General features: G+C 43.7%; 3 protein-coding genes across 6 annotated transcripts; 2 read left to right on the forward strand and 1 right to left on the reverse strand.

Moving 5' to 3' along the window:
• Positions 1-2,133: 2,133 nt before the first annotated feature.
• NFATC3 (nuclear factor of activated T cells 3) lies at positions 2,134-99,626 on the forward strand (the record flags this gene model as incomplete). Of its 3 annotated transcripts, none has more annotated exons than XM_081107600.1 (10): positions 2,134-2,504; positions 41,401-42,538; positions 44,039-44,201; positions 51,945-52,144; positions 57,388-57,560; positions 62,649-62,789; positions 65,983-66,038; positions 67,615-67,741; positions 72,454-73,461; positions 97,468-99,626. In XM_081107600.1, the coding sequence occupies exons 1-10, from the start codon at positions 2,402-2,404 to the stop codon at positions 97,587-97,589; spliced, it is 3,231 nt and encodes a 1,076-aa protein (XP_080963726.1). In that variant the 5' UTR covers positions 2,134-2,401. The 3 variants fall into 3 exon arrangements, with proteins under 3 accessions (XP_080963726.1, XP_080963727.1, XP_080963728.1); XM_081107601.1 differs by lacking the exon at positions 97,468-99,626 and adding an exon at positions 85,938-86,071; XM_081107602.1 differs by lacking the exon at positions 97,468-99,626 and adding an exon at positions 85,964-86,064.
• A 472-nt stretch (positions 99,627-100,098) lies between these two features.
• Positions 100,099-106,700, reverse strand: ESRP2 (epithelial splicing regulatory protein 2; the record flags this gene model as incomplete). The annotated part of the gene is given in 15 exon segments (XM_081107634.1): positions 100,099-101,259; positions 101,337-101,502; positions 101,780-101,966; positions 102,111-102,309; positions 102,416-102,628; positions 102,718-103,019; positions 103,184-103,226; positions 103,318-103,450; positions 103,525-103,635; positions 103,725-103,779; positions 104,003-104,101; positions 104,452-104,566; positions 104,672-104,785; positions 106,287-106,493; positions 106,497-106,700. Coding segments are annotated over 15 exon segments (2,238 nt in total). The 3' UTR covers positions 100,099-101,169.
• An 8,297-nt stretch (positions 106,701-114,997) lies between these two features.
• Positions 114,998-126,655, forward strand: PLA2G15 (phospholipase A2 group XV). 2 transcript variants are annotated; one of them, XM_081107621.1, is made up of 6 exons: positions 114,998-115,195; positions 118,632-118,788; positions 121,126-121,244; positions 122,159-122,257; positions 122,602-122,826; positions 124,635-126,655. In XM_081107621.1, the coding sequence occupies exons 1-6, from the start codon at positions 115,081-115,083 to the stop codon at positions 125,144-125,146; spliced, it is 1,227 nt and encodes a 408-aa protein (XP_080963747.1). In that variant the 5' UTR covers positions 114,998-115,080; the 3' UTR covers positions 125,147-126,655. The 2 variants fall into 2 exon arrangements, with proteins under 2 accessions (XP_080963747.1, XP_080963748.1); XM_081107622.1 differs by having other exon boundaries at positions 115,034-115,195; positions 122,727-122,826.
• The last annotated feature ends 4,379 nt before the right edge of the window (positions 126,656-131,034 follow it).

The raw sequence follows: 131,034 nt of genomic DNA on the forward strand, positions 1-131,034 counted from the left end.
CAGAGAGGCTAGATAAAGGTCTATTTTCACCATCCAGATGATAACCTGGGAGGTATGTGTGAGGGGGCAGGGGACACATCCTGAAATTGCATTATTTTTTTTTTTTTTTTTTTATGGGGAGAGGGAGGTAAGTTAGACAACCTCCTGGGGCTTTTTACTATACCAGGGTCGTATTACATGTGGTACTAATTGGCAGGCCAGCCACCTATCTGCCTGGGGCAGAAGGCTTTGAAAAGTTAGTGTGGCTTTTGGCCTCTAAGTTTTACACTCAGTTCCTTAGGGTTGGAGATCCTTTGAAATCAGGACAGCTTATCGGGGAGGATGTTACACCCACTTAATGCCATTTGCTTCCTCTCCTTGAATACTGTTATTCTCTCCTGCCTCCAACCTCCCCTACTTTCAGTTTAATCTAGTGATTCATTCAGAATCCTGAACATGGAAGTACCCTGCTCTAAACCCTTTTGTGGCTCCCTACTGCCCTCAGCATGAAGTCCAGATATCCTGCAGTGACCTGCAACACTCTTCTCACTGCAGTTACTTTTTTTTTTCTTGTAGTTTTTGGTTAATCCTCACCCAAGGATATTTTTCCCATTGATTTCTAAAGAGAGTGGGAGGGAGGTGGTGGTGGGGGATGGAGAGGCAGAGACATCAACTGGTTGCCTCCTGCATGCCCCAACCTGGGCCAGGATTGAACCTGCAACCCAAGTACATGCCATGGACTGGGAGTCGAACCCAGGACCCTTCGGGCTGATGCTCTAACCTCTGAGCACTCTGGTCAGGACTCACTGCAGTTACTTTTGGTCTCCAAGACTGGAAATTATTCCCTGCCTGGAACCATCTTCCTCACCTCTTGTCCCTCTCTCCAGTTCATTCTTAGCCCTGGTGGAGAATTTGTAGCCAGCGGGATTATGAACCTCTGAGCTCTTGGCACAGCCCTAATCTCTACAGTGATTATAGATTTGCTGGCCTCTCCCTCACCCCTGAAAGGACACTAATTCATCTGTGTCCCCACTGGGTTCCTCTGCAACGCGCGCTTGTACGGATGCTACGCCCGGTGGGCCTGGAGCTAGTGGATTGGCCACCTCCGCTCTCCCAGCGCCGCGTCCAGCCTGGGCCTCGGAGCAGCTGTAAGTAAACAAGCCAGGTTCAGCGTCCCCGGGCACTGCCTCCATCCCAGGCCCCGGAGGAGGCGTCTTGGATCGTCTCAGGGGAAGGAAGACTAGCTTGCTGGGGAGGAGCCAAAAGAGCAAACGGTTCTTTACACAGTGTCACTTCCCCACCAACAGCACGAGCCCTCCCGCTTTCATGTGCACTGGGACGCAGAGGTCACTAGTCCACGAGTGTCGCCAGTTCACGAAGGGCTCCCCAACTTCCAGCAGGGGACAGGCTCTGCCCATCAGGCCGTGCCGTGCCGAGGCCTCGACCGCGCCGCGGATTGTGCTCGAGGGAGCAGCTGCCACGCCGGCTCATGGGGGCAGACAAAGGCGCAGCCTAGGAAGCGCGGGACCCGCCCAGTAGGGGTGGGCCTACAGCGACGGGAAGCTCCGACTCAGGCCTGACGGGGCTGCCCAGGTCTCCGGCTTCGCCCCGCCCAGGCTCGGTCTGGTCCCCGCCTTCTAGAGCCCTCGCCAGGAGGCGTGGGGTGGGTTGAGAAGGTTTGAGTGGTGTCCACGTAACCCTCCGGGGCCCTGATACCTTTCCCAAACCCAGTCAAGCAGAGCAATACTGCAGCGGCTCGTCACCGAACCCGTAACCTCAGGGCTCCGGGGCCCCTTCCTCGACGTGAGCTCCGCCCAATAAGGAAAGGGATTGCCTCCGATTGGCCGGTGGGCTCCTCAAGTAGAGAGGGCTATTGCCTTCACACCCGGGGCGCGGGCCTGGCTCAGAAGTTGGGACGGGAACAGAGGCCAAACTACAACTCCCAAGAAGTAGCGGGGCTACTCAGCGCTCCGTAATCACGTGACTTCCTTCTCCGGGAGACGAGGTCACGCAGTAGGCGGGTGAAAGGGCGGGGCCGTCGGGTTAGCCCGAGGCGCCTGTGGCCTATGGGCGGCCGGGTCAGACGAGTGCGCGGTAGGGGGCGGGGTCGGGCGCGCGGCTCGGCGCGGGAGCGCGCCGGCGGCGGCGGCGGCTGTTGCAGGGCGGGGAATGTCGGCTACGGCGACTGTGGCGGCTTAGGCTGGCAGTGGCGGCAGCTCCTGGTGCAGTTCGGCGCGCAGCCAGCTCTAAAGTTCGGAACGGAACGCTCGGCGTCGCGGTCCCCGCCCGGAAAGTTTGTCGCGGAGCCGCTACCTTCTGGCTGGCGCGACCCGGCATGAAGCGGCGCTGAGGAGCTGTCGCCGCTGTAGCTGCCCCCGTCGCTGCCGCCGCCTGAGGAGCCACAGCACCCTGGGCCACGCCGATGACTACTGCAAACTGTGGCGCCCACGACGAGCTCGACTTCAAACTCGTCTTTGGCGAGGAAGGGGCGCCGGCGCCGCCGCCTCCGGGCTCGCGGCCTGCAGGTGGGTGCCGGGCCGGGCGGGACGGAGGAGCGTCCGTTCCTCTTCTTGCGCGCACGAGCTCACCCTCTCCCTGGTCCTTTGCTCGTCTGGTGACACCGTGTCTGCGTGCGTGTGGTGAGTGAAGAGCGGATTTAAATCGCCGAGGAGGCGTGCGGGTCGCCGCGACGTGGAAGTGGCGCGGGCTTGGCTCGTAGCGAACGAGCGAGCCGGGAAGTCGACTGCGGGACGCCCGGGGCCAGTCGGACTCCGGGGGGGTTCGGAGGCCGAGGGTCGGGGCCCCTGCCCAAGGGGCTTCTGGCGTCGCGTGGTGCGGACAGAATGTGGCCCCTGTGAAGTGTAAGCGCCCTTGGTTTTTCATCTCTTCCGAGTCTTTACACATCTCTGTTTGAAAGATGCGCATTCTTGAAGCGTTAGGAGCTCTCTAAAATGCGTGCACACGTCGTGAAGCCTGCTTTTGCTGGGAGAGGAATGCTCTCGTGTTAAGTTCCACTTGTGCAAGTTTATGGTCCACTTTTACTTCGAGGTGTAACTTATAACGGGACTTGGTGAAAACTAGGTGTGTGTTTTTTTTTCTTTTTTTTCTTAAGCAAAGTGTTTCGGAAGATCAGGAGAAAGTGGGGTGCTTTGCTCATAACTGTTGAAAGTTCTGGAAGTCAATTTTATTTTAAGAAAAAGTTCACCCCAGAAGATGGTTTAAAGGAGATGGTGAGCTGGGAAGGCTGGGCACAATAATGCATGGAGGTCAGACCCGTCAAGAAATAGAAACAGGATGGCTGGGGACCTAGCGCTCTCCGCTGACCTGGTTTTAAATACGGTGGTTCATTAAGTTCGCTTTCCCTATTACATACGTAAGGCGAACTTTAAAGGGGAGGTGGATTAAGACTAATCCCTCTTTATTCTTTACGGGTATTAGGTGAATTACCTCACGTTCATATCGATGCTCAACAGTGTTCTGTAGAGTTGCATTGAAAAAACATATTTGAATGTGAGCCTTAAGGATTCATTGGGCTGTATTTTTTTTTTTTAGTCAGTCCTTTTAGTCTCTACACGTTAGATGTCTTTTCCACATAATAAATAATTTACAATAGTTAATTTCAATGCCACTGACATCACTTGAGCACCGATTGTGTGGAAGGTGCTGTTAAAGAGACTGTAGTGTGGTGATAGGCGCAGAAAGGACCGACGCCCGGCGTGGGAAATGGGGCTGAGGGGGCACGTACCCAAATCGCTCTGCTGCTGAGCCACAGGCAGACCGATTGGTGGTTCTGGTATAATGGAGGTAGAAAGGGAGAGAGTTGTCTTTCTGGAGATGGCGGCATTGAGTTGTACCTAAAATACTCAAACTACCTTGAGTATTTCATTGAAAAGAAGGTAAACAGTTGGTGATGTCAGCAAACTTAATGGGCACAAACGTCATTAGAGCACATCATATGCCAAATATTTCTATACCAAGTATATGATCAGTAAAGATGTTAACCAGCTTGGGGTCTAGGTTAAACAGCAAACAAAGGCAGGCAGCCCAGAGTCAGCTGGGGTATTGGGATATAGACAAGTCACAAAGCTGAGTTTATCTGCAGTTATCAGGATTGATCAGCTCAGGGTCTATTTCTAAGGTCCTCTCTACTCAGCACCACCCCCCAAATAAATAAATAAATAAATAAATAAATAAATATTAATGAAACATATGAGTAATAAAGGAGTATCATCATGTAAATAGGAATTTTATATACATCCAAAATACTGCATAACATTCAAAACCCATCAAAACAGCTTTTTTAGAAAATATATTTTTTATTGATTTCAGAGAGGAAGAGAGAGGGAGAGAGAGAAAAACATCATTGATGAGAGAGAATCATTGATTGCCTGCCTCCTGCACACCCCACACTGGGGATTGAGTCCACAACCCGGGCATGTGCCTGACAGGGAATTGAACCATGACTTCCTCGTTCATAGGTGATGCTCAACTACTGAGCCATGCCGGCCAGGCAAAACAGCTTTTTAAGAAATGATTTTAAAGAGATTTTTAAAAATTGAATTGTAGAGAGAGAGAGGGAGGGAGAGAGAGAGAAACATCAGTGTGAGATCGAAACATTGATGGGGTACCTCGTCTCCTGCAGGTGCTCTACTGGAGATCGAGCCTGAAACCTGGGCATGTGCCCTGACCAGGAATTGGACTGACAGTCTTTTGGTGCATGGGACGATGCCCAAAAAACTGAGCCACACCGGCCAGGACCGAAAAATGATTTTTATTTAATTATTTTTGCCCAAAAAGCCTACATGATCATTTTGATATTAATAGGGGTCTTAGAAGCAATTAAGGTTTGAAACTTGATTTATAACTAAAATTTCTAAAGTTAAATTTGAGCAATTTTATTTGTGACAAAAAAGGTTTTCTTTAAAATCTAGTTGCTACTTTTTTTTTCTTTTAATATATTTTATTGATTTTTTACAGAGAGGAAGGGAGAGAGATAGAGAGTTAGAAACATCGATCAGTTGCCTCCTGCACATCCCCCACTAGGGATGTGCCCGCAACCCAGGTACATGCCCTTGACCGGAATCGAACCTGGGACCCTTCAGTCCACAGGCCGATGCTCTATCCACTGAGCCAAACCGGTTTTGGCTAGTTGCTACTTTTTAAAACTCTTTTTAATTAAGGCAAAAATGCACATGACATAAACCATTTTAAAGTTAATGATTCAGTGGCAATACATCATTCACAATGTTGTGCAATTACTACCTCTAGTTCATATATATGTGTGTGTGTGTGTGTGTGTGTGTGTGTATGTGTATGTATATTTCAGAGAGAAGAAGGGAGAGGGAGATAGAGATAGAAACATCAATGATGAGAGAGAATCATCAGTGGCTGCCTCCTGCACACCCCTACTGGGGATCCAGCTGGCAACCTAGGCATGTGCCTTGGCCAGGGATTGAACCATTATCTCCTGGTGAAGCTCAACCACTGAGTCACACCCTCCAGGCTAGTTCCAAAATATTTTCATCACCCCAAAAAGGAAACCCTGAACCCATTAAATAGTTGTTCCTCATTCTCCCTGACCCTCTCCCAGTTCCTGGTAACCCAGTCCCTAATCTGGGATCTGTCTGTATGGATTTACCTCTTCTGGATATTTCATATAAATGGAATCATACATATGTGACTTTTTTTGTCTGGCTTCTTTCACTTATAATGTTTTTGTGGTTCAACCATGTTGTATTGCATTCCTTTCTATGGCTGAATAACATTCTATTGTATATATTCCCCAATTTGTTTATACATTCACCCATTGATGTTGAATAGTGCTGCTATGAATACCTGGCAGCTAATTTTTAAATTCTCATATTCAGAGCTAAGGTTTCAAAATTAATGAGTCACAAAATTAGTTTTCATTTTAATAAGTATAATTACGAGTGTAGTTTGAAGAAACTAAGCGGATTGACTGACATGGTTTTAAGATCATAATATGCAGTAAAATGGGCCATGAGAATAAAATTGCTTGGTAGAATTCAGATCAGTATTGGGTTATATCAGTGTTCTTACTTTTTTTTGGATTCTCTTCCTCATTAGAATGGAAGTTCCATGAGGGCACAGGTATTGTCTATATCTTGTTGGTACTTGTATTATCAGTGCCTAGTATAGTGCTTTGAACACAGTAGACACACAATATTTGTTGACTTAATTAATAAATACTTAACTTTTGAGTCAGTGCTCACTTTTTCGTGTGGTAGAGGATGTTGATGAGACTTGTTTCAGTTCTTTGGTTTTTATTGGTCAGATCCATAAGGCAGCAGATCTTGGTAATTTTGGGCTGCAGGTTTTCCATTTCTAAAGATTTGAGATTACTTGCATCACATCTAATTGCCATTTAGGAGATTTTTGAAAAATATTTGGGGAGGGGGGTAGAGGTTGGAGACTGAAACAAGTCATAAGGGCTGAATTTAATGAATGCCCTAAGGAATATCTTAAGAATGTACTTGTTAAAGTACAAATTAGATGGTTTGATACTTGATAATGTCAGATACTTTTGTGACCTACTTTTAAAGATTTTTGCTTACTGAGATGTTTTGAGATTTTTTCCATTAAAGAAAATTTACGAACTTAGAGTCTTTAGCTTTTTATGTTTTATACTATGAAGACAGTGCTGGCTTTGATATTTTGTAAAAAATTTTTGAGATATTTTTTATTCAGAGAGGAAGGGAAAGGGAGAGGGAGAGAGAGAGAGAGAGATAGAAACATCAATGATGAGAGAGAATCATTGATTGGCTGCCTCTTGCACGCCCCACACTGGGGAATGAGCCTACAAACCCAGTAGTTGCCCTGACCAGGAATCAAACCATGACCTCCTGGTTCATGGTTTGACACTCATCCACTGAGCTATGCCTGCCGGGCCTAGCTTTGATTTTTACAGTTAAAAATACCCTAGTAGGGTATGGCTCAGTGGATAGAGCATCAGCCTGCGGACTGAAGGGTCCCAGGTTCGATTCCAGTCAAGGGCACATGCCTGGGTTGCAGGCTCGATCCCCAGTAGGGGGCGTGCAGGAGGCAGCCAATCAATGATTCTCTCTCATCATTGATGTTTCTAGCTCTCTTCCTCTCTCCCTTCCTCTCTGAAATCAATAAAGAAATATATATATAAAAAATGAATCAAGCTATTTTGTTTAAACTTTCTTTTACTAGACACCTAGCTTCACAATGAAGGTATACCTCAATAATAGAGAATTTAAAATTGGCAAGTGTTTGATGTAGTTTATCAACATTATTTGCCATTATAAAGGGTATCTTCTGATGCTCTTCATTAGTATACTGATTGTATATCTCTAAGTTAATTTGATGTTATATAAATCTTTACTTTTCAAATTCAAAGTTTTCTTCTCAGGGTTTGTTCATTATTAAATATTGACTTTCTAGTATATTGTGTGTAGTATCTATCTACTGCCACTTTTTAAAGGGGGAGAAATATCTTAGATACAGTATGTATTTTTGATATGTGTACTTTTGTCATATAGCACTTTAACATCCATCTTTTTCATATGCAAAGTTGAGTTATTCCTAGATCATTGTCTAATCTTTAATCTGCAGTGTTTTACTTCATTTAGTGCTTGGAAATCTAATTCATGTGTTCTTTATAATCTACTGTCTTAGATAAATTTATTTTCTCACTTTTCAGTTTTTATTGATATTATTTACTCAACAGTTTTGCTTTATCTTGTGTTAAATGGGGTAATGTACTATTTAAAGCTCTTGGCACAGTCTTTGATCTAGTGGTGCTCATTAAGTGGTGGTAGTTAACATTTCTTTAAAAAACATACATACAAAAAACTGGTGATAGGTTATTTTTAACCTCCTCCTCTTTCCTAGATGTTTTTCCCTATACTAAAAGAAAACATATTGGAGAGACAGTCATTTAAATCTTACTTAGATAAGTTGGAATATGTATCATAGACACTTTTATTTTTATTTCTTAATTCTGTTATTTTCAATTTTGCCTCCTTTCTGATATCTTAGTATAAATATAAGAATTGATGGTCATTCACTTTTAATTATGTTTTTCTACTTTCTTAGGTTTTCATAACTTCATTACTGACTCAGTATGGTGTAAAGATGGTTGATTTGCAAACCATACTAAGTATAATTGGATATTTAAATCAGTATGAAAAAAGGAAGTTGCTTGTATGGTTTCCTATAGAAGTTAATAGTGTGTTTGTACAGTGCATTAGGTACTGTGCAGGAGAATTTGGTTACTGCTGAGCCGTACTTTCATACTATAGGTCAGCTTTTTCTTTAGACTTGAATGCAGAGAGAATATGTATTAGGTGATTGAGTCAATGATAAACTTTCACTATTGAATTTAAAAGAATTTTTATTTTTTAAATATATTTTATTGATTTTTTACAGAGAGGAAGGGAGAGGGATAGAGAGTTAGAAACATCGATGAGAGAGAAGCATCGATCAGCTGCCTCCTGCACACCCCCTACTGGGGATGTGCCCGCAACCAATGTTCATGCCCTTGACCGGAATTGAACCTGGGACCCTTCAGTCCGTAGTCCGACACTCTATCCAGTGAGCCAAACCAGCTAGGGCGAGAATTTTTATTTTTTAAAACTTTTTCATTGATTTCAGAGAGGAAGGGAGAGAGAGAGAGAAACATTAATGATGAGAGAGAATCATTGATTGGTTTCCTCCTGCATACTCCCTCCTGGGGATTAAGCCTGCAACTCGGGCATGTACCCTTAACGGGAATCAAACCCAGGACCCTTCAGTCCGCAGGACGATGCTCTATCCACTGAGCCAGACCAGTTAGGGCTTATGTTAATTTTTTCAATGAAGTGTGATCAGAAAGACATTTTTGTTAAGAAAATGTGGAATTTGTTTTTCTTGAGAGAAAGCAATGAAATACTGCTATATAAAGTGGAAATCTTTTAAGAGCATATAATGAGTTGAATGTGTCCTTTATTTTCCTTCTTACTATTGAGGAGTTGATCATTCAATATGGTGATGTTTTATTTTATTTTTAAAAATTATCTTATTATTATTTATCTGTTTCTTTTTCAGCATCATTTTTTTTTAATCCTCACCCGAGGGTATTTTTTCCCATTAATTTTTAGAGAGAGAGAAAGACAGAAAGAAATACTGATGTGAGAGAAACATCGATTGGTTGCCTCCTGCACTCGCCCTGGAGCTTGCAAACAAGGTTTGACTGGAATCAAACCCGGGACCCTTCAGTCCGCAGGCCATGCTCTGTACACTGAGCCAAACTGGCTAGGGCGGGTGATGTTTTATTTTAAATAAGAGGTGGTATTGAGGAAGCCATAATACAGTGAAGTCAATTGCATTACTCTTAAGAGAAAGAGGAAACCCGAGTAAGTGGAGCCTCATTTGATAGTAAGCCGTAGTTTGCTCACAGCAGTAACATAAATAAGGGAGGTGTTGTCTAAAGCTGTCCTGGTGGGTCAGGGGAGTAGACACAGCAGACTTGGCAGTAAGCCTGGCTTCTAAAACAAAATCCAAGTCATCAAATTTGCCCAGGCATGCCATATGAGGTTCAAGTAACAGTGGAATTTAAGAGGAGTTTGTTCAGGGAGGCTTAGGAGAGTCACAAGCAGGAGCAAACTTTATTAACAGCCATAATTTTAATTCAAACATAGCCTATGTATACATATATTTCTGCATATTTGGTAACCCTCTATAATAAAAGCCTAATATGCAAATCAACTGCACAGCGGAATGATCGATCGCTATGATGTGCACTGACCACCAGGGGGCAGACACTCAATGCAGGAGCTGCCCCCAGCCCACAGGCCCTGACCAGCGGTGGTGGGGGGCAGAGCCATTGGGGGGTGTCCCCCCCCCCCCATCGCCCCCGCTGGTCGCCCTGCAGATTGGCCCTGATCACCAGCCAGGCATAGGGACGTTACCCGTGCATGAATTTTGTGCACCGGGCCTCTAGTGTTTATATAAATACATTGCATGACTCTCACCTGTTTGCCTCACTTTGGTAAACTTTAGAAGAACAATTGGACCTGTAAGATTTGTAGAATGGCCTGTGAATTGTCTTTGAATTGATAGCTGAAATTTAATTGTTGAGACAGTTCTAATTAACATATTATTATTCTTGTGTGTAAGGCAAACATGTTAAACTCAGAGGCTAACACGGGCCAAATAAACAAGGTTTAAGTTTTTCTTGTTCTCCGAAGGTGAAATATTTCCTGTTGCGCACACCAAATAAGTCAGTCCAAGACTTGTGACGTGGGAATAGGCTGCTAAAATATTCGCTGCTAGTATTAGTGGAGAGAAATGGTGCGCCTGTGCATAAAGCGTGTAAGGGAAATGAATGCAACACAATTATAGTACAGTCATTAGCGAACGTTATAGTTCGTTATTAATAATTATGTGTACCAGGATGTTGTAAAAATTAAGTTATGAAATTTTTATTAAAACATTTTTTACATACTGTTATATTGGCTGGGTCGCATGTGGCCTGTGGGCTGTGAGTTTGACATGTTTGGTATAAGGGAAGTACATGTCTTTGACAGCCTAAAACCCCCAGGTACACTAGAGAAGTAACTTGAAGGCTTCATTTTCTGACAAAATGTATGGTTTCAGTATGTTTTATGTTACAGAAGCAGGTAAGAGTTTTAATGTTTTAAATATGTTTTCATAAAAAAATGAAATATGTTTTGGTTGTCTTAAAATAAATTTCTAACCCTGGCCGGTATGGTCAGTGGTTAGAGTGTTGGCCCGCAGACTGAAGGGTCTCAGGTTTGATTCGTGGTCAAGGGCACATACCTGGATTGCAGGTTCAATCCGATCCGAGCCCTCGTTAGGGCAGGTCAGGGAGGCAACCAATTGATGTGTCTCTCTCACATCAGTATTTCTCTTTTTCTTCTTCCTCTCTCTCCTCCTCCCTCCCTCCCTTCTACTTTCTCTAAAAATCAATGGAAAAAGTATCCTTGGGTGAGGATTAACATCAAAAAGAATTTCTGTATTTCTTAATTTTGTGTTACATTTTCTTCATCTTCATTGTTTAATTGGAAAATTGGTAGGATTATGTGAGCTTTGAAATTATAAATTTTTTCAGTAATGTTGATTTGTATTATATATTAAAATATTTCTAAAAGCGCCGAGACCGGTTTGGCTCAGTGGATAGAGCGTCGGCCTGCGGACTGAGGGGTCCCAGGTTCGATTCCGGTCGGGGGCGTGTACCTGGGTTGCGGGCATATCCCCAGTGGGAGATGTGCAGGAGGCAGCTGATCGATGTTTCTCTCTCATCGATGTTTCTGACTCTCTATCTCTCTCCCTTCCTCTCTGTAAAAAATCAATAAAATATATTTAAAAAAAAAATATTTCTAAAAGCATTTTTTCCCCATCCAGTTAATCATTGGCCAGAACACTGTAATGGACAGTTTGTGAGTTATACTTAAATGTAAATATTTTTTAGTATTACTTTAAAAGAAAAAAGGTTGTTAAATAAAAATGACATTCAGGAAAAAAAATGATATTCAAAATTTGCTGAAGCTAGATCATGGTATATGGGAGCTCATTATAATCTCTGTACTTTTGTGTATGTTTTAAAATTTTCATAATAAATTTTAAAAAGTCTTCAAGTTCTTCAAGGTACAGATTAGGGTAGGAAAAATGTTCACTTTAAAAAATAGCATTGTGAAGTTAATAGGATTTGCTATTATATGTAATTTTAAAAAATTGGTTTAACAAACAAAAATTAATTGTGGTATGTCTGATTTACAAAACCCATTTCTTTTTTTCTTTTTATTTATTTATTTATTTATTTATTTATTTATTTATTTATTTAATTGCTTAAAGTATTACAATGGGTATTACATATGTGTCCTTCCCCCCCCCCCCCCTTTGACAGTCCCCTGGCCTCCCCAACCCCCCAGTGTCTTATGTCCATTGGTTATGCTTATATGCATGCATACAAGTCCTTTAGTTGATCTCTTACCCCCCTCCTTCCTGCCTCCCAACCCTCCCCGGCCTTCCCGCTGCAGTTTGACAATCTGTTTGAGGCAGCTCTGCCTCTGTATCTATTATTGTTCAAAAGTTTATAATGGTCTCTATTATCCATGAATGAGTGAGATCATGTGGTATTTTTCCTTCATTGACTGGCTTATTTCACTTAGCATAATGCTCTCTAGTTCCATCCATGACATTGCAAATGCTAAGAGTTCCTTCTTTTTTACAGCAGTATAGTATTCCATCATGTAGATGTACCACAGTTTTCTAATCCATTCATCTACTGATGGGCACTTAGGCTGTTTCCAGATCTTAGCTATGGTGAATTGTGCTGATTGGTGTTTCTGGGTTCTTGGGATATATTCCTAGAAGTGGGATCACAGGGTCAAATGGGAGTTCCATTTTCAGTTTTTTGAGGAAACTCCGTACTGTCTTCCATAGTGGCTGCACCAGTCTGCATTCCCACCAGCAGTGCACGAGTGTTCCTTTTTCTCCACATCCTCTCCAGCACTTGTCGTTCGTTGATTTGTTGATGATAGCCATTCTGACAGGTGTGAGATGGTACCTCATTTTTGTTTTGATTTGCATCTCTAGGATGATTAGTGACTTTGAGCATGTTTTCATATGTCTCTTGGCTTTCTGAATGTCCTCTTTTGAAAGGTGTCTATTTAGGTCCTTTGCCCAGTTTTTGATTGGATTGTGTATCTTCCTTTTGTTAAGTTGTATGAGTTCCCTATAAATTTTGGAGATTAGGCCCTTATCAGATATGACATTGGCAAATATGTTTTCCCACGCTGTGGGATTTCTCGTTGTTTTGTTGATGGTTTCTTTTGCTGTGCAGAAGCTTTTTATTTTGATGTAGTCCCATTTGTTCATTTTCTCTTTAGTTTCAAGTGCCCTAGGAGCTGTATCAGTGAAGAAATTGCTTCGGCATATGTCTGAGATTTTGTTGCCTTTGGATTCTTCTAGAATTTTTATGGTTTCCTGTCGTACATTTAAGTCCTTTATCCATTTTGAGTTTATTTTTGTGTATGGTGTAAGTTGGTGGTCTAGTTTCATTTTCTTGCATATATCTGTCCAATTTTCCCAACACCATTTATTGAAGAGACTACCTTGGCTCCATTGTATGTTCTTGCCTCCTTTGTTAAATATTAATTGAGCATATTGGTTCCGGCCGATTTCTGGGCTCTCTATTCTATTCCATTGATCTATATGCCTGTTCTTGTGCCAGTACCAGGCAGTTTTGAGAACAGTGGCTTTGTAATACATCTTGATATCTGGTATTGAGATCCCACCTACTTTGTTCTTTCTCAGGATTGCTGCAGCTATTCAGGGTCTTTTTTTATTCCAGATGAATTTTTGGAGAGTTCGTTCTAGATCTGTGAAGTATGCCGTTGGTATTTTAATGGGAAGTGCGTTGAATTTATAGATTGCTTTGGGTAGTATGGACATTTTAATGATGTTGATTCTACCAATCCATGTACATGGTATGTTCTTCCATCTGTTTATGTCTCCATTTCTCTTTTTGATTGGGTAATATTAGCAGTGGGATGGTGAAGTGACTTTAGTGGTGTATATAAATATGAACTAGACTGATTTTTATATACTTTTAAGTAGGTATTTTTTAATTTTTAAAATGCTTTCTAAGAAGTGACTATATGGGGTTAGAAAAATTTACTTATTTCGTAATTGAATGGTTTAAAATTATCATTATATTTATTTTTTGAAAATTAAAAAGAAATTAATGTTTGATCATGTTGCTTGTATCCATCAGTCTAATATTTATTGAGTATTGTCAATTCACTTGAACTTTTATATTTATGAAATGAAACTACAGAACTTGGTCTTAATTATAAGAATAGATTTTTAGCGCTGACCAGTTTGGCTCAGCGGATAGAGCACCAGCCTGAGGACTGAAGGGTCCCAGGTTTGATTCTGGTTAAGATGGCATGTACCTTGATTGCGGGCACATCCCCAGGTGGGGGCGTGCAGGAGGCAGCTGATTGATGTTTCTCTCTCATCGATGTTTCTGACTCTCTATCCCTCTCCCTTCCTCTCTGTAGAAAATCAATAAAGTATATTAAAAAAAATTTTTTTAATCATATAATTTAGAGATTAACTCACAAAAATGGAAATTTATATCTTCCATTTTGCCATTTGTGAGATCATTGAATACTATGATTGAATATTAAATATTAAAGGAATACAAGTTTTAACCTTGTCCTTTATTTAAGAAAAGTCTTTGAGGAAAATATAAAAAATTTTATCTAAATGTTACTTTTAGTTTTTTTATTCCAACATAAGAAATTAAGGAAACTTGATATTTCCTCTGTTATCAACATTTATAGTTTTCACTTCCGTTCAGTAAAGGTTCTTCAATTAAAAATAACATTCAGGAAAAAAATGACATTCAGAAATTGTTGAAGCTAGATGATACATATGTAGGGATTCATATTCTCTGTGTTTGAAAACTTTCTTAGTACAAAGTTTTGAAACCTTTTATTTTTTTGTTGATTTTGAGAGAGAGAGAGATGAGAGAGAGAAAGAGAATGAACATCAGTTTGTTTGTTCCACTTATTTACGCATTCATTTGTCTTGTATGTGCCCTGACCGGGATGGGACCTGAACCTTGGCCTGTTGGGATGATGCTTAATCAACTGAGCTACCAGGCCAGGGCTTGAAACCTTTCTGACCAAGATATCAAGTAAGAAATACATTTAACATTTCAACCTAGCACAACCATACATATTTATACACAGAAAATAGAAGTTTCACATAAAAGTGTTTATCTTTATGCTATGGCATTACCTTAACATTTTCTTTTTCATTATTTTAAAAACCTAGAGGCCCGGCCCTAACTGGTTTGGCTCAGTGGATAGAGCATTGGCCTGTGGACTGAAGGGTCCCGGGTTCAATTCCGGTCAAGGGCACATCCCCAGTAAGGGGTGTGCAGGAGGCAGCTAATCGATGTTTCTCATCGATATTTCTAACTCTCTATCCCTCTCCCTTCCTCTCTGTAAAAAATCAACTATATATATATATATATATGTATATATATATATATATATATATATATATACATATATATATATATAATTTATTTATTTTTTTAATATATTTTATTGATTTTTTACGGGGAGGAAGGGAGAGGGATAGAGAGCTAGAAAGATTGATGAGAGAGAAACACCGATCACCTGCCTCCTGCACACCCCCTACTGGGGATGTGGCCTCAACCAAGGTACATGCCCTTGACCAGAATCGAACCTTGGGACCTTTGAGTTCGCAGGCCGACGCTCTATCCACTGAGCCAAACCGGTCAGGGCAACAAAATATATTTTTAAAAAACAACCAAAGGCCCAGTGCACGAAATTTGTGCACTCACGGAGAGCCCTCATCCCAGCCTGTGTCCTCTTGCAGTCTGGAAGAGGTAGGTATTTCCATTTTATACCTGAGGTAGAATTGACCATCTGGAAAGTAGAAGAATTGGTATTTGAATCTTGGTTTTTTGACTTGGGTTCTTCCTACTATGCAACTTGCTTCACCACTACTCCCAGAAAGAGTTTAATACAGAAATATTCAATTTTTCCTTTGGTGAAGCCAATACTCATGGCAAACACCTGGAATCAAACATATCTGAGCCAGGATTTACAATTCACACGTGTATTACCGTGATTAGATTTTTCTGCTTTTGACTCAAAATGGCTGCTTGAGGGAAGCCTCTTACTCCTTGCCTGCTCAAGAGATTTTAAAATGGTAATAGTGAGGAGCCCTGGCCAGGTAGCGCAGTTGGTTAGAGCAGTGGTCGGCAAACTGCGGCTCGCGAGCCACATGCGGCTCTTTGGCCCCTTGAGTGTGGCCACGAAGTTTCAATCACACTGTACGTGTGCGCCCGCACGTGGTATTTTGTGGAAGAGCCACACTGAAGGGGCCGCAGTTAGAGCATTGCCCCAATAAGCCAAGGTTCCCTGTCCCATCCCTGGTCAGGACTTATACGTTTCTGTCTCTCCCCCCTCTCCCTGTTCTCTCTCTAAAATGAGTAAATTAAAAAAAAACACACTTTTTTTTATTGTAGCAGTGATACAGCCAAGCCAGTAGAGTGTCTGCACAGCTAACTGTGCTAGGCCCAAATTTGGCTCTTCTGGGCCTTTTCTCTTTGCTTCCTTGTGGACCTAGAGGTCAAAAGGCCTTGTAGTTTAAATGCTGAGGATTTGGCCTTACTCTTTGGCAACTCCCTCCCATGTTGTGCTGGTTACAGTTTGATTTGTGACCTTCACAGTCTATTTTGCACTTCAGATTTAAATTTTAAAACATTTTTAGATTTGTCATTAAAACTGCCCTGAACCTAAATGAGGGGAAAGTTCAGAATTTTAAAAATGCTAAATTACTAGTTAGGGCAGGTTTTTGTGGGTTTTTTTAAACATTTGCTTTCACATGTTCCAAAAGGTATATGAGTACTACTTATTTCTTTGGTTGAATTTAGAACCCAAGTAAAACTGTTCTACCTTCTGTAGCTACTAACACTGATACACATTTTTTCCCTCGATATTTTGATCAATTTGCCATCGGCCACTTATTTTTATCTCCTAAGATCAGCACTGCCTGTTGGGCTTCTCTTTGTCTAATACCTATTTCTTTATTACACATACCCAGTTGTTTCTGAGCTTTTCCAGAACTCTTTCAGAGCAAAGACAAGAAGGCTTTTTTGTTATGTTACCTAGTAAATATTGACTGATCCCTATTTTGAAACTCATGTTGACTTTTATCATCTGATCACTATTTGAAAGGAATAGTAATTCTTTAAATTTTCTAGTTTAAACATTTGCAATTAGTTACATTTGGTTGGGGAAGGGAAAGAGATACACTGACTTCACATGGCTCTATTCTTTAAAAGTGAGGAAGGACTTTTCCAGAAACCTACAGCAAACTTAACCTCTCATTCATTGACCAAAATTGGGTTACTTTTCTTTTCCTAAATTAGTCCCTGGTAAAGACTGATGGAATTATTCTTAGCCAGCCAGGCCCATCCCTTGGCCGGAGGATGTGGTTGGCTTCTCCTGAAGCACATGGCTGCATGGAAGTGGAGTAGATATATGGAAGAAAATCTGTTGGGAGGGAGGAGAAAATAGATGCCGAAGTGGGGGTTGAAATCAAAATAATCTTCTGCACTTACTATTCATAGTATGCTAGCAATTGAGGAACTTTAAAATATAAACATGATTTTTACTATGCAATTACTTTTTCTGGCCTTGGCTTTTACTATGTAATTACTTTTTCTGATATTGGCTTTTTCTCTTATGTTGTCAGAGTTCTTGGGCGTGGACACGGGAGCTCATGTAAGTGCAGAGAATGAAGTAGGGCTAGTAGATTTCTGTGTTCCTTGTGGTTCAAGTGGAATCAGATAGTCAAGCAAATATCCAGAAGCATAAAGACAGAGTCATCTAATTAAGCCAATCCTGACTTTTCAAAATAGAGATAATAATGTATTTTTAAAGTTTTTTGAAAGTGTGTTATTTTACTCTCTGTCTTTAAGGCTACTCTGAAAGATAAAATAGAAGGATATGATCTGGGAAGAGAAAGTAGAAACTAGATAAGAACATTGTATAAGATCTTAAAAGGGAAGGGACCATTAGCTGAGTGAATACACTAAACTATTCAATCTTTTAATAAAACGTATTGTGTCACTTTATTGGAGTGGACATGTAAATAATACAGGTACGGAGAAGGCCCTCTGAGAGCATAAGTGACAGCTTAACTTTGAGAGGTCAGAGAAGAAGTTACAATTGAGCTAAATCCAGTATATTCTGTTTCCTAGGTAGATAGGTAACAAGTACATTTCAGGCCCATTGATGACCACACCTGAAGATACAAGTTAGAGAGCATAGTCCTTTAATTTGGAAAGGTTGAAGATCAGGCTATAGTAATCAGATGTGGCTAGAGATGGAGAGCCTATTATGCTGTAGTGAGGAGTTCTGGGCTTTTAGATTAAAGATAGTAAGGAGCCACTAAAGCAGTGGTTCTCAACCTTCTGGCCCTTTAAATACAGTTCCTCATGTTGTGACCCAACCATAACATTATTTTCGTTGCTACTTCATAACTGTAATATTGCTACTGTTATGAATCGTAATGTAAATATCTGATATGCAGGATGGTCTTAGGTGACCCCTGTGAAAGGGTCATTCGACTGCCAAAGGGGTCGTGACCCATAGGTTGAGAACCGCTGCAAAGGATTCTGAGCTGGACAGGAATGTCAGATTTGTCTTAGATCTCTCTGCTACACTGTGGATAATGGGTTGTGTAAGGCAGGAATGGAGGTGGGGCAAATGTACCTGAGAAATGATAAGGGCAGAGTAGTAGAGATGACAAGGTGGGAATAAAGCTGAGACACATTTAGGAGAAAGAAATCAATAGGACCTGATATCAATTGAGTAAGGAAAGGAAGGAGGCTAGGATTATTTTTATTTTTCTAGTTTGGGTCAGTTGTGGTAGATAGAGAAACAAGTTTGAAGGTAGAGAGAGGGAGAAGATGATTCAGTTTAGTAAAATGTGCCGCGTACTATGAGAAGTCTGAGAGGCTTATATATCATTTTACCAGAAGGATCAAGTGTGGAGAAGAAACTAGACAAAATAAAAGAGGAGTTTTGGCTTCTGGAGAGTGTAAATTGTGGCAAGATGCTTGCGAAATATATGATAAATAAGGGTTGTAAGATTTGTTATGCAGATAAGAGTAGTTCCCCTTTTCCTGGTACTAGAGAGGGAACACCTTTATAAATGGAAATTTATGCCCTGCTTTTTTAGGCAGCAAGGGAGAGGCAAAGAGTTCTTCCTATGTCTGTTCTTTTTCATATACCTTCAGCTCAGTCCTTATGCCGAAGTGGTATGTTTTGATGTGGTATATTTTGATCCCCTTCAATAATAAGCTGTACTTATTTAAATTGTACAGTTTGATGAGTTTTGACACATGTATATCTATGAAATTTTCACTGCATTCAGGATAGTGAACATATTTATCACCCCCAAAGTTTCCTTGTAATCATTCCCTCACACTCACCTTTCCCCTTTACCTAGACAACCATTGAAGTCACTATAGAAAACACATAAATGGAGTCATGAAGTATATACTCTTTTTTCCACTTGGCATTGTTATTTTGAGATTTATCCACATTACTGAGCATATCAGTAGGTTATTCATTTTTATTGGAGAGTAATTTCCATTGTATGCATATAACACAACTATTTTACCCGTTCACCTCTTGATGGACTTTTAGATTGTTTCCAGGTTTGACCTATTACAAATAAAGCTGCTATGAATATTCATGCATTCGTCTGTGTGCGGACATATTTCCTTTACCTTTGGATGGTAGGTGTAAGTTTAACTTTTCAAGAAACTGCTGAACTTTGCTCAGGTGGATGTTGTTGTGCCCAGATTTCAAGGTTCCCAAAAAGCCCATCAGGGAGCCAGCGAGTCCGATGCAAAAGCAAAGAGTCCTTCATTTCGAACTAGTTCGGCTCCCCGACCACACTCACCTATACAACAACAGTAAGCCCAGTGGCCGAAAGAGAGCGAGGCCTGATGGGATTGTGGGTTTTATAGTAAGGGCAGGGGAGGGGACTGTGGGCCCCGCCGATTGGCCAGGCGCGAGTCGGGTCTTGTTACACAGGATGTGGTCATATCTATGGCGACTTCCCTTGATTGTCATTGGTTAGTTTAAAGAAGTCCTGGGTGTGGCTAGCAGAGGCTGGGCTTCTGGGAAGAAGCCTTGCTGAGCACATGGCCAAGGTAAGATGGAGGGCATATTCCTTACCCTGGGGCAAGATGGAGGGCGTAGCCCTTACCCTGGGGCAAGGTGGAGGGCGTAGTCCTCGCCCTTTCAGATGTATCATTTCACATTTCTACTAGCAGTGGAATGAAGATTTCCACATCCTCACCAGTTGGTATGGTTAGTCCTTTTAATTTTAGGCATTCTAATCGGTGTGTAGTGGTATTTCCTTATGGTTTTATTTTATATTCCCCTACGACTAATGCTGCTGAGCATCTTTCTATGTGTTTTTTTTGCTATCTTGTATATCTTTTTTGGTGAAGTGTCTGTTCAGGTCTTGCCTATTAAAACTTTTTATTTTGAAATAATTATAGTTTCATAGAAAGTTACAAAAATATATATATAAAGGGAGGTTCTGGGTATCCTTCACTCTGTTTTCTCCAGTTTCATCTTGTATAACTATAGTATAATATTAGGACCAGGAAAATAAAATTGGTACAATCCACCAAACTTATTCAGATGTCATCAATTTTACATGCACTCATTTGTGTGTGTGTGTTTGTAGTTCTCTGCAGTTTATCACACATGTTGATTCGTGTAACCATCATCACAGTCAAGATACAGAACTATTCCATTACCACAAAGTTCCATCTCACTAACCTCTTTATGGTCACACCCACTTCCCTCCCTCCCCTCCCCAGTCTCTAATTCCTGGAAACCACTGACTGTTCTCCATCTCCATAATTATATTTCAAGAAAATGTTATATAAATTGAGTCATATAGTATTTAACCTTTTAAGGTTGGATTTTATCACTTAGTCTAATTTCTTAGCAATTCGTACAAGTTGTTGCATATATTAAGTTTTAATTACTGAGTAGTATTTGTTTAACCTTTTTTTAATCTTTAATTTCTTTATTGATTAAGGTATTACAAGTGTGTCCTCATCACCCCCATTAACCCCCAACCTCCCCCCCCCACTCATGCTCTCATCCCCCTGTTGTCCATATGCATTGGTTTGGCGTATATGCACCCATACAAGTCCTTTGGTTGATCTCTTCCCCTTACCCCCACCCTCCCCTAGTTTCCCTCTGGGGATTGATAGTCTGATCGCTGTTTCTGTCTTTGGATCTGTCCCTGTTCATCAGTCTGTGTTGTTCTATGTTTAACCTTTGTTTAAACAATTTGTTTAATCTTTACCCATTGAAGGGCATTTGGTTATTGCCAATTATTGGCTATTATGAATAAAGTTACTATGAATATTTGTGTACAGGTTTTTGTGTGAATATGTTTTTTTTGTTTGTTTTTTTTTCTTTTTCTTTTTTTTAAATTAAATCTTTATTGTTCAGATTATTACATTTGTTCCTCTTTTTTTTCCACCCCATAACTCCCCTCCTCCCAGTTCCCGCCCCACCCTCCGCCCTCCCCACCCACTGTCCTCATCCATAGGTGCACGATTGTTGTCCAGTCTCTTCCCGCATCTCCCACACCCCTTTCCCCCCCCAGAATAGTCAGTCCATTCCCTTTCTATGTCCCTGATTCTATTATAATCAACAGTTCATTCTGTTCATCAGATTATTTATTCACTTGATTCTTAGATTCACTTGTTGATAGATGCATATTTGTTGTTCATAATTTGTATCTTTACCTTTTTCTTCCTCTTCCTCTTCTTAAAGGATACCTTTCAGCATTTCATATAATCCTGGTTTGGTGGTGATGAACTCCTTTAGCTTTTCCTTATCTGTGAAGCTCTTTATCTGACCTTCAATTCTGAATGATAGCTTTGCTGGATAAAGTAATCTTGGTTGTAGGTTCTTGGTATTCATCACTTTGAATATTTCTTGCCACTCCCTTCTGGCCTGCAAAGTTTCTGTTGAGAAATCAGCTGACAGTCGTATGGGTATTCCCTTGTAGGTAACTGAGTTTCTTTCTCTTGCTGTTTTTAAGATTCTCTCTTTATCTTTTGCTCTTGGCATTTTAATTATGATGTGTCTTGGTGTGGTCCTCTTTGGATTCCTTTTGTTTGGGGTTCTCCGCGCTTCTTGGACCTGTAAGTCCATTTCTTTCACCAGGTGGGGGAAGTTTTCTGTCATTATTTCTTCAAATAGGTTTTTAATATCTTGCTCTCTCTCATCTTCTGGCACCCCTATAATTCTGATATTGGTACGCTTGAAGCTGTCCCAGAGGCTCCTTACACTATCCTCGCATTTTTGGATTCTTTTTTCATTTTGCTTTTCCGGTTGGGTGTTTTTTGCTTCCTCGCATTTCAAATCATTGACTTGATTCTTGCGCTCCTCTGGTCTGCTGTCGGGAGTCTGTATAATATTCGTTATTTCAGTCCGTGTATGCTTAATTTCTAGTTGGTTCTTTATCATAACATCGAGGGTCTCATTAGTTTTCTTGAGGATCTCACTACATTTATCGGCGGCTTCTAGAGAGTTCTTAAGAGACCTTAAAAGTGTGGTTCTGAACTCTATATCTTCCATTGACAGTTTTGTCCTGTTTCTTTGTCTCCGCATTTTGTTATGCTTCCTTGGTGCACCCCCTAGTGGTCTTTGTTCGCAGTCTTATAGTTAAATCTTGATTGTTGTAGCTAATTCCAGGGAGGGTTTGACCTCCAGGCCAAGTGGCTATGAGAATCAGCTGTGTCAGCAGTGAGAGAACTTCTGTCCTCTAGGGAGGTGCTAATCTAGCCTTTGCCTGAGGCTATCTGGCAAATGCCTGTGTGCAGGGCTTGGGCGGGGCGGGTCGCACAGGATCAACAGGGTGGGCCGGAGAGAGCAGTTATGGCGGCTCTCAGTCCTGTCCCCAGGGGCTCTGCCTCTCTGAGTCCCAGCAATGGTTGCAAACCTCGGAGAGAAAGCTGCACTCTGTCTGACTGAAGCCAGACAGTCCCGCTTCTCCCGCTTGAGTCTGGGTCCCTAAAGACTCGCCCGTATCTGGAGCTCAGAGTCTGCGACTCCCTCCCGATTGAAAACGCCAACTGCGCCCTCCGCCGCCAGCCCGCTCCGCGCACTCCGCACCTCAGAATTTGATTTCAGCACTGCGCCTCCTCTGAGTGTCCGTATGCGTTTCTCTTTCCTCCTAGTTGTAGGACTTCCACTCAGCCAGTGTTCCTGTGGTTCTGGGTGATGTCCCTTCCGTTTTTTTGGTTTCACTTTTGAAGTAGTTGTTCAAAGCAGCAAACTCCGGCGTTAACCTATGCCGCCATCTTGGTTCTCTCCTTGTGCGCAAATTCTGTTCACAGCATTCCCATCTCAGACAGTTTTAACTCGCATCAGGTCCCTTAAGTCATGAGAACCAACTCCGACTCCGAGGCAGCTTGCTCTCAGCCATTTCCCCACGTGCCTGTGAATATGTTTTTATTTCTTTGGTTGTAAGTTCCCAAAAGTAGTTGCCTCCCAACCTCCAATATGGGAGTTTAGTATTGTAAGAAACTGCCAAGCTTTTACATTCCCACCAGCAGAGCATACGTTGCCCAGTATCTTTGCATCTTAGGCAGCATTTAGTGGTATCACTATTTCTTATTTCAGTCATTCTGAAGAGTAGCGGTATCTCATTATGGCTTTAAATTATATTTCCCTAATGACTAATACTATTAAGCATTGTTTTTATCATATATCTATCATTTTTAGTCAAGTATCCATTGAAGTATTTGCCTCTGTTAAAACTGGATTTTCTTAAGTGTTGAGAATTCTTCACTATTTTTAGGCACATCTTTTGTCAGATACACACCTTACAAAGAGTTTTTCCCACTCTATGGTTTGTCTTTTCATTAACAGTGTGTTTTACAGAAGTTTTTAGTTTTAATGAAATTTGATTTATCAATTTTTTCTTTTATGGATTATACTTTTGATGTTATATCTAAGAAATCTTTGCTTAAACTAAGTTCGCAAATATTTTCTTTTAGGTTTTCTTTTGGAGGTTTTAGAGTTTTCAGTTGTACATTTAGGTCTATGATCTATTTTGAGTTTTTTTGTGTGTGTATGATGTAAGGTATGGACCCAAGTTCATTGTTTTTGTGTGTTTTTTAATCCTCATCTGAGGATATGTTTCTATTGATTTTCAAAGCGAGAGGAAGGGAGAGAAAGAGAGACATCGATGTGAGAGAAACATGGATCAGTTGCCTCCTGTACATGCCCTGAACCTGCAATGTTTTTGGTATATGGGAGGATGCTCCAACCAACTGAGCTACCGGGCCAGGCCCCAAGTTCATTGTTTTTAACATACGGATATCCAGTTCTTCTAGCCCTGTTTATTGAAAAGGCTATCTCCTTTGAAAAAGCTGTCCTTTCTCCACGGCATTGTCTTTGCAACTTTGTTAAAAATTAGTTGGCTAAACATGAGTGAGTTTGCTTTTGGTCTCTGTTCTATTTTGAGCTCAGTGTCCTTTACTGATACTACAATATCATGATTACTGTACCTTTATAGTAACTCTTGAAATCAAATAGTGTCACTTTTTCAATTGTGTTCTTTATCAAATTGTTTTGGCTATTCTAAATCCTTTGACTTTTTATGTAAATTTTAGAATCAGCTTGCTAATTTCTACAAAAATACTTATCAGAATTTTGATTAGGATTGTATTGAATCTATAGCACAGTTTTGGGAGAACTGCTATCAGTATTAAGTCTTCCAATCCATGAATAAAATGTCTCTCTCCATTTCCTTTATTATTTTATTATATATTTATTAGTTTATTACATATTACAATTATTTAATTTCTCATTAATGTTTTGTAGTTTTCAGTATACAGGTCTTACTACTGTAAGTGTTGCTATAAACATTCATGTACAAATTTCTGTGTGTGGAGATGTTTTCATTTCTATTGGGTATATACCTAAGAGTAAAATTGTTGAATTATATGTTAATTCCATGTTTAATTCTTTGAGGAGCTGCCAGACTTTTTCACACTGGCAACACCATTTTACATTCCCATTAGCAATGTATGAAAGTTCCAATTTCTGCACACCCTCGCTAATAATTATTATTTCTAATTTTTGGTTTCTCACTATGGTTTTGATTTGCTTTTCCCTAATAACTAATGATGTTGGGTATCTTTTCATGTGTTTACCAGCTATTTGTATATTGTCTTTGGAGAAATGTGTATTCAAGTTCTAAAAGTAGTACCATTTTAAAATTGGGTTGTTTGTCTTTTTGTTGAGTTGTAAGAGTTTTTTATATATTCTGCATACTTTTTGAAGATATGTTATATGCTTGTAATATGGTACATTCTTTTTACATTGTGTGCATTTCATCTTGGAATCCCCCAAACTTCTGGTTGATTTTTTAAAATTTGCATATGTTAACGTTCATTCTTTATGATGTATAGTTGTGTGGATTTTGGTAAATGTATAGAGTTATGTATTCCTTACCCCAATACCATACAGAACAGTTCCATCATCTTAAAAATCTCCCATGGACCACCTTTGTAGTTACCCACTCCCTCTTCCTTTGTGTCTAGATTTTTTTCCCCAATTTGCATAATGCATTTAAAGATGAGACATTCAACCATGGCATTGTATGTATTACTAGCTAGTTTCTTTTTATCACTATAAAGTACTCCACTGTATGGATGTACTGAAGTTAGTTTATACAGTCACCTGTTGAAAGATATCTCTTAGTTCCTGATATTTGGCAGTTAATAATAAATCTTCTGTAAAGAGTCACAGGTTTTTATTTTCTGCTTTCATCTTTAGTATTGCCTTTCAAGTAGAGTAGTTTAAGAAGGAGTGGTTATTGTCTACTTCATCAGGGATATTGATAGAGGTGTGCAGACTGTATTAAAGGCTGGATGAGACCTGAAGCTAGATAATTTTGAAAGTGATAAAGAAAAAAAAAAAGCAAGTAAGTGGAGATAGTGACAATACACTACTCTTTCTAAAAATTTAGTTTTTAGATCAAGGTCTCTTAACTTTGGTAGTATTGACAATTCACACTGATAATTCTTTGTTTTGGGGGTCTTAGTTGTATATTGTAGGATGTTTAGCAGCATCCCAGGCACCTACTTGCTATATTCCAACAAGTACCCTTGCAGAGGTAACAACCAATAATACTTCCAAACATTGTCAAATGATCCCTGAGCAGCAAAATTGTCCCCATTGAGAACCAGTGTTTTAGAGGAAGGAGGAGAGAGAAGACCCTAAAGAGGAATTCAGATCTCAGGGCAGCTTTTTAAAGGAAGTGACAGATTGGGGAATGTTGAAGCTATGGGAGAGAAGATAACTGATGGAACTAGGGAATGGAATTTAGATGGAAAAATTAGCTTTAAATGGAAGACAGGTCTTTTTTTTTTTTTTTTTTTTCATGAGAAAGAAAGGAAAAGGATAAATTAGGTATTTGTAGAGATACATATATTTTTGAGGGTGGTATGGGAATTAGTGGCTCTCTGCTATGTTTGTCAAGTAGGATCAAAGATCCCTTGCTAAATGGTGTGTCACTTACAATAACTGCCAGAGAAGCAGCATCCTCAAGGGAACCAGCCTTATGTTATAGAGATGAGGATGGAGGGAACCTCCTGTTAAGAGATTGAGAGCAGACAGAAGTCAGGTGGGAGGTGTCATCCTTGTCAGTAGCCTGAAGCCCAGGGGAAAAGTGCAGAGTAGTAAGGGATTAAGAGAAGAAATTCTGTCTAAAAGAGTGCTGACCCTAGCTTAGTTGGTTAGAGCGTCCTCCCAATATGCCAGGGTTTGATTCCCGGCTTGGATCCGGACACATATAAGAATCAACTAGCCGAGGCCGGTTTGGCTCAGTGGATAGAGCGTCGGCCTGGGGACTGAAGGGTCCCGGGTTCGGTTCCGGTCGGGGGCATGTGCCTGGGTTGCGGGCGCAGCCCCGGTGGGGGATGTGCAGGAATCAGCTGATCGATGTTTCTCTCTCATCGATGTTTCTAACTCTCTATCTCTCTCCCTTCCTCTCTGTAAAAAAATCAATAAAATATATTTAAAAAAAAAAAAAAAAAAAGAATCAACTAGTGAATGCATAAGTAAGGGGAACAACAAGTCAATGTCTGTCTCTGTCTCTGTCTCTGTCTCCGTCTCTCTCTTCTCCCTCTCTCACAAATCAATAAATAAAAGGTTGTTGTATTTGGGAGGAATGGAAGGACTATATTACATGAATTTCTAGAAAATATGGATCTTGTATGTATACTCATTGAAATTGTAAAGATTAGTGTTCATATCACTTGGTAAAGGACTTATTGATGTGATTTATTACTTTTAAATTTTTTATATTATGCTTTTATTATCTGACTAGAGGCCCAGTGCACGAAATTCGTGCAAGAGTAGGCCTCTACACACACACACACACACACACACACGCACACACACACACACACCCCGGCTGCTGGCACCGGCTTCCCTCCAGCCGTGGCAGGCACCCAGGACCCGGGCTTCTCTTGAAGCCCTGGCTTCATCCGGAAGGTCGTCCAGAAGGACATCCGGTCTAATTAGCATATTATGCATTTATTATTAGAGATAATATGCTGTTTTTTAAGTAATAGAACCCTATTGACTTAAAAATTATAGTCAATAGTAATATGTATGTTGTAGAGACCCAGGTTTCTGTTTTATTAATGTTATATATAATAAATCTAACATATGATGTCTGTTCTGGATATGATGCTGGGTGTTGATACAGATTATCTAGAATCCTCACAACAACCCTGCAGTGTAGATATTATCCTCAATTTACAGATAAGGTCATTGAAACTCAGAGAGACTAACTTGAAACTAAGTGATGTATTTGACTCCAAAGTAAGTGTTCTCTGTTCTATTTTTCTCCTTTAATTCCCTGTCCTCCACTTGTTGGGTTATTCTATACTACCTCCTAAATACTAGGATGCACAATCTAATTTTTGTTTAGTGTGGTTTCATTCTGTGTTTGTGTTGAAATCATAATTAGACCACTTTTATTTCTCTCTGCTTTTAAGGGATTTCCCCCCACAGCTTCTCATGGTCATTCTAAGTTTTGTCTTCCATAGTAGCAGCCATTGTCTGGCTGGCATGCATACATATTATATATATATGCGCGCGTGGATGTTAAGCTGTGATTGGATTGCAGCACTATTTCTATACTGTTTTATTAATGTTCACTTTGTTCCTACAATCAAGCATTGTAGTGCAATGTACTGTAAATGGTTGTCAAATGATTCTCCCACTTTTTTCTTTTTGTTGTGATAATTCCTTTGATCAACTGTTCATTGTTATTATTTTTCAGCAATGATAGAATCCAGAAATAGTGGAATCATTTATTTTTTAAAACTCTTCTCAGGAAGTATTTCCTTTCTGCTTTGATAGGATATAGTAGAATTGAGTACCTGTGTGAAATTCCACATTTATTCTAGCACCCTGGGCTTCTTGTTTTTTGTTTTTTTAAAATATGTTTTTATTGATTTTAGAGAGAGAGGAAGGGAGAAAGGGGGGAGAGAGGGAAAGAAAGACAGAAATATCTATGTGAGAGAAACATCAGTGGGTTCCCTTCTGCACGCACCCCTATTAGGGACCTAACCTACAACCTGGGCATGTGCCCTGACTGGGAACTGAACCAACAACCTTTCTTCCATGAATGGGACAACGCTCAACCAACTGAGCCATGCCAGCCAGGGCCACACTGTGCTTAAAATATGTTCTTGAATAAAGTGGATTTCCTTTGCTTAATGAATTTGGGGATAAATTAGTTCAATTTCTTTTGCTTCTTGGTGAATTTTCCCCCTGACTCTAGCTGTGTTAATATAATGTCATTTTCAACATTAATTTTCCTTCTTTTAAAATCACTCATCATTTTTGTTCTAATTTCCTTTCTAATGTGCTAATAATTTTCCTTTCCAAGTTTGGCGAATCGTCTTGAATTTTGCCAATTGATGGCTTGTTAACTCTCATTTTTCTTGCAAAGTTCTATTTCTTTTTTAAGTTATTATAAGTATTATCGAAGTTATACATGCTTTGCTTAAAAAATTAGTGTTCAGTAAAGCTTATTGTGGAAAAGTTCCTTGACTCTCCCTCTACCTCACTTTCCTTTTCCCCCTGCCTCGTGGCAGTTGCTTTCATTTCTTTTATCAGTTTCTTTTGGTATTTGCCTTCAGATTTCTAGATAAAATGCTCTTACTGCTATGTTTTTCAGTTTTAACCATTTTCTTTTGACTGTCCATTGTGGAAATTGCCAGTCTTTTAGATTCTTTTCTTTGTCCTTTATGTTGTGAAATTTCATGATGATGTATGTTAGAATGGATCTGTTTTCATTCATTGTGCTGGTCTTCAGTGATGCTTTATTTCTTTCTCTTCATTTTCTGTTTTCTTCTGGAACTGGAAGTTTCAACTGTGGGACTCCTAGAAAATTTTAATATTCTCTTCCATTTCCTATTTGTCTCTTTGCTTAACCCTTTGGAAAAATTCTTTTACTTTTGTTGTTGCCATGGTTTCACCTCCTTTTTCCTCCTAATGGAGCCTGAAACCTTTTGGTGTATGAGATGAAACTCCAACCAATTGAGCCACCACACGGCCAGGGCTTATTTTTTATTTTTATTTTTGAGAGTACATTTATTAAAGCTGGGGACCGTGAAACAAGGAAGGGCTTAGGACAGAAGCAGCAGCAGGAGCCTAGATGGGTCTGCTTCAGCTCTCTAGAAATGTTATAGGAAAGAAATGAGCCTAAGCGGAGCTGCTTTGGCTTAATGGAAAGTCAGAGAAATGGGGGCCTTGGACAGGTTCAGGGGGTTAGTCAGGAACAAGCTGCCACTGCTCTGCTCTCCAGGTTGCAAGTCTTGTGGGGGTTGCCCTTGGAGTTTAGGAGATGCACACCTGTGGAGGAAGAAGATGGGGACGGGGGTAGGGGGTACGAGGCAGAAGGGAGAGCATGCCTATTTTATCTTTTTAAAAAAATAAGCACATGTTCTTATTTCAGGGTTACAGTATCTCTTTTTCTCAGGTTATTGAGGATAGGTTTAGGTTTCCCTCTTACTGCGAAGACTTTTTCCTCCACTTTTCACTTGTCTTTGATATTGAAGCTTTTCTCAGATATTTGATGATGTATGGCTACCTGCTTATTTTTTAAAGTGAGGCACCAAAATATTAATGACAGTTCTTTAATCATAAGCGGCACTTGCTAACTGCAGCCCTCGAACAAGCTTTTTGCCAATCTTGTTTTCAGGTTTGTCTTCACCTCTACTTCCAAAAGTATTTACTTGATGGTAGCACATTTCCTGAATGTTGAGTGGTTTTTGTTGGAAATCAGTTTTCTTTTCATTGCTGGCTTAAGTTTTAGCTTTTTCAGGTGCTAAATCAGTTACCATGAGTACTGCATTCCAGCTTCTAAAATTGTTGCCACGGTTTCACCTCCTGTCCTTTTTGTTTTTGTGAGTTTACACTCTTTAAAAAATCCTTTTACTATCATTTAGTGGAGTTTCAGTTGGGAATGGCAAGTGTGTGTCTTCAGTTCACTGGTGGAAGGTCTTTCAATTTGTTTTTGTTATTTGTTGAGGTGAAAATTACGTAACATACAATTAACCACTTAAAAGTATACAATTAAGCCCGTCAGTGTTGGTCAGTGGTTGACCTAGGAACCAAGAGATCACTAGTTTAATTCTGGGTCAGGGCACATGCCAGGGTTGCAGGCTCAATCCCCAGTTGGGGGCATGGAGGAGGAAGCAGACAGTCAGTGATTATCTCTCATAATTAACCCTTTGCGGTCGTATTAAATTTGGACATGGGTGTCGTACTGGTCGGAATTAATTTCCATTGAAAGAGCAGTGATACATAACATGCAAGATTATGAAGGATAAACAAGATTTATTGATTCTTTTTTGGAACTACGTCACTATTAGTAGAATCACTACAAACGTTTTCACTTTCTACGTCGGAGTCAGTATTCAAGGTGCCAAAATAAAACTCTTCATCGTTACTTTCAGATTCGCAGTACACTTCTTTCGGTAACTTTCTTTTTGCCATTTTGGAGTATTATTTTGAAATATCTTAACAAGCGAGAATGCCTAATTACAGTTAAACGTAATTTGTAAAGCTTTATTTGAAATTTTGCGAAGTATCTCCGAAGCTTGTCGATTTCTTCACTCTCAAAAGGCGACTGACTCGCCACGGTGTTTTGCATGGCGAGTGTGGAACGACCGCGTTTGTTTATATTGAGTTTCGATATCTCCGATTTGTCGGGGCAATGTTTTGGTTCGTGACAAGATCGCTTAGACACTTAAGAGCTTTCAGAGAAATTATGAACTGACACAGGAATGAATAGAGTTAAGATTTGTACGGTTCCTTGCTGTGGTGGCTGAGAGCAGACATACGACCGGAACGGTAAAAAAGCTTTGGTGGCTGAGAGTAGACAAAAGACCGCAAAGGGTTAATGTTTCTCTCTCTCTCTCTCTCTCTCTCTCTCTCTCTCCCTCCCCCACCCCCCTTTCTAAAATCAATAAAAATATATATTTTTAAAAAACCAAGAAGACCCCACCCATCGCCATTAAGTTATCAGTTATCAGTACTCCTTCCCACTCTACCCCCTGTTCTCTGATGACTTCTAGTCTGCTTTCTGTCTCTATGATTTTTGACTGTTTAGATACATCATATAAAAGGCAAAAGGCATCATACAATATGTGACCTTTTTTGTCTGGCTTCTTTCCCTTAGCATGGTGTTTTCCAGGTTCACCAGGTTGCAGCATTTGTCCATATTGTATATATGCACCATAATTTGCTTCCTCGCCCATTTATTGATGAACATTTGGGTTGTTTCTACCTTTTGGCTATTATGGATAATGTTGCTATAAACATTTTAGTAGTTTTCTGTGAAGACATGTCTGCATTCTCTTGGGTGTATATGTACTGGTAGAGGTGGAATTGCTGGGTCCTATGCTAATTATATGTTTAATTTTTTGAGGCACTGTCAAACTATTTTTTTAAAAAATATATTTTATTGATTTTTTACAGAGAGGAAGGGAGAGAGATAGTTAGAAACATCGATGAGAGAGAAACATCGATCAGCTGCCTCCTGCACATCTCCCACTGGGGATATGCCCGCAACCCAGGTACATGCCCCCGACCGGAATCGAACCTGGGACCTTTCAGTCCGCAGGCCGATGCTCTATCCACTGAGCCAAACCGGTTTCGACTGTCAAACTATTTTTGCTGCACCATTTTACTTTGTCACCACTAATGTATAAGGGTTGCTATTTCTCCACATCCTCACCAACTCTTATTTTCGGTGTGTGTGGGTTTTAAATTAAAGCCGTCCTAGTGGGTATGAAATGATATCTCTTTGTGGTTTGATTTGCATTTCCTTAATGACCAACCAGTGACGTTGAACGTCACTTCATTATGCTGTTCCCAATTCATGTATCTTTGGAGAAATGTCTATTTTAAGTCCTTTTCCCATTTTTTAAATTGGATTATCTTTTTGTTGTTGAACTGTAAGAGTTCCTTATATATTAGGTGGTAATTATATATTAGATATGTGACTTGCAAATATTTTCTCCCATTTTTTGGGTTGTCTTCACTTTCCTTTTTTTACATTGAATTTATTGGGGTGACACTGGTTAACAAAAATACACAGGTTTCAGGTGCACAATTCTATAACACATCATCTGTACATAGTATTGTGTGTTTACCACCCCAAATCAAGTCTCCTCCATCACCATTTTTACCACCTACTAGTGGCTTGGTGCAGGAATTTGTGCACATTGAAAGGAAATTAATTAGAAGAAATATTTTAATATCACTATTCGCCCTTTCTCTATAATAGAAATGTCAACCAAATTCACAGTCAACAATGACAGATCGAAACACATGCGTGCAATTGGCGCCAGCAAGAACTTTCTATGTATTGCGCATGTGCGAGTCAACTTAAGCCTTTTTTTATATATGTAGAATAAACTTGCCTAATTAGACCTGCTTTCTGATGTAGCTAAACTTTTTCCAGCCCAGTGAAACACCCCAACTTCTCTTTCAGGTAGTTGTCAGCAACACAGCAGTAAATATCAACAGGAAGCAGATTATTATTGTAGATCACGCAGGGAAAACAAAGGGTAAAATATTTAACTACAGCAGTGTTTGATTATATTCTGCACAGTGAGAAAACCTGAAGTCATTTTCAAGGTCCACCATTTCTTTCTTCTTTTCAGTTGGGTCAAGTTTCTAAGCTTTCTAAATCTCCATTTTCCGGCTAATGAAAAGAAAATAGGATTCCACCAAGTCTCCTTTCTACCTACTCCAGGATTTCTGTGAGGATCAAATGAGATGAGGCACGGGAAAACACATCACAGACATTTGGTTAAAGTATAAAATGTTTCTCCCTGGCCTATAAAGCAAGTTGTGCTCCTGGGCTGAAGAAACTCCAAGGAGGCTAGTCGTCGCTAGGGAGAGAAAACTGGGCGTTGCTACATGATGTCATTACCTGGTGCCCACAGTGACTGTTTTCAGGCTGGGCTGGGCTGTGGACCGCAATGGCGCCATGGGGGTCTTGGCAGCGTTGGAAGCGATTTGGTGGGCTGTCACTCTGGGGTGGTGGCGGGGCCTGTGTCCCACTTGGGGGAAGCCGAGTGTTGCTTTGTGGGCGCCAGGTCCGTGATGCTGTTTCTCTGTAAACAGGCAGTTTACATCACAGCAGCTCCTGTGTTGAGCGTCTGCCCCCTGGTGGTCAGTGTGTGTCATAACAACCGGTTGGACACTTAGCATATTAGCCTTTTATATATGTACTAGAGGCCCGATGCACGAAATTTGTTCAAAGGCTCAGCCCTCGCAGCCCCTTGCAGCCTCAGCCAGCCCTTACAACCTTTCGCAGCCTCTCATAGCCTCAGCTGGCCCTTGCAGCCCCAGCTTCATCTGGAAGGTTGTATGGACGGTCGTCTGGAAGGATGCCCAGATGGTTGTTCTGCTGTTTGGTCTAATTAGCATATTAGCTCTTTATTATATACTAGTAGCCCTGCGCACGAATCCGTGCACCAGTAGCTCGCTCCCGCTCTCCAGTAGCTCTCTGCCTGCTGCCCTGCCCTCCTGTAGCTCCCCCCCCCGCCCCTCATAGCTTTCTGCCCTGCCCCCTCCTGTAGCTCTTCGCTGCCCCCTCCTGTAGCTCTCCGCCCTCTGCCCCGCCCTCCCGTATTTCCCTCTGCCCCCTCCCATAACTTGCTGCCCTGCCCCCTCCTGTAGCTCTCCGCTGCCTGCTTGTAGCTTGCTGCCCCACCCTTCTGCTGATCTGTGATTTGGTCATTACGCGGTTGGTTGTTAGGTGTCACAGCATAACAACCATTTGCATATTACATCTTCATTATATAGGATATGTATGTGTGTGTGTGTGTGTGTGTGTGACACACACATAGATAGATAGATACCCTCCTCCACCCACTCCATCCCCCACAATCACCACACTGTTGTCTGTCTTCACTTTTTTGATAGTACCTTTAATGCACAAACGTTTTTAATTTTTATCAAGTCCATTTTATCTAGTTTTTCTTCTGTTGCTCTTACTTCTAGTATCAAATCTAAGAAACCCATGGCCAAATCTGAGGTCATGAAGGTACATACCTATACTAGTATTTTCTTCTAAGAGTTTCATGATTTTAGCTCTTATATATAGCTCATTGGTCTATTTTGGGATAATTTTTATATAAGGTATGAGATGGACAGGTTCAACTTCATTCTTTTGTATGTTGTTATTCAGTTGTCCCAGCATTGTTTGTTGAAGGGACTGTTCTTTCCCCATTGAATTGTCTTAGCACCCTTGTAAAAAATGGTTGGCCATAGATGTTTTGAGTTTATTTCTGGACTCTCAATTCTGTTCCATTAGTCTGTATATCAGTCATTATATGCCAACACAACACTGTTTTGATTACTGTAGCTTTGTAGTAAGTTTTGAATTGTGAAATGTGAGTTGTCTTTCTTTGTTGTTGTTGTTTTCAATATTACTTTAGCTGTTTTGGGCCCCTTTCAGTTCCATATAAATTTGTGGGTTGGTCTTTCCATTTCTGCAGAAAAACCAATAGAAATTAATAGGGATTGCATTGACTCTGCTTTGTGGAATATTGCAGTGTTAACAATATTAAGACTTCCAATCCATGAACAAGAGAAATCTTATCATTTATTTAGGTCTTTAATTTCTTTCAGCAATATTTTGTAGTTTTTAGTATACAAGCTTTTTACTTCCTTGGTTAAATTTATTCCTAAGTATTGTATTCTTGTGGAGGCTATTGTAAATAGAATTGTTTTCTTAATTTCCTTTTTGGATTGTTCATTGTTGATGTGTAAAAGCATAACTGAATTTTATGTTTTATCTTCTACCCTGCAACTTTCCTGAATTTATTTATCAGTTTTGGTTGTGTTTTATGGATTACATGAGACTTTCTATATATAGAGTCATGTATCTGCAAATAGAAATAGTTTTACTTCTTTCTTCCTTAACAATTTGGATGTCTTTTATTTCTTCTTATTGTCTAATTATTCGTGCTAGGACTTTCTAGTACAATGTTGAATAACATTGGTGAAAGCTGCCCTCTTCTTGTTCTTTATCTTAGGGCAGTGTTCGGCAAACTGCGGCTCTTTGGCCCCTTGAGTGTGGCTCTTTCACAAAATACCACATGTGGGTGTGCATGTACCACTTGTGCAATTGAAACTTCGTGGCCCATGTGCAGAAGTTGGTATTTTGTGGAAGAGCCACACTCAAGGGGCCAAAGAGCCGCATGTGGCTCACGAGCCGCAGTTTGCCTACCACTCCTGGGGAAAGCTTTCAGTTTTTCACCATTAAGTATGATGTTAGCTGTGGGTTTTTCATAAATGCCATTGATAATTTTAAGGAAGTTCCTTTCTATTCCTAGCATACTGAGGTTTTTTTTGTTTTGTTTTGTTAAATCACCAAAGAGTGTTGAGTTCTGTCAGATATTTTTTTCTGTGTCAATTCATATGATCATGTGTTTTCCCCCTTCTTTCTAGTAATGTGGTAATTTTTATATATTGAACCACCCTTTCATTCCTGGGATAAATTCTATTTGGCCCTTTTAATGTGCTGTGAAGTTAGAACTGTGTCACTACAATTTGTTTGTATTCCAGGTGGTAGTGGGAAGCAGTATCTCCCACAGTTACTCAACTCTATACTTGTGTGAAAGTAACTGGAGACCATACATAAACAAATTAACATGGCGATGTTCCAATAAAACTTTATTTGCGGACACCAGAATTTGAATTTCATATCATTTTGTGTCATGGAACAGTATTAATCTTTTTTCAACTATTTGAACTATCCTTAATTGTGTAAGAATAACAGGTAATAAGTGAGGTTTGGCCTGTGAGCTGTATTTTGCCAACCCCTGCTTTATTGTGTAAAATCATACATAGGCAACCTCTGCTGTCCAGATTATTTGCATGCTTGCATGGGGCCCCCTGGTGGCTAAAGGAACACAGAACAAATAAATCTTGAGATGGTCAAATTTCTGAAGCACCATGAATTTGAGAAGTCTAGAGTTGGGAATCTGGGCCTACGAGAGTGATGGCGAACCTTTTGAGCTCGGTGTGTCAGCATTTTGAAAAACCCTAACTTAACTCTGGTGCCGTGTCACATATAGAAATTTTTTGATATTTGCAACCATAGTAAAACAAAGATGTATATTTTTGATATTTATTTTATATATTTAAATGCCATTTAACAAAGAAAAATCAACCAAAAAAATGAGTTTGCGTGTCACCTCTGACACGCGTGTCATAGGTTCGCCATCACTGCTTTAAAACATCATTCTGATTCAGAATATGTTTTTTTTTTTTAAATATGTTTTATTGATTTTTTACAGAGAGGAAAGGAGAGAGATAGAGAGTTAGAAACAGATGAGAGAGAAACATTGATCAGCTGCCTCCTGCACATCTCCCACTGGGGATGTGCCCGCAACCAAGGTACATGCCCTTGACCGGAATCGAACCCGGGACCCTTCAGTCCGCAGGCCGACGCTCTATCCACTGAGCCAAACCAGTTTCGGCTGATTCAGAATATGTTTGCTTCATCTAAAGTTTATTTGGTGGAAAGGTATGGATTTCAGCATCAATCAAACACTGAAATGACATTGGTACGATAATTATGTTTTAATGAAACTATAGTCTTTCAAGAACAACTTCCTTTCCCCCTTCTTTTTTTACTCAAAGGGTTGAAGTTTAAAAAATTAATAATTTTTGCTACTTTATCAAGTAACATTCTTAAATAAAACTTGATTTTTATGTTTTAACTGCAAGTGTGTGGTGGCAAAGAATTCAGTGACTGCTAAGAATTCAGAGTTGGGTGTTGTCCTCCTTTGAACTAAGGTGACACCATTTTTTAAAAATTGTGATAAAATATACATAACATGAAATTGACCATTTTACTGGGTTTTTTATTTGTTTGTTTGTTTGTTTTTATTATACTCACCAGAGGACATTTTCTCCATTATTTAGAGAGAGTGGAAGGGCGAGAGAGAGTCAGAGAGAGAGAAACATTGATGTGAGAGAGACATATCGATTGGTTGCCTCCCACATGCACCCCAACTGGGGCTGGGAATTGAACCTGCAGCCCAGGTACATGCTCTTGATTGAGAATTGAACCTGAGACCCTTCAGTCTGCGGGCTGACGCTCTAACCATTTAGAAACACAGGCCAGGGGTCTCTCATCTATAATAATCTATAATAAAAAAAGTATGATATGCTAATTAGATCGGACAGCCTAATGACCTTCTGACAACCTTCTGGATGAAGCCGGAGCTGCAAGGGCCAAGCCCCTTGCATGAATTTCTTATACTAGCTCAGGCCCCAAACCTGACTTCTCCTTTGCTCACATCCAATTCATTAGCAAGTTGTCAGCTCTACTTTAATAATAATAAAAAAACACCTCACTTCTTACTGCTTTTCTGTTTTTACAAGCCATCACCACCCAGGTCCTATGCTCTATTATTTTGTGGATTATTGCAATAGTCTTTTAAATGTATATCAGATTATATATCAGATCATGACATTCCTTTGCTTAGAACCCTACAGTGGGTTCTAATATAAACCATTCATTCTACTGATTTATGAGGCCTTACTTGACTAGCTAGTGCCCCCTCCCCAACCCTCATCCCCATCTCTTATCATTCTAACCCCTCAATTCTATTCCCACACACTTTCATTTTTATCTTTGTTTTTTTAATATATTTTTTTCTTGATTTTTAGGGAGAGGAAGGGAGAGGAATAGAGAGATAGAAACATCAATGAGAGAGAAACATCGATCGACTGCTTCCTGCATGTCCCCCTACTGGGGATCGAGCCTGCAACCCAGGCATATGCCTCACGGGGAATCGAACCAGTGACCTCTTTGTTCATGGGTTAATGCTCAACTACTGAGCCACACCGGCTGGGCCTCACTGGCTTTCTTGCTTTTTCTCATATACTCCAAAACTACTCCATCCTCTATCTTTAGGCCTTGGCACACACTATTTCCTCTACCTGCAGTGTTCTTCCCCTAGACTTTGTATAGCTCAGTTTCAAATATCCTTTTGCTATCTCCTCAAATATTGGAGAAAGAAGCTTTCCAGACTTCCATATCTAAAATAACTTTTTCTCATTCTCTTACTTAATTCACCTTACCCTATTTTATTTTTCCTTAAATCAGATGTCACCACCTGACATATGTTACTAGGATGTAAGTTGAGGATGGGGACTTTGTTTTGTGTACTCTTGTACACAGTCCTGTTTTCAGTGTCTAGAACAGTGGTTCTCAACCTTCCTGATGCCGTGACCCTTTAATATAGTTCCTCATGTTGTGGTGACCATCAACCATTAAATTATTTTCGTTGCTACTTCATAACTGTAATTTTGCTACTGTTATGAATCATAATGTAAATATCTGATATGCAGGATGTATTTTCTTTCTTTTTTTAAATGTATATTTTTTTATTAGCTTTTTTTTTAATGTATTTTATTGATTTTTTACAGAGAGGAAGGGAGAGAGATAGAGAGTTAGAAACATCGATGAAAGAGAAACATCGATCTGCCGCCTCCTGCACACCCCCCACTGGGGATGTGCCCGCAACCCAGGTACATGCCCCCGACCGGAATCGAACCTGGGACCCTTCAGTCTGCAGGCCGACGCTGTATCCACTGAGCCAAACCGGTTTCGGCTTAAATATATATTTTATTGATTTTTTTTATGGAGAGGAAGGGAGAGGATAGAGAGTTAGAAACATCGATGAGAGAGAAATATCGATCAGCTGCCTCCTGCACATCTCCCACTGGGGATGTGCCCGCAACCAAGGTACATGTCCTTGACCGGAATCGAACCTGGGACCTTTTAGTCCGCAGGCCAACGCTCTATCCACTGAGCCAAACCAGTTAGGGCTTCAGGATGTATTTTCATTGTTCGCGACCCACAGGTTGAGAACTGCTGGTCTAGAACATAACAGCTATTAGTGGCTGCTAAAAAAATTACTGTTAAGTAAATGATCACATTGCTTCTTGTTTAGGACAAATACACATATATATGGTTGAAGTGAATAGCACAAAGTTAGCACCCCAAAAAGGGGAATAATGTGGATGTAGAAAGAAACTGATTTCTTGATGACTTTGTTCAACTGATGAAATAACTAATTCTGGAGCTGTCCTACCTTTGGACCTTTTGTTATATTGGATAATAAGTAACCTCTCCCACTCCCCTCACCCCCCTTTTCAGCTACTTTGAATTGGGTTTTCTGGTTCTTTGAAGCCTAGAAACACCACAGTTCATATAGAGCTATTTTACTACTAAATTTAAAAATAACCTCTTGGGTGGAGAAACTGAAGTAAGACTGATGATACTCATGTCCCTCCAATGTTACAAATTAAAACAAGTCTTTTAAAACAAATGTCTTTATATAGTAGGAGTGCATGTACCTTGGTTGCGGGCACATCCCCAGTAGGGGGTGTGCAGGAGGCAGCTGATCGATGTTTCTCGCTCACTGATGTTTCTAACTCTCTATCCCTCTCCCTTTCTCTCTGTAAAAAGTCAATTAAAAAAAAAATATATATATATAAAATTCAATTTAATATTTTAGAGTTAAAAAAATAAAATATAGTATACCCATCTTAAATTTTAAAAAGGGAAAGACAGGGTAATTGTCATGTATTGAGTTCTTACTGTTAGTCATTGTGTTAGGTTGCTTGTCTTAAAAATAGTTCTATGTGTTTCCAGTGATACTCTACTTACCTCCTGTCAGTTTAATAGAAAAAAACAGCCTCAGAAATCTGAGGTTTGAGCAGGTTAAGTTTCACACAGCTATGGACTGGCATAACCAGGGTTTAAATCTAGGGGGTTTTGTTGTTTTAATAACATGTAAAAACTCTTTACTGAATATGTGCACTAACAACACGTTAAACATTCCAAAATCTAGGACTTATGGGAATAGTTAAATAGTAGGATGCTGGCTAATCATAGCAACACCAGAAGTCTAAAAATGGGGGTACTAATGTAATGAAACAATGTGATCTTGAGTACTTTTGAGAAGAGGTTGTGCTTCTCTCTGTTGTATCTATGAACATTTTATCTTTGGTTTCCCAATGATGATCTCTTTGGAAAAAGTGAAGGTATTCAACCAGTACCTTATACTAGGGCTTAGTACTTCACCCTCTGTGAAAATGGATCATAATTACTTTTTCCTAAAAGTGATGTTGCAAAATATCCTTATTCCTACAAACACTCTCAGTAGCTCATTTGCCAGGAGCTGTTTAGTGTTAAATACTGCAGCAAGGGGTGCATTTAAAAAGTTCAATCCTTGTTAGGATTGCTTTAATAATCAATCATAAGTTAAGGCTCCAAAGAATTATTTTCTAGTTGAGGTAAATGACCCAGTGGCATCACAGGACTTTCATAATCTGGTCTGCTATGACCAAAGGTGTGAATCTTGATGGTGTGACTGTGGAAGAAGAAGCTGTTACTGTTAATCATAAAAATTTCCTTAACAAAAAGAAAAGTTATGAATTTTACTGCAAGGAAACTAAGGCCTTGGAAAGACTAAGTGATTTGATTAAGAGCTCACAGTTAATGGCACAGGTAGACTAGAGTCTTGGTCTCCTAAGTTGCATCTATAGTCCTTTTCATGAATAAACTTAATGTGTATACTTACAACTAAAAACCTTTCAAAGACTCAGTTTTATTCTTTACTCTTTTAGCCTGCAGACCCTAGATGAGGCTGAATTTATATGATTATATCATTCTATAATTCTATGAATATTTTTTTAGAATTACGGATATGATTATTTCTTTTGTAAAGCATTTATTATTTGCAGATAATGTTTTCTGATTCTCATTTTAGAAAGTATGGGAATAGAAAAACTTTATATACATATCTATGGAAATAACCAGATACATTTGGTTAAACATACCACTCTTGATTTTTAGAGAGAAAGGAAGGGAGAAAGAGAAACATCTATGTGAAAGTGAAACATCTATTGGCTGCCTCCTGCACACCCCTACACGGGATTGAGGCCAAAACCCAGGCATATGCCCTGACCAGGAATCCAACCAGTGACCTTTTGGTCCATGAGATGACACTCAACTAACTGAGCTACATCGGCTAAGTCCACACACCACTCTTAATGGAGCTAATGTGCTCCTATTCCCCCTTTTTTCTCTCAAGATTATTATTATTTACTTTCCATCTAGTAATTTATACATCTAAATTTTCTAATTTCTTGTTTTGTTGATTTTTTTTTTGTTTCCCCTCCATAGATCTTGAACCAGATGATTGTGCATCCATTTACATCTTTAATGTAGATCCACCTCCATCTACTTTAAACTCACCACTTTGCTTACCACATCATGGATTACCGTCTCACCCTTCTATTTTGTCATCATCGTTTCAGCTCCAAGGTCACAAAAACTATGAAGGAACTTGTGAGATTCCAGAATCTAAATACAGCCCATTAGGTGGTCCCAAACCATTTGAGTGCCCAAGTATTCAAATCACATCCATCTCTCCTAACTGTCATCAAGAAGTAGATGCTCATGAAGATGACCTACACATAAATGACCCAGAAAAGGAATATTTGGAAAGACCTTCTAGAGATCATCTCTATCTTCCTCTTGAGCCATCTTACCGAGAGTCTTCCCTTAGTCCTAGTCCTGCCAGCAGCATCTCTTCTAGAAGCTGGTTCTCAGATGCATCTTCTTGTGAATCTCTTTCACATATTTATGATGATGTGGATTCAGAATTGAATGAAGCTGCTGCCCGATTTACTCTTGGATCCCCTCTGACTTCTCCTGGTGGCTCTCCAGGGGGCTGCCCTGGAGAAGAATCCTGGCATCAGCAATATGGACTTGGACACTCACTGTCACCCAGGCAATCTCCTTGCCACTCGCCTAGATCTAGTATCACTGATGAGAATTGGCTGAGCCCCAGGCCAGCCTCAGGACCCTCATCAAGGCCTACTTCCCCCTGTGGGAAACGGCGACACTCTAGTGCTGAGGTTTGTTATGCTGGGTCCCTTTCACCCCATCACTCACCTGTTCCTTCTCCTGGTCACTCCCCCAGGGGAAGTGTAACAGAAGATACATGGCTCAATGCTTCTGTCCAGGGTGGATCAGGCCTTGGTCCAGCACTTCTTCCACCATTTCAGTACTACGTAGAGACTGATATCCCTCTAAAAACAAGGAAGACTTCTGAAGATCAAGCTACTGTACTACCAGGAAACTTAGAGCTCTGTTCAGATGACCAAGGGAATTTATCACCATCCCGGGAGACTTCAATAGATGATGGCCTTGGATCTCAGTATCCTTTAAAGAAAGATTCATCTGGTGACCACTTTCTTTCAGTTCCTTCACCCTTTACCTGGAGCAAACCCAAGCCTGGCCACACCCCTATATTTCGGTGAGTTGATGAAATGGTTGCCTGTCATTCATACTTATGGATTATTGGCGGCATGTAAACTACATTATCCATATGGAATTGTTTGACCATTTTTTCTCCTCTTTTATGTTTTTCTGTTTCTTCCAGACTAACAAAGTCTGCATTTATTTTCTTCTGAGTCTTAAAAGTATCTTTAGATAGGCTAAAGTTATCATTAAAGTGTGTAGATATGCCCTAACCGGTTTGGCTCAGGGGATAGAGCATCGGCTTGTGGTTTGATTCTAGTCAAGGGCATATACCTCAGTTGCGGGCACATACCCAGTAGGGAGTGTGCAGGAGGCAACTGATCGATGTTTCTCTCTCATTGATGTTTCTAACTCTCTATCCCTCTCCCATCCTCTCTGTGAAAAATCAATAAAATCTGTTTTTAAAAAGTTTTAAAAAAAGTGTGTAGATAATGAATTGTAGATAACAAATTACATTTAAGAATCCCTAGGAGGAATTTTCTTTTTAATTTATTGATTTTTATAGAGAGAGAGGAAGGGGGGAAGAGGGAGAGACAGAAACAGAGAGAGAGACAGAGACAGAGACATTGGTTGTTGTTTCACTTATTTATGCATTTATTGGTGGTTTCTTGTATGTGCCCTGAACAGGGATCAAATCTGTAACCTTGGCCATGTTGGGACAATGCTCTAACCAGCTGAGCCATGACCTCCTGGTTCATAGGTCACGCCAGCCAGGCAAGAAGATATTACTTTAATACAAATCATTCTAGCTTTGGGTTCATTAATATTTGACCTATAGCTATATAAGTTGTTTCTTTTCCGATTCTGTATTTTCAGTGTTAGTATATCTAAATGAATCTGTAGCCCTTTAAGCTGTTGAAATTATTTTACTGATCATTTGAGATGCTGCAGTGATAGGCCTTATATTTTTAAAGCCAGGTATGTACTAAAATTAAAATTTTACCTCAAACTGCAGTACATTGCTAACTATAATCAATATTTTAGAGAGACGGTAAAGAGCAATAGGAAGGAAATGGGGGGAGCCACATGTACAGTAGACTGACTTTTATAGCCTGGCACCAGGGAGGAGGACATATATCCTGAGACACAGGGGCCTCTGGATCCTTGGAGAGATACTGATACATATACAGAGATGTGCATCTTTCTTTAAGAAATCAAATTATTATTATTTTGATTGGTTTTGTACTTATGCACACACAGTTGAGAAACAGTTATAGTTTTACAAATGTTAGAATTTGTCCTTTTTAAAAAAAATACAGGAAACTAAAGATGATAAAATCAATTTTATTTTTCAGGCTAAGAAATGATCATTAAATCCATTATTTCTTAAACACCCACCATATAGGATGGTGTAACTTATTAAGTGAAGCTTTACTTTGGAATAGTTTGTTTTTAAGACCACAGGAAGAAGTGTCGGTGCTGACAATAAGTGATTTGAATCACTGCTTGGCAATAATAGCATGGTGAAATGTGTCTTTCTGTGTTTTGTTTATAGCACATCTTCATTACCTCCACTAGACTGGCCTTTACCTACTCATTTTGGACAATGTGAACTGAAAATAGAAGTGCAACCTAAAACTCATCATCGAGCCCATTATGAAACTGAAGGTAGCCGAGGAGCAGTAAAAGCATCTACTGGCGGACATCCTGTTGTGAAGGTATGCAAATACCATACATCTGTTAATGAGGGAGTCCATTCAGTTAGGTACTACTGAGCCTGGAGAGAGAAAATTCAAAACCAAAAAGCCTCTGTTGAGGTTTTATGTCCTTGTTGATATGGCAGCACTTCCACATTGAGGGTTTTTTTTGGTGTGTTTTATTTTTTCTGGGCTAAAAGATATTCCTCCTGGATCGACTCTGCACCTGGGGAAACTCTAGGGAAGAATTACTTTTAAAGAAATATTATTACAGCAATTTAGAAAATCAAATGAAAAAAAAATCACCAGAGTCAACTACTAGTTATTTTTGTGTATTTTCCCCATTCCTTCTCCATATCTGTTTATGTAGTTTCATTAACTATTTTTATTTATTTATCTTAGTTGTTGAGAGTATTACAGATGTCCCCCATTTCCCCCCCTTTACCTTCCTCCACCTGGCTCCTTTCCCACCCCAGGCCGTCACTGCACTATTGTCTGTGTCTGTGAACTATGCAAGTGATGATATTTTATATGATATTGTTATGTGTGCATTTTCAGTTTGAAGCAATTTATAGTATGGAAATTTAATTTTGTATTTTTAGTATCCCTATAATGTGTTGTCATGATTCTAATATATTGGAACCCCTTCCCCCTAAGTAATTTAGTAGAACTGATAATAGAACTACTCTTATTGAAGCTGTTCTAGTCTGTCCTATAGTGTCCTTTGGGCTTTAACCCTCCAGATTTAGTTAAATTAAGCAGGCACAGACCTTTGCTATGGAAACAATACAGAAACATAACAAACAACTTGGCTTACTTTCTTTTATGAAGCAGAGGGTGGCCTGAAGAGAAGTATACTGATACTAGATGAATGTTTTTAAAGAGTAGTGTTAATAACAAGAATTTGTTTACTGCCTATAACATAATGCTCCTCTGAAAATGGGATGGGATGATAATCTAACTTATTTCATGTTCTTTTAAAATTCCCAAGATGCAAAGGAGAAGCCCCATTTTTCTTATGCAATAGTATGTACACTTGGAACAGATGTTGGCCAAAATATATGTTATGAATTGTATTCCCTTTGAAATTTTATATGCATGATTACCTTCCCCTATTACTGGTTCATTTTACTATCGAAGTATAAAGGACAAGTGGCTTATGTCTTTACCAAGCAGGCATTAATGTGAGTCATCTAATATGACTAGGATACTTCGGTATATAGCACTTACTGGTATGTTATGTGATATTTGGGTAACTTAATAGATAGCAATAAAATTTTTTATTTGTGTTCTTTATTTTAGATGTAACTACTTCATTTTGAACACCTACTTTAGTGGCTATAATTCTTATTTAAATAGTTCTATTGGCTAACCTCATGAGTTATTTTGCTCCAACTAGTTGTACTCTTATTCCAAATTTCATTCATTCAATCAACAATGATTGAATGCCTGTAATGTGGTAGGTACTAGGCTCTGGAGATGACAGAGTGGATACTGTCCCCTTCACAGTACTTAGAGGCAAGTGGTAAAATTATTGATATTTCTTTTTCTACTAAACAGTTGGTTCCATAGAATAATTTGTCCAATTTAGGATTAAATAAGAAAGAGCAAGAAGAAGCAGGTATAGTAGAAAGGAGTGGATAATCATGTGTTAACTAACCATCAGTTTGGGGTAGTTTCCTGATCTTTCTTAACTTCAGATACTTCATCTGTAAATTGGAAAAAATGACATATACGCCACAGGAGTTTTAGGGTTAAATGAATAATTTAGTTAAAACAGTATATCACTACTTTCTACCTTCACCTTTTCACCTCTATAGAATTGTGGATAAATTTTCTTCTGCTTTGTCACTTATACATCTGCCTCCATGCAAACCAAAAGAGAAAAATGGATTAAGCTAACTTGTGTGAATATGCACACATATTCCCTCACTCTTGCCATTTCATCTTTAGTTATTTTTTTAAAAAATATATTTTATTGATTTTTTACAGAGAGGCAGAGAGACAGAGAGCTAGAAACATCGACGAGAGAGAAACATCGATCAGCTGCCTCCTGCACATCTCCCACTGGGGATGTGCCCGCAACCCAGGTACATGCCCCTGACCGGAATCGAACCTGGGACTCTCCAGTCCGCAGGCCAACGCTCTATCCACTGAGCCAAACCGGTTTCGGCTCATCTTTAGTTATTGACTTATTTATACTTTATTTTGTACTGTTTCTTTCTGGAATATTTTCCATTTAATTAAAACTTTAATATTTATTAACTTACACCAAAATATATATAAAGAAATTACAACAGAAAATATTGATAGATTTCTTGACCATATAAACATAGAAAACTGTAACTTCCAGTTAAATATAGTAGGTTGTTTTTCTTTATTAGGAAGGGGCTCAACCTTCCTAATGCCGCGACCCTTTAATACAGTTCCTCATGTTGTGGTGACCCTCCAACCATAAAATTATTTTCGTTGCTACTTCATACTGTAATTTTGCTACTGTTATGAATCGTCATGTAAATATCTGATATGCAGGATGTATTTAGGCGACCCCTGTGAAAGGGTCGTTAGACCCCCAAAGGGGTCGCGACCCACAGGTTGAGAACCGCTGCACTAGAGGCCTTGTGCACAAAATTCATGCACGAGTAGGGTCCCTAGGCCTGGCCGGTGATCAGGGTCTATCTGGGCCTTCCAGCTGCCAGCTGGCACCTTCCTTCCAGCTGCGGCTGGGGCCTTCCTTTGTTCTGTGCCACCCCCTGGTGGTCAGCATACATCATAGCGAGCGAGCGAGCTCCCATGGGGACACTTTGCGTATTGGCCTTGTAAATCATCATAGGGCCTTTGAATTTAGTTCTAAGTGTGGAAAGAAGCCACCTGATAGTTCTGAGCAGGGGCTTGAAAATTTTCGGTTAATATAAGTTTGTTCTGGCTCCTGGACAGAGAATAGGCTGTAGGGGAGCAAAAGTAAAAACAGGGAGAGCACATATAAGGCTAGTGCAATGGTCCAGGCTTTAATTGCTTCTCTATAAATGTTACAGGACTGAAAACCATCTCGGGTAAATTATATTATCTGATAATAGGCAAAAGTCTTCATGTCCTTTCCTGGGTAGCAGAGGATACATCAATAAATTATGATGTTGCTCAGTTACAAACTCCACTATAAAGCCAGGGATGGGCCAGCAGTAAAGGAGTAAAGCATTCATCTGAAGGACCACATAATAGAAAAAAAACTTGTTATTCACACTTGAAACTCTGATTGATTCCATACTTAGAATCATGAATGCAGATCAATAGCTAATTGTTTATCACTAACTACATGCTAGACACTGTACTAGGCACTCTATATTTTTATCACATATTTGGATATTTTCTAAACCATAGTACAAAAACAGAAGAGAATTTTCTTTTTCTTTGGCGAAGAGAATTTTTTTTAAAGGTTATTAGGGAGCTCATAAAATCTCAGGCTTGGAAGCTACATGGCCTGGAACACTGTCCACACACCTACGCAGTATTGCTGTAGTGAAAACATCACTGACACTGTGATTTGACCACAACTTGTACTTGGGGCTGGGGCTGGGCACCAGACACTCCACCTAAGTACTGCTTTGAAAAGCTGATACCTCCTCCATTATGCTTACTGAAAAATAGACTTTATGCAAGCCATATTTTATGTTGTTCCCTTTCTGGTTTAATGGATTAAACAGCTCCAGAGAAAAATCTTTCTCCTAGAAGCATTTGGGGCCAAAAATAGGAGTGGTGAGAGATCTCTCTGAAGCATCTAAGACCTCTACCAAGTACAAGGAAGCTGCCATCTCAGAGCAGAGGAATCAGACTAAAGCTGCAATAAAGCCCAGCAAAAGCCTAAGATGGTGATCTGACAAAATAAATAGCATGCCACCCTGTCCGGTGTGCTCAGTGGCTAGAGCATTGCCCCATGCACTGAAGGGTCACGGGTTCAATTCCTAGTCAAAGGCATGTACCTGGGTTGCAGGTTCGATCCTGGCCCAGGTCAGAACACGTACAGGAAGCAACCAATTGCTGTGTGTCTCTCCCATCAATGTTTCTCCTTTCTCCCTCCCTTCCTTCCACTCTCTGAAAATCAATGGAAAAAATATCCTCGGGTGAGAATTAACAACAACAACAAAAATTGGAAAATGGAACTTCGTTATGACCCATCGATTCCACTTCTGGGAATATATCCAAAGTCCATAAAACTAATTCGAAAGAATATATGCATCCCTAAGTTCATTGCAGCATTATTTACAACTAGGGGCCCAGTGCACGAATTCGTGCACCTTGAAAGGAACTGTGGGCGATGAGGCTGTGGTGGGCACAGGGGCAGGTCTCGGCTCAACCTCCGTGCCCCCAACCAGCCCCTCCCACTGCAGCTCCCAGTCCCTTCTCTGCAGGCAGCCCCACTCCCGCTGCTGCTGCTCTCACATGCTGATGGCACTGGCCACACTTGCACCTGCTGACAGCATGGAGCAATTGGGGCCAGCACCGGCAGCGGGTGCGAGTGGCAGTTGTCAGCCCTGATCGCCCCTCAGGGCTTCTCCACCTCCCTCTGCTCCTGAGGGGCAATCGGGGCTGTCAGCCACCACTTGCACTTGCTGATGGCACCAAACGATCAGGGCCGGTACTGGGCACTGGCTGCAGGTGCAAGTGGCAGCTCTGGCACCGGCAGCAGGTGTGATCAGGGCCGGCAGCAGGTGCGAATGCCAGGCAGGACTGCGGTGCACAGGAGCAAAGAATTTTCAGTAACCATCAGAGGCTCGCCCTGATGACAGCGACCGACGCCCACCTTGGTCTGGCACCCCCACTCACCTGCTCCACCATCCCGCCACGGCTGACGCCCACATGTTCCACACACACCCCCTGGTGTTAGCACACGTCATAGCACTGGTTGTTTGGTTGTTCTGCTGTTCAGTCTATTTGCATATTAGGGTTTTATATATATACTAGAGGCCCGGTGCACAAAAATTTGTGCATTCGGGGGGGAGGAGGGTCCCTCAGCCCGGCCTGTGCCCTCTTGCAGTCTGGGACCCTTCGGGAGATAACGACCTGCTGGCTTAGGCCTGCTCCCGGGTGGCAGAGGGCAGGCCCAATCCCTAGGTGCAGCCCCTGGTCGGGCTCAGAGCAGGGCTGATTGGGGAGTTGGGCCGCCGCCCCCTGTCATGCACAGAGCAGGGCGATCGGGAGGTTGTGATGCCACCCTCAGTCATGCCCAGGTTAGGGCCGATTGGGGGGTTGGGGCACCGTCCCCTGTCACACTCAAGGCAGGGTCGATGGGGAGGTTGCGGCGCCACCCCCTGTCACGCACAGAGCAGGGCCAATCAGGGGGTTGGGGTGCTGCCCCCTGTCACTCACAGAGCAGGGCCCATCATGGGGGTTGGGGCTCTGTACCCTGTCACACACAAAGCAGGGCCAATCGGGGTTGGGGCGCTGCCCCCTGTCACGCACAGAGCAGGGCCCATCAGGTGGTTGGGGCGCCACCACTGTCACACTCAGGGCAGGGCCAATGGGGAGGTTATGGCTCTACCCCGTCACACACAGAGCAGGGCCGATCAGGGGGTTGGGGCGCCTCACCCTGTCACACACAGAGCCGCAGGGCGATCAGGGGGTTGGGGAGCTCCCCCCTATCAGGCACAGAGCAGGGCTGATCAGGGGGTTGGGGCGCCCTCCCCTGTCAAGAACAGAGCAGGGTGGATAGGGAGGTTGTGGCCCCGCCCCCTGTCACACACAGAGCCGCAGGGCGATCAGGGGGTTTGGGCGCTGCTCCCTGTCATGCTGATCCTGGTGCCGGGAGGCCTCGCGGCTCCGCTGATCCCGGTGCTGGGAGGCATATTACCCTTTTACTATATAGGATAGAGGCCTGGTGCACGGGTGGGTGCCAGCTGGTTTGCCCTGAAGGGTGTCCTGGATCAGGGTGGGGGTCCCCACTGGGGTGCCTGGCCAGCCTGGGTGAGGGGATGATGGCTGTTCGCAGCTGGTCACACACCCTTCAGGGTGGGGGTCCCCACTGGGGTGCCTGGCCAGTCTGGGTGAGGGGTTGAGGGCTGTTTTCATGCTGGGGGTGACTGAAGCTCCCAACCGCTCCTTTTTTTCTTTTTTCTTTTTTATTCTGGGCCAGCTTTAGCTTTGAGGCTTGGCTCCAGCTCTTAGGCCTCCCTCCGGTGCTGAAAGTAGGTTTCTGGCCTTTGCTTACAATGTTGCGATCCTGCTGGCTGAAGCCCGGCGGACTAAAGTAGGTTTCTGGGTTTTGTTTAGCTTCTATATTTGTTACATAGTTGCTTAGAGTTGCAGATCAGAGGCCTGCAGCAGCAGTCGGGGAACGTTGGAGTCCTCCGTCACTGAAGCAAGCAAGCCTCATGTTAGTTTCAAGCTGCCTGGCTGCCGGCCGCCATCTTGGTTGGCAGTTAATTTGCATATCGCCCTGATTAGCCAATGGGAAGGGTAGTGGTCGTATGCCAATTACCATGTTTCTCTTTTATTAGATAGGCTAGAGAGAGAGAGAGAGAAAGAGAGAGATGCACACACACTAGAGGCCTAGTGCACGAAATTTGTGCACTCAGGAGGGGGGGTCCCTCAGCCCAGCCTGTGCCCTCTTGCAGTCCAGGAGCCCTCAGGGGATGTCCAACTGATGGTTTAGGCCCACTCCCCGTCAGACATCCGTAGTGCTGCTGCAGAGGTGGGAGAGACTCCCGCCATGGCAGCTGCACTCACCAGCCATGAGCCTGGCTTCTGGCTGAGCGGTGCTCCCCCTGTGGGAGCACACTGACCACCAGGGGGCAGCTCCTGCGTTGAGCATCTGCTTCCTTGTGGTCAGTGTGCATCATAGCGACCAGTCATTCTGCCTTTTGGTCAATTTGCATATTAGCCTTTTATTATATAGGAAGATAGCCAAGATTTGAAAATAGCCCAAGTGTCCATCAGTAGGCAAGTGGATAAAAAAGCTGTGGTACATTTACATAATGGAATACTACTTGGCTATAAACAAAGAAGGAAATCTTACCTTTTGTGACAGCATGAATGGACCTGGAGAGCATTATGCTAAGTGAAATAAGCCGTCAGAGAAAGACAAACACCATATGATTTTACTCATCTGAGGAATGTAATGGACAAAATAAACTAACAAACAAAATTTTAAAAAACACACCATGATACCTTTGTAATATATTCCAGAATTTTATAATTCTTAAACTACTTCCAAAATTTTGAAGGTCGTTCACTTACTACTTTTTTATTTAATTTATTTTTTATTTTGAGAAGTACATTTATTAAAGCTGGGGACAATGAAACAAGGAACGGCTTAGGCTAGAAGAAGCAACAGGAGAGAGCCTAGGTGGGGCTGCTTTGGCTCAGTACAGATGTTATAGGAAAGAAATGAGCTAGGTGGAGGTGCTTTGGCTCACTGGAAAGTCAAAGAAAAGAGGGCCTTGGAGACAGGTTCAGGGGATCAGCCTGGGACCTCCTCATTGCTCCCCTGGTTGCAAGTCTCATGGGGACCCTTAGAGTTTAAGAGAGGCTGGCCTGAGAGGGAAGAAAGGTATGGGCCTGCTCCTGGGAGGGAGATCACACCCACTTACTACTTTTAAAAATGTTGTCTTTTAAAATAATATTTCATATATCAATAATATATGATACCAAAATTATATACATATGTATATATATGATAAAGATATAAAGATTTACTGGTGTAAGCTTATTGTAAAATGCATGGATAATAAATTGGGTGTTTTCTCTCTTTTTTTTTTTCTTCCTGATTAGCTGCTGGGCTATAGTGAAAAGCCGATAAATCTACAGATGTTTATTGGAACAGCAGATGATCGATATTTACGACCTCATGCATTTTACCAGGTGCATCGAATCACTGGGAAGACAGTTGCTACTGCAAGCCAGGAGATAATAATTGCCAGCACAAAGGTTCTGGAAATTCCACTTCTTCCTGAAAACAATATGTCAGCCAGGTATTTAGAAGCACCCCCAAATGGATAGCTTTTTCTTTTCCTCAAACAACTTTTGGGGAAAAAAATACCTTTTTTCTTTTTTATAGTACAAAAATGAAATATTTGTTGTTCTAAATTAACTGAATAACATTATGTAAATAATCATAGTACATTTGCTAAGGTTGGTAGCATATTTCCAGAAAGAAACTTCAATTCAGCAGAAATTTATGAACCCATGGTAGTACCTGCCAAGCAGTATACTAGGTGGTAGAGATAAAAATATTTTAACTTTTTTCAAGTAGGTCATAGACTAATAGGGTAAATAATGAATAAACAATTGTGGTACAATTATGATCGTTATGTTTCTTTTAAGAAAAATTTTGACTACCTTTAGGTGGCCAGCTTCCGAATGAGTAGGCAATAGAGTTTTGTTCAAGTGTATTACTTAGGATTATATATAGCTGCCTGTTATGAAAACCCAAAATCAGTGGCTAAAACAGGTTTTGTTTTGTTTCCCCTAATAGAAATATACACACAGGCATTTTAGGGCTAGCACAGTGGCTTCGTAAGTCATTGGGTTTCCAAGCTCCTGTTTTTTCTTCCCTGCCTTTTTAGTATGTTTTTTTTTTCTTTTTTTAATATGTTTTTATTGATTTTAGAGAGAGAGGAAAGGAGATGGAGAGAGAGATAGAAACATCAATGTTGAGAGAAACATTAATTGGTTGCCCCCTGCACACCCCTTACTGGGGATTGAGCCAGCAACCCATGCATGTGCCCTGACCAGGAATTGAGCCGTGACCTCCTGGTTTCATAGGTCAGTGGTCAACCACTGAGCCACACCGGCCTGGCTGTTTCTTCTCTTTTTTATCTTATTTGTATTTATGTTGTAAAATGCCATATTCTTTTTAAACAATAGAGCATAAATAAATATATTAAAGAAAACACAAATTCTCACAAAATTAGGAAAGCCTCACACAACTAATAGTGTGTGTCGGGGGAGGGGGGGGCGGAATCAGAAAACTAGGGTCTGAACATATCTGCCTCTTCCTCTTTCTATCTACTAGCACATGTAACAGAGCTGGTGGTCATGATTTCATGTCCCTTTTCCAACAGACCTGGCATATACTGCCTGCCTGGATCACACTATAAAGGACAAAGTTGCAGAAATACAATTGTTAATAGTAACGAGCAGCTAGTCCCCTCACCCTATTTTGCCAGATGCATACCTGAAACTTCTCTGGCCATTTTATGCACTCTGAACTGTTAGATTGGGAAACAAGAATTCTATGGAAACCAAGGCTTCTAGCAACTTTGTATGTGTCCACGAAACGGTTGAGTAAAGAGCATCAAGGAAGTTACCAAACCTAAGAAACCTTTTCCATGTACTTAGATAACAAGGTAGCTAATGCTAAATGAGCTTGTTTTACCCAAGAACTAATTAATATGATAAGCTATAGTAATTGAATGTAATATAGTTTCACATAGTGGGAGGTAAAATTTTGTGAGTGATAGATAAGACTATTCATTGTTCAAAATTATTTATGCATAAGTGAATTATATGTGTATGTTAAATGTCTCTACTGTTCTCTAAACAATAAATGGGAAAAGATTGGTAGATATTCCCCTTGTTTTGCCTACTATCCCTCAGGCTTTGTCATTTCAATTCTAATCTCTCTTGGATGTGTAAGACCCTTTATTTAAAACCAGTTCACTAACTGATAAATCATAGAGCCACCACCCTATAAGTTACTTTAAATATAGCATGTCAGTACTCATTGCCTTACCCTACTTATAACTCCTTCCTGTTTTTAAAACTAGATGAATATGGATGTGGCAGAGTTACATTCTGATCTAAAATATAGTTTTAGTTGTAAACAGACTTTAGTAGTTACAGTTATTTTCATTCTGATATATGTAGTTTTTTGTTGGTTGGTTTTTTTCTCTTGTCTGGTATTTCTTGGCCAGAGTTTTAAGATTGTCCTTTCTGATTCTCTTATTCCACATTTTCTATTAGAAGCTTAGCTTTCTACTAAAATACCTTCCTTCAAAATTAATAAAATGTATACTCTCTGGTGTTTCCCCCTCAAGACTCATTTTGGCATGTTAACATTAATAATCACTACTTGACACAATTTGATCAATACTGCTTTGAACTAAAGTGCAGTTGTTTGATATTAATTAAATATTTATTTTCAAAAGTATTTTCTTTTTTAGAAATTTTTTTTCTGAAGATGAAAATATTCATCCTTTTTGGGATTCTTTCTTGTGTTTTACTGGTTCTTATCTTAATAACCTGGTTCTGTAATATACATTGTCCTTCAAAGCAACCTCTGTGGCCTTTTGGCAGTGCACATTAGAATTGGAACTTTTGGTAGATACAGTAAGAGGATTAATAACAGTAAATGCCATAAGAGAGAGTAAACATGAACTAGAATGTTGACCATTAGTTATCCGTTTGCTAAATTCTTCCAATATATGAGTAACAAAGATATGTTGTAGGTACTGTTGTTTCCTACCATAGTTACGTATTAAGCACACCATACTTAGTAATAAATTTTGGCCCTAACCAGTTTGGTTCAGTGGATAGAGCGTTGACCTGCGGACTCAAGGGTCCCAGGTTCGAATCTGGTCAAGGGCATGTACCTTGGTTGTGGGCACATAACCAGTATGGAGTGTGCAGGAGGCAGCTGGTCGATGTTTCTCTCTCATTGATGTTTCTGGCTCTCTGTCCTTCTCCATTCCTCTCTGTAAAAAATCAATAAAATATATTTTTTAAAAATAATAGATAAATTTTTAAGGTAATGAATGTTAGATCTTAAATGCCAAAACTAATTTTGTGTGTGCATTCTTTAGAAATATGTAATATAGTTTAGAAATGACAGAAACTTAAAATTTAGAAACTTTAGAAATATGTAATATAGTTAGAAATGCAAGAATCTTAGCCTGATGGATTGTCTTATTAATAAGTGTGTATATATATATATAAAAGGCTAATATGCTAAGTGCCTGACTGTCCAACTGCTTGCTATGACACACACTGATCACCAGGAGTCAGACACTCAACGCAGGAGCTGCTGTGACATACACTGGCCATTTACAGAGAAACAGCACCATGGCCCTGGCGCCCACTAGGCAACACTCGGCTTCCCCAAGTGGGGCACAGGCCCCTTGCGCACCAAATCGCAGCTGATGCTACCGAGACCCCATGGCGCAAAATGCAGTCCACAGCCCAGCCCAGCCCAGAAACGGTCGCTGTGGGCACCGGGTGATTACGTCATGTAGCAACGCCCAGTTTTCTCTCCCTAGCGACGACTAGCCTCCTTGGAGTTTCTTCAGCCCAGGAGCACAACTTGCTTTATAGGCCAGGGGGAAACATTTTACACTTTAACCAAGTGTCTGTGATACATTTTCCTGTGCCTCATCTCATTTGATCCTCACAGAAATCCTGGAGTAGGTAGAAAGGAGACTTGGTGGAATCCTATTTTCTTTTCATTAGCCGGAAAATGGAGATTTAGAAAGCTTAGAAACTTGACCCAACTGAAAAGAAGAAAGAAATGGTGGACCTTGAAAATGACTTCAGGTTTTCTCACTGTGCAGAATATAATCAAACACTGCTGCAGTTAAATATTTTACCCTTTGTTCTCCCTATGTGATCTACAATAATAATCTGCTTCCTGTTGATATTTACTGCTGTGTTGCTGACAATTACCTGAAAGAGAAGTTGGGGTGCTTCACTGGGCTGGAAAAAGTTTAGCTACATCAGAAAGCAGGTCTAATTAGGCAAGTTTATTCTACATATATAAAAGGCTAAGTTGACTTGCGCATGCGCAATACATAGAAAGCTCTTGCTGGCACCAATCGCACACGTGTGTTTCGATCTGGCATTGTCGATTGTGAATTTGGTTGACATTTCTATTATAAAGAAAGGACGAATAGTGATATTAAAATATTTCTTCTAATTAATTTCCTTTCAATGTGTACAAATCTGTGCACCATGCCTCTGGCATCACTATACAAATCTATGCTGTTAATGAGATTTGTTGTCTGACAAGTGAATCTTTTCTGGTATAATTACATATATAGGAGTAAAAAGTCTTTTTATTTTGTGTTTCACTTACCTAGTTCTGTAAAACAAACCACCCCCCAAATTTAATGGCTTTAAGTAGTAACTTTATTTATTTATTTATTTATTTATTTATTTATTTTTGTGATCCTCACATGAGGATATTTTTCCCATTGCTTTTCAGAGAGAGTTGAAGTGGGTAGGGGGAGGGAGATATATCTACTGGTTGCCTCCCGTATGCGCCCTGACTGGGGGTGGGAATTGAGCCTGCATAGGCCAACACTCTAACCATTCTCAACCTTCTGGCCCTTTAAATACAGTTCCTCATGTTGTGACCCAACCATAAGATTATTTTCATTTCTACTTCATAACTGTAATGTTGCTACTGTTATGAATCGTAATGTAAATATCTGATATGCAGGATGGTCTTAGGCGACCGCTGTGAAAGGGTTGTTCGACCGCCAAAGGGGTCGCGACTCACAGGTTGAGAACCGCTGCTCTAACCACTAAGCACACCAGCCAGGACATAATAATTCTTTTTTTCATCATTCTTTGGGTTGTCTACACTCAGCCAGTTCATTCATATGGTGTTGGCTAGGATCACTCATGCACTTGAATCCAGCTGGTAACTCAGCTGGGTTTGGAACATCCAAGATGACTGGAATAAAGATTATCTTGGCCATTCTGTCCTGCTATCTGGACTTCATCATGGTGGCTTAGGGCTCCAAGAGGAAGTTATGAGGCTTCTTAAGTGCTAGGCTTATAACTTACTCAGCATCACTTGGCCACATTCTGTAAGGCCAGCTCTCAAGGACAGGAGACATAGGAACTCTAGGAGGAGGGCATGCAAGTACAGGAATGGGAAGGAATTATTGACAGCCATATTTACAGACAATCTATTATACTTACTATTACATTTTGTCATACAAAAACATTTTTTAAAAATTTCCATTTATCTCTCCTTTACCCTCTTCTACCTCTTCTAACCCACCTTTCCCTCTCGTAATCATCATACTATTGTCTGTGTCTATGAGGGTGTTTTGTTTTGTTTTTTGCTTAATCCCTTTACCTTTTTCAAACATTTTTTATTTTAGGTAGTGATAGTTATTCCCTGCCAAATTAATAATGGCTATCTAGTTGAGTTGTTTAGAACCACTAATTATCAGTCAGCAAGTAAAATTTTTCTATTTTTTCTCCCTAGTATTGACTGTGCAGGTATTTTGAAACTCCGCAACTCAGATATAGAACTTCGAAAAGGAGAAACTGATATTGGCAGAAAGAATACTAGAGTACGACTTGTGTTTCGTGTACACATCCCACAGCCCAATGGAAAAGTCCTTTCTCTGCAGACAGCTTCTATACCTGTTGAGTGCTGTAAGTGAGCTTTGTGATGTTTTAAAATTTTGTTTACAATAGGTCATTTTTTGTTTTGCTTATAATGTGATGTTTGGATAAAAAGTGTAAACTGAGGCACAGAGTCTGGATAGCTGATGTGATCTTCTTATGAAAATAAGCTACATGGTTAGGGGAGGAGTAATGATCTTGAAGTTAGAAAATGATTTCTTGTTATAATTTGACCCTAGGTAGCTGTGTGACCATAGATAAATTCTCTTGACTACAATTTCCTGTTTTAAAAAAAATTTTTATTGATTGATTTTTAGAGAATGAAGAAGGGAGTAGGAGAGAGAGATCGATTTGTTGTTCTACTTATTTATGCAGTCATTGGCTGATTCTCTTATATGCCCTGACTGGGGATCAAACCCACAATCTTGGAGTATCTGGACGATGCTCTAATCAACTGACCCACCCAGCCAGGGCTTGGCCGCAGTTTTCTTAACTATAAATGAGGCAGCTGGGCTTGTTGACCCCTGAGGACAAATCAGGAAGCTCTGATTCTGATACTAAGTATTACTTGGCCATCTTTGTTTAATGAAAATGTCAGCCTTTATGTTGGAAGATGCCTGTCTCTGTGAGCTGACACCTCAGCTAAATAAGAACTCACAGGATTTTGTTTCTTGTGGGTATTTTTTTTTACCATAAATTTAATTACAATATCAAATTGAGAAAGTAAATGCTTTCCCCCCTGATTTATAAAGACAAGATATGAAATAAGGCCCTAGAACATGGTATCTACTCAAGCCCCAAAGAACTGGGGACCTCTGGCAGGTTAGCTAGTAGCACTGAAATATTGAGACTGCTGTATAGACCTTTCTGGCATAGTCTTAGAAGTGTTTTAATTTCATGTCTTACTTTTGTGTAGGAGGAAACAGGCACAAGTATCTCAACTACTCATCCAAGGTTATTTGTTTATAGGTGACAGAGCTGTGCCTAGAGCACAAGTTTTCTTAATACTCTTTCAGTTATACCATTTTATTTCTGTTAACCACATCTTAATTTGGGATTACATCTACTTAATTACCTTTTTGTACCTCCATTTGCTGAATTGGAGTAATACTTTATCATTTCCCTATTGACTCTGGGAATCACTGAATAAATCCATGGTAATAGAAATCACTGTAAAAGTAATTCTTGTATTAATTTTTAATAGATAATACAAGTACATGGTATAACATTCAGAAAGAATAAAAGAATATAGAGTGAAAAGCAAATTTCTAAGTCAACTAGTTCTTCATAAAAGCAACTATCATTGCCAGCTTTTTTATTATCCTACCATAGTATTCTGTGCTCATATAAGCACATATATTTAGTAAAACAGTTTAAATAAGTTCATAGGGTAGTTTGAGTTTTTGAGATGCAAGTTCCTCTGAAATTTTCTATTTTTATTCTAGTTTATTAAATTAATATATGATTATTGTTGAGAATATAGAAAATGTAGAATAATACAAAGAGTAGTGTTAAAATCTTTTGTAATATCACTTGCCCAAGATAGTCGCTATTAACTATTTTTGGGGTTTTCTTTTTTTGTTTATACCTTGTACATATATACAATATTTTTATTTACTTATTTATTTAAATATACTTTTATTGATTTCAGAGAGGAAGGGAGAGGGAGAGAGTCAGAAATATCAATGATGAGAGAGAATCACTGATCGGCTGCCTCCTGTACACCTCACACTGGGGATAGAGCCAGCAACCCAGGCATGTGCCCCTGACCAGAATCAAACCCAGGACCCTCATTCCGCAGGCTAGGACTATATACAATATTTTTAGTTGGGCTTACCTGATACAGTTTTATAACTTGTTTTGATATTTTCACTTATAATGGGCATTTTTTCATATTGCTAAATATTGTTCAAAAATACAATTTTTAACATGTATAGAATTTTTTATTATGACGATAAAAATTTTTGATACCATTGTAATTTAACCTAGTTATGAATAACTAGAAAGGAGCAAAAGGAAGGCCAAATATATCATTTATGCAGTTTTGCTAGGAAGTTGCATGGTTTTTTTTTGTTTTTTTTGTTTTTTAATATATTTTATTGATTTTTTACAGAGAAGAAGGGAGAGGGATAGAGAGTTAGAAACATCGATGAGAGAGATCGATCAGCTGCCTCCTGCACGCCCCCCACTGGGGATGTGCCCGCAACCAGGGCACATGCCCTTGACCAGAATCGAACCCGGGACCCTTGAGTCCGCAGGCCGACGCTCTATCCACTGAGCCAAACCGGTTCGGCTAGGAAGTTGCATGTTAACACTCCCCAGGGTGCCACCAGTCTGTTCCCTGCAGATCATTGGAGGAGGAACTGGACAGGGGAAGAATAGAGGCCTGCCCAAAAAAATCTGGGTGAAATAAGAAAGGTACTTGCCTAGCAGTCACACCTGGGAACTGGTCATTGGCCACTGCAAGCAAGGGAAGATTTAGGATATTTAACTCCCTAAACAAAGGAGTTTGAGCTCTTGCTCTTGCGTTTTTGGGACTCCTGGGATCGTTGTTACTGGGGGCATGCACTCTTGGCTCCCCTGAATTTGCCCTCAAAGCTCACGGCCATGTGAACCCCACACAGTGGATTGCAACTAGCCTGGTGCTGTGCCCGACCCAATTCCAACATGGAAAGGAAACCTTGGACACAGGCTTTGCTTTTAGCTCTACCAAATCCCAAACTGCACATCATCTAGGACTGGATTGAGGGAAATGGGACTTTGTGGGTTTTTTTGTATTTGTTTTTTCTCTCTTTTTTTAACTCCCTTCTAATAACTAGATTCCCAACACAATGACAGATTTTATTTAGTTAGTTAGTTAATCCTTGCCTAAGGATATTTTTCCATTGATTTTTTTTTTTTTTTTAGGGAGAGTGGAAGACAGAGGGAAAGGGAGAGAGAAACATAGATCGATGTGAGAGAAACACATCGATTGGTTGCCTCCTGCACAAGCCCCAACCAGGGCCGGGGCTGGGATGGAGCCTGCAACCAAGGGATGTGCCCTTGACCGGAATGTAACCCAGGAGGCCGACGCTCTATCCACTGAGACAAACCGGCTAGGGTGGGAAATGGGGCTTTGAAAACCCAAGGATATAATTTCACACAAATAAAAATCACTCATCCTTCTGTGCAAGTCTCAGAAAATTCTTTTTCTTGAGATATCCTAAGGACCTCACCCAGACACTCAGTGGGGAAAGAGATACTTCACTTTCATCGTTAACAACTTTGATTGTACCTATGATGGCCAATTTCTACCATAAATGTCCAAAATTTTAATTAGGCCAGTCCCTCGGCCAGTCAGTGCTTGTTTTCATGCCTCTTCTCTGTGAGCTATTTGGAACTTAAGTAGGGACATAAGTATTTTCTGAGATCTAGGTTGATGCTTCCCAAGTGGTAGTTAATCCTAAATCCCAGACCCATCCCCTATGAAAGAATATATTTTAACATTCGTTTGAATGGAGCAGGGTTCCCAATTTGCATAACCTTTTGTGGCTTGGTATTAGGAGATGTAAGCCAGAGTGAACTGGGAATGCCTGCTTCCTAAAGGATTTCAAGTTTAAATTTCTTTAAAATGTTACTCTAGTTAAACAAAACACAGTTGACCCTCAAAGCCACCAGTTTTCCACACAAGTAGTAGGACTAAAAGTAGGTCTGTTTTCCAAGTGTGAAGAAGAGAGTGTAATCCACTTTTTTTGTTGTTTGCTTTAATCCAGAAAGAAACCAAAGTTATGTAGGCATTTGGCAAGAAGAAATCTTTAGAGAACCTAAGCAATCAAAAGATGTATAATCTATAGCTTGAAGTGAAGGGAGGGAGGGGCCAAAAATAGGACCTTCAGAAAATATAGCTACATGGAATTAATCAGTATCAGAGAAAGGTGGCACCAAGGTCATTGTTTATAAATAAAGTTGTTAATTTAAATAATGATTTTATCACATGATCTCACTCAGAGAGAATCTAATTAACAAAATAAACTGATGAACAGAGTGGATCCAGAAACATGGAAGCATGGAACAGAGTCTTGGAGGGAAGGCGGAGGAGGGTGGATGGGCGGGAGGTAATCAACCAAAGATCTTGTATTCATATATGCATAACCCATGGACACAGACATTGGGGTGGTGAGGGTAGGGGGCCGGGGGGCTGTAGAGGATCAATGGGGGGAAAGAGGGACATACATAATACTTTCAACAATAAAGATACATAAATAAATAATTCTAAGGCATTATGAAAAACTTGTTCGTTTTCCCTGAGAATGTAAAGTGTTACTGCATTATAGAAACATTTACATCCATTTTTTTAAATTCACTATTAAAATGTGAACTTCATGTATGCTTCAGTTATTTAGTTATTGAGAAGATTGTCCAAATTGGAATTCATGATGTCTCAATGATCTAAATATTTTCTTGATGAAAGGGCTACTTGGTGTTTGTCTTTTAGAAACATGTCCTCTTTTTTTTTTTTAATATATTTTTATTGATTTCAGAAAGGAAGGGAGAGGGAGAAAGAGAGATAGAAACATAAATGATGAGAGAGAATCATTGATCGGCTGCCTCCTTCAACTCGGGCAGGTGCCCTTGACCGGAATCGAACCCGGGACCTTTCAGTCTACAGGCCGATGCTCTATCCACTGAGCTAAACTGGCAAGGGCGAAACATGTCTTTTTTAAATTGTGCAACATAAATACACATCTTTGGATTTAATTTGTCTTTTATAATTATATTAGATTTATCTATTTTAATAGTTATAGGGAAGAAATGTATTAAAAACAAGCTAAAAAGAGAAAAGTTGGATGAGATGAATGTATTGAAGTCATATGAAGTTGCAGGCATTAATTTCTCTATGAGTTGGTTTCTTTATAGTTGGAATTTTAGAAAATAATTTAGAAATCACATAAACCTAATGAATCTATTTTGCTTTCTAAATAATGTAGGTGTTTTTTTTTGGTGGATATTGCTACCATTGTCTTGAATTATAAGAGCCCAGGGCTTGCTTCTCTTTATTTTCATTTTTAGCTTGAATTTGACATTTATGTATGAAAAATTGTAAACTAATATTTTGCTTCTTCTCAACTCTTAAAACAGCCCAGCGGTCTGCTCAAGAACTTCCTCATATTGAGAAGTACAGTATCAACAGTTGTTCAGTAAATGGAGGTCATGAAATGATTGTGACTGGATCTAATTTTCTTCCAGAATCGAAAATCATTTTTCTTGAAAAAGGACAAGGTAAATAATATAAGATTTGAGTTGATTGACCTCATACTGAGAGGCAAAAGGGTGAAATGAATTACTCATATGTTTCACTGACATTAAACACAAAATAGTTTTTTTAAAGCTACAGATATCATTTTATGCAGATTTTATTGTAAATCAAATGTTTATTAAATTTTCATATAAATGTTAAGTTTTTCTTTAAGGATGTTTCAAAAGTAGAAGAATGCCCCAGTAGTTTTACTCCTAGTTTTATATATATACTCAAGAGAATTAAAAGCATATGTCACACAGAAATTTGGACATAAATGCTTATAGCAGCATTATTCATAATAGCCAAAAAATGGAAACAACCCCAAGTGCTCATCAACTTATAAATGGATAAACCTGTGGTATATTCATACAATGATGGAATATTATTCAGCCATTAAAAAGAATAAAGTACTGATTCATGCTACAACATTGATGAACCTTGAAAATATTGTGCTAAGTGAAAGAAGCCAGCACAGAATATCCAGAATAAGCAATTTATAGACTGGAAAGTAGATTAGTGGTTGTAAGAGGTTGGAGGGAGGTGTCAGTGGGGAGTGACTAATGGGCATGGGGTTTTTAAAATTAGAGGTGATGGTTGTAGAGCTTTGTGAATATAAAAACCTCTGGATTGTATATTTTAAAAGGGTGAATTTTTTGTATACTTACATGATTATATCTTTACTAGTAGCCCTGCACATGAATCCGTGCGCCAGTAGGTTGCTGCCACCCTCCTGTAGCTCTCCCCGCCCCCCCTCATAGCTTGTTGCCCTGCCCTCTCCTGTAGCTCTCTGCCACCCGCTTGTAGCCAGTAGGTCGCTGCTGCCCTCCTGTAGCTACCCCCATCCCCCTCCCTCACCCCTCTTCCCTCACCCCCTCATAGCTTGTTGCCCTGCCCTCTCCTGTAGCTCTCTGCCACCCGCTTGTAGCCAGTAGGTCGCTGCTGCCCTCCTGTAGCTACCCCCGTCCCCCTCCCTCCCCCTCCTCCCTCGCCCCCTCATAGCTTGCTGCCCTGCCCCCTCCTATAGCTCTCCGCAGCCCACCCTCCTGCTGATCCATGATCTGGTCTCCATGATCTGGTCATGACACCCTTGGTCATTACGCCTCAGGGTGTAACGGTTAATTAGCATATTCCTCTCACTATATAGGATTTTTATTTATTTATTTTTAGAGAGAGAGAGAGAGACATTGATTTGTTGTTCCACTTATTTATGCATTCATTGGTGGTTTCTTGTATGTGCCTTGACTGGAAATCAAACCAGCAACCTTTTGGTGCACAGGATGATGCTCAACTAACTGAGTCACTCTGGCTGGGCAAGAGGTTTTGATTTAAATTGAATCATGTTACATGGTGGCAGTTAACTGAGATTGCAGTTGTGAACATGTAACTCCCGTTCTGAAAGCACCTTATGTGATCTCTTCATTTTTTAGGCTCCTAATGTGGCATTCAGGCCACAATCTGTTGCCGATCTTTCTAGCTTCATTTCTTACTGCTCCTTGCCTTAGACTTTGTACTCCACCAATACAGCTGCTTATGGTTCCCTATATCTTGTGGTTTCTTGTCACCTAGCTTTTGCTCAGGCTCTCTCTTTGGCCTAGACTACCCTTCTCTTCACCCCCCGCCCCCCCCCCCCCCCACACACACACATCATCTGAATTCCACCTTATATTTAAACCTTAATTCAAGAGCTCTTCAGGAAGCCTTTCTTGTCCCATATTTCCACCCCAAGTCTAGGATAAGGACCTTGACCTTGGTACTTCCAGAATGCATTTTTATTAGTGTAACCACCACATTTTCTTATAGTGAACTATTTGTATTTGCCTTTTATCCACAGACTGAAGACAGGGTATCCTATCTCCATTGTCTCAATAACCCAAAGTACCTGGCACAGGGACCCAGCAAATGATAGCTGAACTGAACTATAATTTTAAGTAGGCGTAGGATTTGTCTATAGTGTCTCTTGTGCACAAAGATAGCCATTACCTAGTTACTGGACTGGAAAATGATAGTCACAATCTGGAAGGCATTTGATTAAGTCTCTCCTAATATCTTCATAGACCAGATGAAGTCATGCTGAATATGAAGATATTTGTATAGGTTAGTCACTGAGTAAATGCCCATGACATAAGAAGAATGCTTTAGAACAGCTGTTCATCAGATTGGAGTGAGAGCACTAGTAGTAGGTGGGGCTCTCCCCAGGTGAACAAGTCACTTCGGATGAAAGGACAGAAAATATGCTGGCCACATCTTCAGGTGACATAAATCTGGAAAGTATAGAAACCTATTTTAGAAGACCATCAGTACCTAAAAAGATCTTGACAAGCCAAGCGATCTAAGGAAATGATGTCTGGTAGGGAGAAATTAATGTAATAAAGGTTGGGGAAGAACCCCAGATATGTACGTGCAGTGTGGGAGCTTGAGCTTGGCAATAGGAAATGTGGCAGATTGAGGGATACTTGCTGACCACTCAGTAAGTGTAAGAGAACATGGTGCAGCTGCCTCAGAAAACTTACTAACTCTCTCTACATAAGGTTGGCAAGAGCCTTGTTACTGTCTACAGTGCTGGGTCATTTCTCCCTTGGACTATTCAGTCCTGGGCCTGTGCATTTGGAGGGAGCTGGTCACATTGGAGGAATGTTCAAAGAAGAATGATCAAAAAGCTGAACTGTTGTATAAGGGATAGATGCAGAATTAGGGATGCTAACCAGGAGAAGAGACACAGGCAAACATAGCTACTTTTAAACATCTGAAATCTTGTCTCACAGAGAAGCACTCAAGATTGGTTGGGTTGGGTTGGATATTGTAGAGATAGATTTAATCTATCACAAAGAGCTTTCCAGCAGCAAAGATTTATTATCCAAAGATGAAATGGGTTACTTGGTGAGAGTGAATTTTCCGTTAATTAAGGCATACATGCAGAAGTTGGCCACCTCTTGGTGAAGATGCTCTCACAGGATTTTCAGATATCACTTAGTAGAATAAACTCTCTGCAGCCTGCTAACTCAGGAAGCCCAAGATCTTTCTTCCCATAGATACACATTTTATATTCATAATGGAAGTTAGTGAGAAGCAGATTCCCTTTGCCAATAAATTTGTGATAGTAAATACATTAGATTTTGTTTATTATATGCTTTGTGACTTGAATTACTTTTAACTGTAAATTGTTTCTTTCAACAGATGGACGACCTCAATGGGAGGTAGAAGGGAAAATAATCAGGGAAAAATGTCAAGGGGTAAGAAATTTACCTTATTTCTTTAGAAATATTTTAGAAGCTTAATGAGAAAATTGGATAATGCTGCTTATGGTATAGATGAGAAGTCTTTTATCTGTTAAGTAATAGAAAAGTAAATATTTAGAAATTTGGGTCTGAGCTAGATACTTTCTGATATTAAAGTTTAAGTTCAGGAAAGAGAATTGGTGTCTTCCCCTTTTTTGTGTATAGGAAAAGTAAAATTAGAAATGAAAAATTATTAGAAGTTTGTTAGTGAAGTTACATTGATTTATTTCTCTGAATTCAGTATTAGTGAAGAAATAAAACAAATTCAGTAAAGACTGTGTATGGTGGGCAAAATTTAGGAGGAAGACAAGCCCTCATTGGGTTTGTGTATTTAGCACACTATTCCCAACTCCTCAGCATCAAGACATTCAAGATTCAACACATAGCTGTGGTTCCTTCCTGGTTGGAGTAGAGACAGAATCTTCTCTGGGATAGAGAATACCACTTCTCACAGTGCTCTCTCTCCAAAGACCTTCGAGAAATTAGGTTAAGGATAGCAATTGGTTTGGAGCCAAAGGTTTCACTCTGCTTGTGTAAAATTCTTTTTTATAGGGATATAAGTTTTGTATATTGCCAATTTAAAACATTTTGAATATAAAATTTAAGATAAGAAAACTAAACTATAATATAACTTTGGAAATAATAAACTTGATTAAAAACCAGAATGGGTAGAGTGTTGGCCCAAATGCTGAAGGGTCACAGGTTTGATTTTTGGTCAGGGGCACCTACCTAGGTTGCAGGTTCGATCCCTAGCCCCAATTGGGGCACATGCAGGAGGCAACCATTTCATGTGTCTCTCTCACCTTGATGCGTCTCTCTCATCATCGATCTTTCTCTCTCTCCCCCCCCTCCATCCCTCCTTTCTACCCTCTCTCTCTAAAAATCAGTGGAAAAAATATCCTCAGGTGAGGATTAACAAATAAACAAGAAAAAAATAGAATAGGTCTTAGTCGGGCAACTCAGTTGGTTGGAGCATCATCCTGTACACCAAAAGGCTGCAGGTTCAATTCCTGGTCAGAGCACATCTCTAGGTTGCAGGTTCAATCCCCAGTCAAGGCACATACTAGTACAGGAGGCAACCGTCCATGTTTCTCTCACATCAAAGTTTCTCTTACATCGATGTTTCTCTCTCCCTCTCTCTCTAAAAATCAATAAAACATATCCTTAGATGAAGCTTACAAAACAAAAAAAAAACAGAACAGGCTTCCAGTTAAGATGTATAGTAACATGTAATATTCAGTAGAACAAAGTATTTCACTACACAGTATGTAAGACTTTTTATTTCTGCTACAACTAGAAACCAAATTGAGTCAGTGAAAAACAATTTTTCCTATAATGGTTTACTTTAAAGAGCTTGTTTCTTTAAAGTGAAGTATCCATAGACTAAATCTCCAGACCTGATCAGCTGATGCAGAATGATCTGTGGTGGACGGGCCTGGGTAGATAACACTCAGGAGTGTTGCTGAGTTTAGCAGGTGCATTTCATTTTTAGTTCTGAAGGTAACACAATCTTGCTCTCCATGCTCCTTAGGCTCACATTGTCCTTGAAGTTCCTCCATATCATAACCCAGCAGTTACAGCTGCAGTGCAGGTGCACTTTTATCTTTGCAATGGCAAGAGGAAAAAAAGCCAGTCTCAACGTTTTACTTACACACCAGGTAAGAGGAGTTGTGATGGGTTGCTACAGATCTTTCTTTCATAATAAAGAAAAAGTTATCCAGTGAATTCTATATTAGGATGTTCAGGGGAGGGTGGTTTATAATCAATAAAAATCCCAACATATGTCTAATCTCTAAAACTTGTGTTGACCTTAAATATTAGATGTGATATCAATTGCTATTTTGTAGTCATTTTTATAAGGAAATTAGAAGTTTGAATATAGATTTGAAGTCTGTTTTTCAAAAGCTACCAAAATCACCAGTACTACAGGAAGGGCAGGTGTTTGTGAATACGTGTGAATTCCCCCTTGTGCCCTTTGTACTGCAAGACTTGAGCATTAAGCGGGGGGTGATGGTCACGTGGTAAAATTTATGTTTCAAAAATCATTTTTTCTACAATTTATAAATGTATCAAGGTAACATGTTGTATACCTTAAACTTACACAGTTAAATGTCATATATACTCAACAAATTAAAAAGTTAAAAATAAAATTATTTTACCCATATTTCTTTTGTCTCTATAAGATGTTAGTAACCATTTTTTCCCCCCAAATTACTAACTGTGGAGAGTGAGATTTATATGGGAGGGGCCCAATGTTAAAAAAGTGATACAAATAGGTAGAGTGTTTTGAATGTACAGAGAGAGCATTAATAATGATAAAAGAATATCAAGTTTCTGAGAAAGTTGGGAGGAGATAAGATTTAAAACACAGATGTTGGAACAGGCCTTAGGTGGGAAGGGTAGGAGGGAAGGTAAAGAAAATGAACGCATTAGGAAGGTTTGTTGATATAGTGTGGAGAGTTTAGGGCTTTACATATGATTGCATCTAATTTTTCTTTTATTTCCTGTTGTGAGAGAAGGGAGTGTGGTGACTTGGCACTTTGAAGAGTGTGGAAAAGTTTGATACAGTTGTAAAGACAACAACTCAAGACATATAGTCCAAGAGTAATCAATGCTGTTGGGATTGGGGACTGTAAAGTCTAACTTGAACAAGAAGGGAGAGGACTTTTGGGATTGGGGGAGGGGGAAGCAGTAGTGTCAGCAGATTAGAGGATTTGATTACTACCATCATAGTGGTAGTAATTGAATGGTAAACAGAAAGGAGAATATAATGCATTTACATTGTTAGCTTGTGAACTAGGAGGACAATACAAAGGCAGTGTCCTAACCGGCATTCCATATGAGAATGGAAATCAACAGGGCTCTCAGAGTGCAGAGAGAATACTGCATTGGGCTCCAGCTGTCATCACTGGCCTTACGGTTGATAGAATACAAATCATGTAGCACACTAACACAGGAGTGTTTGGACAGTCCTTATTCTGGTTAATTGCTGTTTTTTTCTCTGTAGCATTGACTTTTTTTAAAAATGACATTTTGAATAAAATTAAAAAGAAAAACAAATACATTACTGTGAATTTTTAAAAAATACAAGTTGAAAAAATATTTTAAAACACCCAAATTCTCTTCCATATGAAACTATCATTCGGTCCTTATAGATCCTTTTGATCCATGTAGACACAACTTTTTATTTATTTATTTATTTATTTATTTTAAATATATTTTATTGATTTTTTACAGAGAGGAAGGTAGAGGGATAGAGAGTTAAAAACATCGACGAGAGAGAAACATCGATCAGCTGCCTCCTGCACATCTCCTACTGGGGATGTGCCCGCAACCCAGGTACATGCCCTTGACCGGAATCGAACCTGGGACCCTTCAGTCCGCAGGCCGACGCTCTATCCACTGAGCCGAACCGGTTTCAGCGAGTACCCTTCAGAACTTCTGATGTGGGAGCCCCACACCTCCCCAGCATCCCTCAAGATGTTGAGGGGAATGTATCTCCTTCTGAAGCATAGCAGAAGTTATTTGTACTGGAGGTATCATCTGAGCTCTGGTTTTAGAATAATGGGCCTTAAGGGGAAGCATTAGAGCCAGACTCTCGTGTATAATATTTTGCTGGTGGGAAAATATATTGTGTTCTAAGTAGTTGACTGGACAGACCAACTTTTGGTTTCTGGTTGTTTCATTTAGGAGAAAAAACTTGCCTTGCATCAGGTCTCAGTTCTGCCACAGACTGTACCCACTGATTAACTTCATAAAATGAGGATTAAAGACCAAAGCAATGGTTTTCAAATTTTAAAAAATATTTTATTCAAATAAATTGTTATTCAAAAGGCCAATATCTATATATTTTAAAAAGGATGAAAGCAAGCTTAGGTGCTCTGCTTGTACTGGAAGAGGAAATCCAGAGAGTTTCTACTCTTTGGATCCTACTCTTCCACATCTACCACTTGAAGAAGTTCATGAGGCTTCTCATACTTTGAAAACCACAAAACCAGCGATTTATTTTTTCTTCTAGATCCTTCCATCAACATTCTGAATTTCAGAAGGAGCATATACAACACAAAAACTAGAATTAATCTGTTTCTAAAACTCAGCTCATTCTACATATTGTAAGGTCTCTAAAACAGTATTTCCCTCCAAACAAGAATAAAGTACCATACACCAGCAATGAGGACTTTGTTTTGGTCAGGTTGGAGTCTGAATCTCTTATTGACCAAAGAATGATACTTGATTTGGCAGAGTGGAAGTACACTTGATTTAGCAAAGCAGTTCTCAGTCTGGATACTGAGGTATGAGTCGGGAACATAGAAATACGGATCGGACCAGGCAAAAAGATGGATGTTATGCTGTAGTTTTTAATCCTTCTGTCTCCTTTTTAGTGCATGATAATCAACTGCTTACATAACCAAGGGCCCCACCTGCTCATTCAGAATTAAGGGATGAGAGGAGGCTTTCTGGGACATTCTTTCTCCTTATATAGAACTGTAACTCTGGATATAGAATTTACTGTGGCTTTCCTGGGATCAGAGTAGGAGTTGAAATAGAAAGGAGAGGGGGGGAATCCAGTGGTCCAGGGAGAAAGTTCTAGTTCTGCCAAAGTCAGAAGAAAAATAAGTACATTAAGACATTAGAGCCATAACCGGTTTAGCTCAGTGGATAGAGCATCGGCCTGCGGACTGAAGAGTCCCAGGTTCGATTCCGGTCAAGGGCATGTACCTTGGTTGCGGGCACATCCCCAATGCGGGGTGTGCAGGAAGCAGCTGATCGATGTTTCTAACTCTCTATCTCTCTCCCTTCCTCTCTGTTAAAAAATTAATAAAATATATTTAAAAAAAGACATTAGAGCTCGGCCGGCATGGCTTAGTGGTTGAGTGTCGACCTATGAACCGGTGTGGCTCAGTGGTTGAATGTCGGTTCCATTCCTGGTCAGGGCACATGCCGGGGTTGCGCGCTTGATCCCCAGTGTGGTACGTTCAGGCGGCAGCTAATCAGTGATTCTCTCTCATCACTCATGTTTCTCTCTTTCCCTCTCACTTCCTTTCTAAAATCAACTAAAATATTTTTAAAAAGGACATTAGAGAGGTCAGGAGCCAGTAGACACAGTGAACCATACTTAGAACAGTTCAACAATAATCAGAAACTGGATGGAGGCCTGGGTTAGGAATAAAAGCATTATAGCAGAAGCAACAAGAGGATAACGGGATATACTTTCCTCTCTATCCTTGGGTTTGTTGGCTCACCAGTTGCCAGAGTTAGAGGCTGAAGTGGATGAATGATGAGCCCGTGCTATTCTGCTAGGAAGCCAGGCTAAAGTGTAGAACTTAAATGCACCCCCAAACAAGTGTTTCATTAATTACCTCTTCTACAATAAAAGATATCAGGGCTGCCTTAATTCACTAATGCAGACTGAGGCCATGCTTATGTGAAGAGACTTGTACTTGGTAAGGGTTTGGTAATGGCCAGATGAGATTTGACCTTGCTTTGGGTCTCATATTTATTTTCATTTAATGTAAAATGAAATACAGTTGGCCCTCTACATCCATGGACTTCCAACCACAGATCAAAAACAGCACAGGTATTTATTGAAAAAAATCTATGTATAAGTAGACCTGCACAGTTCAAACCTGTGTTGTCCAAGGGCCAGTTGTACTTCTATTTTGTGAAGATCATGAAATTTTTAATTATGTTAATAAGTAGTACAAACTTAAAAGGAAGAATGAGATGTGAATTCAGAAAAGTTATTTTTAAATGAGTTATAGCACTTCAATAGGAAGCTAAAGTAGATAATTTCTAGAAAAGTGAACCATATGCTTGCCAAGAGACATAATGAAATCCGTTGTCTTGACACAAAATATTAACTGGTGGTTCTTTTCTGTTTTGATATACATATTAAACAAAATAAGCAGAATACATTGATTCCTACTTTAAGTAGTCCTTTCATCAGGTGGACTCATCCTAAATCATGACTCTGATACTTCTTTTGATGTGGTAAGGGATAATAGCTGGTATTCGTAGCCCCTGCTTTGCTTGATGGGATGATGAAGTGAAATGGTAAAACAGTAGACTGCAGTGCTTAAAAGCATGGACTTTGTCATTTTTTTTTCTTTTAACTTGAGTACTTTTAGAGCAAGAACTACTTACTCCCTGTTGTCTTATGCTTGCTGACTTCACATATATTATCTGCCTTCCCTGAAGGCATTTTATAGGTGTGTTTTTTTGCATTCTCCCTCCATTGTTGCAGGCAATTGAGTTTTCAGTTTGTGGCTTGGATTTACACTATAGTTGTGTAGCCTAGAATGAAGGCCTTTCATAAAATTTTTTTGTATTGTAATAATATTTACTTTAATTCTTTCCCCCTCCCCCCCAGTTTTGATGAAGCAAGAACACAGAGAAGAAATTGACTTGTCTTCGGTTCCATCATTGCCTGTGCCTCATCCTGCCCAGACCCAGAGGCCTTCCTCAGATACAGGACATCCTTGTGACAGTGTACTGTCAGCACAGAGAAGCTTGGTTTGTCCCATCCAGCAAACATATGCATCCATGGTAACCTCATCTCATCTGCCACAGTTGCAGTGTAGGGATGAGAGTGCTGGTAAAGAACAGCATATGATACCTTCTTCAGTCATGCACCAGCCTTTTCAAGTCACACCAACACCTCCAGTGGGGTCTTCCTATCAGCCTATGCAAACTAATGTTGTGTATAATGGACCAACTTGTCTTCCTATTAATGCTGCCTCTAGTCAAGAATTTGTTCCTGTTTTGTTTCAGCAAGATGCAGCTCTTCCTGGTTTAATAAATCTTGGCTGCCAACCATCATCATCCATACCTTTTCATTCTTCAAATTCAGGCTCAACAGGACATCTCTTAGCCCATACACCTCATTCTGTGCAGACCCTGCCTCATCTACAGTCAATGGAATACCATTGTTCAAACACAGGACAAAGATCTCTTTCTTCTCCAGTGACTGACCAGGTCACAGGTCAGCCTTCCCCTCAGTTACAGTCCATCACATATGGTTCTTCACAATTAGGGTCTGCTACAGCAGTTTCCCCAGCAGCTTCTCATCCCTTGGCCAGTTCACCACTTTCTGGACCACCGTCTCCTCAGCTCCAGCCTATGCCTTACCAACCTCCTAGCTCAGGAACCACCTCATCACCAACTCTAGCTACTAGAATGAGTTCTGGACAACATTCAACTCAAGCACAGAGTACAGGCCAGGGAGGTCTTTCTGCACCTTCATCCTTAATATGTCACAATTTGTGTGATCCAACTTCATTTCCATCTGATAAGGCAACTGTGAACATTAAACCTGAACCTGAAGAGCAAGAACCTAACTTTTCAACAATTGGTCTACAGGACATCACTTTAGATGATGGTAAGTTCATCTTTATGTTCTTGAAGCAATGAAGATCCAGAAACTTCCTTCTCTGAGTCATGAGAAAGCTACCATAGATTGCTTATTGGCATATAGCTTGTTTTTTTAGTAAGTTGTTACTTGAGATATGTTGATATATGATTTTGAGAATAGACATGAAAATCTATGCTTTTAAGTCTATTTTACCACTAATATCTGTTGTAAAGTGTGAGACTTTAAGTGATAATCTACCACCCATTTGTGATGGAACTGAAGACATGAGATTTACTGGGCATCTTTTCTTCCAGAACATACAGTAAGGTCACAGTGTCTAGAGAGTGGAATTCAGGGGTGTTAATTCAGTAAACATTGCTGAATGCCATCTATTTGCAGGGCAGAGTTAGATGCTGGGACTACTGTGAATGTATTAAGATAGAGTTTCTGTTCTTGAAGAGACTCAGACAAGTAAAGAACCTGCTCCTTTGTAACCCTGCTAGCTTGCTGAGTCAGATAGTGGAGATAGTATAAGATTGGATTGGTTTGCTACTGCCGGTACAGCCGTTGGCACCGAGCTAAAAAGAAGCTATTCATATAAATATAGCAAGTTGTTATGTACGCCTCTGTTTTTATGAAATCAATAAATTGGGGAACAAACTCTGGAATATTAATTATTTCAATAATTGAAAATTCCCCAAAATAGAATTATCAGTTAATAATTTTAGGGCTTATTCTTGGCTTTATTATCATTTATATGGTAGTAAAATTTTTTCTAAGTAAGAATTCAGTAAAAGCTATTATGTAAGTATTATCCAATATGAAAATTCTAAGGATTCTGAAACATGGATATAGAGTTTTAATTCTTTCTCTGATTTTGTTTGTTTGTTTTTTTTAAATTGATTTGAGAGAGAGAGAAAGAGGAAGAGAGAGAGAAAGGAAGGGAAGGAGAGAGAGAGGGAGAGACATCGACTTCTTGTTCCATCTATTTGGTTGATTTTTGTATGTGCTCTGACAAGTGATCAAACCTGCAACCGTGGTGTATCCAAATGACACTCTAACCAACTGAGCTACCCAGCCAGGGCTTACTCTTTCTGATTTTGTGCTAGCCTATAGAAAAGTAATTTTAGCTCAGCCATCTCCTTTACACATCTGAAGAGGCTGAGTTTACTACTTAGTTGCAAAGCTGGTATTAAATCTCAGATTCTAAGCATAAGGGGAAAGGAAGGTAAATAAAAGGTGGTGTTTCCCCTCCCGGGACTTGACCATCAGATCTATCAATGCTGTGAGATCTGAGTCACTACCAAAATATAAGATAAGCACTTTAGGAGATCAGTACAGAGCTGTGACATCCTATATAATAAAAGGCTAATATGCAAATTGTCCCCTCGGGAGTTTGACCGACCCGGAGTCCAACCACTTGCTATGGTATTTGCTGACCACCAGGGGGTGGCATGGAACAAAGGAAGGCCCTGGCTGGCAGCAGGGGAAGGAAGGTCCCAATCAGCCCTGATCGCTAGCCAGGCCTAGGGACCCGACCCATGCACAAATTTCATGCACCGAGCCTCTAGTATTCTATAAGGATTTAGCCTGTTTCCTTGAGATGACCTTTGACCTTGAAGGATGAGTACGTTTTAAGTGAATGAGGATCAGAGGACAAATCAGATAACATGAGAAGAGGAGAGCTGTATCTGGGAAAGCATGATTGTCTGTGGCTGGAGGGCGAATAGCATAGTAGAAGATGGCTTTCAAAGCCACAAGGGGATTTGCCAGGTAATTTGTGTGTAAACTGGAGGTATTTGTATAAACTGAAGCAATACCTACAATGTATATAACATTTTCCTATTTTTTATTTAATTTAATCCTTAATAGTCCTCTATTTATGAGGTAGATAGTGTCTTTTAAAGAATTGGAATTTCTGAAGGTCACACAACTAGTAAGTAGCGGAGCTGAGACTGGAATCAGATCTTTCAGTCTAGTCTTTTTCTTGCAGCACTACAGCTGCCTCCCAGCAGCAGCAGGCATGGTGTTTAGAACGCTGTGCTAAAGGGGATCCCTCAAGCTTTTTTTAATCCCTAGAGAATAGTGTAACATTCTCTGTGAATGTGTGTGCAGAATTTCACTACTTGAACATATGCTCACAACTGCATCTGGTCTGTGACATTTATATTGGGAGTACTTGAGGGCTGTGGTAATAAGTGTTCTCTTAATGCACAGCTGGCCTAAGTGTTACTGTTTACTTAATAATAACAAACACCAGGTAGAGAGGAGGCTACTACTTTGATGCAAAACAGATTTGAAATAAAGCCTTTTCCAAATATATATAGGTTTTCAAAATGTTACTTATGCATTCTTTTGGCAGTTTTAGACTATTTATAGTGCTTTCAAGGCTTATATTTCGAAATTTTTTTTTCTTCCTCAGATCCTCAGTTCCATCCTTGGTACATTTAGAATTTTAATCCCTAAAACAAAGGGTTAAGAGTAAGACCTTGAATGATAACCTTCTACCCATTTGTGATGAAACTGGAGAAATGAGATATATTGAATAGGACTCAAAAGATATTCATTTTCTTTCCAAAGGAGACATCTTTGTCTTCTACAAAGAGATCATTGCTGGAACTTGCTTTTTTTGGATTTATCACAGATTGAGTGACTGGTCGGGGCGGGGGGGCAGCAAATTGGAACTTCTAGAAAGGTTTTTTGAAAACTTTATTTCACTTTTTGATTATGTAAGGATGTGTTGCAAAAACAGAATCTGGAAAGATGAGGTGGGTGAGAGCAAATACAAAAGCCATTTTATTTTTGCTCCATTCATTGTGTAGGGCACATAATCAAGAAAAGTTCCCAGATAGTAGCCCCATAGAAGACAAAGATTGGCTGTTGAATTCCCTCATTGCCACCTATCAGGAGACCTGATAGAAGCTCAGTGGTGCTAGTGGCTATTAAAGGGGGGTGGGGGGGACTAAAATGTACTCTAGGTCACCTTGGTTTATTGGATGTATAATTTTTACAAATTTCATTTTTGATACTTAACTTGAACTCCCAAATGAATTTTCAATATTTGCCGACTGACTCATTGATTATATTATTTGGATTTGCCTTTGAAGGTAAAATTCTAGATGCTTAGAAAATCCTATAGTTATGCAAAGTTTTAATATAAATTCATTTTAAAAACAACTTATCTCATAGGTCTGGAACTCCATAGTACTTGAATGTCTCTTTTCTGGCTACCTTTGAAAGTAAGCCATTAAACATTCCAAAAAGGATTCGCACTGTTAATGTCAGAAGTGTCAAAACCTGTAGAGAATTTTCATAAGAGTATATTTGAGCCAAACTGATGATATATACCAGGGAGCAAGATCTCAAATGCTCCTAAGGATAACAATTTTGCAGCAGCTTTTATGCATTTGAAATTAAGGAGGAAGGTACATGTAGCAAGATTGGCAAAAGCAAAGTAGAGATTGGATTACAGGTTAACAAAATGATATGCTCTGTTGAGGTTTAATACCCCCTTCCAGGGGTATAACTTATGGTGTTTCAAAGGTATGTTTACCTAGATGTACAAGAACAATGGCTAAGGCTGGCTTAAAACCTTTCCCTTTTTCTCAAGAGTTTTAGGCCTGGTGTGTGACTACCTACCATGACCTGCCTAGTTAGGAATTTATGATCAGATCACCCAGTGAAGTTACTTTCCATAGAACCTGCTTTTCTTTTCCTCCACAGCACTTAAAATGAACTTCCCAATTAATCTGAGCTCTTTTTATTTTAACTTTTCTACATTGTGTTTAGTACGAAGCAGTTCCTACTCTACAACCAGAGGAAACAAGTAATTTTTAAAAATGTTTGTGCTATACTACATAAATATACTTATCTAATCCTCATAACACCTATTAATCCTGTTTCTGTTTTATGGTGTTTACCTCTGCCCTTTTTTTTTTATCAAGTTAACAATTAAAACACAAATAAAATATTCTTTTTATTGAAGTTTTTAAGTAGGATGGAGTTTGTTAGGAATCATTCAAGTGTTACTTGACTGTTAGTTTTAGAAATGTGGACATTATCACCTTAATTTTTTATTGTAAATTCAATGAGATTTAACAGAGAAGATACTAGTGCACCTCAGCTCAGAAATTCAAGACTTATATAGGTGGAAATACCCTAATACAGCTCCCTCATTTTATAAAGATCTGAGTTTTATAGAGTCTTAAGTATGCATCCAGAGTAAAACACTGAGTTAGTAGTGTAAAGACTAATACCCAAGTCTCCTGACTCCTAATTCAGTACCCTAGGAGTTTTCCCAATATCTGTAATCATGTTTCTCATCAACCTGAAGGTTGAAACTGTAGGGGTAGAGCAAGTAGAATAGATTAAAGAGGTGTCATTTTCTCTGTAGGGCCTGGGTTTGTGAGAGAAGTCAAGGCAATATTAAGATTATTAGATTCTCATTATAAATAAAGTTTTATTTATTTATTTGTTTGTTTGTTTTAAAGACTTTATTGATTTTTAGAGAGAGGGGGAAAGGAGAGGGAGAGAGAGAAACATCAATGTGAGAGTGAAACATTGATCAGCTGCCTCCTACACGCCCCCTACCAGTGAGTCCACAACCTTTCGATACATGGAATGATGCCCAACCAACTGAGCCACACCGACGAGGGCATAAATGAAGTTTTTAAGTCTCTACTGGATACTTCTCTTTCACACCAGAGTTCACCCTAGTGATAATATACTCCTATGTGTCTCTTCCTCGCCAACTTCTTTGGAACATCTCAGGGCCTTTTGAGTTCAAGCTGCCCTTGTTTTATGTGGGCTCTGATGCCTCTGGATTACTGTAGAACAAATCTTCGAAGTTCTCCTTATAATAGCCTTTCACATGTGTGAAATCTTGATTTCTTTTCTAGTCTTAAAAACACTCCAGCAACTGCACCCTTCCTTCACCCTCATCAACATGGTAGTTTCCCTCTACTTGAACCCTGTGTTTTTAGTTCCTTTTCATAGTGCAGTATCTGAAAGGGAATATACTCTTACCAGCTCAGAGAGGATTGGGACTGTCACCTTCCTTGTGCAGAAGATTTTATCAATATGGCCTGAGGTCTGGGGATTTTCTTAGCTCTGTCTTGCTGTTGGTTTAGTGAGTCATAAGTTTGGCTAAGTCACATCCTTTCTCTCCCTCCTGTCTTCCCCTCATGTCTTTTTGTATATTTGTTCTTGGAATCCATGATTAAACTTTACAATTATCCTTGTTCAGTTTCACTGAGGTGATTTGGGTCCCTCATAATCAGCCTTTCAAGCTCAGAAGAGTCCCAGAAGCATTTCTCTGTTTCAGAGTAGGGTGGCTCCCTCCTTAGGGGGAATTTCTCAACGTAATAACCAACAGCAGAATACTGACCTTTGCCAAGCCATGTTCACTTTCAAGCAGTCCACTTGTAAGGCTGTAATATCTACTTTTTCAATCAATGAGGGCATTATACAAAACTATTTTTGCTTTTTTCTTTGCTAGCTAGAGTAGCATTGCCCCTAGTTGAAAAATGTGTTCTATATGTATAAAATTATCAATAAGTTCTTACTCATGTTAGTTTATATGCCTAGAGCTGTAATTTTTCCTAAATATTTATGTGCTTTATAGTGTGTATGTCCCCATTTTGGGGTCAAATGATAAATATTAAAACAGTACAGAAATAGAGGCATTGTCACAGTTGTATTTTTTAGCATTTTAATTAAGATTATAGTATTGTTAAGACAGACCTTTAAATACAGGCCTGGTTAATTTATGATTGAGCTGAGTCCAGTTACAACTTTCCATTAGAGCCCCTCAGTTCGCACTTGTCTTCCTTTGTTCACAAACTAATAGAGCCGCAGCTGCAGCTCTTCAGCAAAGAGGGTACATGTTAAATATAGCCTGGCCTGCTGCTGTGGTGAAAACTGACACTGCCACTTGCAGGCTCTGTGCAATAACACACTGATCCTGAATGTAGGGCAATTGCTAATTTGACTGTAAACAGGGACTCTAGATGTGACCTCAGCTGTTGCAGTTCTGTATATAGGTGACAAGAAGAAGAGCCTGCTTTCAAGTAGCAAGGGCATGTTAAACACAAGATTCAGGTGGTTATCTGTGGGGGCGGGGGGGGGAGCAGGAGGCTGGTATGGAAGAGCAGAGAAGTAACTATTATCAACGATCTCTTTCACGTGTTGGATAATCATTTCACTGGTGTTTATTGTATTTAAATAAATAAAAGAAATGCATGCATAATCAATGGTAAGAGTATGTCACAAATGAGGTATTATAATGGGGGCGGGGGGGACAAATGAGGTATTATAGTCAGTTAGGGGCCCTGGGCTGAAGGGAGGTAAATACTGAACTTTCTCCTTTTTAAAAAAATATATTTCTGTTGATTTTAGAGAGCAGAATGGAGAGTGAGAGTGAGGTAGAAACATCAATGAGAGAGAAATATCATCAATCAGCTCTCTCCTACACGCCTCTTACTGGGGATCTATCCCATAACCCGGGCATGTGCCCTGACTAGGAATTGAACCATGACGTCCTGGTTCGTGGGCCAATGCTCACCCATGGAGCCACACCGGCTGGGTCTGAACTTTCTCCTTTAAATGGGACTCTGGGTAACTCATGAATCCTCTTCCTGGGAAACATGCATGTACCATCTATCCTCACATATTTATGGTAAATAATTCCAGAGGCAGAAAGGTGCCTTAAGTACTGTTCATGTAGGTTTTGAATCATGTCTCATGCAGAATGCATTGTTATGGGAATTCAAGACCTTAGACATGAACATTCTTGGACATAAAATAAGAAAATTTAATTTTCAGACTCACTGCTGGGAAAGATCCAAGAGAGCCTCCCACTAAATAACCAGCATATCAAAAGTCTTCAAAATAAGTTCACTTCAAAAGTATATTTAAAATAATTAATGAATGATGGTTTCTCTTTCTTGATAATAAAACACATTTTTGTGTACTGTGCTAGGTACTTTTCTAGTCGTTAGTTTTTTTTTCCTGCTATCTGTGAAAAGTGAATTTATTAGCTTTATTTTTAGAGATGCAGCTCAGGGAGCTGAAGCACTTTCTGGTATTAGATGGCAACAAACACAGGGACTGGCATTTGAATCCAGGTCTGTCTGAAATTTAGATTGTCTCACATGTGTTTAGTGGTTTCTGAAGTAACTATAATTGATTATATCATCTTACCTCTATAAACACAATAAACATTTTTATGTTTGTCGGCCATGTGTAAGATACAAAGCCAGTGTCTAAAGATGTATTCTATTTTAAAATTCATATCCTGTTTTTGAGTCCTTTTGAAAATGGACCATTCACAGGGACAGAAATATTTTAAATGAGAAATAATTTTAGGCCACAGTTCAGCTTTTGTAGTTTGGTTGCAATTCTCTGACTATGCATTACAAGGTTATATTTTGCCAGTGATTGTAGCTTTTGATAAAACTTAGGTAAATATATTTAAATAAATCTTATCTGAAGATATCTTTCTTTTACATGTCTAAAGCCAACCTTTAGCCTGTCTGTCTGGACAGGAGAAAACATGGGAAACTCTTTAATTCTGATGGAAGATAGGGAAGGGTTGAGAGTGATTTTTACAGGCATTCTAGCTTTACATCTACAAGAATAAGGAACAAATTAAGTCCCTTATAGTCATCTTGTGTATTTAAAGATCTGTAGGTGATTTTTATGTAGAATGGGAGTTTTTAAATTTTATTTTATTGGGGATTTTAAAAAGCCATGAATTCATATGTTAAAAATACTAAAGGTACAACAAAATATATATAGTGAAAAGTCTCTCTCCTTAGGTACCCAGTTGTCCTTTATATGGGCAATTGGAGTTACCAGTTTCGTGACTGTCACTCCAGAGCTATTTTATGTATTTATAGCAATTGTTTATTTTTTCCGTATGTTTACTAGCATACTACGTATATACATACAATTATGTATTTTGCTGTCTCTATATATTGAATCTTGGAAATATTTTTGTACTGTAACATGAAAGAACTTCCTTTAAAGATTTAACAAGAATAGCCATCCTAAATGGGTGTGAGTGGTATATCATTGTGGTTTTGATTTGCATTGCCTTAATGACTATGTTGGCACCCTTACATGAGGTTATTGGTCAGTAAGTATATCTTCTCTCAAGAAATGTTTAGTCAAATCTTTTGCCTGTTTTTTGATTGAGTTGTATTTGTTATTTAGTTAGTTAGTTTACTCCAAGGATATTTTCCCAGTGATTCTTAGAGAGTGGAAGAGAGAGGGAAAGACAGAGAGAAATATCGATGTGAGAGAAACACATTGATTGATTGCCTCCTGCTTGCTCCCCAACCAGGGCCTGGGCTGGGGAGGAGCCTGTACCTGAGATACGTGTCCTGGACCGGAATCCAACCTGGGGCCCTTCGGTCTGCAGGCCGATGCTCTATTCACTGAGCCAAATCAGCTAGGGCTAGCAGTGTGTCATTTTCAGTGTACAGATGTTTTACCTCCTTGGTTAATTCCTTTTATTCTTTCTGATGCTATTGTAATTGGAATTGTTCATTGAATGACTATAGAATACAACTGAATTTTGTGTGTTAATTTTAGCTTATAATTGTTGGCTTAATTTATTAGTGCTAACATTTTTTGTATGTGGATTCTTTGGAGCTTTCTGTGTATAATATCATGTCATTTGTGAATAGAGATCATTTTACCTCTTTCTCATTTGGATGCCTTTTATTTCTTTAACCTAATTGCTCTGGCTAGAACTTCCAATACTATGTCGAATAGAAGTGGCAAAAGTGGATGTCTTTGTCATGTCTTTTATCTTAAGGTAAAAGGTTTCAGACTTTCACAATTGAGTATAATGTTGTCTGAGAGTTTTTCATATAGGGCCTTATCATTTTGAGGAAATTCCCTTCTGTTCCTAATTTGTGGGGTAATTTTTTTTTTTTTTTTTTTTTTTGTTAAAGGACTTTGAAATTTGTCAGGTGCTTCTGTGTCAATTGAGATGAACATGTGTTTTTTTACCTTCCATCCTAGTAATTGATTTCGATATTTTTTTTTATTGATTTTTTTTTAGAAAGAGAGGAAGGGAGAAAGAGAAGAAATTGATGAGAGAGAAACATAGATTGGCTGCCTCCTGCACACCCCCTATAGGGGATTGAGCCCACAACTTGGTCATGTGCCCTGACTGGGAATCAAACTGGCAACCTTTTGGTGCACAGGAAGATGCCCAACCAGCTGAGCCACACTGGCCAGGGCAGTAATTGATTTTCATTTGATGAACCATCCTTGCATTTTGGGAATAAATCTCACTTGGTAATGATGTATAATTATTTTAATATGCGGCAGGATTCAGTTTGCTACTATTTTGTAGCAAAATTCATAGGGGATTTTTCTTGAAGTGTTTTTGTCTGGCTTTGATATCAGGGCATTGCTGGCCTTAGAATGAGTTAAGGAAGTATTCCTTCCTCCTTAATCTTTTGGGAGAGTTTAAGATGGATTAGTGTTAATTCTTCTTTAGATGTTTGGTCAAAGTTTTTGTGATAGGAAATAATGAATTAGATAGTTTTTCGAGCTGTCAGTAGTGGTTCAAGGAACTAGAAAGATGTCTCAAGGACTGCAAGTTTCCATAAGCACTATCTGAAATGACTATTGCTTTAGCCAACTCACAAAAGCCCTCAGTATCTTTTGGCCTCTTAGCTTTCTTCCTGAGTTTCTTTCTTTTAACTTATGCGCCGTTTTACTTGGAATCCAGTCTTCTACAACAGCTTCAAGTCTGTTTGGAGAATTCAGTTGTGGAGATTGGGCACTGTCAGAAAGGAGATTGATAATAAAAATCCTTTGTACATACTGGAATCGAAGACTAGGTGAGTGAACTCAAATTCAGTATTAAAAAAGCTTAAGGCAGAAAAATTTTGCCTAAACACCACAGATTTGTTTTTTGGGGTTTTTTTACCCCTTTAGTGAGGCTGCATTTTGCACAGATTGGCTCCTCCCTTGTTTTCCCTTCTTTATCTGCTTAAGACAAGAGTATTAATTACTGTTTTCATCTTCTCTTCCAAGATGAAAAAAGCGTTCTAGGATTCATAGTTAGGTCCTTTTGTTTGAAGTTGTACTGCAAAGGCCAAAACTATTTTCTTATAGGCCAAAGGAGGAGGCTTTGCCTCATTTTACTTTGGATTCTAACTGGGCATTTATTATGTCAGCCACTATCCAGACAAAACTGACCAATAGTGACTCTTCTTGTGTATAATGATTTTCAAACATTTATCACAGCTTCCCATGATAAGAAGCTTTATAGCATGACATAGTATATAACAAAAACATATACAAATAACAAAAGACTCAAAAAGCAATTCTTTTTTTAAAAATATATTTTTATTGATTTCAAAGAGAAAGGGAGAGAGAGAGAGGGAAACATCAATGATGGGAGAAAATCATTGATTGGCTGCCTCCTACACACCCCCTGCTGAGGATCAAGCCCGCAACCCAGGCATGTGCCCTTGACTGGAATCGAACCTGGGACCATTCAGTCTGCAGGCCAACACTCTTATCCACTTGAGCGAAACCAGCTAGGGCTCAAAAACCAATTCTTAATCTTTATTTTTACAAAATGCAGACTGCTATCTTCTACTTTGTTCCCTTTTTAAAATACTGATTTTAGTTTGCTGAATGGATTTCATAACCTGCTAATGCAGCGGTTCTCAACCTGTGGGTCGCGACCCCTTTGGCAGTCGAACGATCCTTTCACAGGTCACCTAAGACCATCCTGCATATCAGATATTTACATTATGATTCATAACAGTAGCAACATTACAGTTATGAAGTAACAATGAAAATAATTTTATGGTTGGGTCACAACATGAGGAACTGTATCTAAAGGGCCAGAAGGTTGAGAACCACTGCGCTAATGGATGTGAACTTTAGTTTAAAAATATTCCTCTGTGACCACCCCACCCCCCAACTTTTCATGTGCATATAGTTTTTCTGAGCTCCTACCCTTAGGCATTTTTTAAAAATCCTCACCCGAGGATATTTTTCCATTGAATTTTAGAGAGTGGAGGGGAGGGAGGGACGGAAGGGAGAAAGAGAAACATGGATGTGACAGAGACATCTTGATTGGTTGCCTCCGCCTGCTCCCCAACCAGGGCTAGAGATGGGACCTGCAACCCAGGTACATGCCCTTAAGCGGAATCGAACCCTCGACCCTTGGGTGTGCAGGCCAACGTTCTAACCACTGAGCAACACCAGCCAGGGCTACCCTTAGACATTTTTAAAAATATGTTTTTATTGATTTTTAGATAGGGATAGAAAGAAACATCGATGAGATGAGAGAGAAACATCAGTCGGCTACCTCCTGCGTGTCCCCCACTGAGGATTGAGTCTGCAACCTGGGCATGTGCCCTGACCATGAATCAAACTGGTGACTTTCTTGTTCCTGGGTCCATGTTCAAACACTGAGCCACACTGGCCAGGCCACCCTTAGATATTTTGATTCTGTGGTCTGAAGTAGAGCCCAGGAATTTAGATTTTTATTAAGTGCCCAGATAATTCTGATGTAGCCATAGATGAGTATTTGGAAACTACAAATAGAGCTAATCTAATAAAAACTAGTTTATTTAAAACTAAATCTATCTCTTAAATCACTGAAAACCATCATTGTAACTTTTCAAATTATTGCACTTTTATTTTTTTTTAATTTTTATTGATTTGAGAGAGAGAAACATCGAATTGTTGTTCCACTCATTTATGCATTCATTGGTTGATTCTTGTATGTGCCCTCAACCTGGAATCAAATCCCGCAACCTTAGCACATCAGGATGATCCTCTAACAAACTGGGCTATTGGCCAGGGCTTGCACTTTTTTTTTAATATATATTTTATTGATTTTTTTACAGAGAGGAGGGGAGAGGGATAGAGAGTTAGAAACATCAATGAGAGAGAAACATTGATCAGCTGCCTCCTGCACACTCCCTACTGGAGAGGTGCCCGCAACCAAGGTACATGCCCTTGACTGGAATCGAACCTGGGATCCTTCAGTCCGAAGGCCAACGCTCTATCCACTGAGCAAAAACGGTTAGGGCACTTTTAAAAATATATATATATTTTTTTATTGATTTCAGAGAGGAGGAAAGGAGAGGGAGAGATAAAACATCAATGATGAGACAGAATCATCGATTGGCTGCCTCCTGCATGCCCCCTACTGGGAATTGAGTCTGCAACACGGGCATGTACCCTTGACGGGAATTGAACCCGGGACCCCTCAGTCCACAGGCCGACGCTCTATCCACTGAGCCAAACCAGCTAGGGCTGCACTTTTAATTTTAGAAAATAAATCAGTTATTACCTCCTAAAGTTTCTGGACTCCAATATTCGTATTATTTTGTAAAATGTGGGGAGTCATTTTGTGCAGTAATTGACAGATAAAGGACAATTAAATTCCTCTTGCTTATAGAAAAACAGCCTGGGCATGTAGTAGATTAAGTTACCCTCTGGTTTGTTCCATTCAGTAGTGATATTGTCTTCTTTGACACAGACCAGTTTATATCTGACTTGGAACACCAGCCATCAGGTTCAGCAGAGAAATGGCCTAACCACAATGAGCTCTCATGTCCAGTTCCTTTCTGGAGAATCTAGAGGGTGAGTGTTGTTTGAAATGTGTCATTGTTTTTGTGCCCAAGTCTGGTATTTGCATGCTGTGGCTGGATTTGCATGTGTTACAAAGGAGGGGGTATATGTGGGCACCTTCTTGATAGGCCCACTCGTTATCTTTGGCACTATAAGACTCTTCTTTTTAAATCTCACCATACTCTGGCTCTCACATTTATGCTTATAATTTTAGTCTGGATTTAAATAAAAGGCAAGTGTTTAACTGGATCTATTAAACCAAAGCAGAAAGAGAGGCTCATCTATATGAATTCAGTGGTTGGGTACTGAGTAAATTGGATTGCTAATCAGGTGTATAAGCCTACTCATTTCTGGTCAAGTATTCTTTTTTGATGGGCGGCACAATGGAATGGAAATAAAGCAGGAAATTATATATATCAAAGGCAACCTGGATCGCCTGCCCTATAGGCCATGTTTCACTCCTGGTAGTTCATTTTGGGCTCCATTTGGAAGGATTTCACAGAAATGGAATCAGTGTTTGTGAGGCAGGGGCCTAGGCAATTTAGATTTGGAAAGGGGCTTAGAAATCATGTTCACTACCCCAAATCTTTATATTTAGGATATCAAACAGGGCACCAAAACCTTGACTTCTAGAAGCAGGACATACCGTGGTCTCACACCATTCTTGTCTCTAATTATGAAAGGAATAAAAGTGGCAACTAAATTCCTGCATATCTGTAAAACCAGAGGAGTTATAAACCAGAAGGATTTAAGTTAATTTCCTCATCTTATGGTTCAGAAAATCAGTTGAAGAAAGATTAATTGCCCTAGTTACATCACAGCTGAACCAAGATTAAAACTTATTTTTTCCTATGTTTACCCCATTGCTCTTCCTGTGTGTGAAGCAATGATCTTGGTAAGTGTTTATGTGGAGTAAAGAGATTAATGAGTGACTAAGGCATGAACAGGAGGTAAGAACATAGAAACAGCAGGCAGTATAGATAACTCCTTTAAGATATTAAGCAGTGAAAGGAAAAAATTAGATATAGAGGGTAATGTGGAGTCTAGGGTTTTTGTTTGCTTTCTTACTTGTTTGAAGTAGGCTTACCCATATTTAAGCAACAATGAGAAGGATCCAGGAGGGGAGGTGGGTAGATTGATTAAAGAAATGGAAGAGTAAAGAAAATTGATGGAGCAAGGTGTTGAAAGAAACATATGGGATCCATAACACGGGTGGTGAAATGAGTCATGTGGATTTAGGATTTATGGCTCCGGAACGCAGGTTTGGCCCCTAGAGGTAATAAATGTGGGAGTCAACAGTATATAGAAATAGACAAGACTATACAGAGAAAATACACAATGTGAAAAAAGAGAGAAATAACAGAATCTTCTGTTAATCCTAAAATTCTAATCTCATATCTTAACCCAAATTAGAAAGTTTTAGAGGTTTTTTCGTATTTCAGTTTTTTGCTGATACAAAAGGGTACATGCTGATGCTTGAGTATACTTTCAGGTACCTGTGTTCTGTTCACTCACCTGGAGATTAACCTTTTCTAGAGGAAAGATCTGAAAGACATTGAGTATAGCAACACACACATACGTTTCTTTTTTTTTCTTTTTTTTTTCAAATATGTTTTATTGATTTTTTACAGAGAGGAAGGGAGAGAGATAGTTAGAAACATCGATGAGAGAGAAACATCGATCAGCTGCCTCCTGCACATCTCCTACTGGGGATGTGCCTGCAACCAAGGTACATGCCCTTGACCGGAATCGAACCTGGGACCTTTCAGTCCGCAGGCCGACGCTCTATCCACTGAGCCAAACCGTTTTGGCACACATACGTTTCTTAAAAAGAAAGGACCCTAGTAACGGGACTAATCACCCCCTCAGTCAGTTATGGTGGGGAAAAGTGTCATAATTTTTCTTTACTAGTATTAAAGCTAATATTAAAAGTAAAGGACATCTTCAATCATTGTGCATAATATTTTCAGTCTGTTCTGTGGTTAGAGGCTGACTAGGGTTCAGGGTAAAATTTAACTCTTAAAAAGCTGGCATGATAGACTTCAAACTGGTTATTTTGGTTCTTGCTTAAAATACATAAATATTCTTTCTTTGTTACCTTTTTGGTGGTGAGTTTTATTTTCGTCAATTATATAACCTAGGGCCTGGCCAGTGTGGCGCAGTGGTTGAACACTGACCTATAAACCAAGAGGTCACGGTTCAACTCCTGTTTTGGGCTCAATCCCCAATAGGGGGCGTGCAGGAGGTAAACTGATCAATGAAATCATTGATGTTTCTGTCTCCATATCCTTCTCCCTCTCTGAAATCAGTAAAAAAATATATATGTGTGTGTGTGTGTGTGTGTGTGTGTGTATTTTTAAAGTTGGCTTAAAAGATAATAATAATATAGGCTAGGCCCTGGCTGGTGTGGCTCAGTTGGTTGGAGCACTGTCTAGTATACCAAAATGTGGCCGGTTCAATCCCTGGTTGGGGCATATTCAGGAGGCAACTAATTGATGTTTTTCTTTCTCTCTCTCTCTCCCTCTCCTTCCCCTCTCCCTCTCTCTTTCTCCTCTCCCCTCTCCCTCTCCTTTCTCTCTCTAAAATCAATGCAAAACATATCCTAGGGTAAAGATTAAATAATAATATAAGCTAGGTTACTATAATGGAATTCCCAAAATACAATGACTGAACCACGTTGGAGGTTTCTTTCGCACCTCATGGTAATTCAGAGATCGGGATTCCTTTCATTTCTTAGGTATTGTCAGAGTAGAGTCATCACTTTGAGTTTTAGCTCAAAGTAAGGGGTGGGGAAGGAGAGGGTATCAAGCAAGTGATGAGAAAGATGCACACATCACTTTCACTTACATTTCATTGGAGAAAACAAATCACATGGCCATACTTAGCTATAAAGGGAAAACTGGGAAAGGAGTCTGTAGCTGAGTGGCCATGAGACTAGGCAAACTCAGTTACCAGAGAAGAATGAACTAGGACAGTTAACAGTTACCTCCTAAATTTTCAGGAACTTTTTTCTGTCTTTAGCTTGTGAAGGCAAATTCATCAGATTTTTATAAATGGAAATTAATTCTTCAGCTCATGCCATAAATAGTGAATTAAGTATTTCATGTATTTAGATGGTGTTCTTTTGTTTTTGTTTGTTTTATATATTAAAAAATTTTTTTTTATTGATTTCAAGAGACGGAGAAAGAGAGAGAGAAAAAAACATCAATGATGAGAGAGAATCATTGTTCCGCTGCCTCCTGCATGCCCCCTACTGGGGCAAACCGGGTATGTGCCCTTGATTGGAATCCAACTTGGGACCCTTGAGTCTGCAAGCCAATGCTCTGTCCACTGAGCCAAACTGGCTAGGGCTAGATAGTGTTTTTATAACTTATCAAATAATCTAAAAGTAAATCTTAGCAAAACTGTGCTATAGAGTAGTAAACCAAAAGTAATACTAGATTTTTCACCCATTTAAAATTATTTCTATCCCTTTACTTCCAAATTTCTCATTTCTCCAAGTGAAATTCAAAAAATTATCGCACCTACATATAGCCTTCATTTTATAAAATATAATGTCTCCATAAAATTGTTTACCAGAGAATGAATATACCTTTAATCTTATGGTGTAGGGAAGGAAAGAAAAGATAAATTTGCCAAACTTTGTATGTTCATTGCAGCTTCAAGATGAAATATATAAAATGGAGTCTAATTATATCGAAAAATCTTTTACAAAAATGTTCAAGAGGCTCAGTTGTTAGCTATAAAGACCTTTGGACTTTTCTGTATATGACAAAGCATCTGCCTGGGTTTCCCTGCTCCTCTCCACCTGGTGGGGAGACTTCATACCATTCCACACTTGTTAGCTCTAACTCTAAATCCTTCAGCATTGGAAATAGCTAATAAGAGGTCTGATGTTACTGAAATACCTCATTCTTGTGTGTAGAAATAGCTGTTCAGTAGACTGCTTATTTCTTGGATAAAAAAAAGGTGTTTTTTCCTACAGCACATATTGTTGATGCTCTACTTCTGTTGTGGTGGCACAAGCAATCCAGGTGTTGGGGTAGTAGGAGTTGAGGATGGGGGTTGCCACAAGTGGGCCAAATGCTATGACCTACATAACCTCTTAGTATGGCTGTTGAGGGTTGTTGACTTTTGTTTTAGGCTTTTAATTCACTCTACTCTTTAAAGCAGGAAATGATAAAATTTAGTAGGGGCATAAATAACTCTTTATGTTCTTACTAGAGGCCTGGTGCACAAAATTCATGTACTCGGGGGGCAAGGGGGGTCCCTCAGCCTGACCTGTGCCCTCTTGCAGTCCGGGAGCCCTTGGGGGATGTCCGACTGGTGGTTTAGGGGAGTGGGCCTAAGCCAGCAGTCGGACATCCTTAGTGCTGCCGCAGAGGCAGGAGAGACTCCTGAGACCACCGCTGTGCTCACCAGCCATGAGCCTGGCTTCTGGCTAAGCAGCACTCCCCCTGTGGGAGCGCACTGACCACGAAGGGGCAGCTCCTACATTGAGCATCTGCCCCCTGGTTGTCAGTGTGCGTTATAATGACTGGTCGTTCCACCATTCAGTCGATTTGCATATTAGCCTTTTATTATATAGAACAGGGGTGGGCAAACTTTTTGACTCAAGGGCCACAATGGGTTCTTAAACTGGACCGGAGGGCCAGAACAAAAGCATGGATGGAGTATTTGTGTGAACTAATTAATATAAATTCAAAGTAAACATCATTACATAAAAGGGTACAGTCTTTTTTTTGTTTTTGTTTTTTTAGTTTTATTCATTTCAAACGGGCCGGATCCGGCCCACGGGCCATAGTTTGCCCATGGCTGATATAGAATCTTAAATTGGTAAAAAAATAAATCAGCAAATAAAGCCACCTCACATACTTTGTAGACTAGAGTTTAAGTAGATCAATAAATTCATACACAAATACATTCAAAAGGAAGTGAAAAATGAAATTGCAAACAGTATTTTTAAGAAATGACTTACATATTGAATTTATCAAGACTCTTAATGATTTACAGTATGAATTACATCATAGATTTGTTTACCAATAATAATTTGGACTTGCTTAAGTTGAAATTCAAATTTTGGTCAGTCACATTAGAAAGATGTCTCAGGCCCTAACCAGTTTGGCTCAGTGAATACAGCGTTGGCCCATGAACTGAAAGGTCCCTGGTTCGATTCTGGTCGAGGGCACAGACCTTGGTTGCAGGCTCAATTGCTGGCGTTGGTCGGGGAGCATGTGTGGAGGCAGCCGATACATGTGTCTCTCTCACATCCATGTTTCTCTGTGTGTCTCTCACTCTCCCTTCCACTTTCTCTAAAAATCAATGGAAAAATATCCTCTGATGAGGATTAATAAAAAAAAGAAGAAAGATATCTTAGGAAGCTTGAGGTGGTAACCTGAGCATAACCCAGAGCTCCCAGCCTAAAGAAGGGGCAAAGGAGAGCAGTAGACTTATATACCACACTGAGCTTGAGTTTCTGCTAGAGGACAGTGAAAGGACTTCTTTGTTACAGTTCTGACCCCCGTCCTAAAATTCATATTCAGTATTCACCTGTAATGAGCATAATTTTTGTTTGGTTTTTTCAAGTCTCTGGATTATATTAAAGATTAAATTGGCAAGTAATTTTATTCAGCACTTTATGTAAGTGGTACATAAAGATTCAGTGGAGAACAAAGATAGACAAGGTAGGTCCCTGCCCTACAGGAATTTAAATCTACTAGTTATTATATTTTAATACTAGAGGCCTGTTGCACGAAAAGATTCATGCAATAGGCCTTCCCTTCCCCTGGATGCCGGCACTGGTTTTCCTCCGGCACCCGGGACCCAGGCCTTCGCTCCGGCCGGAGCCGCCTTGTCTTGGCTCCACCACTTCCACCACTTCGCGCCTATGTATGCAAATTAACCTCCATCTTTGTTGTTGGTCAATTTGCATATCTTGCTGATTATCCAGTGGGGGGCGTAGCGAAGGTATGGTCAGTTACCATGTTTGTCTATTATTAGATAGGATTAATATCATATTAATATGTATTAACACATTGTATGTGGGAAACGTGTTTACATGTTTTACGTATTTATACGTTCTACCAGTGTAGTAGAGCGCGGGACACATATTAATATGTTTTTTATAGACGAGCGGTAGAATGCGGGTAACGTATAAATACGTAAACTAAAGTTATCGTAATTTTACTGAACGTTGCCTTTTGCACAAAAAATTAGCAAAAATGGCCCGCGCCACCTGTTAGCGCGTGATAAAAACTACCCGCAAACAATGTGTTAAGTATATCTGAGTATAGTTGGCTTGAGTGCTTTCTTTGTGGAAAATCTTGACTTTATTGTAGTCTTAAAATCCTAACCTGTCAAGAACCTTCCAGGTGCCTTCAACTAAGTGAGGTTAGGCACACCAGACAGAAAACATTGTCCCATACACCTAAAAGTCACTGGTTCGATTTGGGGTCAGGGCATGTGCCCAGGCTCGATCCCCAGTAGGGGAGCGTGTGTAGGGGCAGCCCATCGATGTCTCTCTCACTCCCTCTTTACTCCTCTCTAAAAGCAATAAAAGCATATTAAAAAAACAAAAAACCACAAAACAGCACAGCTTCAATCAGGCTTTTGCTTAATGACACCACTTGGCTACTTCAGAAAACGACAGGTTCATACTTACGATCAGTGTACTTGGTAATGGGTGAATATTGCTTGATGAAGACTCATCCTCAAGAAAATGAAGCATTGACGTCCTCATAAAAACACAGGAAAACTACACATCATGTGGTTTTTGGTAACGAGAAAGCACCATTTTTAACCCCTTGGCAGTTTTAATACTTGAACAATGAGATAAGAATTAAAAAAGGTGTGTTGCGTGGCTGCCTGGATCATCTCTGAAATTACAATTTTGGAACTGTTAGGTGATAAGAAAAGGTGACTTGAATGTGACCTGGGTGGGTACTTGCTTCTGTGTTTGGCTCTTTGTCACTGCTGTGAGACCTGTCTGAAGTAGACACTCCCAAAGTCAAAATCAGATGTCATGTGTTCGTCTCAGTCACATTCACTGGTCCCCTTCCTGCCCTAATGAACTCTCAGTGCACTCGCTCCAAATAACCTCGAAGTAATTGTATCGAATTAGGATCCATTTATTCAGTCATCAAAAATTAATGTTTTCTCAGTAATAAGGCCCTTGCCTTTCAGGAGCTCACAACCTATTTGAGAGACAAACCATGATGCCTACTGATAATTTAAAATGATGAGTAATGTTAGAGGCCATGCACAGAGATCATGGGCCATCCTTGTGCTCCCTCTTTGTGTGGTACTAGCCCATAGATCCACACATAGAATCCACACTGAAAACGCTGTTCCTTTCCTTTTTAAAATATATTTTTATTGATTTCAGAGAGGAAGGGAGAGGGAGAGATAATAACATCAACGATGAGACAGAATCATTGATCGGCTGCTTTCTGCACTCCCCCTACTGGGGATTGAACCTGCAACCCGGGCATGTCCCCTTGACCAGAATCGAACTCTTCAGTCCGCAGGCTGATGCTCTATCCACTGAGCCAAACCGGCTAGGGCTGAAAACAGTTTATTATGTAGTTTGAAATAACAGGGGTGCCAAGGACTACTTTAGTCTATTTAGGTCCCCTTTATATTCTCACTAAGTACTATATGGGTATTGTGTGTGTGTGTTTTAAATATCCATTACACTTAGGAGGAAACTGAAGAGAAAATGTCCTGTCATGCAAAACATCCTTGTAACTTTTCATTTACATAGAAACTTACATTCCATAGCTGCTAGTTATTTCTAACAGTCAGGAATAGGTTTGGATTAATTCCATCCTTTGCAAACCACCATGGATAGTTAATAAATCCTAGTCTAGAAAATTTACTTAAAAAGCATCCTCTCCCTCTCTCATAGGTCTGTACCCAATACCTTCAAAAACTGGTCTCAATTAGTGATTACTAGCTTGCCAGCACTGATTAATCATCACTTTTGTAATTAGATTCCTTTAGCTTCTAGTTCCTACTTCTTTACTATTCTACATTAAGTACTAACCACAATCAAACCAAATCTTCATCCTTCATTTCTTTGCCTTTCTGAGTGTTGCCATTTAAAAATTTGTCATTTACATAAAAATATACTTCTACACTTGAAAGAAATTTCATTAGTTTAACACCATAATTGTAAAATGAAGTGGAGTCTTAGATAGTGAAGTAACTTGTCCAAGGACACACATGGAGTTAGTAGCAGAGCACGTATTCAAATCAAAGCTAATTTCTAGGCAACTCTTCTGCTTACATATGTGCTTCCTCAGGTCCTATCTTACCAGAGTACAATGCTACTCCCACTCATTATTTTAAGCCTTCTGCTCTTTGGTGAAACTATAAAACTTAGCCCATTCTCCAGGTTCCTAGCATGAAGATGCCTAAATCTCTTTGCTCTGACCATTCACTGTAGTCCTTTGCCCACAGGATTTTTCCAGTTGGATATTCTAATTTCCAATTCCAGATGTAACCTACCTAACCACCTTCCATATTCCTCCTCTAAATTCCTCCTCAGCTTATTTCCAATAGTGACAGCACCATTCTTTCTAAATTCAAAACCTTGGTGGTGGTGGTTGTGGTGAGTCAGTTCTTTCGTCTCTCCCTCTTCCTACCATCACACTATACCCACTTTCCCTCCCCTAATATCACATTTGTCACAGGTCCTTTGCATTTTCTTTTTCTAAATGATTTCCCTGCTTTAGTCTTTTGGCCTCTAAAAAGTGACAGGTATTTTAAAGCTGACTCTACCATTTATTTACTAAAAAAATTATGTGAACTGTCAAAGACTCAGTTAACTGATAAAGTAGGGTAGTAGTGATCTTAAATGTTGTGAAGATTAATTGAAATAAGATATAAAATTTCAATTATAAAGTCTAACCTGTAGATGTTCAATAAATATTTGTGGAATGAGTGTTAGTTCCCTTCTCCTTATAGCCATAATTAATATGAGTTTGAAGAATTTTTTTAACTCCCTAAACTATAAAAAGATTAGATGTTAATGCTTGAAGATTTTTTAAAAATGATTGTGTCTCCTTTGATCTACAACCACACCAAACTCTTAAGTGTAGAATTTTTTTTATCTTGGTCTATTTTTGTTTATAACAGCCTTGAAAGTGTGCAATTCAGTGATTTTTGGTATATTCACATAGTTATGTAACCATTACCACTGTCTAATTTTAGAACATTTTCATTATTCCAAAAAGAGATTCCATATACATTAGCAGTTACTCTCACAAGTCCTGGAAACTGCCTATTTTCTGTCTATATGGATTGGCCTGTTCTGGCCATTTTATACAAATGGAATCAAACAATATATGGCCTTTGTGTCTGGCTTCTTTTACTTAGCATGTTTTTAAGTTTCATCCATGTTGTAACATGTATTAGAATTTCATTCCTTTTTATGGCTGAACAATAGGCCTGATGCACGAAATTCATGCACTGGGGGTAGGAGGGGGTTGTCCCTCAGCCCAGCCTGCACCCTCTCAGTCTGCGACCCCTCAGGGGATGTCCGGAAGCCCTCACTCCTTACTGCCTGCCTGCACGCTGCTTATCGCTTGGCTCCCTGCTCCGTAGTGCTGTGTGGAGGCAGAAGAGGCTCCTGCCACTGCTGCTATGCTCTCCATCCGTGAGCCCAGCTTCTGGCTAAGCAGCACTCCCCCTGTGGGAGCGCACTGACCACCAGGGGGCAGCTCCTGTGTTGAGCATCTGCCCCCTGGTGGTCAGTGCACATCATTGCGACAAGTCGTTCTGGTCATTCCGCCATAATGATCGCTTAAGCTTTTATTATATAGACTAGAGGCCTGATGCATGAAATTCATATAAGAGTAGGCCTTCCTGCCCTGACTGGTTTGGCTCAGTGGATAGAGCATCGGCCTGCAAACTGAAAGGTCCCAGGTTTGATTCTGGTCAAGGGCATGTACCTTGGTTGCAGGCACATCCCCAGTAGGGAGTGTGCAGGAGGCAGCTGATCAATGTTTCTCACTCATTGATGTTTCTAACTCTCTATCCCTCTCCTTTCTTCTCGGTAAAAAAATCAATAAAATATGTTTAAAAAAAAAAAAAAGAGTAGGCCTTCCTTCCCCTGGCTGTCGACACCAGCTTTCCTCTGGCACCCAGGACCTGGGCTTCCCTCGCAGCCCTGGCTTCGTCCAGAGGTTGTCCGGTCTAATTAGCATATTATGCTTTTATTATTATAGATAATATTCTGTTGTATAGATAGGCCACATTTTGTTTATCTCTTCATCATTTTGTAGACATTTGGGTTGTTTACATAGGGGCTGTCATGTATAATGTTAATATGAACATTTGGGTACAAGTTTTTATGTGGATATTTTTTAGTTCTTTTATTATATGCCTGGGAATAGAATCTTTAGTTGATAAAGCAAAGAATTTTCATTTCAAATCAGAGTTCTCATGGCAAGAGAACTAGTTTCTTATTTGGGGTGTTTTCTTCTATGTTGGTTCCGTAAGATTGAAATTCTTTGCACTAGACCTCATAGAGCACTGTGTTCCCAGTCATGGAAAACAACAGAAAACCAAGAGCCTGCAATCAGAAAGCATCAGAAACAATACAAATGCCCCCACATGATAAAGGATGCTTTCATAAACATAGGGTAACAAAATAACCTCCAAATCCCAGTGGTTTACTCTCAACAAAGCGTTCATTTCATTCACTTTATATATGAGGTACACTGCAAGATCAAAAAAGGAAAACTCTCCTAAAGGGATGCAAATTAAGGAGAAGTTAGGTTAAAGTGAACACATTTATGAAAAGTATCCTATCCTTTGCTCTAGAGGAGTGGTTCTCAACCTGTGGGTCGCGACCCCTTTGGCAGTCGAACGACCCTTTCACAGGGGTCGCCTAAGACCATTGGAAAACACATATATAATTACATATTGTTTTTGTGATTAATCACTATGCTTTAATTATGTTCAATTTGTAACAATGAAAATATATCCTGCATATCAGATATTTACATTACGATTCATAACAGTAGCAAAATTTCAGTTATGAAGTAGCAACGAAAATAATTTTATGGTTGGGGGTCACCACAACATGAGGAACTGTATTAAAGGGTCGCGGCATTAGGAAGGTTGAGAACCACTGCTCTAGAGCATGAGCTGAGTGAGTGTAAGCACATTTCTCTGTTATTCTCAGCCATCCCACCTTCTCAACCCAACTGAAATGAAAGGGAGAATGAGGGATCTGAAACAGTTTATAGAATATTTCCATTTAGCTCAGGAGCAGGTTTCAAGCACTGTCTTTACCTTCATAGAAAGCCGTGGCAAGAGGAAAAATGGCTTTGAAATAGAGATTGGCATTGAGCATCATGATCAGTCACTCAGAGGTCACTAATTCCTCTCCCTTTTGTTTTTCAGTGAACGAGATAATTGGGAGAGACATGTCTCAGATTTCTGTTTCCCAAGGAACAAGGGTGAGCAGGCAGGCTCCCCTCCCTGGTCCCGATTCCTTGGATTTAGGAAGATCTGATGAGCTCTGACAGTGCTCGCTGCAACCTTGCATCCACCACCACCATATACTTCTCAGCATGTTTCTCTCCTTGGACCTTGGTTTTCCAACTCTGCGGCCTTCAGGACTGGCGCCAGGAGTTGGGATCACTGGGGAAAGCAGCAGTCCTCCACCTCAGGACTTGGGTAGATTTTGTAAAAGATCAGGAACAGCAGAGGCTGTTTGAGCTTTGGGGAAATGAGCTTTGCTTTTTATTTTTGAATAGGATACTTTTATATGATGGGTGCTTTGAGTGTGAATACAGCAGGCTCTTCATTTCAGAGGTGCTGCTTTTGCAGATGACCTCATTGCTTAGCTAGAATTAGTGATTTGAACTGCTTTGTGGTCATTTGAAGGACCTTTTAGCTTTAATGATATTTTTAAAATAGGAACTTTTGATAAAACCTTCCAGAGGCAAACATAAAAGAAAAAAATTGTCCAAGCCCACACCTATGCCTCAGAAATTCAGCATGTGTCCTGAAGCATTTATAGATTCATAGGAAATAAAGCCAAATGTAGCTCATACCTCTTCAAAAGTAAACTGTTAGATAAAATGAGAAGAGACCATTCCAATCATTGAAGTGTTGGAATATTAAATGACATTCCAGAGCATAGCCTTTTTGTAACTTTCTAGATATTCCTGCAGTCTCTCCATTCTGACTTCATGTTGAAATTGCTTTTTTTCCCTCAGGGCCTTGGGTAAGATAGCTACTTATGAGGTGACTGTGAAAGGTGAGGTTTTAGCTTCCTAGCTTTAAGTTCCTGCCATCCTACAAACAAGTGCTCTTCCTTTTTGTGTCCTTTTGTAAGTGGGAGCATTAGCCTTTGGCTGCTCTGTAACCTTTGAAGCAAGTCTCATGATGGTTTAGACAACTTTGCTGGTTCTAACTCCTCTCCAGGGGCCAGGTTGTGTCAGGAACTAAGCACAAATGAGCAATGCTTCAGAACAAGAGCAGAGAAAGCACAAGACTCCAGATGGGAAGCTTTTAAGATTCATACTGGCACGGAAGGCTTATCCCTCATTCTGTTTACAGCCTAAAAAGATTCTGGCCTACCCTGTTCCATCTGCATGGCCTAAAAACCAGCCTTTTCCCCAAAAGGCTTTGAGCCAAATAAAAAAATGAGGTAGCATCATAAACCTGACCCTCCAGACCAAAGATGCCCTGGTGCTGCTGCAGGTGAAGCTGGCACTCAAGACAGGGGCCAGCAAGAAGCTCCAGCCTGCTGTCTACCAAAGGAGTGCCCAACTTGGGTGCTTTCTTCAAGCCCCGTCCTTACCACTCCCATTAATAGGATAAGTTACTTGGTCCAAGGCCTGGGCCATTTCAAAGCTCCTGAAGCTTGTAGTATGTTTTCATGTGAAATTATGTACTTTATTCAGAAAGCAAAATTGTTGAGTGCCTACATATGAGACCGTGTGCTAGGCTGGTTAAAGGTCTGATGTTATTCCAGGGGATTGTGGGTCCTAGATGCCAGGATTCACTACTGAGACCAAGTGAATCCTGGGCAGAGGAAGCTTGTTCATTGCCTACCACCTATAGTCACCCAGGTAGGAGCTATTGACCCATGATGAGGAAGTGTTTGTTTTTTTCTCTCTTTAAACCATGTTTTAGATTTTTCCCTTAAAACTAGTTAAGAAGAAATGTCTGTCCTTCAGCAAATCACTCTGGTCCTCTTGGAGCTGGGTGTTTTCATATTTTCTTTGAAAATGTAGTGTAGTGAGATATTTCAGGGCTATGGTTGGAAGCCCACAGCTTCCTTTGGAGGCTGTGGGGGGCTGGCCAATAACATGAAGTTCCACAGAGCTGGTCAGACTTGCCTCCACCCTTTTGTCCCTGGTATAGCTGCCTCACATGGGTTTCTTACAAAAGTTCTCTTTGCAGGATCCATTGGGGGTTGCTTTGTTGTCCTCAAGAATAAAAGCCTCTATGATCCAGAGTTGCTATGCACCAAATTTTGATGCCTTTTAAATACCTTGATGCCTGTAGCACTAGAAATGCTTTCCTATTTAAAATAAAAGTTGAATTTTAAAATAGAGCTTTGTATACTATGTAAGCAGTTTTGTATCAGCTTTGTAAAAGCTTTGGTGTAAGAGTCAATATTTTTTGGCTTTGTAGATAAAGACTTACATTTTTGTGCAACATAGTGGTATTAAAGCACACATCCATTGGACTATGCAATTTGGGTTCTAGTTAGCAGCACTGAGCAGCTGGGCATGTGCTAGCACCTACTCCTACCCCCTCCAGCCGGTGTGAGATCTTGGATTAAAGAATGGGATGAGCAGCCCTCTGCTTATTAGAGACGCACAGAGAAACATGGCTGAAAACAGCTTTAAAAGGAACAGCTGTCTCCAGGATCACGTGTGGTGCTGCTGCCTGGGGTGCAGCCCACTGCTGCCCAGGGCTAGTCACTATCATCAGAGCTCTGCTGGGTCTGGCTGTGAAGCTGTTTTTGATACTCAGAACAGATGGTCACCTTTAAGGCTCAGATGGGCTCAAGTTGAAACCTTGTATTTTATAAAATGGATGATGTTCAGTTTACAGCACTCGGGATTGTGTTTTCTTGTACATTTTGTATTTTAAAACCTTTTATAGGAGTACAGTGCTCCTTACACAATACAAAGGGAAGAGCCAGCAATTGAGGCTCCTCAGTTACAGTGCTGAAATAATAAACGATGACAGGTCAACAGTCTCCTTGAATTCTGCCTGAGTTTTCCTCTGACTGGGGCTGGTGAGGAGCCCCTCACCCTGGGGGCCAAAGCTAAGGGCACTTTGGCTTTTAGAAAGTCCACGTGGTTAGGAACCTTTGTTTATTTTCTGGAGAGGGTAGAGTTCCAAATTCTTTCTGAAGCTTCAGTTCTGCACCTTCTAATGGGTGCAAAGGACATTCCACCGTGTCTGCTAAGTTCAGGACAACTGGCCTGCCCAAGGTGTGCACAAAAAGTAGGCAGAAAAGTCTCCTTTAAAATTCAAGCCTGAGTTTTTATGTGAGGGCCTCCTGCCCCCTAGTGTCCTCTGGGGATACTGCAGTACAGCTCATCAAAACAGCCTGTGGTTTTGCCGTCTGGTATTCCTTGTGCCAAGCTGGAGGGGCTGGCAGCCTTAGGTGGGACCACCCCTGGCACAGTGTAGCCATTGAGGTCCAAGCATCCTGGGGACTGGGGCCAGCACTCTGTTTCTCTGCTCCACCATCAGAAGCTCCCAGGAGTCATACATTGAAGGCACCAGGGCTTACATTTTTAAAAAAGGCAAGCCTGCTGTGGATGTCAGCCCCACAGTATCTGTGGGCATGGGCCATAGCCAGAACAGACCAAAGGCTCTCCGGGTGCTACTCAAGAGGCCCAGGTCAGGCCTTTGGGAGCAGGGTAGCACCATTCCACCCCCAGCCCTACATGCAAGATTTAGCTATCATCTTTAGGGTGAACAGCAGAGCAGTAAGTGGGGGGATGGAGCTGGGGCTTGAGCTCCTCTGAGTGCCTTCAGAAGTCACCAGGATGAGGGCACTGGTTCTCTGGATGCAGGAGAGACGTTAGCTGAAGACATCAGCCAGCTCTTACCTCCTGACTCCCTCATCTACAAACACACCCACTCTTTGGGGGCCTGTAGCACAGTGCGAGGTGGGTCACCAACAGGCATCAGGCTGGTGTAGTCATCAGGAGCTAGCTGCAGAAGGAACAGAGATTTAGGGCAGGGAGCTCTAGGCTCAGCCAGGTCCCCAAATCCCCCTAGTCACACCTTACCTGGTAGGCCTGAAAGACGCTGAGCAGATCCTTCATACCAGCTGTGTATGGGACACCCTGCATACGGACCAGGGCTCCTGGTTGGGACAACACTGAGGTAGGAGCAGAAGCCAGGGCTGCAGGGGGCGTGGTGAGGTAGCCCACAGTGGTGGGAGAGACTGGGGGGCTAGGGTGGGAAAATAGGGTTTTAGTACAGTTCTACCTACAACCTACACCAAGACTTTCCTCCCTCTTCCCTTGCCTCTGACTTAAGCTTAGTTCATTTTAGTTCCTCCTCCCTAAAACCTGTCCTCTATGTCATCTATTCTAGTTTGTAGATAACATCAGCTAGCCCGCATCTCACTCCCTTTCAGACCGTGGGTTATCTGACCCAGGAAGAGGATCATGACCCTCCTCCAAACCAGGACAGGGGCAAGTCTGCAGTTCTCTTAGCAGCAGGGTACCTGGGGTAGTAAGCTGTGTAGTTCATGTAGAGTTGAGTGGCTGGCCCGGGGTAGTAGGCAATGGGAGTGGGGGCAGCAGGCACCCTGGCAGCTGGGAGCAGTGCTGAAGAGGGATAGAGAGCTGCCGTCTCAGTGGGAATGAGTGTTGGGGTGGCTTGGAAGGTGGCGTAGGCTGGTGGCGAGAGGCCTAGAGGCAGAAGCAGAGAGTACATCTGCAGGGGGCCTGGTGCTGCCCTGGGTGGGGCAGCCAGAAAGAAGTCCCCACTGTAGAACGTGAAGGTTATAACTGGCACGCACATCCCTCCTACTTCCCCAGCCCCGGGATACTCACAGGGCAGTTTGCAGGGTGGAGGAGACATGCCGCTGCGGCCCAAAGTGCCCCCCATCAGCACACGGCTCATCTCCTCTGTGGAGCAGGGAACTACCTCCACGTAGCGTTCCTTCATCACTTTCTTATGGCAGCGCTGAGAAGCAGCTAAGGCCCGCTCGGCTGACGTCATCTGGATGAAGGCATCGCCAGATGGCCGGCCCTGTGCACACCATCTTATAAGCAGTCTATCCTGTTAGCCAGGGTCCCTTACTCCCAACCACACACTCCTCTCTCTCTGTGTGTCCCCCTTTTGGCAGCAGCCTCACCTGCTGGTTGAGCACCATGTGCACACCATGGGGCCGGATGTCAGCTGCTGCCTCCCCCAGGAAGCTTAGGATGTCTTCGATGGTGGCTGTGTAGGGCAGGCCTCGGAGGCGTACACAGTCTCTCCCAGTCCCAGCTACCATCGGGAAGGGGATGGGCAGCAGTGGAGCAGTCAGTGTGGGAAGGAGTGGACTGGAAGCGTAGCGGTTCAGGACCTAATAAGGAAGGCAGCAACTGGTCATGCCAAGTAGGGCAGGGACACCCTGGAGAAGCACATGGGGGTGGGGGAGCCCTGGGTGCTCACCTGCTGCACCTCGGCTGCAGTGCTCCGGAAGAGTTCAATGTATCGCTTACCCAGCATGCCCTTGTGCCTGCGCAGTGCAGCTTGTGCCAGCTCCTCACAGGCAAAGAGTGCAAAGGCATCGCCAGTGGGCCTGCCGTCAGGGTGGCGCACAAAGAGCAGCCCATCGGCACCCCCCGTCACTGGGCACTCTGGCCCCAGGAAGTCGAGCACGTCTGCTGGCCCAGCTGAGAAGGGCAGTCCCCGCAGCCGCAGGATCACTTGGTCTTCCCGTGACAGGAACCGAGCCACCTCTAGTGATGTGCCTTGATGAGGGTGGCATGGGAGTCACCTACTGACTTCATTCATGCCCTTCCAACTACCCATCCAAACCTGGCACACAGGGGAGCAGAAAGGCAAGGGATGGTGGGGGAGTGGGACATGGGTCAAGAACCAGAGGGAGCTAGGTGCTGCTGGGGGCACAACTCACCCCCTGCGATCTTTACAAACTCCTCTCCTGTTGCTTTATATACCTGTGGGGACAGTGGGGACAGTCCGTGGGTCTCAGGCCTGAGGGGGCTGGCCTCAGCTCTGCTCTGCTCCACTCCCAGCCCAAAGGCCCACCTCAATGTAGCGGACACCCATGTGGTGCTTGTGTCTCTGCAACGCTAGGTCCCGCTGCTCGCTGTCCACAAAGCGGATGAGGGCCTCGCCATTTCTTCGCCCCTGGGCATTGAGGCAGAGGGCTACACCACCCCTGTGGAGTCAAGGCTATGTTAGTACCTCCTGGGTAGGCCTGCCCTCCTGCGCCCACCATCATGCTGCACCCACCTGGCAATGTTGAGTCCTTTGAAGAAGCGAGCCACGTCCTGGTCTGATGACTGCCAGGGCAGCCCACGGGCCCGAACCACAGTCTCACTGTCCACCACCTCAGCCTTGCTGCTGTGGGGTTAGGGGCCAGGGTCAGAGCTGTCTATCCTGTTAACAAGGGTGCCTTACTATTGTCACCCCCATCCCTGCCCTGCACTCACCAAGGTCCCGTCTCATATTTCTGCTTTATCACCTCGGGCTTCGAAAACAATTGATCTGAGAGGAGATGACATGGGAGTCAGCAGGGTCAGGTGGAGGGGGGTCTCCCCACCAAACTCTCTAAAAAGAGGACAGTTGAAGAGGAGATGACGAAGGGGCTCCCACCATATGGTCTCTCAGAAAAGGTAAGAACTAGGGAAGGGGACTTTGAGGAATTAATAGGCAGGCATTCACCCAGCCCTGAGAGAGAACGGGTAACAGATGGTGAGGGGAACCTTACCATTGGGCCCTTCAAGTAGGTGGAGGATGACAGCTACCATTGTCTTCACTTCCCAGACCCCAAAGTCATCCTCTGTGGCATCTGTTTCCAGCCCCAACTCTATGAGCAGTGAAATAATAATGAGGAAATCCCAGCAGGAGAGGCTTAGGGCAATCAGCGGGAGCCCTATGACTGGTCCCACCTAGGCCCAAGTCCCCTACATAAGCATGTGGAATCCCAGCAAGCACATGTTTTGGCCCTGCTCATGTATGCCCTTACAGATCCCCCAGCCCAGACATATGTAGACATGTCTACTTTTCAAATGTGCCCCAATCCAGACAGACATGCACTTAAGGACTCAGCAGATAATGCTAATTGGGTATGTTCATATAAGCCACCAGCATGCACATACTCAGACACATATAGCCTAGGGCTGCCCATCCACTCTAACCCCTCTGGGACACAGGTACCCTGTGCCATGGTGGCCACGGTGAGATCCCTGGCGAGGCGGGCGCTTGGGTGCTGCACGTGGAACTCTCTGCGGAGGTCGTAGAAGGAGAAGAAGGTGTCGGGGAGTACCAGGTTCTGGGGGCACAGGTGAGCAGGGATGAATAGATGAAACAGCAGCCCACCCCCACGACAATGGATGGCCTGGGAACCCTGCCCCCTGTTGTGCCCTCAGTGGCATACCTTCCTAGAGGCCTCAGGGTGCAGGACCTGTCGCAGCAGCTGCTGTCCATCAGTGCAGAGCATGTAGGGGCCCCCGCCCAGCAGAGCCACATCCCCGATCACCAGCTGTGAGAACTGGGAAGAGAGACAGACTCACAGCTGGGCAGGCAGGAAGAAAGAGGGCGCAGGCTGCAAAGCTGGTTCTGCCAGATGTTCGGCCAGCCCTACCCTGCTTGGGGAGTAGGTGGCCATACCTGTTGGGCCTGGCTCTGTAGTTCCCTTTTTCCCCTCAGAGCACCATCAGCTTCTCCAGGCCAAAAGGGGCCAGTGACATATCCCCTAAGCCCCCACTGCACACACTCCAGCAGTCTGGAGTGGGGCCAGAGCAAACACCTGGTGGAGTGGGACAAGCAGGTGGGAAGGGGCGGGGCAAAGCAGGTTAAACCTGTCCCTGACCAGGCTCCACCTTCAGACAGGTGGGAGAGGCCCAGTCCTGCCTCGGGCCCATCCGGCTCATGGTCAATGGCAGCCCCGCCTCTAGGTCTGACCAACCGAGGGCCAGAGAAATTCCAAGGACAGAGCTCCACACCTGGACGCCAGGGGCAGCATGAGCTTTGACCCACACCCTATCGACCTGCTGGCACTGAACTGTTTGCTCATAGAGGGGGTGGCACTCCTGAAACTGCCCAGCCCCTCCCCCAGCCTCCATCCCTGCTGGCGAACAGGTATAAGCACTCAGCACAGCCCCAAGATCCTCCCCCACGCCAACCTTACGCTCTGAGACTGGCCGAGCAAGGCAACCCAGCTCCCTTCAGCACACTCCCCAAGTGGGGGCTGGCCTGGAAGCCCTTCGGCAACAGCCTAGGTTGAAACATCTTTGTGCTTCCATTTCCTCACCAGGAACTACCAGAGTCGGAAAACGAAAGAATTCGTGCGTGTAAAGCGCTTGCACTCATTATACTCAACCGTCAGACACGGGTTGAGCGCAGTAGTGAAGATAATGAAGAGAAAACAGCGATGGGAACAGCCTCCCACTTCAGCCAGGGCCAGGAGGCAACCCTCGGCCTTGGCACTCCGGAGGCAGGTAGCCTCCAGGCGGGGTCAGGGCAGCGCCCACGCCCGGACGGCCAGCTGGGGCAGGCCTCAACGAGCAGCTTACACCTGGCGGCGTCTGCCTCCGGGGCAGACACCGCCCTACGCCCCCGCCCAAGCGTCTCCCCGGCGGGTGGGTGGGCCGAGGTCGCTGGCGGGAGGGACAGTGACCTATGACCAAGGCCCCTTGGCCCTTTCGGCTTCTGGCTGCTGTTCTGAGCGACCTGGCTGGGCAGGCTCCCAGTTTCAGGCTCAGCCTGGCTCCCCCGCCGGCCCGGGGACTCTAGGAAGGGTCTCGCGGCCTCCATCCCCACCGCCTCAATAGGGTGGATCTGGAAAGACGGAGAAGAACTCCCCCACCCCCGAAATGGCCGGCACACGCGGACACGCGGGAGTCGATGAAAGTTTCAAACAACAGGAACCCGTCCTACCGCCCGGGCCAGTTAGCCCCGGCGCGCCAGGCCTCGCCTCCTGCAGCCTCTCCCGCGTAGCAAGGTACCCGGGGTCCGGCCGCGTCTCCACCCACCCCGCCCCGGGCGCTCACCTGCTGCAGCACCTTGTCCAGCGGCTCGGCCCGCGCCAGGCTGTCGGCGCTCAGGCCGCTCGCCTCGCGGCACTGCGGACTCAGGGCGGCCGCCTCCGCGCGAACCAGTGACTTGTGCAGCGTCCCCACCTGCGAGAGGCGGGGGGAACCGATCAAGCCCTGCGCCCTTGGATCCTGAAGCTCCCCGGGGACGCCACCACCTTCTGCTCACCCTACCTGGCGGCTCCGCGGCTCCACCACTTGCCACACTAGCAGGATTAAGTCGGTCTCATCGGAGCCCAGGTCCGGCCCCAGTGCACCGGCCGTGGCCCCGAACAGGACGACCAGGGGTCCGGACTCTGGGCAGGTCTCGGCGGAAGAGTCTGCGGCAGGGTTCGGGCCCGGGGGCGGCGGCGGCGGTGGCGCCGGAGTCATGGCCGCAGAGAAAGGGGGCGCTCGGCCACGCACACGCGGACCGACGAGGCGCACGCTCGCACCGACCGACGGCAGACGCGGAGCGGCTAGGGCGGGACCCCTGGTGTCGGGGGCGGCACCTGCGGCCCGGCTGGCGCAGTGGGCGCTGCTGAGACCCGCCCGCAGCGCCCGGCGAGGCGGGGCGGCTACCGCCCCAGTCCTCCCTGGGCGAGTTACCTGTGGGTCCCGCGGGCCACGTGACCGAGGGCGGCTCCGGGAGCCGCGGGGGGGAGGCTGCCCGAACCCTGCCCGGGACGCGCGCGCTCACCCGCCCGCCGGGGCGTGCTCAGGACCCAGATTCCCACCCCCCAGCCGGCTGATTTCTGGGGCGACCTCCTCCTCCTCCCCACCATGAGGCCTCAGCCGAGGAAACGGCAAAACCAGAGGCCTTCTCTAGTCCTAAGGGTCACATGGGACTTGTGAAAATCACCAGGAGTCAGTGTAGAGGTTGTGGGGGTCGGGCCGGTCTGGGGGTGACAGAAGTCACCAAAGGTCAAAGGGGACGGTTCAAGTTACCGGGCCCATCACCGGAGGTAGACTGGGGGAGATCCCGAGAGGTCAGAGCCGTGGGAGGGGGGTCATGAGAGGTCGCAGGGCAGAGTCTGTCCACACAGGTGGGAAGGCCAGGCCTTAGCCTGGCTCCAGAAGCGCCCCGGGTGCCAAAGCGCGTTCGGAGGTGCGCGGGCCTGGGTGCTGCAGAAAGAGGGGGACACCCCCCTCCCCAACTCCAGAGAGGGGCACTCTAGACCGGGCCCAGCCGGATGGGCCGGGCTAGGAGCCTCAACCCTACCCCACGTGGGGACTCCGCCTGTTTTCGAGGCCCTGCCCCTTTGGCGAGGGGCCTGCTGTTGCCTAGAGATGGGAGCGCGCTGGCGGGTGGGGACCAGCAGCAAATGTGCACGGTGCGCGCGCGGGCTGCACAACCTCCCCTCCTTCCGGGACCGACATCCCAATCGGACCGTCACGCGTGGAGGGCTCCCGGCCCCCTTTCGCCTCGTCCGTCTTGCTGAGGCTCCTTTATGGCGCGATTCCCCCCCCCACCCCCCCATTTTCCCGTTTATGTGACTGAGAAACTGAGTCAGAATCCGGTGGGAAGAAGGGACTCCAGCCCGGCGAGAACAAAGACATGGGGTGACCAAGACCGAGCTGACCCTGAGGCGGGAGCCTCACCTCGCGGTTTCGGGAAAGCAGGGCGTTGCGTCCGGACCCTCGGGTGGCGAACACGCCCGGGGTGGAGGGGCTTCCGACGCCTTGCCCACTGAACCCACACTCCGGCGCGCCCCCATTTGAAGGATAAAGACGGAAGCGCCGGGGTCGGAGGTGACTCGCCCCGGGACGCGGCAGCCTGGAGGGAGTGGGAAGTAGACAGTCCTTCCGGCGACCAGCGCTCCCCCTGGGGGGTGTAGCCTGGCGTCCACGCGCCGCTGCCCCTCTCTGCACCGCCCACCCCGGGAAACGCCAAGCCAATCGGGCCCGGGGGAGGGGGCAACGTCGCTCTTCGGGCCTCGCCCCCCTCGAGATAAGCCTGGAATGTCAAATATTTGCTCGCGGGGCCGGGCGCCGCGGCGAGGTCAGGCCCCGCCCCCCGGCACGCGCATGCGCCGCGCGGAGTCAGCCCTTTCTTCCCCGGGTCGGGCCTGGCTCGCGGCTCCGCTTTCCGCGCAGCGGCACCTCGCAGCCCCGGACTCTCCTAAAGCTGCCCTGGCGCCCATCGCGCCTCGTGGGCTCTTCTCCGGGCTGCGCCTTCGGGACCGAGCCCGGGCGCCCCCCGCGGGCCGTCCTGGCGCTGCTTGATCGCTGTCTCACCCATCCTAGCGCCCCCTTGCGTCCAACCTCTAGTCCGCGTTTGGCTTTTCCCTGTTCCGCGCGGGTCTCCATGCTGGCGCCTCCCGAAGCCTCCCTCTCGAGGTGAAGGCCTCCCAGCGGGGCATCCCTGAGCGCATTCCCATGGAAGACGCCTTCAGGATAGTGAACCTGAGCCAAGGGGCTGGCAGCGTGCTTGCGGAGACTCCCGCAAACCCCCTTGCCTCCGTCCGACCGCCCCCGCCGCAGGACAATGCCCGAGGCTTGGATTCTCCTTGAAAAAACTAAATTAGTTAAAATACCCTTAAGGACCCTGCTGTGTTGATCTCTCTTACTCATCTTAGGATGGGTCCTCGCAAACCACCCCATTAATACTAAGCATCCGCACTCCTGCCCTCTGTTCGGCTCTCAATTCCCACCCCCCACCCCCACCCCCCCGCGCCCCGCACTAAACCAACTTCTAACACAGTAAGGCATTTATGCCCAAGCTGGTTTGGCTCAGTGGATAGAGCGTCAGCCTGCGGACCAAAGGGTCCGGGGTTTGACTCCCTTCGAGGGCACATGCCAGGTTATGGGCTCAATCCCCAGTAGGGGGAGTGCAGGAGGCAAACAATCAATGATTCTCTCATCATTGATGTTTCCCTCTCCCTTCCTCTCTGAAATCAATAAATATATATATATATATTAAAGATCAGTCACTATTGTTTCCCTGCTCCAGCCCCCACCCATGAGAACACCAGATTCTTGAGGACTGGCTCATTCCCAGCGGCTCTCACTGGGCCTGGGACATAGTACAGTTGGCCCTCCCAAATCGAGGTTCTCACCCATCCTAGCGTTTGAGGTTCTCACCCTGGATGCAACCAACTGCGGATCAATATATATAAATTTTTAAATTCCAGAAAGTTACTCCCTAAAAATACAGTATATAAATTATTTACGTATCATTTACATTATACAAGGTGTACCCAAAAATATACACACAATGTCTGTAGATTCCATTACATTTTGAAAATGAAATGTATTTTAGTAAACACCGCCTTTATAATTATTCAAAGTGTGTAGATATAGTTTTGAGATACCCTGTATTAGGGATAAGTAATCTAGAGGTGATTTAAAGCTCGGATGGGTCAGGGCACATAACCAGGTTTTGGGTTTGATCCCCAGTCAGGGGCGTGCAGGAGGCAAGTGATTGGTGTTTGTGAGAGAGTGCAATGTTTGATGTTTCTCTGTCACATCGATGTTCCTCTCTCTGTCTCTCCTCCCTTCCACTCTCTCTAAAAGTCAATGGAAAAATATCCTTGGGTGAGGATTAACAATAAATGATAGATAGATGATAGATAGATAGATAGATAGATAGATAGATAGATAGATAGATAATGCATCCTGGGTGGAGTAAGGATTTTTAAAAAGGTTTTTGGTTTGTTTTTGTTTTTGTTTTTTTAAGTGCAGGTCAGGACATGCTTAGGTTATAGGCAAATACTAGACCATTTCATTTTTTTCTGTTCTTAATTGACTTTGGAGAGAGAAGAAGGGTTCTTTGGAGAGAGAGAAACATCGATATGAAAGAGAAACATTGATCTGTTGCCTCCTATAGGTGCCCCAACCAGGGATGAACCACAACCAAGGTATGTGCCCTGACTGGAACTGAATCAGTGGCTTTTCAGTGCACAGGATGATGCTCAACCAACTGAGCCACACTGGCCAGGGCTACTACACCATTTTATATATCTCATTTATATAGGGTATCCCAAAATTCACACAAGAAGTAATTTTGATAGAAAACACAGGTTTATAATTAAAAATTGTAAATTTTTTATTGATTCATAAAGTATACAGTAGAGGGTTATGTATGGAATAGCACATTGGGTAAATGGCCTCCACGGCTTTGCTGGCACATACGCAAAGCCGTGGTCTTCACTGGTCTTCACTGATCTTCGTTGTCCCTGCTCCTGGGCCATAATTGGTACTTGATAATGCTTATCAAATTGAAGGGATTGAAATCAAAGGGCAACAGATAATAGAATCTGATTCAATAAACCAAGTAAAATTAGGCTTTTCTTTTTTGTTGTTGTTGTTAATGCTCACGCAAAATTCAAATCTTGCGTGAATTTTGGGACACCCTATATATATGAGCATCCGGATAATTTTGGTATGGGGGCATTAGGAGGAGTGGGGTCCTGGAGCATTATAGTTGCTGAAGTCCCAGTGAATGAATGGCTGGCTTGCTTCGTCTGCCTCTGGGTATCCCAGCGATAGTGATCTTCCCTGAGCCAGAGGCTTTACGCTAGTGTCTCATCTGCTCTCTTCCCTTCCCTAACAACTCGCCCTCGACCTGGTTAACAGTGCTCTTCCTCCAGGCTTTCCCCTCAAGGCACCGCCCTTTGAAGCAGAGATCCCTACAGTAGTTTGAAATATCTGTATTTCACTGATAAGCCTCCCACTTCACTCCCACTAGGACTTAGGAATTATGAATGAATGGATGGAGATAAGGTATGCCAGCAGGGTGAGTGAGGCTCCAGCGGTCCTGCCGGATGCCTTTCCCAAATCGTACTCCAGGTATTTGGGAGAGAGGAACTTGGTCCCTCCAGCCTAGCCTCGCTCTAGGAATCCCATCCTCGCTTCTTCCCCTCACTTCGTGGCAGGACCCGAAGGGCAAGTTCTGCCACAAGGCAGCGAAGGCAGCGGACGCTCCTGCCGCTGATATGGGCAGGTACCCGGGTGGGGATCCTCGCCTGGGACGGGAGTGTGGCGGGTCTCGTGGGCCTCCAGGGAGTCTAGGAGTGGTGTAAAGCCTCCTCCCTGGCCAGAAAACACCCTGCCGTGAGAGAGGATTCGACGCTGGGTGCCCGCTGGTGCCCCCCGCGGCGATCCACACGCGCTGTCCCAGGCCCATCCCACCCTTAGCGGCCCGGCTGCACCAGGCCACCTGCCTCATCTCCCGGCCTCCAGAGCGGAGCTCCCCGCAGTTCCCATCTCCGCCGCTTTGCCGAATCCCCGCCAGAGGGCGCGCTGACTCTGCCGCTGGATCCAGGTTCCTTGAAGAGGCAGCACTGGAAGATTCTACTTAAGGTGCAAGGGGAAGGCCCTTGACACCCCTCTAACCGCCCCCCGCAAGCACTGCACCCCAGCCGCCCCTCTCAGGCTTGAGAATCTTCGCAGCTCCTGGCTCCCTAGACAAAGGCCACGTTTTTTCTTTTTCTTTTTATGTCTCCCCCGCTCCCCCCCCCCAAGTTTTTTTTTTAAAATATATTTTATTGATTTTTTACAGAGAGGAAGGGAGAGAGATAGACAGTCAGAAACATCGATGGGAGAGAAACATCGATCAGCTGCCTCCTGCACATCTCCTACTGGGGATGTGCCCGCAACCCAGGTACATGCCCTTGACCGGAATCGAACCCGGGACCCTTCAGTCCGCAGGCCGACGCTCCATCCACTGAGCCAAACCGGTCTCGGCGCCCCCCCCCCCCAAGTTTTTAAGCTTGGTTCCCAGGGCCCTCCACCTCAGTCCCACTCTCACCCACCACGTGCTCCAGACACACTGCTGTGATTATTCAGGTCTCGAGGCTGTTGTGCATGCTACGCTCCCTGCTGGAGCACTCTTCTTCTTGACAAACTTCCACTTGTTCTTCAAGACCCATCCCTAATCCTTGCTCCAGGCAGCCTTCCTCGATGCCTAGGCCAGTTCCCGCAGGGCTCTGTCATGATTGGGTCAGTGTTTGGCCTCTCGTGACTCCGGGGAGGCTCTGGCAGCAGAGGAATAGGAGCCTGCTGAGCCATGAGCTTTAGGAGAGTAAGTTGGCCTCCAAATGGGCTCAGTTCTAGCTACCAAACCAGCTCAGAAGCCCTGGTCTTGACTGGGTTGCCCCTTTTCCAGGTCTGACAGGCACTAGGATACTATCCTGGAAGGGTTGTAGAGAAGGGGGTGGTCTCATTCGTTCAACATATGGTAAGCACCTGCTGTATGCCAGGAACTGTGCTGGTGGTAACGAGTAGTGCAGGAGGGGACAGTAATAGGACAGGTGAGGGGCCTATTCTTTCACTGATTTTATATACACATACACATATATTTATTATATATAATTATTTTTATCCTCACCCAAGGATTTGTGGGGTTTTTTTTCCTCATTGAGTCTAAAGAGAGAGAATAGGAGAGAGAAAAACCTCGATATGAGAGAGAAACATCAATTAGTTACCGCCCATACATGCCCCGACCAAGGATCAAACCTGAAACCTGGGTATGTGCCCTGACCTGGAATGTAACCTGTGACCCTTCCGTGCTTGGGACGATACTCTAACCACTGAGCACACTGGCCAGGGCCAGTGATTATATTTTCATGGGAGCCAGGCAAGGGCTGCTTCAAAGTCAGTGGCCATGTCTGGGCTGAGGCCTAAATGCAGAGCTCAACTGAGTCCCCAAAAGTAGAGGCTGCAGACAAGGCCCAGTGCAACAAGTGCAGACGTCCTGCGGGAGAAGGAGGTTTTTCTGTTCTAAGCAGCAAGGAAGCCACTGAGGTTGGAGATGAGAGAGCTACCAGAGTGGAAATTGGGGGAGACAGCCAGGGTACACAGCAGGGTCCTCATTCACTCTGATTCATGCACGCAGTGGGAGAGCCATGAGTGGGATTAGGTGGACATGATGGAGCCTGACAATGTTTAATAATGCCAATCTGGCATGTGGAGAACAATGGGGATGAGGGTAGTTTGGCTTTGGGAGGATGGAGTTGGGGAGACTTGATGAGCACGTGGCTGTGGGCCCGAGCGTCAGGGAGGTATCTAGAGTCCAGGACGACTCCGAGTCTCTGCCCACTCTTCACCACCATTCCTCCTGCAGAAATCGTGTGAAATGGGGGGACCCTCACCTCCTCACCTTCTGACTCCTCTCCACGGTGCCAGCATGAGTCATTGCTGACCAAACCGTGGCACCCCTCCCACAGTGGTCATGGTTCCTACCACCTGCAGGGCCTGTGGGAGTGGGGCACCTCGGGAACCACTTCCGAGGACAGAGCCACCCTGTGGGGGACCCATGGTCGCCTGAGACTGTTGGGCTGACGAGACATTCAGACTGTGCCAGGGTGCAAAGTGGCCCAAGCTGTCATGCTCCCTGTTCTCTCCCCACTTAACCCTTGATCTTTAATCTACTGCCTGTCCCTAGCCCTGGCAGACGGCTCTCGATTTCCCACACTGGGCCTGCCAGATCGGTCCTCAGGGACTCTTTTGTTGTTGTTTTTTCAGGGACTCTTCTCCTGAGGTCTGGGATGGAGGTGAGGGAGGAAGGGGTGTTTTTTGTTTTTTGTTTTTTGTTTTTTATGGGAGGGAGAGGCCCCAGGCTAGAGCCTGAAGTGGGAGATAGTTAGACCTTAAAGGAGGACCAATGTATTTCACTATAAGAAAATAGGAGAGACAGGCAAAGATGGTGTGTAGATTCATTGAAGGGGCACTGGGAGAGAGTGGAAAGGGTCAGCTACAGACCAAGAGGAAGGAAGGAAGAGGAGGGAGGGAGGGGAGGTATATTTTGAAATCAGCTGATCAGGGTGTGACTGGCCCTTGGGAGGGAATGTGTGGAGGATCAAGACCTCCAGTCTCCAAACACATGGTCCCTCTCTCCCAGAGAGATGCATGGTGCTGGTATATCACCGCCTGTCAAGTCTTTGCCCATTCTGTTCGCCCCCATTCCTCTCTTGATCTCCATGTTCCCGTGTGCTGGGCGGTCCCAATACCCCTCCCGCTCTGCGAGGGAACTTGCGGATGGGCCATGGCGCAGGGTCAGGGCTCAAGCCCACTTTCAACCCTGCCCGTGAACTGCTCCGTCTGTTGGGGTGACTCCATACTCCTCGCCCCTAAAAGGGAGGACATACATCTCACTCAGAAACGAAACCTGCTGACTTGGCCTGTCCCCGTCCCATCCAGTTCCCGGGGGGCAGACGGCAAAGGGGTGCCCGCCCGGGTGTGGGTTGCCTGAACAACTCAGATATCCTCTGGGCAGCGTGTGAAGAACCGGAGGGGGGGGGGGGGGCTTGCGCAAAGGTCCTGGTCAACTCTGACCCCCTAAGGCCGCCAAACTGTCTGGGGCTTACTTTCCTTCCCCTTGGCTGTGACCGGAGTCGCTCAGCGGCCGCGATCACTGGACCATGAACCGCCGCTCATCCAGGATCGTTCCAGATTCCAGGTCAGCCAGGCGCCGGGAATCGGGGGGCGGGGGGGTGAGGGCTTGGAGGACGGGGGCCTGGGCTGGGTCCCCAGCAGCAGCGGGCTGGGTCTGGCCAGAGGGTGGAAGCCAGGCTGAGCCTGAACAGATCGATGCGCTCGGCTCGCAGCGCTGTCAGGGAAGCAAGTCCCGGACCAGCGGGAGCCCGGCGGCCAGCTCCGACTGGGCGGGACGCACTGGGGGGCGAGTCCCTATTGGCCGGCGGCTTGCGGGAGCTGGGCCCTGATTGGCCCGGCCGCCGGTGGGCGGTGGGGTTAAGCGCGTCGCCGCGCCCGGCCTAGGCGCCAGCCAGGAGCTGGGATCCCGCGCCAGGAGCCCGGTCCGCCCCGCGCCATGGGCCCCCGCCGCTGCCCGCGCCGCGCAGCCCTGCTCCCGGGGGGCCTCCTGCTCCTCCTGCTGCTCGCAGACCCGGCGCTTCCGACCGGACGCCCCCCTCCGGTGGTCCTGGGTGAGGCACGAGTCTAGTAGTGGGTCTGCTGGCTGTGCGTCGGGCAGGACCGGGTACGGGGGTGAGGGGGACTGTCTCCCCGGTTTGCATGGGCTCCGAGCACGGGGTAGGGGGACGTAGGGCCGTCTTGTCATCTGGGTCGGTCCGTCCGCCTCTGCCATGCTGGTCGCGGGTGTGGTCAACCTCGCTGTCACTTTCCCCTGTAGATTATGGGGTAAGGAGTGTTATTTGCGGTTGTCCATCTGTCTGCCTGTCCGCGCCAGTCCCAAACCTTGTCTTGCCGTATCCCATTTTTTTTTTTTTTAAATCTGGAAAGACTGAGACCCTTTGGCCCCACTCCAGAGGGCCGGTTTGGGGGTAAGGTGGCCCCAGAGTTGGCCCCAGGGGCCTTGGTGTTGACTTAGGCTTGACTGGTAGGCTGTCTGCCGCGACCCCTTCAGCCCCTTACATCTCGGAAGGCGTTGCGGAAAGGAGGCTCATTGGGGAAAGGATTCCTGTCTTAACCTGCCACCAGGACTCCCCCCGGACTGATCAGATGGGTAGTATTGGGCCCGAGGGAGGAGACCCTAGGGCTGTGGTTCTCAACCTTCTGGCCCTTTAAATACAGTTCCTCATGTTGTGACCCAACCATAACATTATTTCCGTTGCTACTTCGTAACTGTCATGTTGCTACTGTGATGAATCGTCCTGTAAATATCTGATCTGCAGGATGGTCTTAGGCGACCCCTGTGAAAGGGTCGTTCGACCGCCAAAGGGGTCGCGACCCACAGGTTGAGAACCGCTGCCCTAGGGAGTCTGAGGCTGGCTAAAGGCAGAGATAAGAGGTGGGGCCGTGGCTGTGAACAGATGTCAGGGAGCTTGCCTGCACTGTTATCCTTTCAGACCTACTTGGACTCAACTCTGTTGGGGCGAGGCGACCTCCCCTGCTTACTTACTACCCCCTCTTGGTCCTGACCCCTGACAGCTGTACAGGCGTCACGGCGTTTCCTTGCGGTGGGTGGTGGGCAGGGATGAGACTTCTGTCCTAGAGCTAGTGTGCCTGTGACCAGCCAGGACTCCTGAAGGCAGAGGCTTGCTGAGGTATACGTTACACACTGAGTCTGCATGACCCCCCTGCCTTTTTTGCTGGGAGTATTTTAATGGGGTTGATACAGGTGACAGATGGGTAAGACTGGCGGGTAGTTTGGTCCTAAGGCGTCCCCCACCGGGAGCTCTGGGCCATCAAATGCTTCAGGGGGATGCCGGGCCCAGGTTAATCATGGGAGTTGGGCACCCTTGGCTCTGCCTTCCTTAAGCTTCCAGGATGATCCCCGGAGATGAGGTCTGGGCTGGGCAAGCACAGAGAATCCACGGACCTAGTCAGGACAGGCTTCCTGGAGTATGCAGCTGGAGCTGTGGCCAGGAGAGTTTCAGGCACAGGGAACATACCGGAGGGAAGGAGGTAGGGAGTCCAGGCTGTCTGGAATGGAGTGGTTTGGTGGGGGGTGGAGGGGGGAGGGGGGAGGGAGGAGGGTGGGGGGAGTGGATTGTTGAGGCTCGTGACTGGTTGGACTTTATCCTGGGGGCCCGCAGGGAGTCATGTGTGAGTCTAAGGAGTTCTGAGTAAAAGGGTGTGGCCTTGGAACGTGTGTGGTCCATGAAAGGATTGCAGCCTTTTCTCCTGGATTGGTGCTAACTCATGAAGTCATTCTGTTCTCAGTTATCCTAGGTTGGATCAGAGGAGCCTCAGTCCCTCCCCAGAGTCATGGAGCAGTGGGAATCTTAGCCTGCCCAGGGAGTGAGGCAGTTGGTATTAATCCTGGGAAACCCCATGGCTGGCAGTGGACAAGCTGTTCCTGGTCACAGATCAGTAATCCGGAGAGGACCAGCCTCTATGGGTGGGGCTCAAATGGATAGTAGAGGAAGCAGAGGCCAGAAAAGTGGCACAGAAGAAGACCCTGAGCAGGGGGAAGGGACTGTAGTAAGCCATTTCTACCGCTCCCAGACTCAGTGTCCTCATCTATAAAGTGGGCATAATAAGGATGTTCTCTCCCAGTGTTATTTGAGGTGAAAGGCACGTGGATGGCTTTTACCCTAGTTCTAGGCTCAAGGTCTGAGGAAGTGACCACTGCTATTTTTAGAGGCCACACAGCCTGTCCAGTGTGAAAGGCATCCAGACAAAGCAGAACTGGTGGCTTCCTCTTTCAGCCATTTCCCATGGTGGAGATAATGACCAAGGTCTCTGTATTCCCCTGCCCAGTCCACAGGCCTGTCATGCTGGGGACTCCCCACTTCTGCACCCACAGCATGAAGGGAGGCGAAGGCAGGTGCTACAACTGCCTCCCGTGGCTGCCCCCAGGACATGGTGAGATGGTGCACAGGGAGGGCATGCCCTTTGCAGGGCTGGGTCCATAGTCCAAGCCCAGTGAATGCCAAGGAGAGCCAAGCGCTGGTTGTTCACTTCGTGATTATGGATCTTAAATAGGGATGAATATGGGAGGTGCTGAGAGCATGGCATGTGGGAGCAGGTGAGGCCGGAAAGGTCACTGGGAGTAAATAAACTTTAAAAGGCCTTGAATGCTACCTTGGGTGGGTGGCTTAGTTGTTTGGAACGTCGTCCCATACACCAAAAGATTGGGGGTTCAATTCCTGGTCAGGAAACATACCTAGGTTGCAGGGTCAATCCCCAGTCAGCATGTGCACAGGAGGCAACCAATCGTTTGCTTGCTTGCTTGCTTGCTTTCTTCCTCCCTTCCTCCCTTCCTCCCTTCCTCCCTTCCTCCCTTCCTCTCTTCCTTCCTTCTTTCCTTCCTTCCTTCCCTCCTTCTTTTCTTCCTTTCTCTTTCTCTTTCTCTCTCTCTCTCTCTCTCTCTGTCTCTCTTTCTCTCTCTCTCGTTAATAAACAGATGAGGATTAAAATCATAAAAATAAAGGCCTTGAACGCTGGGCAGTGAAGCAATGGGGACCGAGTTGAGTGTCACAAGCTCCCCAGGGCTCTGTGGAATCAATCGGCCAGTTCAAGCAGAGAGAAGTTACCCTTTAGGCCTGGTCTCCCCGATCCCACACCAGCTGTGACCAGAATGGTGTGTTGTTTCAGGGTAGCCATCTCCAGTGCTTGGTCCATGTGTACCCAGCTGCTAGGGCTTTGCAGATGGCCTCTCCTTTGGAACCTACCAGACTCTGGCCTTTAGCAAAGCCTGGGGACCTCAGTAGGTCAGCAGGTGCCAATAGGAGCTTCTTCCCATCGTGTTTCTGTTCATTGCCGTCCTCTGCGAGCCTGTCTTGGAGTGCTTTCTCCTTTGGCTGGCTCAGTGGCTCAGTGCTCTGTCCAGTTTCCCAATCCGGTCAGAGTGGACAAAGCCCTGCCTAGGACGGTAGAAGGCCTTTGGATTCAAGCCTTGAGGGTCTCCAGTCTGTCGGGCCCAGGGCCTCATGCATGTTCTGTGCCCCACTGTAGTGCCTGGCGATTTGGGCAACCAGCTGGAGGCAAAGCTGGACAAGCCGAAAGTCGTGCACTACCTCTGCTCCAAGAAGACGGACAGCTACTTCACGCTCTGGCTGAACCTCGAACTGCTGCTGCCTGTCATCATTGACTGCTGGATCGACAATATCAGGTGGGAGCTGGGGTACAGGCCGGGTGCTGCTCGCCAACTCAGCCTACAGAGGCCCCCAGAGTCCATTTCCAGATCATCCCCACCTAAGAGGCCTAAGGTCATTCCCCTTTCTCACTTCCCATTTCCTTAGTCTGCTTGGCACCGTCTTTGTGTCTCTCAGACAGAATTTCTGATTTCAGAGAGGAAGGGAGAGGGAGAAACATCAATAATGAGAGAAAATCATTAATTGGCTGCCTCCTGCATGCCCCCCATTGGGTTTTGAGCATGCAGCCTAGGCATGTGCCCTGACTTGGCATTGAACTGTGACCTCCTGGTTCATAGGTCGATGCTCAGCCACTGAGTCACAAGTCACACCAGCCAGGCTCATTTAGTCTTATAGCAACTCTATGGAAGAGGTGCTGTTTATAAACCAGTTTTATAGCAAGGACATCTGGAATCTCAGGTCAGTTACAAAACTTCCAGGGTCACTCAGCTAATAAGGGGCAAAACCAGGATTCCAACCCAGAATTGTATGACCCTGAGCTAAGTTTCCCTCTCAGACTGAGCTCCCTGAGGCAGGGACTCTACCTCTTTTATCTTTGTAGCGGTAGAACCTGGAATCCAGCTGGTGCTCAAAAAAATGTTCGAGCCGAATGGAATCTAACAAATTAAACATTTTTTCTTGGAGACGCACTCGCTGTCTCTCCAGGCACCCTGCCCTTCCCGTCGTTTAAGATGCCTGCTTGGTTGACGCTTTCCTCTTCTGTGTGTGTTTGTCATCAGCGTCATTTCTGGGCTGTTGATCTGCATTTCTATTTTTGTACCGGAGACGTGGTCTCGGTTACTGCCAATCGGAGGTGCGGGCTGACACCAAGAGGGGCTTATCTACCTTCATTGCTCCTCTGACCTGTTTGACTTTCACCCGGCACAGAGCTACCTTGGCTTTCCAGAACAATTTTCTGCACTTTGCTGAGTGGCCATTGGGGTGATCTACAGCTTGCCCTTGAGAGAGTAGGTCACCAGGACCTATTATTTGGGTCAATGTTCGGAATCCTGTCATCTTTCTGTAGCTAATCTTTAGGATGGGGTGGGACTCAGGATCATCAGGGACTGCTTATCTAGCTTGTGTCTTCTCGGGCACATTTGCCTCCTTGGCAGGGCTCCTGGTTTGGCATAAGGCCTTCCTCCTGTCTCCCACCACCCTTTCCTCATCATGTCTCTGGGGTTGGTCTCTCTACCCACACAATGGCCTCTGAGGTGTGCGTGGGGGGCGTCTCTCCGTCTGGTTCTGTTACGTGTTGCTCTCGTCATCTCCTTTGCCCTGTGATGTACTGTGGTGGCTTCTAGGAGCTGGATCCATAGAGAGGGAGCGATGGGAGCCTGTGAAGTTAGGTTGCCTTTTGGGGTCAAGTGTGATGTTCATGGCACAGCCAGGCCTGGTGCTTCCCTCTCCTAAACGGATCTGAGACCTGCATTCGGGGGTGGGTGACATTGAGGAGAGTGTCCTGGGCTCCTCTTTTATAAAAGTTTGATTTGAGAGAGAGAGAGAGAGAGAGAGAGAGAGAGAGATTTGTTGTTCCACTTATTTATTCATTCATTGGTTGATTCTTTATGTGCAATGACTGGGGATTGAACCTGCAACCTTGATGTATCAGGATGATGCTCTAACCCAGTGGTTCTCAACCTGTGGGTCGCGACCCCTTTGGGGGTCGAATGACCCTTTCACAGGGGTCGCCTAAGACCATTGGAAAACACATATGTAATTACATATTGTTTTTGTGATTAATCACTATGCTTTAATTATGTTTAATTTGTAACAATGAAAATACATCCTGCATATCAGATATTTACATTACGATTCATAACGGAAGCAAAATTACAGTTATGAAGTAGCCGCGAAAATAATTTTATGGTTGGGGGTCACCACAACATGAGGAACTGTATTAAAGGGTCCAGGTATTAGGAAGGTTGAGAACCACTGCTCTAGTGGGTATATAAGATAGAAGAGCCAGGGCTGAGGTAAGATGCCCTGGGGGCTTCAATGGATCATTACAGAATGATAAGAACAAGTGTTTAGTAAATAGAAGTTTGCCCTACCATATAATTAATGGTAATTATTATGGGCAAGGACCCTAATTCAAGTTAAAAGGAGGGGCAGCTAAAATTGTCTTTAGCTCAGAACAATACACAAGCAATCTTCAGTGACTAACTCTGAACCCGCAGTTACTTTTTGGTCTCCCTTGTATAAGAGACCAAACCTGAGGAAGAGAAGGGAGTGTGGCTCAGGACACAGGGCAGAATTGGGACTCAAATTCAGTGCCAACATTGGGTCACCAGCTCAGTATTCCCTCCTGACAGGCTGGTCTACAACAGGACGTCCCGGGCCACCCAGTTTCCCGATGGTGTGGATGTGCATGTCCCTGGCTTTGGGGAGACCTTCTCACTGGAGTTCCTGGATCCCAGCAAAAGCAGTGTGGGTATGTGGTCCTTCTCATGCTCTCTGGGGAATGAGGCTGGAGGTTTTGCTGGACTCTAGTGTGGGAGGAACCACTCAATTTGAAGGCAGAGTCGTTCTCTGATCAGTGTGGGCAGAGAGCACTCCTTCAGGGACCTCCCTGCAGTAGAGGTCACAGTGTCCTTGGCAGGCATGTTATAGGTGGCTGGCACTGGCAGTACCCTCTGTAATCCTATGCATTTCTTTCTTTTTTTTGTTTTGTTAATCCTCAGCGGAGGATATTTTTCCATTGATTTTTAGAGAGAGTGTAAGGGAGAGGGAGAAGGAGAGAGAAACATCGATGTGAAAGACACATCGATTGGTTGCTTCCTGCACTCACCCCGACCAGGGCCAGGGAACCTGCAACTGAGGTACGTGCCCTTGACTGGAATCAAACCTAGGACCTTTCAGTCGCTTTATTCACTGAGCCAAACCGGCTAGGGCTCTTTTTTTCTTTTTTTTTAATGAATTTTTTAAAAAATATTTTTATTGATTTTTTATAGAGAGGAAGGGAGAGGGATAGAGACCTAGAAACATCTATCAGCCGCCTCCTGCACACCCCCCACCAGGGATGTGCCCACAACCATGACCGGAATCGAACCTGGGGACCCTTCAGTCTGCAGACCGACTCTCTATCCACTGAGCCAAACCAGTTAGGGCTCTTTTTTTTTTTTTTTTTTTTAATTGACTTTAGAGAGAGGAAGGAAGAGAGAAAGAAAGAAAGAAATATTGATTGGCTGCCTCCTGCACGCCCCCTTCTGGGGATGGAGCCTGCAACCCAACTTGTGCCCTGACCAGGAATTGAACTGGTGACCTCTTGGTGCATGGGACATGGGACAACGCTCAACCAACTGAGCCACACCAGTCAGGACTAATCCTGTACATCTCTGTGTATAGGTTCCTATTTCCACACCATGGTAGAGAGCCTTGTGAGCTGGGGCTACACAAGGGGTGAGGACGTCCGGGGGGCCCCTTACGACTGGCGCCGAGCCCCAAGTAAGTGATCACCCTTGTTTCCCGCTGAGGTCATGGGAGGTGGGGACAAGGGGTCACAGTCACCATAGGCCCTGGGCTCTCCCCTACTCCTGGTCAGTCTGTCCTGTCTTTCCCCCTCCGTTACCCCCAGGATTTCTGGGTCTCTGAGCCCTGGAGAGAGATAGTGAGTCTGAGGAGGGGGAAGGGGAGCCCCTTTGTTACCTTCATTGAATGGGAGGGGAAACCATATTACTCCCACTTGAATTGTAGCATCCTCTCCTAGTCCTGGGTCTGGCCTGAGAGACAGTCATAGTTCAGGCCCCAGGACCCTTCGCGCCTGACTCCCGCCTGGCTCTGGCCTGCAGATGAAAATGGGCCCTACTTCCTGGCCCTCCGGGAGATGATCGAGGAGATGCACCAGCTGTATGGGGGCCCCGTGGTGCTGGTTGCCCACAGCATGGGCAACATGTACACGCTCTACTTTCTGCAGCGACAGCCACAGGCCTGGAAGGACAAGTATATCCGTGCCTTCGTGGCACTGGGTGCGCCCTGGGGGGGCGTGGCCAAGACCTTTCGCGTCCTGGCCTCAGGTAAGAAACTGCCTGGTCCAGCATGGGGGGCTGGTGTTGGGGGTGGCTTCCTCTCTTCCCCTCTACAGTGTCCTCCTGGGGAACCCTTCTTTCTCCAGAATGGTATTCTTTTCCCAATAATGTCACCTCTCTAGTTGAGGACCTTGGTTATCTGTGCACGTGTCTTACAGCATGTACATGGACATAACTCTTGGTCATGCAGGTGCTTGCTTGTGCACATGTGTACACGCACTCTGCTCAGGCCTGGCTGCCTAACTTGGTTTGACCCAGAGTTCTTTGGGGGAACCTTCTCCCTCTCCCCTATCCTCATACTCACGCTTTCATTCCCACCTTTGCCCCAGAGAAGGAAGGCTAGACGCCAGTTTCCTGTTTATGAGTTGCACCTGCATGTGCAGCAGCTCAGAACCTCTGTTGGCAACACAAGGAGGAAGCAGGTGCAGATCTGTTTGGGCCTGCTTGCTAGGCAGTTGTGAAAGTCACCTTTTTCCCCATTCCATTTCTCCCCAATTTACCTGAATTTTATTTTTTGTTTTAAATATTTTAATTGATTTTTTTTTTAATGGGAGAAGAAGGAAGAGAGAGAAACATCTGTGTGAGAGTGAAACATGGATCAGCCACCTCCTGCATGCCCCCCTAACCGGGGATTGAGCTCACAGCCCTTGGCTGGGTGCTGACTGGGAATTGAACCGACAACCTTCAGTGCACAGGACAACACCCAACCAACTGAGCCATGCCAGCCAGGGCCACCTGCATTTTCATGACTGTCAGGATCTGCCAGCTACAGCCATAGGGCTTCCCTCCCTCTGCCAGAACTGGTGTGAGCCCCATGGCCCCTCACTTTAGGAGCCATAAACCAGGATTGTGCCTCTGGGCTGACAACCTGCTGGTTCACCTTGGATAAGGTCAGTGCCCACAGGGCTGGGCCAACCATCTGATGAGCTTTCTTCCTCAAGTCACCGGCACTGCCTGATCTGCTTGTTGATCAACGGATTGTTGTGATCAGGTCAGACCAGTGCCTGTCCCTGTAGTGACCCTGGATTGGCTTTGCCTCAGATACTGGGAAACTGTTCTTTCAGGCCCTGGCAATCTGGGAGCAGGACGGTGGTGGGAAGGGTGATAGTCATGGACCCCTAGGTGGGGGCCTCCCTTTCCTCAGGAGTCTTAGAGCCAGGCCCCGCCAGGCAGAGCAGTGGTTCTGTGGTCAGTCAGAGAGGTAGAGTGATGGGTGGCCATGGGTCCTCAACAGGGTCAAGAGGCTCCCGTTCCCAAGTTCCAGCTCACCCTCTGGAACTTTCACTGGCAACTGGGTGTGTGTGTATTGTTGGCATTCCTGTGTTTGAAGGACTCATGCTCTAGTCTGCAGACCTGGCTGCCCGGGTCAGCGACAGGCAGGACTGGCTGGCTGCAGTTCTAAACCTAGAAAAAGAAAAATATTTGCATAGCTCATTGTAATTTAAAAAAAAAAAAAAAAGGATTGTGCCTCTGGGCTGACAACCTGCTGGTTCACCTTGGATAAGGTCAGTGCCTACAGGCCCAGTGATAATTCACCTTGTGGGTGTGTGTTGCCTAAATCCCTGGTGAAGAAATGCAGAAGGAAAGAAACAAGCGGTTGGGTGCTTCCCAGATGTGGCAAAATTACAGGGAAACAATAAAAGGGAATGCAGGCGCGGGAGTTATAATGGTAACTGGAGAGATTGGTGTGCTGACTGGGCCACTGGTTGGCGTCCAGCAGGGGCCGTGGTGGTGAACATGGTGCCCAGCCAGCTTGCACTCCTGAGTACTGACTGACTGGAGCCCTCTCCCTGCAGGGGACAACAACCGGATCCCAGTCATCAGTCCCCTGAAGATCCGGGAGCAGCAGCGGACTGCTGTCTCTACCAGCTGGCTGCTGCCCTACAACTATACCTGGTCACCTGAGAAGGTCTTTGTACGCACATCCACGACCAATTACACGTTGCGCGACTATCGCCAGTTCTTCCAGGACATCGGCTTCGAAGACGGCTGGCTCATGCGGCAGGACACGGAGGGGCTGGTTGAAGCCATGGTGCCACCTGGCGTGCCACTGCACTGCCTCTATGGCACGGGTGTCCCCACACCAGATTCCTTCCACTATGAGAGTTTCCCAGACCGTGACCCTAAAATCTACTTTGGTGATGGCGACGGCACTGTGAACTTGCAGAGTGCCCTGCAGTGCCAGACCTGGCGCAGCCGCCAGGAACACCAGGTCTCACTGCAGGAGCTGCCAGGCAGCGAGCACATTGAGATGCTGGCCAATGCCACTACCCTGGCCTATCTGAAACTCCTGCTCCTTGGGCCCTGATTCTTGTGCCAGGCAGGGCTGTGGGATGGCTTGGCCACAGCTGCTGCTCTTGACCTCCCGAGCTGCCGTGGCCCATGAGTTTAGCAGTTTGTAACTGACCTTCCAAGGCCATACGTCTTGGGTTATGAAACATCTGCCGTTGGGAAGTGCCGTTTCTTACCCTTTCTCTGGGAGAGAGGAAGGAAGAAATAGTCTGGACTCACTCAAGGGACCCTTAATGGAGAGAACGCTGCTGCTGATGGAATCGTTGTGACCTCAGGACCGGCAGCAGGTGGATTGGCTGCACCTGGATCCAATCCCCCAACTCAGGGTCCATGTGTTCCTGCTACTCCTGTGGCCATTTCACATTGCCCACTAGGCCCTGGCCCCTCAGACTTCCTGTGAGGGATATCACTGAGCTGTGGTCCCTGCCCCCAGAGATCCCAGCGATGGGCTCCTTGTCCCTAGGGTGATCCTTCCCACTGGCTGGCCACAGGTACCACTGCCACTGGCCACGGGTAGCTGGAGCTGCTGGCTTCCCTGTGGCCTTGCTGCACAACAGCCCAACTGTGGCTCTCTGGGGGCAGCCCGTTTCCCCTGCAGGCAGGGGTGGGCTGTGTTTTCTGTGGTTCCCAGGCTGTGGGGCATTCACTCCTACCTCCCACACCTCCAAGAATAGCCTCGCTGAGGAGTGGGCAGCCCCCCCCCCCCCCCCGTTCTGCAGGCTGTATCCCAGGAGCTCTGATCCCCTGGTGGGCTGTCACCGGTTGACAGTATCGATGCTGGCTCCCTTCACCCTAGACCTGCTATTCAGGACTCAGTGCCATAGCCTTTTAGATCCTGATGAAGAAAGAGAACTCAAGATCGGACCAAGGTGACTCAGAGCTTCCCTAACCTGACCTTTTTTTTTTTTTTTTTAACCTGACCTCTTGCTAACCCCATCACCATATTGTCACCCTGCCATAGGGTTTCTCTAGCACCCACGTGGGCCGGCACAGGGCTGAGAGGAGGTTGGGCTCCCGCCCACCCTGCCCAGCACCTACCTCCACCAGGCAGCACAGTGGTGTTTAGTCTGCAGGGACTAGTTCAGGAACTTGAGTGGGCCCCTGTGAGAGCCAGGTGCCTTGGAGCCCTCCTGCGGGGTTCCTGTCTGCCCCCAGATGCTGCGTGGGTCGAGCATGTCAAACTCAAAGGCTAACATGGGCCAAATGCATGAGGCATGCGGCCCGTGGGCTGCGAGTTTGACATGCTTGGTATGGTCTTCCTATGACAGCCGAGCTGGAGAGTCTATCTGTCTCTGAGTGGGCAACAGCTATAGGCCAAGACTTGGTTCTAGCCTCTAGGGTGAGGGCCCAAAACCACAATCAGGCTGGACTGTGCTGCCCTCTCACAGGTTTCTTTGGAGCCGGATTTTCTCTGTTGCGTACGTACCCAGCGTCTGTCTCCCTGTGTTCCTGAGGGGTGGGCCCCCTATCGGGCTCTGAGCAGGCTGTATCTTGATTGTGGCAATAAAAGTATTCTGGATGCTGTAAAGTTGCCTGGCCTAGGCTCTATTCGGAGTGTGAGAGGAGGGAGCTAGTGGAGGGGTAAGAGGGCTAGAGAGCAGGTAATCGGGCCAGGTCTTTCCTGCGGCCTCGGTGGGTTCTCTCAGCACCGAAGCGTGGCTCCTATGCACCGCTTTGGGCTTTATCCTCCGGCCCCTTCTCCTGGAATCTAGTTCCCCTCCTGGGACTAAGAACCAGGACCTGAAACATTCCTTTTTTTAAAAAAAAAAAAATATTTTTTTATTGATTTCAGAGAGGAAGGGAGAGGGAGGGAGAGAGAAATAGAAACAGCAATGATGAGAGAGAATCATTGATCAGCTGCCTCCTGCACAACCCCTAATGATTGAGCCCGCAACCCGGGCATGTGCCCTTGACCAGAATCAAACCTGGGGACCCTTCAGTCCGCAGGCCAACACCTCTATCCACTGAGCCAAACCAGTTAGGGCTGAACCATTCCTTCTGGAATGCAGCTCCTGCTCCTGCCTGGTCAGCAGGCCCTATATGCCACCCCAGATCGGGGTACCAGAGACAAGACTGCGGGTCACCCTGGCTGGACTCCCCTTCCCAGCTTTCTCTTCTCTCTCAGCTTGTCGGTCTCAGCATCCTTTGAACCTAGAGTTCTTTTTAGGATGCCACCCTTCTTTCTTTCAGCTCATCTGTCCTGCTAGGGGACAGAGTGCGACTGAGGGAGGCTGAGACTGCTATGGCCAAGATGGGCAGAGATGGACTGAGAGACTGGGGAGCAAGTGGAAATGGATGAAGACAGAGAGTCTGATACAGGAACACATGCACAGGGATGGGGTCCAGGCCTGAATTCCCTAGTGCAGAGCCCAGAGCCAGGCAGGGGCGTGTTGGGGGGGGGGGGGGGGGAGCTCTAGTTCCTGTCTACAGGCCAGGGCCAGCCTGGGCTTCAGGCGTTGAGACATCCTGGAGGCCACTAGAAGGCGCTCTGAACCCTCCCACCGCGCTAGGTATTGGCTAAACCTGGAAGAAGCGCTGGCCCAGAGAGGGCGAGGGTGCCCAGGGAAACAAAGTCCAGCTGCATCGCTGGCCTTGGCAGAAGGATGACAACAGGGAAAGGAGCAGACCCTCACCCCCAGGCACTGCCCGGCCTGACTCCCAGCTCTGCCTTGATTACCCGCCCGTTCGGGCCACGCCCTGGTGGTGGCCTTGCACTCCCATTCACCCCTGACCCATTTCAGCTGAACCGCCCCCCTCTGTTCACAGCTGCAGAGAGAGCATGGAATCAGAGCAGGCTTCAGGACCAGCAGACTGGGGTGCAACTCTGGGCTCTGCCAGCTCAGCCAAGTAGCCTGTAGACTCTCCTTGTTACCAGACAGGGACTGCCCCCATGAGGGCCTTGACTTCATGCAGGAAAGATTTCACAGCATTTTGAGAGAAGATTCCAGGTGATTTTGAGAGTTCGTTCGTTAAAGCTGGGGGCAGCGAAATAAGGAAGGGCTAAGGAGAGAAGAAGCAACAGGAGAGAGACTAGCGGGGCTGCTATTGCTCTCAAGAACATTATGAGAAGGAAATGGGCCAAGGCGGGGCTGCCGTCAGCTCACTGGCCAGTCAGAAGGAAGGGGGCCTTAGAGACAGGCCCCTTGGTTGCAAGTCTCAGGTCCCTTAGAGTTGAGGGGATGCCCAGGGGCATGCTCCCGGGAGGAAGAGTGGATGCTGATTCCTTAGGCTTGGGTTTTGAAGGCTGAGAGTTTAGGAGAGGTCTTAGGGAAGGATCTCAATAGAATAGTCATCAGCTTTTCAAAGTGAATACTTTCAGGATCATGGTCACCACTGATTGGCGCCAGGAAGAGAGGGTCAATAGTTATCGCAGCTGGTCCTGGCATCGCCCATCTGGTTTTGCTGCTTTTATCGGCTTAGAGCTGAAATACAACCAAGGCCTAGATGTTATCTGTTATCTCTAGGGTGGAAGGGTCAGGGGGGTCTAACCCGCATAGCCAGGGATATACCAGAGGAGGAAAGACCACCCTGGTGACGAGGTCTGGCACCAATTCTTTTTGTCCATTGCTAGGCACCCAGGGATTTCCACCCTGGTAACCTCCTGTATCTGCTATAAAGTGCTCGGCCAGTGTGTTCAGCTATCTGTCTGTCTCAGTTTCCCCATTCCACCTGCCAAAGAATTTTCCTAGCTTCTTACTATCCTGTATCAGCCTGACTTTCCTGAGCCTCAGTTTGCTCATCTGAAGAATGGGGACAAACAAATATACCGAGTAACACTGGTGGTGCTGGAGGACATCTGACTTAGTACTTACGTGGTGCAGAGTGGGCTTTCAGCGGTGGGCTGCTGTAACGGTGTGAGACCGTGAACTCCCGTCTTCAAAACCCTCAAGACAAGTACGCAGGGTGTGCCCGCCCATGCCTTCCTTCCCTCTCACGTGTGCGTCTCCTGAACTCTTAAGGGTCCCACTTACAACCAGGGGAACAATGGGCAGCTGCAGTTCGATCCGGCTAACCCCCTGAACCTGTCCCCAACACCCCCTTTTCTCTGACTTCCCTGTGAGCCAAAGCAGCCCAGCCTGGGCTCTCCTGTTGCTTCTCCTCTCCTAAGCCCTTGCTTGTTTCACTGTCCCCAGCTTTAATAAACGTATTCTTAAAATCACCTGGCCTCATGTTGTGAAATCTTTTCTGCATGAAATCAAGAACCCAACACAAATCAGGCCAGCGGAGGCAGCCCCGCTCCGGGCCTGGTCCCTTTTCCGGTAACACTGGGAGCTGGAAGGTTGTATATGTGGCTTTTGCAAGGACAAGTGGACTGGCTGCTACCGAGTGACACGAGTGTCCAGAGCCCTTCCTCTGCCTGGCCAGGTAGGCAGGAGAACTGATCTAGGGGGCAAAGGGCCAGGCTCTAATGACTCCAAATATGCATAAACTCTCACTGACACTTAGAGGTATTCCAAGCAGAGAGTATGAGGGCAGCACCCTTGAGGGCTCTTCAAAGTTCATCTCAGGTCCACCGTACGGAGGAGGATGGAGGGGTTTTTAGGCAGAGGAGACATGAAGTCATTCCAATCTGTATTTTCAGAGCACCCCCTACCTGGTGGGGATGAGTTAGAACAGTGGTTCTCAACCTTCCTAATGCCGCAACCCTTTAATACAGTTCCTCATGTTGTGGTGAGCCCCAATTTCATTGTTACAAATTGAACATAATTAAAACATAGTGATTAATCACAAAAACAATATGTAACTATATATGTGTTTTCCGATGGTCTTAGGTGACTCCTGTGAAAGGGTCGTTCCACCCCCAAAGGGGTCGCGACCCACAGGTTGAGAACCGCTGAGTTAGAGGGAGCAGGACAGGGACTGGGAGGAGATGACCGCTGGGGAGCTGGAGGAGGATGGGCCCAAGTGCTGCCCATCTCTGGCTGGGTCACTGGGTGGTGGGGGACAGACGTTTGGGTAGGGCTAGATGGAACCAAAGGATGTGCAGTTGTGAATACATTTCTGGGGGACATGACTCCTCATGGCCCAGGAGAGAGACAGGGCTTGAAGTGTGGACAGGAAGCTACAGGGGAGTGCTCAGCTGCCTCTAAGGTCAGGAGGCCCTAGACAGAACCATGGCCATTAGAAGGAAAGGAGCCCTCGGAGATGGAGAAGGAGCAGCCAGCGGGACAGGAAGAGGCAGGAGGGTGCAGTACCCTAAGAGGGGTGTCAGCAGGGTCCAGCAAGATGAGGATGGAAAATGTCCTCAAGCCTGAACCCCAAAAAGGCCGGAAGCCCAGCAGTGTCCATGGGCCTGTGTGTGTGTGTGTTGGGGGGGGGGGGGGCTCCATAGGTGAGTGCCATGTCTGAGTTGTGAATGTGGAGGACAAGTCCTGCGTCTGCGTCTTCCTAGGATCGGAGTGGAGGGCTGGCTGCCCAGGAGGTGAGGCTGTCAGAGCTCCTTATGTAAGCTGTGTGTGTCCCCCTGGCTGGGGGTCCCCTGGTTGGGGGCCCGGCCGGGGGCCAGAGGGGATGGGGGTTTGGGGCCGGTGGGCGCCCTCCGCGGGAGCCGGGGTAGCTCCGTGCAGCGCCAGGGAGTGGCACGCCAGTTGGCACCGGAGGCCGGGCCAGGTCACGGCCGCGTGGAGCCCGGCATGGCCGTCCTGGGGACCGGCTGCCAAGTGCACGCAGAGGCCGGGAGAGCACACGTGGGTCGGGCCGCTGAGGCCGGGGCGGACGGCTGCCCGCAGGCCCCGAGCGGAGGAGCCGGGCGCCCTGTCCCGAGGCGGCGCGCGCTGTCGCGATCCGGCCGCAGGTGACGTGGCGGGGCGGGGCCTGGGCCGGGGCGGCGGGGGTGGCGGCCGCGCGACCGAGCATCCTGGTGCCGCCTGGCCACCCGCGAGGTAACGGGCCGCGGGCAGGCGC

This window comes from Myotis nattereri, assembly GCF_964212035.1.
Source record: "Myotis nattereri genome assembly, chromosome: 15".
NCBI classification, from domain to species: Eukaryota; Metazoa; Chordata; class Mammalia; order Chiroptera; family Vespertilionidae; genus Myotis; species Myotis nattereri.

Bases quoted from the DNA above. Each gene is read 5' to 3' on its own strand.
- PLA2G15 (XM_081107621.1), top strand. From the start codon at position 115,081: ATGGGCCCCCGCCGCTGCCCGCGCCGCGCAGCCCTGCTCCCGGGGGGC. The intron at 121,245-122,158 runs GTATGTGGTCCT...CTCTGTGTATAG, and splicing joins TCCCAGCAAAAGCAGTGTGG to GTTCCTATTTCCACACCATG. The intron at 122,258-122,601 runs GTAAGTGATCAC...TCTGGCCTGCAG, and splicing joins CGACTGGCGCCGAGCCCCAA to ATGAAAATGGGCCCTACTTC.